This window comes from Mercurialis annua, linkage group LG5 (genome assembly GCF_937616625.2).
Source record: "Mercurialis annua linkage group LG5, ddMerAnnu1.2, whole genome shotgun sequence".
NCBI lineage: Eukaryota > Viridiplantae > Streptophyta > Magnoliopsida > Malpighiales > Euphorbiaceae > Mercurialis > Mercurialis annua.
In genome coordinates this window covers 49,536,953-49,681,131 of record NC_065574.1, presented here as the reverse complement: position 1 = coordinate 49,681,131, position 144,179 = coordinate 49,536,953, and the positions used below count along the sequence as shown (strand labels likewise).

General features: G+C 30.0%; 10 protein-coding genes, 1 long non-coding RNA gene and 1 pseudogene across 11 annotated transcripts; 7 read left to right on the top strand and 5 right to left on the bottom strand.

Annotated features, from left to right (window-relative positions):
- The first annotated feature begins 16,845 nt into the window (after nt 1-16,845).
- LOC126680709 (uncharacterized) lies at nt 16,846-17,222 on the top strand. Its single transcript, XR_007641271.1, has 2 exons — nt 16,846-16,881; nt 17,084-17,222. It is a non-coding gene; the product is annotated as an uncharacterized LOC126680709 (long non-coding RNA).
- Nucleotides 17,223-32,439: 15,217 nt separating this feature from the next.
- On the top strand, nt 32,440-34,053 carry LOC126682003 (uncharacterized). The gene is made up of 5 exons (XM_056105926.1): nt 32,440-32,672; nt 32,758-32,890; nt 32,975-33,274; nt 33,358-33,462; nt 33,760-34,053. Exons 1-5 carry the CDS (start codon nt 32,440-32,442, stop codon nt 34,051-34,053), a joined length of 1,065 nt encoding a protein of 354 aa, XP_055961901.1.
- Nucleotides 34,054-44,464: 10,411 nt separating this feature from the next.
- On the bottom strand, nt 44,465-45,933 carry LOC126682322 (uncharacterized). The gene is made up of 5 exons (XM_050377967.2): nt 45,815-45,933; nt 45,544-45,713; nt 45,369-45,453; nt 45,101-45,256; nt 44,465-44,878 (listed from the first exon to the last, which is right to left on the bottom strand). Exons 1-5 carry the CDS (start codon nt 45,894-45,896, stop codon nt 44,592-44,594), a joined length of 780 nt encoding a protein of 259 aa, XP_050233924.1. The 5' UTR covers nt 45,897-45,933; the 3' UTR covers nt 44,465-44,591.
- A 5,075-nt stretch (nt 45,934-51,008) lies between these two features.
- LOC126680250 (non-specific lipid transfer protein GPI-anchored 15) lies at nt 51,009-54,687 on the bottom strand. The gene is made up of 2 exons (XM_050375333.2): nt 54,287-54,687; nt 51,009-51,268 (listed from the first exon to the last, which is right to left on the bottom strand). Exons 1-2 carry the CDS (start codon nt 54,630-54,632, stop codon nt 51,252-51,254), a joined length of 363 nt encoding a protein of 120 aa, XP_050231290.1. The 5' UTR covers nt 54,633-54,687; the 3' UTR covers nt 51,009-51,251.
- A 1,004-nt stretch (nt 54,688-55,691) lies between these two features.
- LOC126679827 (glutamate decarboxylase 4) lies at nt 55,692-59,028 on the bottom strand. Its single transcript, XM_050374832.2, has 6 exons — nt 58,862-59,028; nt 58,429-58,633; nt 57,783-57,983; nt 57,279-57,493; nt 56,599-56,852; nt 55,692-56,427 (listed from the first exon to the last, which is right to left on the bottom strand). The coding sequence occupies exons 1-6, from the start codon at nt 58,945-58,947 to the stop codon at nt 55,874-55,876; spliced, it is 1,515 nt and encodes a 504-aa protein (XP_050230789.1). The 5' UTR covers nt 58,948-59,028; the 3' UTR covers nt 55,692-55,873.
- Nucleotides 59,029-83,117: 24,089 nt separating this feature from the next.
- Nucleotides 83,118-88,156, top strand: LOC126681171 (protein NRT1/ PTR FAMILY 8.3-like). The gene is made up of 5 exons (XM_050376604.2): nt 83,118-83,303; nt 84,899-85,004; nt 85,097-85,314; nt 86,221-86,771; nt 87,070-88,156. The coding sequence occupies exons 1-5, from the start codon at nt 83,247-83,249 to the stop codon at nt 87,890-87,892; spliced, it is 1,755 nt and encodes a 584-aa protein (XP_050232561.1). The 5' UTR covers nt 83,118-83,246; the 3' UTR covers nt 87,893-88,156.
- A 737-nt stretch (nt 88,157-88,893) lies between these two features.
- LOC126682625 (protein NRT1/ PTR FAMILY 8.3-like) lies at nt 88,894-91,871 on the top strand (annotated as a pseudogene).
- A 2,325-nt stretch (nt 91,872-94,196) lies between these two features.
- Nucleotides 94,197-98,218, top strand: LOC126682818 (eukaryotic translation initiation factor 3 subunit I-like). The gene is made up of 8 exons (XM_050378580.2): nt 94,197-94,485; nt 94,579-94,794; nt 95,606-95,733; nt 96,209-96,328; nt 96,462-96,551; nt 97,082-97,168; nt 97,257-97,336; nt 97,904-98,218. Exons 1-8 carry the CDS (start codon nt 94,302-94,304, stop codon nt 97,977-97,979), a joined length of 981 nt encoding a protein of 326 aa, XP_050234537.1. The 5' UTR covers nt 94,197-94,301; the 3' UTR covers nt 97,980-98,218.
- A 679-nt stretch (nt 98,219-98,897) lies between these two features.
- LOC126680304 (short-chain dehydrogenase reductase ATA1) lies at nt 98,898-101,424 on the bottom strand. Its single transcript, XM_050375407.2, has 3 exons — nt 101,316-101,424; nt 100,202-100,575; nt 98,898-99,440 (listed from the first exon to the last, which is right to left on the bottom strand). Exons 1-3 carry the CDS (start codon nt 101,354-101,356, stop codon nt 99,019-99,021), a joined length of 837 nt encoding a protein of 278 aa, XP_050231364.1. The 5' UTR covers nt 101,357-101,424; the 3' UTR covers nt 98,898-99,018.
- Nucleotides 101,425-108,245: 6,821 nt separating this feature from the next.
- LOC126683316 (NADH dehydrogenase [ubiquinone] 1 beta subcomplex subunit 7) lies at nt 108,246-108,554 on the top strand. The gene has a single exon (XM_050379169.2). The coding sequence runs from the start codon at nt 108,246-108,248 to the stop codon at nt 108,552-108,554; it is 309 nt and encodes a 102-aa protein (XP_050235126.1).
- A 12,559-nt stretch (nt 108,555-121,113) lies between these two features.
- On the top strand, nt 121,114-127,617 carry LOC126680484 (uncharacterized). The gene is made up of 13 exons (XM_050375612.2): nt 121,114-121,576; nt 122,284-123,117; nt 123,196-123,507; nt 123,605-124,030; nt 124,496-124,576; nt 124,685-124,771; nt 124,945-125,160; nt 125,279-125,554; nt 125,642-125,743; nt 125,833-126,059; nt 126,128-126,251; nt 126,742-127,259; nt 127,348-127,617. Exons 1-13 carry the CDS (start codon nt 121,190-121,192, stop codon nt 127,502-127,504), a joined length of 3,747 nt encoding a protein of 1,248 aa, XP_050231569.1. The 5' UTR covers nt 121,114-121,189; the 3' UTR covers nt 127,505-127,617.
- An 873-nt stretch (nt 127,618-128,490) lies between these two features.
- On the bottom strand, nt 128,491-131,327 carry LOC126682002 (uncharacterized). Its single transcript, XM_050377557.2, has 4 exons — nt 130,695-131,327; nt 130,007-130,580; nt 129,120-129,733; nt 128,491-128,925 (listed from the first exon to the last, which is right to left on the bottom strand). The coding sequence occupies exons 1-4, from the start codon at nt 131,325-131,327 to the stop codon at nt 128,491-128,493; spliced, it is 2,256 nt and encodes a 751-aa protein (XP_050233514.1).
- Between the last annotated feature and the right edge of the window lie 12,852 nt (nt 131,328-144,179).

Sequence of the window (144,179 nt, the reverse complement as noted above, 5' to 3'; positions counted from 1 at the left end):
TCTCCGACTCGTTGTCCCCCTCGCTTGGCCTTTCCTCTAAGGGGTTGTTGGATAACAAGTGCACAATGTCCACTGGAACGAGGGATCTGATTACACTTTCTTACCTATGACCCGAAGAGGAAAAGAAAACGCAGAACTCTTTTTTCTGCTCTCAAAGAGTGAGCTAACAAAGTCCTTCAATGGGCTTTCCATCCTCTCAAAGAGGTAGCTAGATATTGGGACGAAGCCAAGTCTAAAAGATTGACTTGGCACGGGGGCCAAGCATTCTGAGCTAGAAGAAAGCAAGCGGAGGCATTACCCTGTTCTTAAAGCCGGCGTAGAATGAAAAAAAAACTTTTTATTTCTTTCCATTCTCGATCCAACTTTTAATTTATTATGAGCCCACACGATTGATTCAATAAATTCTTGCCAATAATCACGACCACTGAATAGAAACATTAAACTAAAAGGCCATACGCTTTTTTTATTAATTAGATTTCAAGTTCAAAATTTCAAACCTAATCCATTTTGTAAGGGTCAATTTTTTTAACTAAAGGGGAAGTGATTTGCTAAGTCGGGTTTTCCAGCGGCCGTCTATTGTAGAATCGTTGATAACCTGGCTGCCACTTTTATATCATGTTATTAATATAGATCGCGACAAATATCAATTGATGAATGATAAAATAAAAATCACTATAAAGAAAGATATATGTTATAATTGTCTTCACATGTTGTCGTTATCTTATATGTTCAAGAACGAGCACGATTTAAATATTAATTTATGTAGCAAATTGTTATGAGACGACCCAATTAAAGTCTAACTTAATTTACAAATATTCAAAATAATACTAATAAAAATAAAAATCACACTAATAATTGGAATGCAAACGATTATTCCGAATGTGTGATTTCCAAATTTCCATGCCATATGGGATAAAAGCCTTGCTATTGGTGCAGAACACATAGTTGATGATATTATCACTTAGCAATATCAAATCTCAATGATTAAAAATGGGGTTGCTTTAACAATGATCAACCCGAATTTTTCAGTCATACACGTTTGATCAACGCGAATTTTTCAGTCGAACATGTTTGCTTAATAGAATAAAATATTAGCATGCAATGTAATAATTATTTTTCATTTTTCAAATTATAAATTACGAAAATTAATTTAAAAATTTTATATTAATAAATTAATCACCTTATTTTTATAACTATTTCAGATTTATAATACATAAATTTTGTGTCCCCCTTTAAAATAAAGGCCTAATTACTTAAAAAAAACCCACTTTGTAATATTTTTTCGTTTATACCATGACCTAGGAAAAAGTTCATTTGTACCCTTTTTTTGATTTTTCATTTTCAACTCTACCCTAAAGCACTAAATTGAACTTTTTTTATTTAGAAAAAGTTTAAAATAATCGTTCATTTTTTTAACTTATTTGTATTTTTCCAAATAAAAAAAGATGATATATCTCTTCTATTTAATTATTTTTAATGTTTTCATCCTTTAATTAATTAAATTGCCAAAAAATAAAATTTTAGGGTACAATTGAAAACGAAAAATCAAAAAAAAAAGGGTATAAATGAACTTTTTCCTAGTTCAGGATATAAACGAAAAATTATTTTAAGGTGGGGTTTTTTTAAGTAATTAGGCCTAAAATAAATTATGAATTCGTCCCGGATGATATGTATATCAAGAGAGTTGAACAGTTATGTGAGTCAGCTAGGAGATGATTCAGCAGCTTATGGAGGTAGCATGTATATCTTCATACTCTATGATATATTGCATGTGATATCCTATCATAAAGAGAATTTAATTTTAATTAAAATATATTATCAATTTATATTCGTTCGTTGATTGATTAGATTATACTTAATAATGACACGTGTCATATAATTAATGAATGCTTTATAATTTTAAATGATGAATTAAATTCATGTAAAAAAATCTAAAATTGTCGTGCATGAAAAAATATATATTAAAGAAAAAGACAAATGACTAAAAAAGGCCAAATTTAATAAAAATCTCACAAAAGTGCAAAATTTTCAATTTTATCCAACATCCTCCGCTACATCTACTTAACTATAGATTCAAAAGGAATTTCTCGAGATGAATCTTGGCTTGAAGTGAGCAGCAATATTGTATAGTTGAGGGAGGCTGTTTTTCCATTTTAATTTAAAAAATAGTCCTTTCAAACCATCGACACTCATATGTCATTCCATAGATGAGACCACTTAAGGCTTTCTTCAATCGACAAAAACAAGGGATAAATCAGAAGTCTACTTCTGATAAGGCTTTAAGAGATGGTGGTGGATAAGTTTCGACCCCCTCAACCTAGTTTGGACCAACGACACCTCTAATTCCGTCCTCCGTCGTCAATTGATGGAACTCTTCTACTATCTACTATCAGGTAAGTTTAAATTTGGTTTTTATATTATTTTTTAATTTAAATGATCAAGTACGCTATGCTGGTGTGTCTTGTTCTGAATGATCCCGATATTTCAATTCTACGATCTACAAAATCAAGGTAATATTTATAGTACTTTAATTGTTACCAACGGTAATTAATTTTTTTTAAGTTTTATTTTTCTATAATGCTACCGTTTGTTTAATACATTATTTGCGCATTGATATTCTAATTTGTTAAACGAATGTGTATTTGGATAGTTGAATAAGTAGTCGCTAAGCTACTTTTATTTTTTACTTAAAAATGGTTTACACTCTTTATGAGATAACTTTTCTTCTTATATATTTATATAGGGTTAAAAGCAAATTCATACACCAACTTTGACCTAATTTGCAATTACAACATAAACTTTGAAACTTGGCAATGTCAGTAATCAACTTTACACTTTTGGCAAATCGATACACCAAACTCAAAAAATACTAACGTGGACATTGTAATAAACCGCCATTTGTCGTTTTATGATTGGTCGGTGTACCAATTTGCCAAGAAATGAAAGTTGGTTACCGACATTGCCAAGTTTAAAAGTTTATGTTGTAATTGCAAATTAGGTCAAAGTTGGTGTATGAATTTGCATTTAACCCATTTATATATGGCTTAATACATCATTTGACCTCTAAAATATATCATTTTATTCTCTGCGACCTCTAAACTAATTTTGTGTTCTGTTGGACCTCTTAACTCTTTTTTTGTTCTATTTAACCCCTCATTCGAAACGTGCACACCACGCGCGTTGACGTGGATAAAATTGCTCACATGGTTTGCTGACATTAGGTTAAATAGAACAAAAGAATAGTTAAAAGGTCCAATGGAACATTAAAATAGTTAAAAGGTCATAGGGAACAAAAGGGTAAAGTTTAGGGGTCAAAAAACATATTACGCCTAAATATGGTATTTTAATTTAAAATAAAAAGTGATGTACTTTACATATTATTTGAAAAAAAATCATTTAAGGTTTAAATACTTTAAAAATCATAAAATTTAATATGTTTTTCAATTTTAACTCAAATTTTAAAAATTCAGAATTGATTTGAAAAGTTTGAAAGTGCAAAAATTAAAAGCTGGTATATTAAAAAAATTTAAATTGAAAATTCGTGAATCACACTAAAAATTATAATTTCTTTAAATAGTTAAGTATTTATTTAATATTATCTCAATATAGTAAATTTATATATTTTATAATATCATTAAAAATAGACAAACTCCCTTTATCATTATTGAAATATAAATAAATATTTACATGTGCTATCATGTAATTATTTGATTAAATTTTAATATTTTTATTTTTCTATATTTTTTATTTCTACAGTTGTTAACAAATTATAAAAATATTATTAAAATTTAAAATAAATTTATTTTTAAAAACATTATATGTGATCGTACATAAATTAATTTAAATGCTTCTAATCATTCATGCTAGACATGAAATGATTGAAAATTAAATAATTTTATTTTTGAGAAGGTTAAATGAGTAAAAATTAAAAGTTTTAAGGTGCATTAGGAAAATAAAATAAGTTTAAGAGTCAAATAGAACAAAAAAGTTTAGTTCGGGGGTTAAATATAACAATTTGTACATTTTAATTATTCTTCACGCGCTTCAAAGCGTTTGAAAACACGCGCTTTTGCCACGCTGGACGAAAAAGATCAGATCGGCAAAAAAATTGCAGTTGAGGGGTTAAATAGAATTAAAAAAATAGTTAAGAGGTCCAATAGAATACAAAATTAGTTTAAGAATTTCAGAGAATAAAAGTGTATAGTTTAAGAGATAAATGATGTATTAAGCCATTTATATATTACTATTTTTTTAAAAAAAAAAAACTAATTTGGATTGTTTGTTTAGTCAATAAAATGAATATAGCAATAGTTTAAATAAACTCGATGTCTATTGTTATGAAAACAGGCTAAAAAGTGAGTGTTTTTAAAATATGGCCAAATGTTGTAAAAAGGCCAAATCTTTCACAAAAGTTTCACAAAAATCCTGACCTGTTAATTTTGTCGATTTTGGCCAAAAATTCATTATTTGGTTTCACAAAAGTCCTGACCTTTCAATTTTGTCGATTTTGGTCAAAAATGGATTATTTGGTTTCACAAAAGTCCTGACCTTTCAATATTTGGCATGCCATATAGGCGTCACATAGGCTCCACATAGGCAAATTGAAATCAAATTGAGAGTTGGCCACAATTGAAATCAAATAATTTATTTTTGGCCAAAATCGACAAAATTAAAAGGTCAGAACTTTTGTGAAACTTTTATGAAAGGTTTGGCCAGACATTTGGCCTTAAAATATTGTCTAATATAAAGGTTAGAGTTTTCTTTTGTGGAAATGCTCATTTTTTTTTGGAGCCACCTCTATATTATTAACTAATTTAAAGGAAAAAACGAAATGGCCGTTTCTTGGAGGAGCTTGCTCAAGCAAACACAGAGTGTATCTACTCATTCATAATAACAATTAAAAAAAAACTAGAGCTAATTGGTTTAACACATTTAGCAATAGGCATAAAAGAAATTCAATTTTTAGTTAGATGAAAATACGCAAGCGCAAATTTTTCATTGATCATGCAAACAATATTCTAACCCTAAATTAGCCGGATAATAGTGATAGTAGCTCCACAATTATAATATTACTCTATTTGCACGGTTTAAGATTTCTTTTTACTATTAAAAAAAAAGATCTTTTTGGTAGCATTTTTTTATCAAAAATATACAAAAAACTTTTTGTTATATTTACAACATTTAACGTATATAAATATTTAAAAAAAATCATAAATATGTATCAATTTTACGTCATTCACGTAATTCACACAGTTTATGTTGAATGTATTGCCTACAATACTCGCCATTATGACGAAACGATGCCACAACCGACTATTTTAACGCTTGTAACTTTTTTCTTACAAACTTATGTCCGAAGATACCCTTCCATAAATTTTCAAATAATCTCCGCCATTTTATCCATAGGGAATTTGAATCCAACACCTTAAGGGTCTTGAACCTCACTCTAGGCCAATTGAGTTAAGAGGTGATTGGTTTTTTGGTAGCGTTTCATTTTAACTTGTCAATCATTTTGCATCGGAAAATAACTTTACAATTTTCAACGGACAATAATTACTAATTAATTGATTTCTACTTTTATAAGTGATCGCACAATTTAATATCAATATATACATTTATAAAAATTAGTTTCGCATTACGTGCTATGCACGTGGCTCGTAACGTAATACGTCAATGAACATAGGGGTGAGCAAAAACCGAACCAAACCAAAAAACCGAGTCGAACCTGTAATACCCCGTAATTTTAAGTGATTAGAATATGCCACGAGGTCAAATTGGAGTAATCAAAATATTAAAAATAATATTTTGAGGTTTCGAATATTAAGAAAAATATTCGAAAAGACTAAGTTTAGTAGTCAAAGGATAATAGTAAGATTTGACAATTTAAGGTTATTAAATTAAATCACGGAAAGTGATTTATAAATTCGGAATATGTAAATTAAATTTAAACATAAATTTAATTTATATGTATCCGTAAAAGAGTATCGTAATAATATGAGTTTAAAATTTAAATTGGAAATATAAATTTTAATAAAGGAATATAAACGGGATTAATAGAATAGCGAATACGACTGGACGTCGTAGATAAAAATATATTGATAATTAATATATCAATATACCACTCAAATTGGAGAGTTTATTATTTCGGATAAAACCTCAAAATTAAAATGTCGAAACTCGGAAGTCTCGACGAGTAATTAAAGATAATAAGTTAAATATATATATTTTTATATATATATATATATATATATATATATATATTTATATATATATATATATATATATATATATATTAAATAAATAATAAAAAAAATAAAGATAAGATAAGAGGAATGGTGAGATGCGTGGAGTGGAGGGCAAGATATGAAAAAGGGATGGTTTGGTCCTTGATTTCTTTTCTTTAATTAGTTGCAGTTATTAACTAATTAAATATATTAGTTAGTCCAAATTAAAATTAAATAATTTATAACTCCCGAGCGAATAATTTTGATGTTAATATTCGCGAAATAATTTGACGAAGCTACCGTCAAATTTTTATGAAATTTGGACATAGTAATTTTAATTAAGCGGGACTGATTTGGACCTAATAAATCTTTCAGGATTTATTAAAAATAAAATATAAGTCGGATTCGAATAAAAATTATATTTTTATTCGTTTTATATTTTATTGGATTTTTGGGTAATGTTTCGTAAAATTTGAAATTAGTCTCCGTTTGGACTACGGACGACTAATTAAAATCAGGATTAAAATGCATGATTGAGCTAGTATCAAATAGTACTTTAGCCAATCAAATTTCTCTATAAATAGAAGTGAGGGGGGGACGCTTATTTCATTTTGCAGAATGAAATGAAGGACCTGCTTGCTGAGCAAGCAGAGGTGAGTGCGCGGGAAATTAGGTCCCGCCGCGGCGCGATCCATTTCGCGATTCCGACTCCGTTTCTTTAACGATTATTCAAGTAATCGAGGTATTAATCTCGTATATGAAGTTTATTTCGATATATAATTATTATATATTCGATATTAAATGGTAAACGTATCGAATCGATCGTGTGCGTATCGATTCAACGTTTTAATTATAGAATTGAATTGGATTGTGTAGTAGAGTGTTGAATTAATATTTTTGAATGTTCCGGAGCATCGGAAACATGTCGGATTTGGCCCGGGGAGTGTCCCCGTGGCTGTGCACACGCACAGCCAAAGCGCTGTGCGGGCGCACAGCCCAGGGAAAGGTTGTGCGAGCGCACAGCCAGGGCTGTGCGGACGCACAGCGAGTCGGAGGTCCGGTATTTGGACGTTTTCGTCCTAGTTCAAGTTGTATACTCGATTGTTGATTCAAGGGACTTCTGAAACGTTAGCTGATACGTTTAAAAGGTTAAAAAGAACCTAGACGTTTGAGGATAGTTGGTTTATTAAAACAATGTGATGTTTTAATAAAGTCCTACGTTAATCAAAGTGATTAATGTTAAAAGGACTACAAGTCCATACCAAGAGTGGTATTATATATTGAACGAGAAGTTCAATATTGAGATTAGTTTATATGCGATAGTTATAGTGTCAGAGTTTGTTTATTGAGTCTATCGTTTATACGATAGGACTAGAGTTAGAAATTCAATGTCTGATGTGTTTTGACATTTGAATTTTAATTAGATCCGACGAGTGGTCGATCTAGTGAGCCAAACACCAACGTGTTTGACTGACAAGCTTGCTTGGAGCTTACGTTTTTAAAAATGGGGATGACAGTACTGTGAGTTTTACTTTGTGGTTTTTACTTTTGAATATTTATATTTAAACTGTTTTTAAATAACAAATCGCAGTAGTATAACTTAACCATGAAAGATCCATTGGAACAAGCTTCCTATTGGTTGTCAATAGGACTGTGTGATCACCAGTAGTGTTTTTCGATACGAACCTGTGTCTGACATAGAGGTCAGTTAAAGTCATTGGGCGTTGGAAGTGCTAGCGACCCTGACTTAACAGTCTGAGACGGCAGTAACGGTTACGGTCACAGGCAGTACTGTGATGGCAGTTTCACGGTTACGGTCCAGACACCCGGCTTAGACGGCAGTGATTCAGTTCACGGTCTAAGGCCTATATTGTGTAGGTTGAGACCCATACAATAGTCTGTCTTGTAGGGTTTCATCTGGATCGACTAATTGGTAATATTTTACATATACAAATGTTTTATGTATTTGCGATTTGAATATTCAACTGTAAATTTGTAGACTCACTCAGAAATATTTATATTTCTGACCCTCCCCAATGTTTACCTTTCAGGTAATCAAGTACGAGGTCGGACTTCCACAATAATTCTGGAAGTCAATGTTAGTCATACCTCTAGAGCTGCAAGTAGTCGGGTACTGGGAAGTCTGTCTTTTTATTTACAGAAGTTCAAACTTATTTTGATATACTCTGATTTGAACTACTGTATATGTATATGATTGAAAAGCTGCGTGTTTTCTAAAATGCTAGGACCAGTTGTTTGAGTGATACACTGGTTTCGTGTGTTTAGCATTTTAGGATTATATTGAAAACAGAGCAGGTGCGTCAACTGAGATTGATGTTTGCGCTCTAGTTTCTTTAAATACAATCAGGGTCTTAAGACCCAGTTTTTCAGAAATGTGTTTACGTTAAACGAGAGAAAGGTTTTAACGATATTTTCTGAAAACAGATCATATGTGATATATGATCTTGAATTGCGATCGCGTTTTTGATAAAGGTGTTAAAGTATTTCTGCAACGAGGTTGCAAACCTTTTTATGTTTTAAAACGCGAAAAATTTACAAAGGTTTTTAGGCTTGCTACGGGTTTCGGAGCAACCACTCCCATTCCCTAGCGCCGGTCGCGATCCATGAATTTGGGTCGTGACAAAGTTGGTATCAGAGCAATAGTTCTCGGACTCGAGAATTTAAAAACATTGCTGATACATGGAAATAAAGTATGGGGTAGATGTCATAGGTACTCATAGGAACTACTGCAGCACATAGGATTCGAGTCATGTCTCCTACATATATTCTTATGTTTCATAGGCTCTCAGCCTTCCCTTTTGGGATATAAGACTGCGATATACGCGTGCGAGTCGTCTAGACGACGCGATAACGATGCTTGAATATCAAGTATGGAAATAACGTGAAGACACTGTCGAAGTCATTCGATAGTAGTACAAGGAGATGATTAATAGAAGAAGTACAAATTCAGAGAAGTGGAGTAGTTGTGGAGAAATCTTACTGGTTACAGAGTTTAGGGTCAGGAGGAAACTTACAAAAACCAAATGATATAACCTGTTATGGTTATTCATTTAAATGATTTTAAAAGCATAATTGTGCCTAGACATGAGACGTCATCACCCTATGCACAACTATGCAAATATTTTAAAAGTGATTTTTAAAACAAATTGTTTTGAAAATGCGCGCAAATGATTGAAATATTTCATACAAATTTGTTTTTATTGTAAGTATACCTAGACCAGAACTCTGTAACAAAAGTAAATACTCGAGATCAAGTAGTAAGCGATTCTCGAGGGGGCAACATAAGCATACAAGAGTGGAAGTTGGAGAATAAAGTTGTAACTGAGAAGTACAGAGCTATGTGTAATTAAATGAACTACAACAGGTATCCGGATATCAATGCATATCCGAGCTATGACAAGTTAAGGATAAGAATATCCTTAAACAAGGTGTTTAGGGAATTGTACCCTGAGACACTAGAAGTAAGAAAGGAGAGATATAACCTACTGATAAAGTAGTGATTAAGACGTTAGAGATACGTTATTTTTCACTAGGAATTAGTATAACTTAAGTTTAGGAAGACTCAAGGTAAGTGAAAGACGCACGATTCAGAGTGTAGTTGATAAAGATAGTGTATTGATGATGCGAGTTTCAGATGATGTCTGAAAACCGACAGGGTGTAGTAAAACCCTGATATCTTTTAATTGGACCGTTGGATCGGTTTGATTTTGGAATATGATATTCCTAAGACGGTTACCTAGAGATTAACCGTTGCGATCGTCGAACGGAGAGGTAGACGATAGTTGTTATTGAAAGTAACGATAGGAAACTTGCGTGAATTTTGGCAGTGAGCCAAAAGTGCAAGTGATGAAATTATGAATTATAGAGTTTAATTAACTTAGGATTATCAATGTAAGCTCCATAGATATGTAAATGAATTTGAAAACTGTTGTGAAACAGTGGTTTCAAATTGTGAAAATTCCGATAACCGGGCCTAGTGACTGTGAAGTCTTGGCTGGCTGGTGCGGAATATACATATAGAGTACATGTATTCTGAATGTCGGGCCTGGAATATTTAAAGTATGGCCGACCAAAAGTGGAAAGTGTGAAACAGATGTTTTATTTTTAATATGAAATGTTTTGAAAACGGAGCAAGAAATTGATAGTCAGTTAATTAAAGGTAGTAGTGGCTATAGAGTATTGAGGATGACTCTTAGCTGCGATCATTCGGGCTATATGTGGATAGTCAAGACGCGATACATAGCGACAGTCAGATCAAACATATAAGGTATGAGGGTTTTATGCATCATAATGAATGAAAGATTCTGAGTAAGCCATAGTTTGAGATAAATAGTATGATGAAAGTAGATATATATGGAAAAGAGTTCCGCGATAAAGAAATGAAAATGAATGTAGACCCGTAAAGGGACACGACATTAGTAAAGATATGTAAGAATATAAAGAGGTGATATAGAAAGTAACGTCGTATGAAATGAGTTACGATGGAATAAGCGTACGAGTGTAAGATAAATCGCTTATTAAAAAAAAGAGATGTACATAAAAAGAAGTACAGAGTCTAAGAGCTTATATTAAAGAATTATATAAGCTATAAATGCAGAATAAGAAGAGAAAACATAAGCTGTGATTGGTATGTATCGATACTGTAAGTAACATGGAAATGTTTTATCGATAAGTACAATAGTGAGTTTGACTTTACCTAGCTATAATGTAAGTAAAGTCACAAATTTAAACTCAATTGAGATTGAGATAAGATACACTGACAGTGAAGGTGTCAGTAGTAGATATAATTATAGGAGTGCAAAAGAGTATTGCACGAAGAGAGATAGAGAAGTATAATAGAAATACGCCTCACACGTTTGTTAAACGTGGAAACAAAAGAAGTTAAACTAAAGCCTACCATGAAGGTAGTATAAGTTAAATTCGATAAGTGGATTTGCATAACGTAGTATGAGTACTACTAGTTCTGATGTGGACATGGAGTGAGCGAACACTTCAGCTGTTCTTATGAGATATATAAGAACATGTAGTCAAGCTATTTCTGGATTATTTCTGGAAGAGGTGTTAATGGACAATGAGCCTGTGTGACTAATAAAGAAAGGAGACACAATGTGTGCGACCAGTGTTGTAAATTCTGAGAGAACGTCAGAATTAAATTAGGTTCTCTAAATGTGCGTGACATTTTAGGAGACACTAAAAGTCTGAGATGACATCTAATAAATTTGAGAAAGATTCAAGTGGTTGTTAGGTGAAATAAACCAGTATGGCTATAAAAATTGTGATTTCTTGGATGTCGCAGAATATTGTGAATGTTATTGCAAGATTTTAAAAAAAAAAATCTTTGCGCTAGTAACAAGAATCAACCAAGTAAGTGGGAAAGTTAATTGGTCAAATCAATGTAAGATTGAATGTGAGGATTTAAAAAAGAATGATTAACAGTAGTGCAAGTGTTAGCACTACTCATAGGATGTTTATAAGAGTTAAAAAGAGATATGTCATGATATAACATGATAAAGATATATATTATGTTCCTCGATGGCTGAGAAAGCATGAGGTAAATTGTCAATACATGATTTGGAATTGACAATAGTTATAGTTGCACCGAAAGTCAAAAGACATTAGTGATGTAATACGACGTGCGAACTATTTAAGACAATAGGAGATATTATGGTAGGAGTCAAGAGGCACTGCTTGTAGTATACAAGGAGTAAGTTGCGTACGAATCAAAAGTCATAAAAGTTAGAATTATGATATAAGAAGATCAAATAAGGATCCTATAATTTAACTGTAAAGATAACAGTTAGTGGATTGTGAAACAGAGTAGCGCAGTGAAAGTGTGGAGGTTCGCAAAAAGTATATGCATACTACACTAATGTGCTAGTGATTATTAAACAAGACATTCATACCTTGAATTGTCAAGTATGATCAGGTATTAGACGTAAGGTCTTAAACTTTGGAATTCTATTGGCTCAACCAAGTATGAGACCAATATGAAGTGATTAATTTAGAGAGAGTATAAATTAGAAATACTCCATTAGAGTATGTAATGAGTATTCATACGCAAAGAAAAGTTTTGCAATTTCAGTATTGTTGATGAAATACTGAAACAGGACGATATAGTGTGCGAACCAGACATGTATAGTCTGAGTGTCACGATAAAGTGATTTGTTTTAGTATCATAAAGAGGTACTATGACATCATAGAAGTGTATCGATGGGAGATGTCAAAGGATATTAGTCAAAATATCTTGGTATCAAGAAACTTTTGACTCGATATAAGTGATTGTGAACAGTATGATAAAGATCATGCGTTCCATACTCTCAAAACTTTGCATATAACAGCAAGTTGACGAGAGTCTAGACGATAAAGGAGAAGTCTACAGGAGATTAAAACTTCTAAGAAGTTTTAGGTCAATAATTAGAAGATAGTATCGTTTGTTGCCCATAAGTAACAAACGACTTAAAGGGGTAAACCCAGTAGTAAGAATATACACGTCCCAAGTGTATAAAAGACTATGGAGTTAGGTTAACCTAACCGATAATGAAAAGATCATAAAATAATGCTAAGAGGCAGCATTATGAGATCAAAGTAATTGATCTCCTTTGTATTAAGAGAAATAAAAGAAAGAGAGGCTATAAAGTACACAAATTGTGTAAATATACACGATGGAATAGTGTGAGAAAACACACTTTACCGATGGATGAAATGTATAAATCCAAAGAGAAAGGAAAGTGAAAAGAGATAAAGATCGTGTAAGTATATACAATTGAACAGTGTCAGAACTTACACTTCGTTGACAGACGAAGAACATTCAGTGAAAGACACTGATTCAAGGAGGAAGCGTAATTAAGAAGTTGAGAGGAATATGATAAAGAATAACCTAGGTTATAACGAAATGTGGAATGTTAACTCCAAGTCACGATGAATCGTGACATATAAGGAAATTGCATAAAGATGCAACCGACGAGCTAGAGTCGTGATAAGTATTTCGTGTATCGTACACGAATACTGTAAGGATGGATTATAGAATCTACCTCTAGTAGAGATAAACTTATGCTAAGTAAAGCATAAGGAATAAGGTATAAAAGATGTTAAAGGTTAATAAAATTATGTGGCTAATATTTTAAATTCGAGGACGAATTTTTATAAGGAGGGGAGAATGTAATACCCCGTAATTTTTAGTGATTAGAATATGCCACGAGGTCAAATTGGAGTAATCAAAATATTAAAAATAATATTTTGAGGTTTCGAATATTAAGAAAAATATTCGAAAAGACTAAGTTTAGTAGTCAAAGGATAATAGTAAGATTTGACAATTTAAGGTTATTAAATTAAATCACGGAAAGTGATTTATAAATTCGGAATATGTAAATTAAATTTAAACATAAATTTAATTTATATGTATCCGTAAAAGAGTATCGTAATAATATGAGTTTAAAATTTAAATTGGAAATATAAATTTTAATAAAGGAATATAAACGGGATTAATAGAATAGCGAATACGACTGGACGTCGTAGATAAAAATATATTGATAATTAATATATCAATATACCACTCTAATTGGAGAGTTTATTATTTCGGATAAAACCTCAAAATTAAAATGTCGAAACTCGGAAGTCTCGACGAGTAATTAAAGATAATAAGTTAAATATATATATTTTTATATATATATATATATATATATATTTATATATATATATATATATATATATTAAATAAATAATAAAAAAAATAAAGATAAGATAAGAGGAATGGTGAGATGCGTGGAGTGGAGGGCAAGATATGAAAAAGGGATGGTTTGGTCCTTGATTTCTTTTCTTTAATTAGTTGCAGTTATTAACTAATTAAATATATTAGTTAGTCCAAATTAAAATTAAATAATTTATAACTCCCGAGCGAATAATTTTGATGTTAATATTCGCGAAATAATTTGACGAAGCTACCGTCAAATTTTTATGAAATTTGGACATAGTAATTTTAATTAAGCGGGACTGATTTGGACCTAATAAATCTTTCAGGATTTATTAAAAATAAAATATAAGTCGGATTCGAATAAAAATTATATTTTTATTCGTTTTATATTTTATTGGATTTTTGGGTAATGTTTCGTAAAATTTGAAATTAGTCTCCGTTTGGACTACGGACGACTAATTAAAATCAGGATTAAAATGCATGATTGAGCTAGTATCAAATAGTACTTTAGCCAATCAAATTTCTCTATAAATAGAAGTGAGGGGGGGACGCTTATTTCATTTTGCAGAATGAAATGAAGGACCTGCTTGCTGAGCAAGCAGAGGTGAGTGCGCGGGAAATTAGGTCCCGCCGCGGCGCGATCCATTTCGCGATTCCGACTCCGTTTCTTTAACGATTATTCAAGTAATCGAGGTATTAATCTCGTATATGAAGTTTATTTCGATATATAATTATTATATATTCGATATTAAATGGTAAACCTATCGAATTGATCGTGTGCGTATCGATTCAACGTTTTAATTATAGAATTGAATTGGATTGTGTAGTAGAGTGTTGAATTAATATTTTTGAATGTTCCGGAGCATCGGAAACATGTCGGATTTGGCCCGGGGAGTGTCCCCGTGGCTGTGCACACGCACAGCCAAAGCGCTGTGCGGGCGCACAGCCCAGGGAAAGGTTGTGCGAGCGCACAGCCAGGGCTGTGCGGACGCACAGCGAGTCGGAGGTCCGGTATTTGGACGTTTTCGTCCTAGTTCGAGTTGTATACTCGATTGTTGATTCAAGGGACTTCTGAAACGTTAGCTGATACGTTTAAAAGGTTAAAAAGAACCTAGACGTTTGAGGATAGTTGGTTTATTAAAACAATGTGATGTTTTAATAAAGTCCTACGTTAATCAAAGTGATTAATGTTAAAAGGACTACAAGTCCATACCAAGAGTGGTATTATATATTGAACGAGAAGTTCAATATTGAGATTAGTTTATATGCGATATTTATAGTGTCAGAGTTTGTTTATTGAGTCTATCGTTTATACGATAGGACTAGAGTTAGAAATTCAATGTCTGATGTGTTTTGACATTTGAATTTTAATTAGATCCGACGAGTGGTCGATCTAGTGAGCCAAACACCAACGTGTTTGACTGACAAGCTTGCTTGGAGCTTACGTTTTTAAAAATGGGGATGACAGTACTGTGAGTTTTACTTTGTGGTTTTTACTTTTGAATATTTATATTTAAACTGTTTTTAAATAACAAATCGCAGTAGTATAACTTAACCATGAAAGATCCATTGGAACAAGCTTCCTATTGGTTGTCAATAGGACTGTGTGATCACCAGTAGTGTTTTTCGATACGAGCCTGTGTCTGACATAGAGGTCAGTTAAAGTCATTGGGCGTTGGAAGTGCTAGCGACCCTGACTTAACAGTCTGAGACGGCAGTAACGGTTACGGTCACAGGCAGTACTGTGATGGCAGTTTCACGGTTACGGTCCAGACACCCGGCTTAGACGGCAGTGATTCAGTTCACGGTCTAAGGCCTATATTGTGTAGGTTGAGACCCATACAATAGTCTGTCTTGTAGGGTTTCATCTGGATCGACTAATTGGTAATATTTTACATATACAAATGTTTTATGTATTTGCGATTTGAATATTCAACTGTAAATTTGTAGACTCACTCAGAAATATTTATATTTCTGACCCTCCCCAATGTTTACCTTTCAGGTAATCAAGTACGAGGTCGGACTTCCACAATAATTCTGGAAGTCAATGTTAGTCATACCTCTAGAGCTGCAAGTAGTCGGGTACTGGGAAGTCTGTCTTTTTATTTACAGAAGTTCAAACTTATTTTGATATACTCTGATTTGAACTACTGTATATGTATATGATTGAAAAGCTGCGTGTTTTCTAAAATGCTAGGACCAGTTGTTTGAGTGATACACTGGTTTCGTGTGTTTAGCATTTTAGGATTATATTGAAAACAGAGCAGGTGCGTCAACTGAGATTGATGTTTGCGCTCTAGTTTCTTTAAATACAATCAGGGTCTTAAGACCCAGTTTTTCAGAAATGTGTTTACGTTAAACGAGAGAAAGGTTTTAACGATATTTTCTGAAAACAGATCATATGTGATATATGATCTTGAATTGCGATCGCGTTTTTGATAAAGGTGTTAAAGTATTTCTGCAACGAGGTTGCAAACCTTTTTATGTTTTAAAACGCGAAAAATTTACAAAGGTTTTTAGGCTTGCTACGGGTTTCGGAGCAACCACTCCCATTCCCTAGCGCCGGTCGCGATCCATGAATTTGGGTCGTGACAGAACCGAACCGAAAAAACCGAACCGAATAAAATATTGGATAATATGGTTTGGTTTGGTTTAAGATTTACAAAAATAGCGGTTTTCGGTTTCGGTTTGGTTTTAGGGTTCGGTTACCGAACCGAACCGAAAAAACCGAAATATTAAAATGAGGGCTATTTCAGTCATCTATATAAATACTATGCATAGACAAAAACCCTAAAAATTAACTCTGCCGCCTCACTTCACTTACCCTCACCCTCAGTCCCTCACCCAAACCTTTCCCTTTCTCTTTTATTTTTCATAAATCTTTTTCCTTTATCAAAATATCAAACTGAACTTCTCCATTTTTCTTGCCAAAATCGTCTTTCTCCGGTTAGTAGCCGAACAATATTAAGTCGTTTTTTTATTAAAATCGATTTCTGTTTCATGGATTTAACTTTTGTATTATTGTTAGAGATCTTTTGTTAAATATTTTGCCAATTTTATGATAAATCTTGAAAATATCTTTAGTTTTTTTATGTTATTTTCCATTTGTTTTACTGATTTCATGAAATTTTGATTTTTAATCTTGCAGGACTAAGATCTCTTAGTGAAGAAAAAGAAAAAGAGAAAGCAATATTTTTTTGTTTTAGATCTGTTGATGTTGATCATGAGCAGGAATTAATTAATGTAATTAAGCCACACATTTGTTTATAAAATTATTTATTTTTTCATTCAGATCTGTTATTGTAATTTTACGTTTTTTAGCTCGGTGAACCGACCGAACCGAACCGAAAAAACCGACTTTTTCGGTTGACCGAACCGAAAAAACCGCAAACCATTTAGTGAAGTTTGATTTTGAATTTTATAGGGGTGGTTTGGTTTGGTTTCGGTAATTAGCAAACCGAACCGAACCGAACCGAACCGTGCTCACCCCTAAATGAACATATTAGTAAATTTATTATAATTATATCAATTTTTTTATTTATAATTAATATTAAATTAGTTAAGAATTTTTGTAAAAATAAATATAATATATTCGGTTATTAAATTTGTTCCATGCTGAATTTATTCTTCTTTTGATTTTATAATAACCATAATTAAATAATTAATTTAACTTTTATTAATAATATCTTTAAAAATAATAATAAGATAGAAATTTAAATAATAATATATTGATCAAATACAGTATTTTAATTTTGTAATTCAATCAAACTAAAAGATAGGTATTCCTACTAATTTGGAGACAATTTAGTTATTTTTTACATATTAAAACTAAATTGGGGGTAATTAATCCTGACCATCACTGAATTTTCGAGTTTTTTCATTTTAGTCACTAAACTATTTTTTTTTCATTTTGATCACTAAACTTTCATTTTTTTTTCATTTTGGTATTTCTGGTCAAAAATGCTTAGGTGGCAGCCGGAAGTTGACACGTGACAACTGAATTTTACAGTTTTTACTTTGAAAATTTATCACATATATATAATTTCACTTTGAAAATGAGTTTTTAGATCAAATAATGCATATATGGCAAGTTTTCAGGTTAAAAAAAATTAATTCCGGCTGCCACCTAAGCATTTATGATAGTTCAGTGATCAAAATGAAAAAAAAAATAGTTTAGTGACTGAAATGAAAAAACTCGAAAGTTCAGTGATCTTCAGGATCAATTACCCCTAAATCGGAGATAAGTTAGCTACCTATTCTAATTAGGACTTTAATTACAATAGTGATTAATTAAATAACTAATTAGGTAATGACTATAAAACTTTTATTTAATACTAAACTGAAAAGGATTATTCGGTAAATTTGTATGTCCCCCCCCCCCCCATCCGTGCTTTTATATATAGTATAGATTATTATGTATTATTGATAATATCATATATAATATTAATGAATATCAAAAGCACACTAACGGCTAAGAGCATCTCCAATGCAATGCTAAAATGAAGTGATAATGCCATGATTTAGCATTTAATCTTAAAATGCATCTTCAATGCAGTGCTATAGTTTGTGCTAAATTTAGCATATGCTATATCACGTGCTAAATTTAGCACAGACTATAACATATGCTAATTCAACAACAAATAGCAATTCACTACTGATTATAATTTTACCACGGTCATTTTTTGCATTTATTATTTTAACCTACTTTTTTTTTTTTACTTTTTTCATTTTAAATTTTTTGCTTCTATTTAATTTTACAATATCGATTTGATTTTTTAATAGTAGACCATACATCAATATAATAAAAAAATTAAATAAATTATTTTTATATAATTCATCGATTCTTTTAATTATATCTTTTGAAAACTCATTATTAAATTAAAAAATATTACATAAATTTTAGTTTAAAATATTTAATTAAAAAAATTATTAAATAATTAGCAATTAATAAAATTAAGAGATAATTATCTTAATAAATAATTATAACATTTCTTTTTAACTTTGTGCATTGGAGTAAAATTTGAAATGCTATGCTATCTATAGCATTTTACCACCTTTTCATGCTAAATTTAACATAAAAAATAGCATCCCATTGGACATGCTCTAACTTATTAACATTAATAGCTTATCAATGTAATATCAATATTCATAAAAAAATGTAATATCAATAAATAATCATCAGGTCAACAAATATCCTTCAAATTCAATGAAATGTCAATTTCACAAAATTTATATTCCTAGGAAGGGGATAACCTGTTTGAATAAAAATTAACTGCACTTAATCTTATTAGTGTTGCTTTACGTGTTTCACACGTGACACGTAGTGTGACTTCAATTTATCAAATAAAATTGAGAAAATTACAAAAATATCACATTCATGCTGATTTCTTACTCCATTGCCACTTTTATTTTTTCTTACATTTTCTAACTAATTGTTCCCTAATCTTTTTAACTCAGTTGTTGAATTTCTTTCTTTTTCTAACCATTCCTAATTACCCTACACGTATCTGCACTATTTGATTTTAGATGACAAAATTTGTAAGTAAAGAAAAACGAAGAACTTAGTCATCAGTCGGCGGAAACCACCAGGACCAAACAAATTCCCTTCAAAAACCGCACAAGTAAAATCATTGTCCTTCAAATCTCCATGAAAATTCTCCAAAGCCTCATTAAATGTCTATGTCGCTATCATTATTTTAATGTCTATGTCATTTTCATTTTTTTTCTTAAAATTGCAGGGGTGGCCTTCTAAACCATCGAAAGAAGCGTTTTATTCAAAACATGGTTAGTAAATACAATCTTTCTTTTTTGAGTTGTTGGAAATAAAAAAGGACCTAATTGATGCTTTTCTTGTTCGGAAGCTTTGGCCGAATTTGGATTTCGAATTTGCTGCCTGTTGGTTTGAACTCTTCCTTTATGGTTCTTATACCAAAAGATATTGGCTCCTAAAACATTCGTGATTACCGGCTTATCAGCTTAGTAAATGGGATTTATAAGCTGCTATCAAAATGCCTCTCTGCTAGATTAGCTCCTCTCCTTCACTCTATGATCTCAAATCATCAGCATGTGTTTATTAAGGGTAGGAGTATTATGGACTGTTCAATGATTGATAATGAGTTCATCCATTTTGCAAGGAAAAGAAAAGAGAAACTACTTGTCCTAAAGCTTGATTTTCATAAAACTTTTGATTCTCTAGATTGGAGTTACCTGCTGAGTGTTATGAAATCTACAAGTGGATTACTTGGATGTCTAATTGCTTATCTTCTACGTTCACTTTTGTTCTTGTGAATGGAAGTCTCATTGAGCATCTCATGCTTTAAAGAGGTGTCAGGCAAGGAGATCTGATATCCCCTTACTTGTTTGTTTTAGTTGTAAAACTGTTGAAAAGTATTTTGTAGAAAGCGAAGGAGACGGGTCTTAATAATGGGTTTCCTTTTTCCGATGATCACGGCCCTATATTTGTCCTCCAATTTGCAGATGATACGGTCTTATTTCTCCCTTATGATTTAGAGCAACTGCGCAATTTGACTCGAATACTGTGCTGCTTTGAATTAATTTCAGGTTTGAAAATTAACTTTCAAAAAAAAATCTTTGCTTGGAATTAATGTTTCTGATTCAGAATTGAGTTTAGCATCGGATTTAATGGGCTGCCATGTCGAAAACTTCCCCACTAATACTTGGTTTTCCATTAACGGTTCGTAGGATTTCAATTGCGACTTGGGATCACGTTATTCAGAGATTCAAATCAAAATTGTCCCTTTGGAAAGGTAACTTTCTCTCTCTGGCAGGGAGGTTAGTGCTTTTGAAGTCGGTTCTTTATAGTCTTCCTCTCTATTTTATGTTAATTATTGGGATGAATGTTTGTGTCCAAAATTAGACAGAGAATTTTATGAGATTTTTTTTTAAAAGGCGAGAGTTCTACAAATAGAGTTTTTGTAGAATTTCATGGGAAATTATTTGCATAGAGTTTGATAATGGTGGCTTGGGTGTTTGTTTCGAAACCAAAATTTACTTTTTAAATGGTTATAGAAATTGCGCACGGACAATCGAGACTCTTTATGATTTAGTATGGTTTCTTCTTCATTAACTAGTTGGAATTCACTTCTTTTTGGAGATACTCAACAGCTCTCATTTATTTGGAAAGGTATTAGATATTTTTGTTGTCTTGACGAAAATATTTGGCAGCTTTTTATTATGAATATGGGTTTTAAAATTGGGAATGGTGATTCAATTTCTTTCTGGCACGATAACTGGACTGGGAAATGGTTCGGCAGTGGTTCTTTTTCCCTATTTATATCATCTTTCAAACAGTAAACAAGCTAAGTTTAGCTCAGTTATTTCGGCTGATTGGAGATGGCGAAGAAGACTTAGACTGGGAGAGCAAGAGTAGTTCTTGGATTTTAAATTGCTGTTTTTGCAAAATTGTAATGTTGATAATTTGGGTGAAGATGAACTGATTTGGAAGGGTCATAGCAGCGGGTTCACAACTGCAAGTATGGCTAGAATCATCTGATCAGCTACTATTGTTAATTTTGTTTATGTTCGGCAACAACATTTTTAGGTTTCGGCAGCAACTGGGAGTAGTGTTCTTGGTCAGCAGCATCAGCAGGTTTTCGCAGCAATTGGGAGTAGCATTTCTGGGCAGAATCAACAACAGGTTTCGGCAGTAGCTTGGAGCAACGTTTCTGGGCATAAACTTTGAATTTCAGCAGCAATTCAAGATAATTATGCAGCAGTTAATTTTGCAACAGCAAAAAGTACTTCAGCAGCTACTTTCAGAAAAATATGGGGATGTGAGGCACCTACGAGAGTGCAAATTTTATGTGGACAGCTTTACATTATTGTACTCCGACTCTTTTTTTTTTCTTGCTTCCCGAAAGATTGTTTTGGATAGCAACACTGGGTGTGGTATTTGTGGTGAAGTTGAGACTCAAAACCGTATTTTCTTGCATTGCATTTCTGCTAGAAAAATTTGGTACGAACTTCTCCATATGATGGGTATTGCTTGGATAATGCCTTCTTCTTTTGAGGACTTCTTTTTACAATAGAATGATATTGTTTTTAAGCTAGGTATTTCAAAATTTTGGACAACTATTTGGATTATATTCGTTTGAGAGATTTGGAAGTGTCGCAATTTGCGAGTTTTTCAGCATAAGAATTCGACAACAATGGAGGTGATTTTCAGGAGTTTTACTAGTGTTGTTTTTTTATTATAAATGTAAACATCCCTCTTTTATTTACTCTGGTTAAGACTTGTTTAGAAATCCGGATTTAATCTTTTTGTAGTTTGCTTCTCTTTCGGAGTCGTAGCCTTAAGTGGCGTAAGTTTTGAATAGGGTTGTTTTGCCATTTCTTGTAGCTTTTTAATAAAGCATTTATTTATAAAAAAATTAATTACTTCATTAATTCTTAATTGTTGATTTGGTTTAATTAGTTGTTTAATCTAGTTTATAATAAAAATCCAAATTATCTACTTGCTAAACAATTAAAAAGTAAACGAAATCGGTAATTAGGTCATTGTTCTACTGGAATCGATATTCGGACTTTCGAATTATATGACTTGCGTGCTACCATCACTTGCACGCTTTACTAACAATGAACCATTATAGATTAATGACTTATAAAAAATAAAGTCATAAAGTAAATATGGCACATATTGCAACAGATTTAAATTTAAATTTTTATACTATAATATTACATAAATTATTATGCAATATAATTTTATTTAGCATCTGATCTTTTAAAAGATCAGAATTTAAATTTAATCAAACGATAAAACATATTTGTTGATAATTTTAGTTTTTTATTCAATATTAAAAATAACAATATTTTTATTTTGATGAAATTTTGGAGATGTGGATCATTACTAGAAGACAGAGAATTACCGACGGAAACTTTTGATTTAACGACAGATTTTAGCCTTTTATCAATGAAAAACTTAATCTACCGACGGATTTCAGCCTTTAGCAACGGAAAAATTTGTTGCTAAAATGCAGTTTTCTAGTAGTGGACAGAGGTAATTATGTCATTCCTAATGTGTTAGAAAATCAGGAGGAATCATATAGAGATTAGTGTTTTTTCTTTTGGGTGAAAGAGATTAGTGTTGAGTAACTATTACATGCACAAACACTCATAATTTACTTGAAAAAGATAATACTCATTGACTTTTAATAATGCTTGACCCCAACAAATATGAACCAAGGCTTCAAACCGTGTACACACAATGACCTATTCAATAACAAAAACAAGAGAGTTTTTTGCTTTTTCCTTTCCTTTTTGAGGAGTGGGGTGGAGGCTTATAGGACGCTTTATATATTTTTATTACTATCTTAATACACATTTTTTAATAGAGAATGAAAAAAAATTAAAAAAAAATTATAAATTTTAGAATTTTTTTTTATTTGCATAAAATAAATTAACAAAAGAATTATATATTATTTTTATTCAATTAAATAATAATTTATATTTAAAATACTTTTATTTTTAATATTTTATTATAATTATTATATATGGTACTTAATTATGTAAATAATAATTAAATATTTATAGTTTTAAATAAAAAAATAGAACTAGTATCTATCAATTTGGACATAAAGTATAATAAACAGATTAAAATATAATTTAAAGTGAAATACTTTTATATAAGTGAACTATATAAATTTAAATAAAATTATTTTGTTGGAATTTTTTTATTTAGTTTCGGTCTATTGTTCACCTTCTAATAAACATTTTACTATATGTAATTCATAACATATCTCTATGTGACACGAATTCATGGTGAAATGTGAAACAAAATCTTCTATTATTAAGAATTAAAAATAATTAAATGTAAATAAATTATTATTTTTTTGCCAAAAAATGTAAATAAATTATTAATATTAAGAGTGATGGAGAATTTTCTGTGAAAGAAGTAGAATGATAAATATATATAAAAAAATAATTCGTTAACCTGTTCTTTTAGAGTTAATTTTTTAAAAAAAAAATTTAGATTGAATATGATATCTGATAGTGATTTTTTCTGGACTTACTGTATATTATTACTTTTTATTAACAATGGATGGTTATATAAAATAGTTTCTATGATAAATTTTGATATATAAATAAATGTATAAAATGTCTTAGTTATATATGTAACTCTGTAATTTTTCTTTTTATAATAATAAAATTGGCGTTGTTTATGTTTATTTTATATTTTGCAAAATATATTTGTCAATTTATTACTCCTGTCCGAACCCTCCAAAAACATAAAATTTTAAGAAAAAAATGCCACTACATGTCGTTGGAAGTTGGATGTCATTTTCTAACCGAAAGCAATTTAGTCTCGTAAACCCCTCAAGTTTCCGCAAGTAAAAGAGCTTCTTTAAATGTATATAATCGGAATAGTGAATTTAAGCCTCTAGCCGGAGAAAGATAAAAATAAATAGCAAAATCTATTTTTTTAAATAGATAAAGATTACATTAATCAAATCAAATTATGTATTTATTGGATTCTATTTTTACTATATTTTATCAATTTCGCCATCATATAAAAATAATCACAACTCATCTAATACCGTTAATCTATCAATTTCGACATCAATTATAACGAGTAAACATTTAATCATACCGTTAATCTATAGCTTCAATAATATATTCGCTGAACAACATTCTGCTAAAATCGTTTGATTAAATTAACGACGTCCTAGTACCGCAACAAGAAGAAAAATTTCAACTACAACTCTTGTGGAGCTATTGGCTATATATATATTTCAAGAACCGGTCTCTTGAACTGAAAAATCATACACACGGCCCTTTACTCGGTGGAGACATTGATACGCGTTTCGCACACTCCTACATTTATAAAACGTTGTCGGCTTGATTCCATTTTGTATCACATTTTTCATTTCTCATTTACTATTCACAAGAATCATACCTGTAGTTTACGTGTTTTCATCACAACTATTTTTTTAAACCAAAATGGCCGCCCAAAATCAATGTGGAACACCAACGCCGCCACTACCGCCACCGTGTGGAGGAAGATTCCGCTCAGGCTCTGCCCACGCGCCTCGCTGGGTTCCTAAGCGGGGCCGAGTTCTCAAGAAGTGTATAAAGAAAGTGTGCTCTTTAGTTGGTCGTTGTTTTGGAAAACAGAGTGGTTCCGCCGCTAAATGCTCGTCGTCTACTGTTTTTCCTGGTTAACATTTTGAAAGGGCACATTTCTTGATCTTGATCTTGATCTAGATGTTGAACATTTTCTTAATTTTTGGAATATTCATATAACTAAATAACTGGAGCATTTAGCTTAAATTGGATTAATTTTTGGTGTCTAGTGTTGATTCTAGCTTAACGGATAATTGTCGGGTTTTCTTTAAACTTGAATGAAGTTGGAATTTTTCATTTCTTGATCTTGATTCTTTGAAACTACTTTTCTGGTTTTGTATTTGTATCTTAAATTGAGCGTTTATTACGAGCAGCGTACTGTCGTGTCACGTTATCAACTGTGTCATGTTATTTTTATAACAAGTTAATGTGTGTTGGTAACATCAAAATATTCAATTATTTTTACTTTTTATTTTTAAATATTTTAACATTACAAATATCTAACTCGTTTGAAATGAACATGAAAACCCGAAAAGATTTATCGGGGCATATATCAGAAAGGAAGATTCTCAGGGACAAATTACGGAATCAGAATGACATTTATGACTTCCAAAACCCCAATACCAATTCAATCATCTGATCTAAACAGAGGAGAGGAAGACAATATTGACCAGTTATTTCATACTAAGGTTGATAGATAGGGACATCCGTGTGGACCATGTGATTCATTGATTAATTGTTCTGATTATTGATGATTAATTAAAAACAATGGCATACATGAAATTTTTATATACAGGTATTAAATTCTAGGGCCAATGTTCACTAACAGTTCCTCAACTTTTGTCTCTCCCCCACTATAATTTCTAAACTTTAATTAATAACTATATTGCTCTGAACTTCATTTTCCAATTCTTTTGTATTCTTTTAGGCACATATGTAGCATTGACCAAATTGAAGAGTAAATGAACTTTAGAATTAATATTGTTTGTCTTGTCTCATTAAATCACAAATATGTGAGTCCAGTAACAAGGGTGAGTCTATTTGCATTTATAAAAGTTGTTAAATTGGCGGTATTTACGTAGATTCTGATAACATAAACTTAAAGAAAATTGATGTTCTACTTTATATAACTACAAATCTCTCTCAAAATCTACGAGCCACGACTCAAAATTGTGATAAGCATCCATAGATTGATAGATTGATGAAGTCATATCAAACGTTGTACAATCATCGTACATTTGATCGTAAACACGATCAATACCTTGTGCTACAAGCAATTCTTGATCATTTTGTAAATTGATCGACCCATTAATAGATGAATCATCATCAATTGATGTCTCAAAGTCACTAAATTCTTGATGATGGTCTGCCATAACTTCTTTGCTTGTCTTCGAGCCGGTTAGATCTTGAACAAGTCTCTTGAAGCTTAAGGTATCAGTAATATAAACTTTAGGCCTTAAAGAATCAATCAAGTTGTTGATCATCTTTAGTTGCTTATTTTGACGATTCTTGGATAATTTCTTCAATCTTGCTTTACTAATTACTTTCTTCCCCATGATTTCACTACCTCAATCTTTTTTTTTGGCTAAAATATTTGGAGAATTCAGAGAAATAGGGCTATAATTTATAGGCCTATTGCATACAAAAATCCAAATCTATTTGATATTTTATAAATTTAACCAACATTTTTTTAAAAATTTAATCCAATTTCAAATGCTGATAGCAATTCTAGTCCAATCCAAAACCTGATTAATTGGCATTTCACACAATACATTGAAAAATAAATTTCAAAATTCATATGCGCGTAACTACTAAAATAAAGAGATATTTCGTGTGTGTGTCTGTGTCTGTGTATATATATATATCTCAAAAATACTAAAAAACGCATGTTATATTGAAAAATTATTTGGATCGAGTGCAATAGGATGAATTGAGATATTTTGTAAATACATTATTATGTTGAATATGTTAACTATTTTTTTTTGGACTAAAATTAATGTTATTATTTTGGATTGAACTAAAATTTCTAAGACTAAGATATTTTTTATTTAAATTTGTAAGATCTCATTTCAGAAGGTAAAATTATTGAAATTTTTTGAATCACTAAACTAACTTTTATATATATTAATAGGGTTAATTCCTAAAAAAATCATGAACTTTACACGAACTTTCATTTTAATCATGACCTTTAAAAGTTGTCATTTAAAAGCACGAACTTTCATTTTATTTCAAATCTATCACCAAAATAAAATTCGGTGTATTTTATCTGAGTAAAAATTCCTAATCCTAGATACTCTAACTAAAAAATAATAAGATTTGATGTTGATTAATAACTTGGGTCTTTCATTAATGGTTTAGTGAAGAATTTAGTCAATAAAAATACACTGAAATGATGAATTCGAAACAATATGAAAGTTCGTGTCTTTAAATGACAACTTTTAAAGATCATGATTAAAATGAAACTTCATGTAAAGTTCGTGAGTTTTTTTAGGAATTAGCCCATATTAATATTATCCAAACAACCTACTGTATGAAATAAAACAATGCATGAGATGTTCAAAAGATTCTGAAAGTGATATGGATATTATAATAAGATTTCATAATAAGAGACCTCTTTTTATCTATGAAGTTAAAAAATAGACTAAATAAATAAATAAAAGAATGAAAGAGTCCTGCCCAACTACAATCTAATTAAATATAATATATATGTGAGTAAAGCTGCTGCTTTGAGGAATCTGAAGCAAAATTAGTCAGCAGAATTTTGGCCTAGGCAGTAAAATGTTCAAGTTTTCGTCTCTTTGTTCTTGTTCTTTTTATCATGTTTAGATAAGTAATCCAAATCTTTATTTTAATAATGATTTTGTATTTTAACACGTGGACAGTCAGTAAATTCTACTACAACGAAGTCTGATAAATAAATCACAAATAAGTAGGCAATGTTCTCATTTGTCGTTTAGCTCGTTTAGATTAGGAATAATTATATTGGTGTTAGTCTTAATAACAAAAATTAGAAATTCAAAATTATGCCAATACCATGCTTACACAAATGCTATCCGTATAAAATTGAATGTTTGCACATTGTGGATTTTATGTAAAGTTAGAGACACGAGATCGCACTTTTCCTTTTTTTTTTAAAAGTAAAATGTGGGTTTAAATGCATAAAAAAAATCACCAGCTTTTATGTAATTTTAATATTAACATAATTTTTTAATTTTAATAAAAAAGTATATAAATTTTCAAAATTTTGCAATCAAAAACATTAGCATCATTTTGGATGTAAAACGGCACCGTTTTGTATTAATACGACGCCGTTTTGTATCTAAAATAACACTATTTTTCAAAAGAAAACACACATGGTCTTAATTGCAAAATATTGAAAAATTCATGTTAAATATGTCAAAATCAAAAGATTATATTAAATACTAAAAACACCTGAAAGTTGGTGATTTTTGGTGCATTTAAATTTAAAATATATCAAAAAAGATAGCTCAAATTATTTACAACTCAAAGCCCCACTAAACAAGGCAGCAGGTTTCAACAACAAACAGGGAACAAAATCAAAAAGAGCATATACAAAGTTAATCCAATTCTGATATAATCTCACAAACATCTTATAATTGTTCCTCCTGAAAAACAACTTCAATATCATATCTTTTCTAATCCTAGTCTTGATCACAACAGCATTGCCCACATCTTTCTCAAAAAGTAACACGGTTCCTACCTCTCCAAACATTATAAATGGTTCAAATGAAACCTAACCTTCTAATTCTGGCCAAGAGACTTTTACCATTAGTTTTCTTTTCATACCAGGACCGCTCCCTTCTTCAATTAATTCAATCTATGTTAATAAAACACGCTTTCGTAACAGCTCTAATGATATCAGCCAACTCAGGACAATCGAAGAACAAATGCTCCACATACTTAAAGACATTGTTACAAAAGATACAATTCGCATTCTCAATACAGCCCCACTTCATTAGCTTATCTCTGGTTTTTAATCTTTTCTTGTACATATGTGTCGCTCCAGACGTAACAAAAGTGGGACCTCTTGGCCCGTCTCCAAAGACAAAGTGTCATGCACAGCATGTTGATCCAGATCCGTACATGGCTCCTTGAACCTTCATCTTAGTACCATGGAGCAAATCGAAGTAAAGAAAACTTGTAAATTGGGAGAAAAGCAAGTTGGAGACAGAAATTGAAGGTATAAAATGAGTAAGAAAATTCCACCTTCCTAAGACTTATATGGCACAAGTCTACAAGAAGACAAAAGCTACCCAAAGCCATTTTTTCTGACCGAAAGAGGTCATACTAGAATTTGGATTTTCAGATCCTCAGAATACCAGAATTTGGATTTTCAGATCCTCAAAATACCATAGTGTGGGTTTTCACATCCTAAGCACTAGAATTTGGGGTTTCAAATCCTTATAGCACCAGAAATTGGGTTTTAAATCCTCATAGCACCAGAATTTGGGTTTTTAGATCCTAGATCAGGATTAGATCAAATTTCATCATTGGTAGAGTTGAACAACCCGCTGTCTCTAGTAAATCAGCAGAAGCTCTAGACCGTATATAGACCATATAGATATGCCCAGAAAATGGGATCGATCTCCTACAAAGAACAACATAACATGGGACGGCCCTTGGAAAGACCAAGGGGATGATGTTCCCTCTATAAAGGAAGCACCGAACAAGATAATTACACGACATCCATGCAATTGGATGGCCTTTGGGACGGCCAAAGGAACGCTGTCCTTTCTGCAAAGCTAAGAAGTGTCGGGCATGATAACAACCAGGGATCCAAGCGTTGGATCACTCTCAGGATGGCTAAGAGTTTATGGATCCATTTCCCGGAGCACACTATGGGCATTCCAATCTCAGCAGATGACCCTCAAGACAGCTGAGAAGTATTACTCTCGGAAATGCGTATAGTAAACTGAAATTAGGGGGTATAGAATAAAAATCATGCACCAGAACCGGTAATGCTCAAGTTAGGGCATTAGCAAACCACCGGCGAGTGAGTACCTTCATAGGTGGGCAGTATCTTTGTTGCTAGCCAAATGGCGAGCTTCTTCTTTTCAAGAATTGACCTACTTTGTCAATTCCTCTCAAAGTGGGAGGGAACTCTTTTTTTGGACAGGTAAAAAGTGATAAGTGATTGAAGCGTCAAATGATTATTTCTAAAGAAACATATCCGGTGACGAGCTAGCAATCCGCATGTCTGAATTCAAGCGGGCTAGATTAGTGCGCAGTTGCAAATTTGAAGCATTGAAACGCAATTAACTGCGAATAGCCTATAAAAATCCAAACAGATAGTGATCTAACACTACTAAAAAACACCGTTTTAGCGACGGAAGCTAAATCTGTCGCTAAAACATCAAGATAGCGACGGATAAAACGACGGAACTCAAAACTGTCGCTGTTGGCGTGAAAAAATGGGGCGGGAAGGAGCCCGCCAAGTTAGCGACGGAATGTCCGTCGCTACTCCGTCGCCAATGTGGCGGGAGTTTGGCGGGAAGATTTGGCGCCTGGTTTTTTGGTTAATTTTAGCGACGGATGATCATATCCGTCGCTAAAGTTGAGCTGAACTAAAACGCACCGTTTCAGCCTCATCTTTAGCGACGGAGTTTTGACAATCCGTCGCTAAATTGTGAAGCTGAAACGCTTTGTTTCATTTAATTGATTTTAGCGACGGATTTAACAATCCGTCGCTAAAATCAATTAAAATCCACGAGCAGAACCCTTCTTCCTCACTTCTGTTTCTGTTCTTAATTTTCAAAACCGCCGTTTCTCCTTCTCCGGTGCCAATTTCCGCCGTCTGTTCACCGTGGTATCACCCTCGGTAGGCTCTATTTCACCCTTTAATCTCCATTAACGCCTTTTTATTGTATTTATTTGTTTTTTTTTTGTTAGATTGATTGATTCGCTGCCGCCGTGAATCGTCCTCCGCCGCCGTGAATCCGCCTCTGCCGTCTACATTCCGCCGCCGCTGTCCAGTTAAAGGTTAGGGTTTTGAAAATATAATTTTTATTCATTTTCAGTTTATATTAATTATATAAAGTAATAATTGTTAATTAGATTAATTTACTAATTGATTAGGCTAGGTAATTGTCTAGTTATTAATTCTGAATTAATTTAAATTAGGTTATTTATTTTAATTATTACATAAATTGTTTCATTTTAGGTTAATTATTTTAATTAGATTATTAGTTTAGGTTACTTAGTTTAATTAGAATATAATTGTAGGTTATTTGTTCACTTTTGGTTATTTATTAATTTTTGATTTTCAAAATCAGTTTATATTTATTAAAATTTTAGGTTAGATAAGATTAATAAAATGGTTCACTTCCAATAATTATTCATCTTCTAATAATTGTTTTCTTCTTAACTAAGGGTTTTCGAAGGCGAGTTGCGCAGAGAAAATCCTGAAATCAGCATCTCTCAAATTGAAGCGAAGTTCGAGAGTCAATTTGCCTACTGGTTTCAACAATACGTAAGTATTTTACAAAATACTTTTCGATTCTTTCAATAAAAAGTTCTGATTTATAATACACTTTTACGCTACAGGTGCAAGATCCAACTGTTTGTACTAATCCCTTTATTCTTAGTCTCGCTAAAGGACCTCTTAGATCAGTAAGAACATTTAAGGGGTATCGTGTAAACGGATTAAGTTTCAGACTCAAGCTTATGGGGAGGAACAACTTACTATGAATAGTGGAGTCTACGTGAAGGGAACTCAATATGTCAACAACGAAAATGACTTTTATGGAGTTCTGACAGACATAATTGAGTTGGAGTATCCGGCTCTTCCAATGAAGACGACTGTCTTATTTAAATGCGAGTGGTTCGACCCAGCACGAAATTCTGGCACAATTAGTAACAAAAAATACAACATGGTGGATATTAATAACAGAAAGAGATACAATAAGTATGAACCATTCATCTTAGCCGAACAGGCCGACCAAGTTCATTACCTGCCTTATCCGAGTAAAAGAAGGGATAAATTAAATTGGTGGACAGTTTGCAGGACAAAGGCAAGATCTGAACTTGACATGTCCGAGGGGATTATCCCAGCTTTTCAAGATGTGATAGAAGAAAATCCTCTCATTGTTGCAACGGACGACAATTCGACATATTTAGCTGATGACAACGGAGAAGCAGAAGAAGATGCGTTGTTCGTGCCTCCTGATGAAACAGAATCTGACTTTATCGCATCATCATCAGACGAAGATGAAATTGAAGAACTTTAGTAGCTTAGAGTATTTTTTGTATTAGCATGTTTCTTAATTATAATTATGTTTCATAATTATATTATTCAAGTGTACTATTTTAAATTGAATTCATATTTCTTAGTTATATATTTCACGTATGTAGTGTTATAATGTGTTGTTTAGTTTTGGAACAATTAACTTGACAATTAGTGCAGGTATGAGGGGTCGAGGCTCAGGCGGAGGCTCAGGCCGAGGCTCAGGCGGAGGCTCAGGCCGAGGCTCAGGTCGAGGATCAGGCCGAGGACGGGGGGACCCTACCGAGCCAGTTGAGGAGCAGCATCGTGAGGAGGCTGGAGGACCTGTTCAGCCTTTGCAGGAGCGTGAGGCAGGCGAGCCCCCGGCCATTCTGGACAACCAGGGTAGGGCGATGGTTCGTCCGGACCCTAGCATGTATGATTACAGTTTTTTAAATTTGTGTGAATTTTAGTATGGAATTAATATGTATGTAAAGTAAATTATGCTTATTAAATCACAGGACACTATTGCTGGACTCTGGGCCTGTCTCTCGGGCTATCCGGGATATTTTCAGGCAGTGCTGGTTCGAGACTGGATCATCATGGCGCTTTCTGACAGCGGACCAGAGAGAGCTCTATTTTCAGGAATTTCAGGTAATCAAATTTTCAGTTTAATATATTTAAGTTTTTATATTTGTGAAAATTCTAACTCAAACCTCATGTTATTACTGTTTGCAGAAAAAGTTCTGGTGGGATGACTCGGCGTATAGCGAGGAGGTCATCAGACGGGTCTTCATGACCCATGCAGCCACCCGGTACAAAGACAACATCCACAAGATGAGGAAAACGCAAAAGAAGCATACATCTGTGAATCAGGAGATTTGGGATGCCTGGAATGCATTTTGGGACACAGAGAAGGAGAAAAAGAAGTCAGAGACAGCCCGGGCAAACCGGATGAGTGAGCCGGCGGGCCCCGGTTCTGGTCCTGTCCGCCATACCAGGGGATCTCGCTCCGTTATCAAGCATATGGATGATATGGTTTGTTTTTAATCAGTAATTAAATTACTTAAATAATGTATTTGTTTTATTTTCATACTTAATAAACTGTATTTTTCTGATAGGCTAAGGAGCTCAGCCGGAAGCCGACTGCGACAGAGCTGTACAGTCGCCTTCATAAAACGAAGGCTGAGAAGAAACCGGTCGACAAGAGGGCTCAGGATATGACTGTAAGTCCTTATCACATTAAAATTCTATAAGTTGTGTATATAAAGTGTTGAATATATTATACATGAAGTGTTAAACTGTATAGGCTTAACATTTGTGTAATTTAGAACTCAATATAATTGGTTGGTTGGGTTATATATAGTAATTTGCTTGCAGGACATCCCTGAAAAATGGGTGATGCTCATATTACAGAGGAAATGCTGCCGAAATTTCCTTAATAATTAGAATACAGTGGTATATATGTTTTTCTATTTGTTATAAAACTAAACTGATATGTTTTGTAATTGTTTTGTACGTAGGACGCTATCGCTGAGAGGATTGCTGCTGCGACACAGTCGCAGACCGGAGAGGGGAGCACCTCGAGTCCTGTGGATGAGACGCAGATATTTATGGATATCGAGGGCGTCAACAAGAAGCACCGGGTGTACGGCCTGGGTTCGGCTACCAGCAGGTATGTAGGCCCGAGTATCAGACCGCAAAGAGGCAGCTCTTCACGGACATCACAGCAGGCGGATGAGGAGGTCGAGCGCCGTGTGCAGGCCGGCATCCAGGAGGGCCTGCGCCAGGTTGAGCAGCGGTTGGCGGCGCAGTAGGCGAGCATGGCACAGATGATACGTGATGAGATTGCAAGGATGATGCCGAATCTCCCACCAGAGTATCAGCCACGGTTTCCCCCTCCCCCGCCAGACGGTGGCGACACTACAGATTTGTAGTTTCCTGTTTTGTTTTGTTTTCTAAAATATATTATGTACGATGTTTTTTTTTCAGACAACGTTATATGTATACTTTGATATTTTATTTTATATATATACTTTTATTCAGTTTCAAATAGTTGTAATCTAAATTAAATTTTAATTATTGTATTTAGCAGGTTTTAAACGTCAGCGAAACAAAAAAACAACGGAAAACGGCAAAAATCTGCCAAAAAAATACACCATTGGCGACGGAATTGACAGGTTTAGCGACAGATTTATCCGTCGCTAATGTGGACAAATGGAGACAAAATTTGACATATTAGCGACGGATAAATCCGTCGCTAAGTGGTTACAGTTAGCGACGGATAATCCGTCGCGAATATGTATTTATCTGTCGCCAATTAGTCTCAGAATTCGTCTCCAACTGAGACTAAATGGCGACGGATTACCAAATTTGGCGACGGATTTTCCGTCGCTAAATTTGCCACGGATTGAGAATGTTGGTCGCTACTGGTTTAGCGACCAGTATTGTGGCGACGGAGTGCATCCGTCGCCATTCCGTCGCTAATTACCATTAGCGACGGAATTTAAGGGTTTAGCGACGGAATTATCCGTCGCTAAACCCCTGTTTTTTAGTAGTGTAAGACTAAGAAACTGGACTAATTACAATATCTGTGAAGTAAGTTTGATGGACCAAATTGACCATACGCAAACCCTTAGGGCCCTAAAAGCCTTTTTTGACATTTCTATGCACCAAATAAGCCATTAAACTCTATTTATCACCTCATGCATGTATTAATCCAAATTTAATTTAATAAGTATTCTAATTAGACTTGTAAACTAACATGTATACTCACTTGCACACTTCCCACTCAACTATAATACCTCACTTGTAGAATCCTAATCGAACTTAGACTCTAGCTAACCCTAAGCTACCCTAACCTCTATAATAGAATCTTAGCACACACTAATTAGGGGCCAAACAAGAGGAACACCAGTACGCATCAAAGAACAAAATAAAACCTAATTTACTAATTGTTGGCTGAACCATACATTGCACACAAACACCATATGAGCTAATTCCAATCAATCAAACAAGCTAAATACGCTTCAATCAGTCAAGAACGCACTGCTACACACCGGTTCTAAACTAGATTCTACATCTGGATTGCTAAAAAACGAGTCAAGAACTCATGAAGGTACTTGTGAGGACCTTAATTCATCTTTTATCACTTTTCATGTTCATATGTCAATTCTACATGTTTGTGTTAAAAGTTGTCATTAGAATCGCATGTCTAGCTTATTTTCAATATTTTTGTCATAATTGCTATGTTTTTAGTCTTTTACCATAAGTGCTATAAAATTTATTTAAAAACATATTTATTGGATGACTCTAGCAGTTTTAATCATCATATGTTAAATCTGTTCAAATCTGATGTTAGAATTGCATGTTTAGCCATAAATTGTCATGTTCTTGTTGTTTTTGCCATGATTGCCATGAAATCAACTTACAAACATGTATTTAGCATTGCTTAAATCAGTTTATTATATTTTTATCCCAAAATATTCCAATATGTTTTTCTATTTTTGCTCGTCTTTGAGATGTTTTTGATAAAAACTGAACCAAATGACGAACTCCCACGGACCCGGTTTTGATGGCCTCGCCGCCACTTTACAATGACTTTTCTGACATTTTCAAGTGGCACAGCCACTCATTACTAGAAAACAACCATTTTATCTGTCGCTAAATAACCAAATTTGGTCGTTAAACATGTTTAAGTCTGTCGCTATATATTTGGTCGCAAAACAATTAGAGACAAGAAAAATAATTTGCAACAAATTTTAGCAACAGATTTAAATTCGTTGCTCATTTTTTTAAAAAGAAAATAAAAAATATTTTTTAATTAAAATCGTAAAATGAAATATTATTTAACGGTCGCCCACCATCACCAACCCACCCGCGATAGATGACACACTGTCACTCAACCGCAATTTTTGCGAACTTTCCAACTTTCTAGTAGGTCACCCATCCTTCCATTACTCCACCCAAATCTCTTTAACCTTGTAATACCCCAACGCGTAACTCAATCTTAACCAATTCAAATTCTTATTATATATCTATGTATATTATATTTAAATACAACTAAAAGAAATAAATATTTACTCTCGCATTATAAATTAATTATTTTTTCATACTAAATATTTTTAAATAAATAATTAATACATTAGATTTTTAATAATTACTTTAAATATAAATAACAAATTATTACTTTTACACTTTACTCCTGCATTCTAATATAATTATTGTTTTAATAAATAATTATTATTTTAAAAAAAACACTTATAGCGACGGATTATGGAATTTGTCGCTAAAAGTGAAATAAAAATTGGCGGGGTTCATCCCGCCATTTATACCGATGGAAATCCATTTTTAGTGGCGGAATTTCCGTCGCTAAAATTGGCAGGATTATAGGATTTAACGATGGATTCAAATTTTGTCGCTAAATCGGTCGCTAAATCTGATTTTAGTGACGGATTTAAAATCCGTTGTTAATCGACTGTTTTCTAGTATTGACTCTTCGTGGCACCGACACCGGTCTAGTTGGCGTTGTTGTTCTTCAGCCCAGACTCCTTCCAGATCTTTCAAATTCGCTCCAGAACTAGTTTTCGAGTTTCCGGGCTAGTTTGATCTCGGAATTAGGCCCGTTTTGAGGCCATGGATTTTTGTTTAGTTGTAGTTTTACAACCGGAGATTTAATGGGCCAAACCCAATGTATTATGAGTTTAAAAGCCATGTTTTAAATCTGTCATGCAATCCGGGCCCTAAAGCCTAAGCCCGTTAGAAACCAGAAACTTCCAGAAGTAATTCCAGGTTTTTTTGAACTCTGAATTGACCCTTGTTTGGACCAGTGGATCTGTATCAACGAGACAAAGAATTTATGTTTCTGACCGAGTTCTGATTCTAATCACACAGACAGCTAGATGGAAGACGAGTGCCAGACACTCTAGTTTTACAAGGTTAAAAAGTATTCCTAATCTTATATGTATATCAACTGCTCTTGTGTATGTTTGCAATGTTTATATGCTTTCCAAAGCATGTCTAGATCCAGTATTAACAAGCTAAAAGACTTAGCCATGTTAACTTAGCACTAAATCCAGCAAGTCCAGCAAATTACTTAAAAATTTTAGGACTGCCATTAAAATATAAATAGTGGTTGTATAGGCATTGAAGATGACTTAATAAAATCAATCTCACTTATAAATTTGGTTTAGGTTTTGTGCATGCAAAATGACTAAAGACCCTATGTCTGCTACATGATAAAAAAACCATCATGATTAGATGCTTGTCTAGAAGTACTTGCTACATGCCTCACATGCCAGTCTAGATCGAGTCATATGTGCATCTCACATGCTTTACCGCTTTTCGGACTTGTTTACATTTCGAGCACATTATCTTGTGAACTGCATATATGATTAAGGCGAGATAACCGGATATATCATGTAAATACTATACAATCGACAAGTCAAGTAAAAGAGTGTTTGTAGTGCCCATCGAACCCGGTTTCTTAGTCTAATGTAAGGTGGTCTTATCCATAAGTGTGAGAGATCTACCCAGTCGGTATAAAAGATATTTCCTAACTTAATTAGGTGGAGAATCCATTTTCAAAATCTTTCCAGATCAGAAGTCAGCCATAAGTCTGAGCGAGCGGCTCCGAACCCCGCCCCGCTCATAATTAATGGAAAGTTCTTACCTAGACCCGGTTCATGAAAAATTCATGGACCTATCCAATGAGGTGTTAGAGAAATTAGAAGAAAGAGAAAATAACAAGAAGAGAGAGAAAATTGTATTAGATTTTCTAACACCTCATTGGGTAGGTGCATAGAAAATTCATGGACCGGGACTAGGTAAGAATTTCCCATAATTAATAATCAATATTAAATTAATCAGAGATTAGTTAATTTTTTTGTTAAATTAGAAAATATTTATGAGTTGGATTAAGATTATAATTATATTAATTAATTATAAGAAATAATAAATTAGTTAGAGGTTAGTTAGAGTTTTTGTTGGGTAGATTAGAATTATTAATTTTATTGCTTAATTATATTAATAACTAAAATAAAATTAAGATTATTAATGTAAAAGTGCCCTCCATGCTCGCTTTTAATTATAGTATAGATTCGTATACTTTTTTAATATTTTTATAAAAAGAAAAAACTTAAAATCCATATTTACAAATACTTTTTTAAAACTCAGTATTTATGTAAAAAGTTTTTAAATTTCCTAAATCTAGTCTCCAACTATTTGTTTGGGCTAAGTTTCAGCAGGCCGAGTTTGAAATAAACTTCCGGGCCTTTAAACCAGATATATAGCAGCCCCTTTTTGCAAGGATTATCTGATTTGGATTCGAAAAATATAAAAAGAATATTTCATGTGGCAAATAATTGCAACGTCACGCAAATCTCCTGATGACATCATTAACGACCTATTTAAGGGAAATTATATAATTCTAGTGTCTTTTCCTAAGTTAAGAAGTAGTATTATTAATTTAATCATGGATGAAAGATAAATTCCAAATTTTAAAATGAAATCAGAAATCGAATCCCAATTCTCTACATTTAGGATTTGGTAAAGACAAAAGTGTAAGAAATGATATTCTCACGTAGAACTAGGGTTATTTTTTCTTTATTTTTATTGTCTTTTTCAATTTTATATTTGTCTCTTTTTATAAAATAAAGAGAATTTAATAATTTTATTCTTCATGTCAAGACAAAGTGATGGCAGGTATAAACTAACAAAATTCATTTACTTTATATATTTTAAATCTAACAACTAAAATAATTAAATATTTATTGTTTTTATCAATTTAATTAAATTTTAATTTTATTAAATATAAAATAACACAAAAATATTTTAATTAAAATTAAATATTTCAATTAAATAAATTAAATATAATTTTCTTCATGTCGCACTCATTAAATAGTGATTTGTTGAAGCAAATCCTTCCAATTGAATAGAAAAAAAATATAAAAACAATATCATCATTTAATGGAAAATACGTGAGTAAAATCAATTAATTCATTTTTGACAATAACTGATTTTTTTTTAAACCATATTATACTTGATCATATCAGAAAATTTATTTAAAATTAATAAAAGTTGTAAATATTTGAATTTTAAAAATTATTTGACCTATATTTTATAATAATTACGTTTACCTAAAAATTAATTACCACTAATCTATTCAAATTAATAATTGCAAGTGAAAAATGATCAACTAACATGATTGATCCAATTTGAAAACTAGTTGCTATTAATTTTTTTTTGAATTCATCAAATTTCATTAAATCGAATATAAAACAGTTACATTTGTAAGAAATTCGGGATAATTCGAAAACGAAACCCGATGACCTGACATGGAACAGACAACATGTTGTCTGATTCGCAAATCTTACTTACGAAAACAAAAATTAATTATTAACTGTTTCGCTAATTAAGTACAATCTTCAATCAATCTTCGATCGAACTTCATCCATCACCCATCACCCGCAAACTCACATCATCCGGTTCAACCACCACTTGATAACTCCATAAAAAAGAGACAGCAAACCTTCCACAGAGGAAGGACAACAAACCTTTCACAAAGAAAGGACAAAATAAAACATTCAGAAAAAAAACAAAACAATGAAAAATAAATAAACCTAATATAACTCATAAACGATTTCATTTTGTTGTTGATGATTTTCAATTTATCTCCGCTTCTTGATAATTGAATTGCGCTTCGTTGATAAATCTTAATCTATCAAGAAAAAATGAAAAAGAATTGGCTATTTATTATATCTATGAAATTAAATTAACATATGTAAAGGGATGGCTACCGTCAACAGCAAAATCAAACCATTGACGGCTGCCGGAGAAAAAACAACAAAAAAACTCTAGACGGCTAGGGTTTGCTTTGAGAGAAAAGAGAGGTTTAGGGTTTAGGACTATAAACTGATTTTTTCTAATTTTCTCTTACTCAGTTGCTATTAATTACTACCATATTATGTTAGCCAGCAATATAATTATAGATAAAGTGTTAGTTTATGCATACATATTATAATAATTTAATTTTTTTTAAAGAAGTTTGAAATTTAAATTAAGGCATACAATTAGCTAGCAATTATAAAACTATGGCCTACATGATCAAACATTGCAATAAAAACAAACATGCCTCAAAAAGGTGTAAAGCTTAATTCTTCACCCTAACAACAATAATCATTATATAGATATAAAAAAGAAAGAGACAAAACCCTAAATCTTTGTCACACCCCACCAATTTATTATTAATTCAATGCTATGACTTTTGCTATCCAGCTGTGATGTAATAGTGTCTGTCTTAAATCTGAGCCACACAATTGTCTGACTAAATCTTTGATTACTTTAGTCAAAGGGAATTTGAAGGGCTGTGATTAAAGATGATTGGGGCAGGTAGGTCTGATCTGAGGACCCATGTGTTAGATATTGTCTTTGAGTATGTGACTTTTGAACATGGTGGGTGTTGACCTATTTGTATATATAAGAAATTATATATGAGACTCTAATGCATATGAAAAATGCAAGCTAACAAGCATTTAATTAAGTTTATTATTAGTGGTAAATAATTGTTTTTGGACTAATGATTGAAGGACTATGAATTTTATAAGCTATGCTACCTTATTTACCCTATCTAGTTCCTATGATCTTTGGTTCTTAAACCTAGATGATTCATGCCATTGCTACCCTTAAATTAATCTTATATAAATGCACATAGTGGTAGAAGTAGAAAAATAGGAGGAGAGAAAACGAATTTATGATGATGGGAAAACGAAGCGAGATGAGCCGGTTAAAAGACACATCAGAAAAGATAAAACAACTATCAAAAACAATCGATGATTGACGGTATGAAAAATAAATGTTTTATCTTTTTCTATAGTTTTTCTCCTGATTATATACATTTCTCTTTAATGTGTTTTTTAAAAGTAAATTAGAGGATTAGTATATTTTTACAGTTATTTAACTATATTACTTTTATATAATGATTTATCAATTTAGTTTGTTACTTGTTTTTCGAATAATTGGAGGTTATTAAATCAATTTAGGTTAAATTTTATCTATAGAGTAACTCACATGTTAAATGATATATTGACAATCTATAGGCCATATTGGCAAACTTTGACATAAATTAATTGAATACTCTCCCATTTTAAAAATTATTAATATTGAATTATTAAAATATAACAAATTGAATATCCTTAACCGCTCTGTAAAAATATTATATTTAAATAATCGTAGAAATAATTAGCTCTCAATATCTCAGAATTTAGAAAATTTATAACTTAGATGCCAATTTAGTTGTTCATATAATGTTCTTCAAATCTATAATGGTATGTATAATTGAAGCACATGTTGGGACGTACGTAAAAGAATAGCAACAGAAGTCAGACGATAATTTAAGTAGAAGAATGAACAACATAGTACATGAAATTCTCTATATTTTTGTTAAATGTATTAATTATATTGCCATTTTCAAGCACACACTGAACAATGACCATGCAAATGTATTCCAAGTAATCATGTCATCAAAGAAATGTTCTCAAGAGAAAAGTATCATATTATTAATTTTGACTTGGTTTTGTTGTTCAGTTGATTTGAATTTCTGAAAGGTGGATTGATTTTGCAGTCCTAGGAAATAATTACAGAATCTACAATTTTGAATTCATATGCTAGTTTAAGTCCGGTTATTGGTACTATTATATATAAAAAAAAAAAAACATTCCAGTTTATAAAGATGATTGTGAATTCAAATAGGTTTAATTTGATCAATTCAAACAGGATAAAATAGCATAAACCAGCTCTAACTTCAGCAAGAGAAAGAAATTTTTTTATCTTTTCCCCTTCATTTTTTTGGATAGGAAACGGTAATTTCCGGTTTTGAATAAATCTCTCCGTTCCAGAGTTGATTTCGGTTGTGATATATATATTTTTATGATTTGGATACTATTTAATGGGGTCTATATTTTGATCTGATGTGAATTCAAATATGATTTGAATACTATGCGACTTGGTTGCACTATAGTTATAATATAATTCGGTTTCCATCATTAGCCCCCCAGCAAGTGAGTTAAAGTTTTGGTATTTATATCTTAGTAAATTTTAGCTTTATTTGAGACGAGTCGTTTTATTTTCTGACGAGTCGTTTCGCTTGCTTGTTAGGATTTCCATCTCTTCTTTTTTGACATGTGTCAATCATCTCTTATTTATTATTTCCAGATTTGAGATGAGTATCCTTGTTTGCATAGCTTGTTCATGTTATCAAATATCTATTTTTTTTTTCACTTCTTCTCTTTCACTTCTTTATTTTCCCTGAGCATTTTCTTCAATCTTTTGTTACCTTTCATCTTAATCTATACTTTCTTTTATCCGTGCTTGATTTCCAGAAAATATTGTTTAAGTTTTTTGTTGCATTTTATTTTCCTGTGGTTTCCTGTTTTTTTTTCTTTTCCTGAGTAGTGTTCTTCATTTTTCTTCTTTATTTACTTCGTTTTGATCTTCTTTGCCTCTTAAAATTCCTTTGGTATTTTTTTGTATTTTTCCGCCTTAATGGCAGATAGGATGACGAAAATCGAATTTGCTTTTATGGCACTTAGTGAGTCATGTCTTGATCAGGAAGAGATTTTGGATATCTCTTATGGATACAGTTTTCCTTCTGAATATAAAGTTAGATTGCCCGATTATCGAATGCGGGTTTTGAGATATCTTGGTTCGCCTCGGAAGGCAATTATATTCAAAGAGCAGCTTGCCGCTAGTTTTAGATTTCTTTTAGATCCTTTTCTAATTGGGTTTTGTAGGAGTTTAAATGTTGATGTTGATAGGAGTAGAAATACTCCTCTCTTTAGGCGTGTTTTTAACTAGGAAATTGCATGTTGTGATCATTTTATTAGTGTTTCATTGGCTTATTATTATTTTGAGCGTTTCAGGTAAAATGTGCAATTATAGCAAATATAGGAGCATTTTTGGTGAAATTCAAAAGTTTAAGGATAATAAAGTGATGCAGAGTAAAGTTAAAGGACCAAAAGAGCAAGAGTTGCAGATTTTTAGTAGTATGCGAACGCACACATAGGATATGCGATCGCACACTACTGTGCCAGCGGGTAGACTGTACTCGAGCTCAACACGAGCTTGTATATCCTCTGTTAATGATGTTATACGTCTATCTGTATAACATTAATCTTACGCGGTGCATATGATATCACCCCACATCAGTGGTACATACATACAATACGGTTTTAATAATATAACACATTTAATAAAATAGCTATGGATAGATAATTACATTTAGTTTTATTCTATCTCCTTTTATATATTTGGCTATGTTAGTGTATGCAATAATACAAATTGACGCATGAAGTAGTGATGTCGGCAATTTCGAACTCAACATGTAAAAATCCCACCTCAAGCTGATGGTACATGCAGCCTTATTGATGCAATAAAAGTAAATTAATTCACTTATTTTGCTCTACCTTTTGCCAATACCCAATCTTAAAATCAAGATTCAGGACCATTTTATGTTTGTACCAGACATTTGTAAATAGCAGAATAGCAAAACATTGGCATGCAAAGGACTATTGTCTCTGTCAGACAAATATTTCCACTCTTTTTTTTATTTTTGACATTTTCTTTAACTTTTTCTTTTTTCTTCTTCTTCTCTCTTTTTCTACTTTTTTTTTCCTTTTTGCCTGTATACACTTCCATTTAATTGAGTTCTGATCATCAAAATGTTTCTTGTTATTGGTTTCTGCAATCTTTAAGCTAAAACATACAATTCACCACCTTATATACATAAAAAAAACACTGACCCTAACTCTGTCAAAAGAAAAAAAAATACTATTTTACAACCACATTTCGATGCGATATGAGTATATTAAATTTTCATGTCATTAAACTTTCGTGTTATTTAAATTTTTATTGAAAAAGTTCCGATTTTTTTCAATTTAAATACTTAACTTTGACATTAAAAATAAATTTTAAGGTAATTTAGGATCAAATTAAGTCTATGCAGTAACCGAACACGTCTTGAAACGACAATATTTTTTTTTTGTACCAAATCAAAATTTAACAAGCGTACAATTTTGTAGCCATTACTGATGTAAAAAAAATATGTAGTTCCGAAATTTGATTGCCATTTACACTCAATTTGATCTAAAACCGGTAGAACCTTTCTGTTATTTGTAATTTTAAAAGTTCGATGTCTAAATTGAAATATATTAAAATTTTCTAGCCAAAATGAAATAACAAGAAAATTTGGTGGCTCTGAAAATTTAATACCAATGTAACTACTATTCTTTTCTTATGTACAATTCACAACAGAGACGTACCACAGAAAATTAAAGCTTAACTACACTTAAATATAATACATTTAACCTTTTGTTCTAATAATGGTGATTGTTCCTCTCCCTTGAGTATGGATTCTTGTTAAAGCCACCACTGCTTTGCCTGAAAGACCTGTACTTCCGGCGGCCGACACGCATGGCCGGCAAGCGAAATCGCCCACCGGATGCCTCACCGGCCTTGTCGGCGGCATTAGGATTCTTTCATTGATGTCATTAATGGTCATATCACCTTCATTTCCTCCTGGCTTCACTAATGCAAATGGATACACTACTCTGCTTATCACTGATCTCTTCTTTCTCTTCTCATCATCACCTAATCATAATTAAAACAAAAATATTAATTAACATTGCGGAAATGAAAATGCCGAAACATAAAACACACGAACCGAACAATATTTAATTTTTTATAAAAATAAGTTACAAATATATATATATTTTTTTGTTTCTGAAGTGTTCCGACAAAAAAAAAACGAAATGCTGAAACGTAGAACTTAAACATTTGCGATTTGTTTAGACCGATGAATTAATTATTTACCGGGACGAGGAGGATTATTTTCCTTGCCGAATAAAGAAATCGATTTAAAGGAAGAAGATGATGAATCCAGAGTTTCAAGGGCTGATATTTCCTCTTGAGGTGTTTTCATCTCTGTAATTGCATTTGCCTCTTCACTTGACGTGCTTAAAGGTTCATCTACATTAATAAATAATAAGAATTAATTCATATTATTGGTCAATTATTACATAATTAATTACAGAAGACATAATTATATAGTTTATATATGTATTTTTGATAAGAAAATCACCTGAATCTCCATGTATAGTAGTAAAGCGACTCATGCAACTAAAATTCTCAGACATTTCCCACTCATTGTTATTATTAAAGTAGCTCTGCACATAATCAAAACCAAACATTAATCTATAATATAAATAAGATTAAACTCTTATGTTAAGCCATAATTCAAAACATATATGAATTACCTTAGCAAGATCATTAGATAATTTGTTGTGATGATCATCATCATCATTAGAGTACAAGACTAAGCGTCGTCGTTTTGAACGTTCACGAAACTCAACGAAAGCATCTTCTAAATATCCAGTAGAAAAATCAGACTCCATAGAAGAGAAAAATGGTGAATTACCTTCCATAACTGCAACAAAAACAAATTCAAAATATATAAAATATGAAATTCAAGAACAAAAAATTAATAATTGAGACAAGAAAAGATAGAGAAATAGTAAAAAGCAGTACCAAAAGACATGTCTGCGGTGAGGATTTCAAGGTTTTGAAGATCCCAGCAAGAAGTGTAAGGCATGGAGTGAAGTTGAGCCATGGATTAAATAATTTGAAGGTGTGTATGTGTACTCAAATGAAAGCAACGACTACTATTTATAATATGTAGTTTAAACTCGTCTTGAGACCCCTATACTTTTACTCTTTTATTTATCCGGTTCTTTTTTAAAGTTTTATATTCATTTGGTCCATGTACTTTACGATTTGATTTAAAATGTCCTTGACGGAATATTTACGCGTATGTTCAATTGCTTTTATTGCATCATGTAGAAAATGATAAAGTGAATTTGGATTAATTCATTAATTTTTCTATTCAACTTTTAAATTTTTTTGTTTATCTGATTCTTTTTCAAATTCGGATACACGCGTGTTTCACGACAAGTATGGTGTACGTTTCTTTTTCATCCAAAAAAAAGACTCAGAAATTTAAAATGAATTAAATATAGACACTATGTAAAGATGAAATTTTAAAAAGATAAGATAAATAAAACAGTAAAACTATAGGGGCTTAAAAAGAATTTAGCCTATTATGTAGTATGTAGTGGTTGTGGAAAAGAGAGTGAGTAAGAATTTGATGAAATTTGGAAGTGGTCAGTCAACGGCAAGGTAGCAAAGGAAGATGATGAGGGGAAAAAAAGGTGAGTGTCTTGGGATATGCGAAAAAATATTATATAAAATGGGACCGTAACTTTTGTTTAATTTCAGTGGGTTAGTGACTCGGTGAGTTTTTTTAAAACAAAATCTAATCTAGGGAATTTCTGCCTAGCGATCGGGGTTGTTGATGGATCCATATTTGTTTTATGAGTGTAGTTCATGAAGTGACATAGCATAAACTTTAAATAGTTTAATAAATTCTTGATTCTCAAAATATTATATGTTTATAACTTTGATTACTTCAACATAATTTCTAAAAATAATTATATACTTTGGCCGTTAATTTTCCGAGTTAAAACAATTTTATTTAGAATTTAATTCAATTAAAATTGTGAATTTTTTAACTGGACAAAATTAAATAAGTTCACGTAAAACATCTGTGACAAATGAGACAATTTTTTAAAAATAATTGTCTTAATTCATAAAATTAGTGATTCATTTTTTTAGAAAAATCTGTGAAAATTATATAAAAGTTAATTTGTTTAACTTTTAATAGTTTATTGGTTCAAAAATAATGAGATAATTAGACTTTTAATAATTTATTGATTTAACAATTTTCGAAATAAAAAAATAAAAATTCTCTGACTTAAGTTAATCAAGAACCACTTTTATAAAATATATATATAAAGCTTTTATAATTTTGAAGGTCCAAATAATTGATATCAGCCGAAAAAACGAGGAACATCATAACATCTGCGGTCAATTTCATTCATTGACTCGTTTTTCATCAAATTATGCTCAAAAATGTGAAATTTGCACACTAATTAAGTTTGACAGAATTATGATAATGTCACTAGTCCACAATTTGATCCTATTTTAATATAAATTCAAGTCCGCAGCCAAATCTGCATCCTAAAATTTCAGTTTAAATTATAAAATTGTTAAAGTAATCTAAAGTTGTATGAAAATTATAATAGGCTAAAGTTATTTAACTATAATAGATAGTTAAATCGATGGAAAAAATTGGTTATACATGATAAATTTGGTAATTTATATTTATTTGTATTTACATAAAAATGATTTTTAAAGTAAAAAGTATTATTTTTTTGTTTGTGAGGTTAACTAAAATTTTATTCTTGCTACGGTGAACCAAACTAAAAATTACATTGAATAAATTAAATTAAAAAAATTCAAATAAAATGAAATATAATTAGATTTTGAGTCAAACTAAGAATTTGGCCTCATTAAATTTGCATGATGTTGGATGGAGGGGCCAAATAATGGGAAGGTTATGATAGCATATGTTTTGATTGTTGTTGTTGTTTGGTGCATGTAAAGTAAAAAAAGATAGAAAAAAGAATAGACCAAAGATATGGTTATTAGTACACACAAATTCAAATTTCAGCTTTTTCACCTTTTTTTCTTTTTAGCTTACCTTCTTAATTTTTTTTTTCATTATAGATGATGAGTGGGCACCAGCAACCGTTTTCTCTTTATTACCAACATTCCATAAGTTTATCATTTAGCAATCTTTGTTATTTTTTTCAAATTTTAAAATGACATAATTCATCTTTATATTTGGATACTAAAATAAACTGCATTTCTATTTTATTTGAAATCAAATACTACACAATACGCGATATGCTTGAAAGAGCAATGTAGAAAAATGAACGGAGGAAAATTCGATCAAATTTGTAATGTTGAGCTATTTTTTAGAATTCGTATAGTTATAATAAAAATATGTAATTTTTTTGTCCAAAGATAAAATATTATTGATGATAAACTTCGATTCTCAAAACGACTAAAGTTTTAAATCCAGTCACAACATGCGCCAAAGATCTTAGATTTCTAAGCGATCACTATTAGAGCTTCAAAATATGCATGCATGTTGCTATTAAATTGATTTCAATTGAATTATAATTAACTTTTTATTACTGGAAAACAGTGATTTAGCGACGGACTTTTCTGTCGCCAAATAACCAAAATCCGTCGCTAAACGATTTGCGACGGAAACTGGCCGTCGCTAAATTTTTTGTCGCAACGTTTGATAACTGCGGAAAAAAATTTAGCGACGGATTTGCTAATTACGGCAAAAAATAGGCGGGAGAATTCCCGCCAATAATTAGCGACGGATTTTAAAATCCGTCGCTAAATTTTATCATGGGATTACTCCCGCCAATTTTAGCGACGGAAAATCCGTAGCTAAAGTTGGCGGGATCACTCTAAAATCCGTCGCTAACCAAAAAAATAGCGACCGAAATTGTATCCGTCGCCAAAATCCGTCACTAAAATGTTGTTTTCTATTAGTATTTAATCTAAACAATTTCAAATTTTTTTATTATCTTGAAAGTACTCAAAACGCTATACTAATTAAAATATTAAAGTAAAGAGAAGTTGGTTATCTAGTTTCTTTGGAAATCTAAGATCTTTGCCGCCATATGAATGGAAATTTAGATGAATAATTTAGATGAATTGTACTTAACATTATGAATATGGGCATTGATGAAAAGTTTTAAAGAAAAATACTATCTTAATATTACCTAAACATGGACCAGTGTCCAGTATTACACAACTAAATTCTGGACATAAAATATGTTTTGAAGCTCTGGCTGAAGAGGCCTATTGTCATCTGAACTTAAATTGTACAAACTTGAAACTTAACAAATAATGTCAAATATATAGAAATTGACCTATAAATTATTTTTCTTCTTGTCGAGAGAAGGGGTTGTATTTTCGGCTGATGGATCCACTTTTTGTCATGCTGGTGTGGTGGGCCCAATTATAAAGGCCTCAAAATGAAGGATTAATGTGGGACCATGAGACCATTTTACTTTTTACTTTTTAATGTTGGGGTTTGAAAGGTCCAAACTTTGTGTAGATGTTATATGTTACGTTTGATTGATGTTCATCGGACGGCAGAGAAAGCTTTTGATGTGAATTCTGATGGGAATATGGTGTTTTGTGCCAAAATTAGCCAATTTGAGAATAAGAAAATTAACCAATTTAATCATATGGATAAACCGGACCGGGCTAGATGTTAAAAATTGATTAAATAAAAATCCAAATAGCACGAATGTCTAATCAATTTGTAAAACCAAGGCTAGGCCCATTAACAGCTGGATCACCCCTTCTGTTTGTTAGTTCTTGAATTATTTGTTCTGTTTACTGTGTGTTTATTTTCCATATTTGGTGGATCCAATGGTCAACTACATCATTTTAAATGTAATATGTTATATTTAAAATGTGATTAAATAGTTGAGATATACTATTAATTTATATTATATTAAACATATGTGTGTGTTAATCATTCAACAAATATTTATATTCAGCCATTCGCAAAATAACATGTAAATTTAAATAAATTTTAGTTTTGACCAGTATCAATTTTTTATTTCCAAAAAAAAGTAAAGTTTTTGTTAAGTTAGGATTAGAGTGAGGTAAAGTCCGAACTGTCAAAAAATTGGAGCTGGATTTGATGATCAAATATTATTGAATCCGAGTTGAAAGAAAAACAATTATGATTCCGCCATTACTTTTAGTATTATTTTAATTGCTAAGAAATTATCGACTGGCTAAAGTTATCACTATAAATGAGTATATTTTTGAAGTCATTTTCATATGTGTGGAAAAAAAATATTTATAGATAATTTGGAAATATATAGTCATCTAATATTTATTGCATATCAAAGATTTAGAATTCAAAATTCATACTGTTGAAGCATTCGACCTTTGAAAAGAAATCGTACATGACATTTTTATGTTTATGTTTATGACTACATGAATATGGAATCATGGCTTGCATATCTTCAGAGGGAAATTCAAATTAAAAGATAAAATTTATTTCTCTTAAAGAGAAGAGAATAATAAAATGTTTATTCTTTCCCTTTTCCTTTTTCTAATTTTTGTATTCTTTGAATCTTAAGACTATTATTCATAGCACCAAATCTTCAAATATGCCACTTTCTTGAATTCATAATTTCTTTATTTATAATTTAATTATTTTAAAAATAACGAATTTTAGCGGATTTTGTAACTTTAATAAGTTTAGTTTGGTAATATCAAACATCAACTTCCATTTATAATTTGAATCACCGAACAATATTTTTTTAAAAATTGTTGATAAGGATGTCGAAATAGAGTACATTCTGGTGTTCAAATCAACAATTTTTTAACAAAAAATAATTTAATATTTTAAATTGTGAAAAAAAAATGATAGTTCATGCATGAAATTGCAAAACTTGAAGCTTGTATGAGAATTGTAGAAACGCTAAAGTTCTTAGAACAATAATTAATACAATGAGATGTGAGAATTTCAAATTTTTACATCCAAAATCTAATTTTTTTTCAATATATTATTATATTTATAGTTTTACATAATTTTTTTTGTTTAATTTAATTCCAAGTAGGGAATTCAAGAAGATCCAAGTATTAATGATTCAGGACCATATAGTACATAATGATTAGGGTTTACATGGTTGTTAATGAGTAAAAAGTACTATGAACAACAAAAACAGGCAAAACATATTTGAAATAGTACAAACCAATAATAAACAATAAATAAGGCAAAGGAATAAACATGCACTTATAATTAGCATAGTTAAAGCATTAACATGATGACATAGTAACATTTATATGAAATCAACTCTGCCTTAAAGGGTCAATATTGAATGAGAATATAACCCTAAAATGGCAATTCTTATTTAAACACATACATAGAGAGATAGACTCTCTATTTCATACTCTCCCATGCTATTTCTTTGTTCTCCTCTATATTTGATTGTACTTTCTCAGTATCATTCTCTCATGGGATTGTGTATCCTGCAAATACAGAAATAAAGAATTTTTAGAATTTTCAATCTCTGAATTGTTTTGGGCCTTTTGGGCTTGGATTGGGCTTGCTCTTAAAGCCCAAACTTTGATTGTGAGTAATTGATATATACATGATTGATGGGCCAGGCTTAAACATTTAATTTCCCATCAAGCCCGGCCCAAGACTAATCTCAAATAAATTTGAGAAAATTAGGAAAAGTACTCTCTTTTTGAAAATAATATGACTTCCTACCTCAATAAGAAAAAGATAAAAAAAATACCTCACTATTTTAATGTTTTTATTTTTTTACTCTAACACCTATTTATATTATAATTATACCTATTTTTTATTGTTATTTTACTCTAGCCATATTTGACAACTGTCATTTATTTTCTTTTTCTCTCTCTTCTTTTCTCTTTCTTCTTCATTCCTTTTGTTCTCATTCTCTGTACTTTTTTTCCACCATTCTTTTTCTTCATTTTCTTCTTCTTCTTCATTCATTTTTTATTTTTGTTTCTTCTTCATCGTTAATTCATCATTCCGCCGTCGCTCCGCCATCATTCCGCCGCTGCTCATCCGTTTTTCATATTCAATTTTAGCGTTTTTTCCTTGACTCGTGGTGATTAATACGATTTGTTTAACTTTCAGATCTAAATAAATTACTCTTGAATTTTCTCAAATTTAGATCTAAAAATCTGCATTAAAAACATTTTTATACACAAAAAATGATTTTTTGAAAAAAAAACTGCTTCTGATTATCATATGAGTATCATCACTGCATTATCATGCAAGTATCATAACACAGCATAAAAAATCAATTTTTTTATTAGAAAACAGCGTCTGATTATCATGTTATTATCATGTCGCATAACATTAATTATATGATTTATGATAAGGTTATGATAATACAAATGTACGATAATGATAATAGTATGATAATGTTTTTATGATAATATAATGATAAGCTTATAACAGTATGATAATATGATACTTACATGGAATTTTTTTTTACAAAATAGTGTCATATGATAATATTTTATCATATGATAACGAGATGATAATATTTATGGTACATATATGATAATATCTTTGATAATGTATGATAAAATAGTGTCTGATTATCATGTCGTTATCATAACACTGGAGTATGATAATTAGATGATAATGAATTATGATAAGGTTATGATAATTGGATGATAACGTACGTGAAAATAGAATTACAAAAAGATTCATGACACCAGTATGATAATCAGATGATAATAAAATAATAAAATTATGATAATAGTATGATAATATGATACATGTATGTAAAAATATTACAAAAAAATTATGATAATGAGATGATAATGTAAAGATAATATGATACCTGTATGAAAAAAATAATTACAAAAAGATTATGATAACGAGATGATAATGTGAAGATAATAGTATGATTATATGATACATGTATGAAAAAAACAATTACAAAAAAATTATGATAGTAAGATGATAAAGTGAAGATAATAGTATGATAATATGATTTTATTATACTTCATTATCATACTATTTTCTTCACATTATCATCTCGTTATCATATTTTTTATGTAATTATTTTCATATAGGTATCATATTATCATACTGTTATCATAATTTTATTATTATGCCGTTGTCATAACATTATTATTTAGGTACAATAATACATTATCATCTCGGTATCATATGATTATATTAAGATAACGAGATGATAATACAGTGATAACAATATGATAATCAATTTTTTTGTAGAAAATCTTTCTTTATACAGTGTTATGATAACAACATGATAATACAGTGATACTTATATGATAATCAGAGACTGTTTTTTTTTTATAATTTTTTTTTCCTGCAGTGTTATGATAATCATATGATAATCAGATACTGTTTTTTTTGCAGAAAATCGTTTTTTGTGCAGAAAATCGTTTTTTCATAGTAACATCGTTTTTCATGCAGATTTTTAGATCTAAAATTGAAAAACAAATCAAAAGTAATTTATTTAGATCTGAATGTTATAAAAATCACAATAATCACCATAAATTAAAGAAAAGTTTGCTAAAATAAAATATGAAAGAACAATGCAGCGACGATGGAGCAATGAAGAAACAGCGGTGGAGCGATGATGGAACGAAGAAGAAAAGAAGAAATAAAGAAGAAGAAGAAAATTGACGAAGAAAAAAAGAAACAGAGAAGAAGAAGAAGAAGAAGAAGAAGAAGAGAGAGGAGAGAGGAGAGAGAAAGAGAAAGAAAGACATATAAAAATATGACAGCTGTAACATGATAAGAGAAATTATAATTAGAGTAAAAGATTAAAGAAAAGTAGGTATTATTATAATATAAACATGCTTTAGAGTAAAAAAATAAAAACATTAAAATGATGAGGTATTTTCTCTATCTTTTCCTTATTGAGGTAGGAAATCAAATTATTTTAAAAAATAGAGTATTATCCTAATCTTCTCTAATAAATTTACATCATTGGACGGGCTTGGATAATACATATTAGGCCCGCACCGAGCCAGACTCGAGCTTGAACTTTTAGAGAAAAGTCAAATTGGGTGTAACTCAATTCAAACTTGTCCAAATACGGTTCATCAAGACTATAAAGAGTGATTCTGATTTGAAAATATATATATCGTAAAATTTAAATAGATTCATTTTGACAATTAAATAAACCCAAAATTTTCTAAAATCAAGTCAAATAAATTCAAATCGAGATTAAAAATTAATAAAATTTGATCCATTTTACCTACAATTATAAAATTATAAATTATTTAATGTTAACGAATAAAATTAGGTATTTTTCAAAAAACAAAATTAGATTTTTTCATTAAAAAACAGTTTTTAATTTTTGTTGATTAGTGAAACAGCTCGGAAACATTTCCTATGAGTTTATACAGTCTCATACTTAAAAACATTTCGAAAACGAAAAAACACAGCTTCCTTAAAGTTTTCGAGCACCGTGGAAGTCTAAAACCTAACACTAATATTATTAAATTAACAAAAAAAAAACTTACTTCCACACTTCTTTCCAGCAAACCTATTCTTAATATTGCATCGTTTCGGAATAGCAATAGCAACCCCAATCTGCATACCAGCTTGCTTAGCAGTAGGTGATAACAAAATAGCACAAAGACATTTTGGCATACTTTTTAAAAGTGCACCAACTCTCGCGCAGCATGCTGGAGCCACTTTAGCCCTAGCATTCCCCGTCGCGGCTAAGCACGGGCTCAGCGTCACTGCTACGGACGGGATCGGAGTCTTTCCGCACTCTCCCGCAGCATCAACATCACGTAAAAAAGCATTTGTAGCCACTAAAATTACAAAGACAAGAGTAAGGAAAAATCTCTTGCTAGACACCATTTTTGCAGCACTAAATATTATTAGTTGAACACTCACTCTTATGTACCTTATATAGTGAGTGTGGCGTGTGATTATTTATATAGGCATGAATGTGGATCAAACAAATGTTAGTGGTTTTCCGGTAGTGCGGTGGTTGTGTGGAAACGTGGAAGAGAATTGGTGGCTTGTGTCATCATGAAATGATTCATACTTAACTTCTTTATGGATACTCTATATTTCAAAAATGGCTTAACCTACTATAATTTCTTATTTATTGTGTTTCTATATTATTTATTTTCTATTTAATGGATTTTTATGGACGAAAGTTGCGAGTGTATGATTCGGTCGTTGTAAGTGGTTAATATTTTTTTCGTCAAAAATGACGGAAGACTTCTTAAAAATAGACTCAAATTAGACATGTAGAATTTATGATTATTGAACTTAATTTGAATAAAATTGTAGTTGAGAAATCAAGAAACACACCCGAACATTTCAATTTAATAATCAATAGATACAATGTGATTAATCTAATTGCAATTATCTAATAAGGCTACAAATAAAGAATACTTGACAGATCAAAAATGTAATCGAGAGTTGTTTTTTCTTTTGCCCGTCAAAAAGTGAGCTTTGGGTTAGAAAATCCCATGCTATCTAAATTATCCCTCACAAATAAATAGGTTTAATGGGTACAAAGTTGGATTTTTTATTTTTGAGGGGGCCGTGGCCTCGTCTAATCTTAGAGTAGGTCTGTCGGTTAGGGGCTCTTTCAAAGCGAGGTCTAAATTTATAAATCCAGAGTCGTTTTTCGAGTTTTAATTTTTTTTTTGGTACAAAGGAGGAGGCATAGGCCTAGGACAAACTAACAAAAAACATTACGATCATAAGTAACGCCTTGAATATCATGAGATAACCACTGATAAAGACTATCTGGAGGCTCTTCATGCCAAGAAATTCCGATCGCATTATCCGGCATTAGAGATAGTGGTAATATTATCTCAGAGACATTACTTACAAAAGCTTCCACAAATTCTTTCATTAATAATTAAATCATTTATTTCATACCAAAAAAAAACAAATCTATGAAAAAGAATAAAAATTAAATTAGTGTAGAAAGTTACAAACAAGACTCTCACATGGACAAAATTAAGACCAAATAATTGAAAAAAAATGCAAAATTTAAAATGAATTATTTAAAAACTCTGGATTATGGTTATAGGACCATAAATAAACAAAGCAGCCTTATTGTTATTGAGAGCCCCTCTTTAACATATAGTGTTCTTGTTATTCTTCTTGGCAGAGACAAAATTTTTCCAATAAGTAGTGATTTCCCTCTGTGTTTCAATTTCAGTTTTCTTGATCACAACTGCCCCATTCTTCCCATTCTGCTCAGCAGCAGCAGCAGCGGTGACCGAGATTTTTGCGCTTATTCGTGCAGGCAGCGTATCGAGCTCGTGCAAAACTTTTACGATGTCGATCACAAGGCGCTCGGCCAGAGTGCGCGAGAAATCTTCTCGGATGACGACGCGAAGCACGGTGACATGCTGTGCATCTGCAGGCATAGTGTAGGCGGGCACGATCCAGCCGAAACGACGGAGATGTTCGGCTATTTCGAATTCGTTGTGTCGGGTATTGTCTTTGAGTGAAAATGCTACTAGTGGAACTCCAATTTCTTTTGAGACAATGTTGAATTTCCCTGTTTGTTCTAGTCCTTGTCTCAGGACCATTGCATTTTCATGACAATTCTCCATTACATTTCTGTATCCCTCGTGGCCGAGACGGATCAATTGATAGTATTGAGCAATGATCTGGCTAGAACCTGTAAAGAAAATTAGGTTTAGTTTATGTTTCATGAAATTAAACTTATGTATCAAAGTTATGTTTCTTGTTTCGTCCTTTTAGCGTTTTATTTCCGTGCTACATAGTTTAATAATTCGATCATAATTACGAGTTTAAAGAAATAAATTTCTACTAAAATTCGGAATGTTACCCTTGGAGAAATTGAGAGTGAAAGTAGGTTGATCAGCTCCAAGATAATTAATATGAAAAATAAGTTCATCAGGCAAGTCATCTTTGCTCCTCCAAATAGCCCATCCAACACCAGCATATACAAGTCCATATTTATGGCCACTCACATTTATACTTTTCACCAATGGAAGCCTGAAATCCCATTCAAGCTCTGGCCACAAAAATGGTGCAATAAATCCACCACTTGCTGCATCAACATGAATTGGAGTATCCCATCTGCCCAAATTTAACATTCACCAAAGTTAATAAAATTCTTAATCAATGGTAAAAAAATATTATTTTAAGAACCAGGTCGAACTGGCATATTCAATTGGTTTGACTCAGTGGCGTGCGAAATTTTTTATTATGAGGGGCAAATTATAAGAGAGAGAAACATAATCGACAAATTTATCATACCAACCAGGGTGGAATTTGAAATTGGGATTTTTTTTAAAAAATTGTGTCTTCGATTAATTTCGACTAGGACGAGCCCACATACTCACCTGTGAGTAGCTCCGTCACTGGTTTAACCATGAATCGGAGGTCAGTCCAGTTTAATTTTCTTTAAAAAAACAAAAATATGGTTTAACCTCTTTGAGCCGTAAAAATCAAAATGATTGAACCGGTTTAAAAATGGTTTGGAATGTAAAGTAAGATAGGTACCCAGTGATTTTGTTCTTCTCAACCAACAAATCATTCAAAAGTTTGACATCTTCAAATTCTCCATTAAGGGTAGAGCCCAAAATTGCAGCAACACAGATAGTGTTTTCATCAACCATTTCAGCAGCTTGTACAGGGTCCATCACATAGTAACCATCCCTTAGCTTCACTTCCTTCAATTCTACCTCAAAATACCTTGCAAATTTTTCCCAGCATACCTACATTTAAGTCAAACAAAATTAAGAACTTTACATTTATCTTTACGAGACGGAAGGACCATTTGTATTTTCTTCACGGAGTATAAAAACCGAACCAAACTGTATAGACAAATTTGGCTCGGTTTGATTTAATATTATAACAAAATTGATTTTTTTATTCGGCTTGGTTTTAAATATAAAAAAGAAAAGTAAGTTTTAGTGCAAACGGAACCGAAACAAAAAAATTGATCGAACCGACAAGTTTGGTTCAGTTTGGCTCAATAGGCTGAATTTGATGTAGAATATGTACCTGAACATTGGCACCAGTGACAATGTTGGGGTTGTCATAGGGTTTTCCTTCAGCCTTGCGCTTGTTCTGCCATTTTCGCTTGAAAGCAAGGCCGGCAAGCATTATGGCCTCCGATGATCCTACCGTTCCGACTCCGACCGCGGCCTCCGAATCTCCTAATGGAGCATTGAACAGATGGGCTATCATGTTCACGCACCGGTTCTGTTCAAGTAATTAACATATTTTAATTAGCTACTAGTATAGTTTATTCCAGTAAATAAATTAAAATTGTCAATAATTGACCAGGAAATACTGAAATATATGAACAGTTGACAATTTTGACAAAAAAAACTTGCACAACACTATTGCTATGAGAATAAATTTCATATCTTTTGGACAAAAAATGAAACTAATCAATAGATTTCAAATAGATATTTTGGATTAATTACCGTGGAATATCAACTTTCAAATGTCGTACTTAAATAGTAAAAAATGTTAGACTTTTATTTGTAAATAAGTCTAATTTTAATAATAAAACAATGTTTGTTTTCGTAAAAATAGTTTTAAAAATATGAAAATTGAAAAGTTTAAAGTGTTTCTATTTCGAAAAACGAAATGTCGATACATAAAACTCGATAAACTTCAGTGTGTTGTTCCTCATATATACCTGAAGCTCGGTGGTAACAGGGTACTCATCCATGTCAACATAATTTTTATTCATAGCATCCATAATAAGCTTATCACATTCAGGCTCCATCCAAGTCGTCACAAACGACGCCAAGTTCAATCTCGGCTTTCCGTCGAGCATCAGCTCATCATTGATGATCTGAAACGCCGCCTCCTTTGGTATCGAGTTCTCCGGCATCTTGTACCTATATACACACAATCAGACGATCACCACTACCATTACTAATCTGAATTCATAACATAAACACCAATAATATATACATTCAAAAAGAACCGACAAGTTATATCTCAAATAATAGAAATATTGGACAGCATTGTGTCAAAGTCGTTGTCCTGTAACTATTACTCCCATAAACGCTCTTTCCGTTATAAAAAAAGATTTAACAAAAATAATTAAAATTATATAATACTACCTTGGAAGTGACTCTCGAACGTAGCGAGAGGCGAAAGTAGAGTGAATGGAGACATCGGATTGTGAAGCTATTTTTGCTAGCACCATTTTTACGACAAAAAACAAAATAACAAGAGTAAATTAATTAAGTTGAGAAATGAAAATTTGTATTTGTGAAGAATATGTAAATATTTGGTAATTGCTTGGAGAATTAGAAGGGAGCTATAATGGGTATTTATAGTGGTTTGGTTTGGAATATTTTTATTAATTTTTTTATTTTATTTTGGAAATGTAGTAACGAAGAAAGAACATTAAATTCAACGCGCGTTACCCTTTTTAGAAAGACTTCATAATGCCTTTGATAAAAAAAGACTTTATAAGGCCAAAATTGACCTTTTCATTTCTTGTATTATTAACATTTTACTTGTTCGTAAAATGTCGCGTAATGAAAATGTCAACTTTTCAACATAGTTCCGCTAAATTTATTCCCTCTGCAATGCAAAAGTTATTCATCAGATATGTTAGTGATATGCACTAGGTCAATCATGTTTGACCATGTTTTAACTTTATCATTTTATTATTTATTGATTGGCAGTTTTTATCATTTTATATTAATGATTAAAATACTTGAATGGTTAATTCTTTCTAAGGTCATCGAGTATGTGACTTGATAGTAGAACCCTTAGGTTTAATAAAAGAATTATATACCATCTATCCCTAGTCTTAATAGAACATTGAGACTAGTATGATGTTGACTGATGATTATGTTTTACTAATCATGTATATGAGATATTAAGTCAAATCATAGGTGCTATTTGAGAAATAAGGCATTGGATGACCCACTGTGAGAATACTACATAGATCACTGTCATAAGTAATTCTCATTACAGTTCTATTAGTATAATCCTTTGACCTTGAAATCATCATGGATTTCTACATAGCTATTTCATATTTTGATACAGTCTTACATTATCTTTAACAGGATAATGGAATAGATTGTCATTGGATATGAAAGTAACTATGTGAGAAATGTGAGTGACTGAGAAGGAATTTGTCCCTCATTTATTTGAGTAAGATATCTATGGGCCCCTTGAAGAAGATAGACTGAAGAAAATGCATGGCCATGCTAATTGATAAGAAGTTATCATTTTCAGTCTACTTAGAGTCAAGAAACTAATGATTGAATGTTATAAGGATGACATAACTATGCCTTATATTCAATCTGGATATCGAGAGACAAAGGGATTAAAATATTATTGTAAATGGTTAAATCGGATTATCGATATTCATATAACTTGGGTAGTCATAATGTCTTGCTAGAGGCCACTTATGACTTGTGGGCTGAAATAGGGATTTCGAGCCTACAGCCAACGTTATATGAACCTACAGGGTCGCACACTAAGAACAGGCCCAAAACAGTTATGGGTTGTACAAGCCCAATGTGATTAAGTGATTAATTATATATATATAATTCGTAATATATATATATTAATAAATATATATATTAATTCGAATTTTAAGGATAAGTGTTTTCCTTAATTTATTATTTTTGGAAGATAATAAATATAGTAATTAATATATATGGATAATTATCAAAAAGGAGTTTTTGATAAACATAAACTTGTAGAATTGCAATGATATTGAAATTCGAATTTGTCTCAAACCCTAGTGTTATTTATCACTATAAATACTCATTAAGCAGTTGGTTTGAGAATCACGAAATTCATTATTCACTAAATCACTAAAATTCGAAATTGCTTGTGAAGCAATAGTGCTAGCACACAAGCACTAGTTTTGGCTAAGGTCTGTTCGTGTGGATACTCGTAGAGGACGCGTTCTTTTGGAGGCGTTTCTGATCCGAGGCCAGGTATCACCAAAGTGAACCACCTCCTTCCTTCCTACATTGCTGTTGAATTCGACATACAAGTAAGTAATTGTTCTGTTTAATTCGAATTACATGGATCTTGGTTTGGGTTTTTAGATAATTTTTGAAATTCCGCTGCGTTATGAACCAATAAAACCTAACAAGATATTATTTAAATTTCAAAGCATAACTTGAATACGTTTGAATTGTAATTTTATGACATTAACTCATCGTTTGGATTGAGGGATTTTGGAGGAACAAAATTCATGAATTTTGCATAATTCATGATTTTGAAATTCATCGTTTGGTGAAAAATAGGATGAGAATCCATGGATTTTAACAATCCCTTATTCTCCAAAATTCATCGTTTAGAGATGGGAAAGTTGAAATCCATCATTTTCAATGAACCAGTATTACAATTTAAATATTTCAAATTTATTTTTATAAATTAATAATTTTATAATTAATTCAAGTAGTGAAATTCATAAATCCATTAATTTTACATTTGATGCATTTAGGATTCATTGATTCTATAAAATACATGAATTTTAAAACCCCTCAATCTGAGTAATTTTTGCCAACAAGTCTTTTGGGTTCTACTAACGAATTATTGCTTAAATGGCATAAATACTGTACAGTATTATGCTATTATCGTGAATTTTATTCCTTCTTAAATGTTTTTTTATTTCCAAGTTGAACAACATTAAAATAATCTCTATTTTTGTTTATTTTAAAATATACTAACGTGTAAGTCACATAGATGTTTACTTGACATCAATTTTTAAGAATAATTTTTATTTATCCTTGAGTTTAAATGTGGAATACTACTATCCTCATAATGTTTAAAAAATTATTTATTCTAGCGTTTGATAAAACTCATTATTTTCCATTTCTATCAGTTAATTTCGTTAATTGTCTTGGTTCAAGGGTCTTTTTAAAAAAAGGTGCAATATAACTCTTAATTTTATTTTATTTTTCAAAAAAAATCATAAGATCATTTTTCAGCATATTTTAGATTTAACTTATTTCATTTTGCTATTTTAATGAAGAAATGTGTATTTTAATATTGTAATATAAAAATGATGATTTTCTGAATAATTTAAATTACAATAATTAAAATAGTTTTTTTATGTAAATCTTTACAATATTTTTAAATATAAAAAGAAAAAATTTTAAAACAAATTGTTTGCGTGATTTCGGACCTATGAATGGGAATATTCCCGAAACTCACAAAGAAAAAAGGAAGTGAGTTAGACAAAAAGAGAAGAAACATAGTTCTAATTCTTTCTATTTGGAGCCGTAATTTTTAGTGCGCAACTTCATATCCATTTGTTGTGACTTTTAATATTGTTTTTATTCATAAAAAATATTATATACTTTAATATTTATATACTTTTTGATTTATTTTATTTTATTAGTTACTAATAAATTACCTTCGCTTCACTTCAGGATTAGTTAATTTAATTAAAAATACTTACAACAAAATAAATATTTAAATTATATAAGATTTTTCCTAAAAAAATATATAAGAATATTTAAAAAATAGGAAGGATATGTTTTTTATAATACAAATAGTTTCAAAAATTTAAAGATATAAACTACTTATAAACTGCTGAGAAACAGAAACTAAAACGCTATTTTAAGAGAACGAAAAAAGGGGACCTCTCTCACCTTCATATTCACAATGATGGGGGAATGATCAGATACCCCATAGCTCCTCAAACAAATTTGTTTATCTGTACTACACCCTAATTTAAATTAGTCTTCAATAAGCAGAACATTGGTAGAACATCGGCTTCCTATTAAGCCTGAGTTTCAGCCATATTAAAAGGTCTCCGATTGACCCGAGACTTTTACCACAGGTACTTTAAAACATTTCGCGGACCTTGGCGTGCAACATCTGAATTACACCATCTTTAATAAATTTTTAAAAAGTTAAAACTAATGATAAAACTATTTTAGTTTATATGTGTAAATTGTTAAACTTTAACATCAAATATGAAAATATATGAGATCATGATATAATATTTAATAATTTTTTATATTTATAGCTTGTTACCAAAATTAACAAACTTGGACATTAAGTTTGGAAGAGTTTGGGTGTCAAAAAAATATTAAAAATTAGTAATAAGGTAACCCATGAATTATCAAAACGACATTGTAAATGAATTAATTTTTTAACTTAATAATGCGTATTTTTTAAATTAAATATTAAATTTGAGTCTTTATAAAAAAAACTAAGAAAAATTTATCAACATTGACCATAAAATTTATAGCTCTAATTAGAGTGTGCATGAGTTATTCGATCATCGAATTAAACCGAAATTGAAATAATCTAATATAAAATAGTTAATTTATTTAGCCGAATCAAAATCAAATTATTTTGTTATTGCATTGTAACCAAACCGAAATAATATTTTTATTTGGTCGATAATTTTTGATGGATAAAGGACTAGAATAACGGACAAGACTTACAACGACTCTGGGCATGAACCCAGAGACTGATCTAACTATGTCCCTGACCCAGTACGTAGCTATAACTGCTGATATATCAGGATAACGCCGAAATCCCTTAAAATCAGGGTTAGAGGCAAATCTCAACAAAGAAATAACCGAAACCAACAGAGAAACAATCATACTATGATACAAAGACCATGAAATGTATATATAGTAGAGGCCTAAGACAGGTAACATTCATATTCACTTCTCATTATTACTCTCACTGAGATCCCATCAAAGACTGACTTAAGCATCGGAGAGTGTTCGAGCCAACACCGGCTCGAATCCTTCTAACTTATTGATCTTGCCAGGTGGGAGTTCAGCAACAACAGTGATAAAGACGATCATCAAAACCATCAATTTTGATTTACCGAATAACTGAATTTGATTAATATTAACTATTTAAAAAATAAAAAGAAAATAAAATAATTTTAATATCAATTTGTATTTAATATACAATTTTAGGGGCAATTAATATCTAAGTTCCCCAAAAATAAAAATATTTTAATTTTAAAAAAATATAAAAATAACATAATATATGTATATAATTTGTTAATTCAGTTGGTTCGATTAATTTAAATATGTATATCAAAGATTAAACTGAACCAACTAACTAAATTTTTTTAAAATTGTTAACCATAAATACCGAAATGGATCAAATTAAAAATTTAATTTAGTTTCGGCCGGTTATCTGGCTATATTTAGAGCACACTCCAGCTCTTATGAATCATGCAGGTTGTTGTTTAGTTTCTTTTTGAAAATAATATTCTCTCCGTTCCAAAATAATAGTCCACTTTTCTTTTTTTTTGTCCTAAAACAATAGTCCATTTTCTTTGTAAACCACAATTTAGAGTGTTTATTTTCCATATTTTCCTTATTTAAAGTGTATCATTTATTGCTATTAGCTTATAGTCATAACATTTAATAAGGATATGATAGAAAAAATGAAGATAGATTTGTGAAAAGTTAGAGCATTAATTGTGTTTCTTAAACTGTGTGAAAAGGAGAAAGTGGACTATTGTTTTGAGACGGAGGGAGTAAAAGAGTTGCAATAAATATAATGTAAATACAAAAGAAATAAAAAAGACAAATTTATGTTAGTTTTTTGTAATTAAGTAAAAAAAATGGGGCCTTCTCATCAATTTGCAGCTGGTATTGTTGTAATTATATTAAAAGATTTTGGGCAACTGTTAGAGGGATCAAAGGAATAGACAAAAATAGACATTTAAACTAATTTTCATACAAAGGTTATTTCGAAATTATTTAAAGATTTTTGTTTATTTTAGTAAACTGACCCGAAATGTTTTGGGTTCAGTTATATATATATATATATATATATATATATATATATATATATATATATATATATAATATTTCTGTTACTCAACACATGCGTAAGGAATATGGTCCTATGGATGCAGCATTTTATATATGTCATGGGAACAGAGAGCACCCAAACAATCCATTGCGGTGGCTTTCAACTTGTTGAAAAATTAGGAGATTTTAAGATAAAATAAGACCAAGACTTTGGATTAATGAATGGAACACTGAACAGGACATTTTATCATATTTTGAGTTTATTTTTTTATAGTTGGTCACAATGTTTTAGTGAATGTTTTATTATTTAAATGTATTTTAAATTGTTGAGTGATTACATTTTGTTTAGATAAAAAAAAAAGGGTTCTTTTCATAAATTTTTTGAAAATTTTGCAAAAATACTCCTTTTTGGTAGTTTATTAGTAGATCATAAAAGGAGTATTTTTGCAAAATTTTCAAAAAGTTAGGTATAGAGGGTAATTTTCTCAAAAAAAATCAAGTTTCCTATTACATTTTGTATTGAATTGATGGAAAGATATGAATAAAATGTAAAACATATAAGTATGGATTTAGGGTTTGATGTGGTGTCCGACTCATGGTTGTATGATTCTCATTTTGGCCTTCATAAATGTATTTTTTATATATTGTGCTCCTTTTGGACCATCAATTAATATCAGAGCCCGGTTCAGTTAGTGGAACAAGGTGACTCTGGGTGTGTAACCCGAACGAGTTGGAGTTTGTTCCGAGTAAAGTTGAATGGCCCAATGTGAAAAAGTATCATATTTAAGAGGGAGATTGTTAATTATTAAACGTAATGATACCATAAAAAGATGTCCATAACGTTTTTTTTTCAAATAAAAAATTATAAATATAAATTATGATGTATATAAGAAGTCTCAGCATAATTTGCTTTTAAAATAACTAAAAAAAAAAGAAAATTATTTATAGATGAAGATTATACTCTTTTGATATTCTCCCAAGTACAAGTATAATTCATTTTAGAGGTATTTAAACAATCGTTTTTAATATTCTGGTGATTTTAATTTCTTTCAATTAATTATTAAATTTTATTTAATTATTAAATTTTACCTAATTATTAAATTTTACTTAATTATTAAATTTTTTATTTAACCTTTCATTTATTTTAATTATAATTTTTAGGTAAAAAATACACATGTGGCAACCTATTTTTCTACATGAAAATTTATTATATATGCATAATTTAATTTAAAATTTCTCTGCTGAAATAATATTATACATATGTAATAAATTGTTAAAAAAGTATAAACAAAAATAATTGTCGTGTGGAAATACAACACGTATGAATTTAACCAGAAAACTTTTATTACAATACAATTCAAATTTAATAGTTAAAATAAAATTTAAAATTTAATAAAGTGATAATTTGGGCATCCTAATAATGGGTTTACTCCTCTTATCGAAAGAAAGGAAGTTCAGTTTATGCCATGTAAAATAGTCCTCCGGTGCCCATTTTCCACCGCAAATGTATGGAATTTTATGGTGTGCGCTTTTGGTAGACAAGTTGCGTTATATTTGTGCGCACAAAGGTTTTCTTTTTGGCAATATACCATGCACCATTCATCGAGATGTGCCCTCCTATAACCCCCAATTTTACAAGTGGCAGTTCCAAGAATAATTGCTAATTGTGAAAGTTAATATTCTGAGGAATTCAATGCACAATTATTACGGCAATAATTTACGGTATGTGTGAAGCTATTGAAGCAATTTTTGCTTCTGTTGAGTGAGTTGCTCGAGGAGAAGAGAAGCCTCTGGCAACTGAATAGAATATACGGGTCCTGTTTTATAAGTATAGTAATTAAATGTGTCTGTGATGAGAAATAAAAGTTCAAAAAATATACTCCCTCCGTCCCGTAAAGATAGAAAAAGCACCCATTTTACAAGAATTAAGAAAGTAGTTATTTATAGGTAACTTGTGATAATTTGTCTAAATTACCCTTTGTAATCAATTAGTTATGTACATTTTCCAAAGCCACTTTACTAAATATAACACTTACAACTCTTTTTTTTTATTTTTTCAAAATATGCATTTAATGTTTTATGATAAGCATGTAGGGGTATTTTGATAATTTTTGACTTAACTAACTCCACTTTTTTTATTTTTATGGGATAAAAAAAGGTGGTACTTTTTCTATCTTTACGGACGGAGGGAGTATAAAATTGCAGTGGATCATACATATGCCCATTGGTATATTAGACCCCTAAGCATTACATACACTAAACGCCTTACAATCGAAAAGACAACAGCAAATAAATTACACTAGAAATGTATATACAATTTGCATATTTGGCCTCACGCCCAATAAATAGAAATTCAAATTTTTGTATAGCCACAAGTCTCATGAATAATTGTACAATGTGCAGTGTTTTCAATTTCTGTTATGAAAAATAGAATACTGATTATGTACTGCTATCTATCCATTCGTTTTTTCCTTCTTGCATTAATTAAATTAAAATTGCTCATGTTTTATAACTACTTTTGAATTTTACACATTTTTTTTAAAATTATAAATAAATATTTAAATGTATGTTTTACTTTATTTTATTATTGTTAGCTATCAAATGTGACGTGTCTCACATCAAAAAATATAAATAAAATAAAAATATACGGAGGAAAAGTGACCAACTAGTCCATTACTTTGAACTTTTGATGTTTGGTTTACAATTGTGATTTTTCTTTAAGCTTATGAATGTATTCTATTTACTTCACATTCTTTTTTATTTCCAACAAACGATATCCATCCTGGTTCGGCTAGGTAAAATAAGATAGATGCAAATTACATACATAGCGGAGAAATAATTGAGTATCAAGTTTGATAAGAATCCCACAATAAAATGATAAGCATATAAATAAAAAAAGATTAACTATTTAATTATCTTAATGTTTTGAATTAAATGTAATCTACAATTACAGTTTTTTTCTGAACTTGCACATGTTTTTTTTTATGAATAAATATATCTATACTATATATAAAATATATATAAAAGCACGGATGGGGGGGACAGGCAAATTTACTAAATAATCCTTGCTAAATGTTCACTAAATAAAGGTTTTATGATCATTAATTAAATTACTTATTTAATTTATTACTAAAGATATATTTTAATTAGAATCCTGATTAGATATATTATAATTAGAGTTCTAATTAAAACAGAATTATAGGATAAGTAATTTACCTATTTTATTCTTGATTAATGACCTAATTCGTACAAGTGATATTGTTATTTTACAAAAACAAAAAAAGAAAAGAGCAATTGACAAAGGTAGCCGATATATTGTTATTATATGGGAAGAATAATGAACATTGTAGCATTCCTAATCTAACTACAAGTTTGATTTGTAGTCATATTCCTAATTTAATGAAGATTTACATATAATAATATTCTATAATATCATTTGGTATATTATTAAAGGATACAAAGTCTAAAATTATATGTAGGCGATATTCCTAATTTAATGAAAATTTGTATAATAATATTTTATAATATTATTTGGTATTATTACTAAACGATACAAACTTTAAAATTAACAAAATTTATGTTTCCAATACAAATTGAATATATATTAGAATTTGTAATAAATTTTGTTTGTATATCCTCGGATATTAAGTCCATAATTAATACATTATATGTTCATATAACAATAAATTATATTATTAAATAGACTATTTTTAATATTAGTTATTATTAAATTATATAAAATTTTAATTAAAGTAAACTATTTTTAATAAATTATTATTTTTTATTATTCAATTTTAAAACAATTTATAATTATAAAAAAATTATTAATCAAATATAAATATAATTACCACAATCATAATAAATATTTATCATTATTTGACGAGTCATACTACGAGCCACGTGTGAAACACGTAAAGCGACACTAGTATTATTAAAAAGCCATAAAAAGTGGTAAATTTCTACTACTCAAAAAATTTACACACAATTAAGATTATGGTTTTGAAAAAGGTGAATAAAATTAGAGAAATAAAATACAGTCTAGATTTTTTTTCTAAAATCCAAACTCGAATAAGAAAACTATTTGTTATTAGATTTATATAAAAAAAAAAACAGCCCTCAAGAAAACTCTTGTAGATAATATCTTCTGCAGTTGAGTCCTTCTGTTGAAAAATATGTCAGTTTCAAACTTTCTAAATCTCCCAAATCATAGTTATTCAAAGAGAAATCCAAAATATCAATGTAAAAACCTCTCAGAATTAGCCTAATCCATTGGACAAAGAAATCATTAAATCATTAGGCATAATCCAAGACAATACCTATTTTTGTTTTGAAGAATACCATGCCAAATTAATCTCGCAAATTGACAATGCATAAAAAGATGATCCTGAGATTCCTCCTCAGTATAAATATTAAAAATCGAATTATCGAACAACATGATTAACCGATGAGCTAAAAACGAATGAGTAAGGACGCGTCCATAAAGCGCAATCAAAACAGCTCCATTTTCAGAATTAGCAATCCGAGACAAAAAAGAATGGTTCCAGACAAGTTTCACCATAAATTTTGTCAAAAAAATAACCATGTTTAGCCTTCTAAAAAATTGTACTTGTATGAGAAATGTTAAGAATAACATATTGCTAAAATAAATTTTTTAAAACCTCAAAAGCTTCCGGTTCCACATTATGTAAACTTCTTCTCCTCTCCATCCTTCGAAAAAAAATATGTTGAACCGAATCTGTTTTCATATTCGATAAAATAAATTGGGGAAAAAGGGAAGTCGTTGATTTGGAGTTCAATCAATTATCATTCCAAAAAGAAACTAATTCACCACTTCCAAATTTAAAACCAATATTCGTATAAAAATCTTCAAAATATCATTATTAAGACAACAATATTTACGGAAGCCCTTCCACGTAAAATATAACTTTTTCAGTTCACCACGAAGCAAAGTGTTCCGATTATCATGATGGAGGAACAATTAGAAACAATAGAAAACCATAAGAAATTCATGATTTGAAAACCGTAATTTCCAAATTCATTTAAGGTATAAGTAAACTTTTGGTGTCTCGGCTTTTTAAAATATGACATTTCGGTGTCTAAACTAAAATTTATCACAAATAGGTAAGCTAACTTGTTTAAAAATTACTAGTTAGTGTATTGTGCCGGTTTCTGACAGAATAGGTGACCTGGAGCACGACGTGGCTTTTAGTTGCAGAGAAAAATAACTGACATGGAATTATAATTTTTATTTTCTTTTTATGGAGACATGTGACAAACACATGACCTTATAAATGACCTATTATACCCCTAAACTATTGAAACGGGACTGCGTTTTGGATGAGAAAAAAATTGAAGTGAAAATTAGGTTAGAATTACTGTCTCAATTGAACCAGAAGATTGAACAAGAACGAAGATTGAACAAGAACTAAACTGCGTTTCCTGGGTTCTGAGAAGAGTTGTTGTGCGCGTTTTGGGAACAATTTCTTGTTCTTGTATGAGTTGTCTCCTATAATGACGAGGTATGTAGATTTTATGTATAGTTTAAAGAATTTCTGAATTAAAAAATGCTAGTGTTTGTGTTTATAGTTGTCTTATTCGAATGAGATTGGAAAATATGTGAATTATATGTATTTTAAAACCCATTTACAGTAATTTTATATTGAATTGCTTTTTTATTTTTCAGTGGTAGGGCTGTTGATCTTAATTTTGTTGGGGACTTGAAGGGTAGTGAAAAGGGTTATGTTGGGGGAAGATCGTGGCATGTGGATGTAGATTTTGGAATATTCTCTCTTGAGTGGTTGACTGATGTTGCACAGACAGTGTTAGAGGAAAAAAAATTAACAAGATGCACGTTAGGTATCCTGGCAGATCTTTAGCACATGGGTTGAGGCTGGTGACTTCATGGTCATTTGTTGACATGGAAAGCTTATTATTTAAGCATAAAGGTATAGAGGTTTACATTGAGCACCACGAGGTAGGGGGGCCAGAGGGTAGTTTAGGTAATGTACCAATGATGAGGGTATAAATGACATTTCCAAAGTGGGAAGCCAAGCAGAAGAGATAAGGCTTGTAGATGTGGAGGTTGGACCTATTAATGAGGGTATTAATACTGAGAATGAACTCCATGAAGTTGGATCAACTATTAAATTAGAGGAGAATGAAGGTGTAGGAGATGGTGAAGCAATTAGAGATGGTGAGAATGTTGAAAATGTGGAATATGATGAGCCTTCTGACGAGGAGATTGTGGACTGTGCTATTATGTCCAGTGGTGATAAAGTTATCTTGTTTATTGTTACTTATTTGCTTTAAGTTTTTGTGTTGTGTTGCTTTACTTGACTTATCATGTGCAAGATGTATATTTTTTTGCAGCCAAAAACAACCAGTCAAAGAGCAACTATTAAGGAAGGAGTGAAAAGGGTTGGAGGTGAACCTGGACCTCTTTTCAAGACTAACAGAAATCTGGCATTTAAGAAATTGGGTAAACAAGCTGCAACTACAAGTGAAGCATCACAGAAAAGTACACAAACTAAAAGACCTGCTTCTGCAGCAACAAGAGTCGACAAGAAGGCAAAAATAAGTGCTTCAAACCCAACTGTCTCTGCTGAAGAGTGTACTAGGTCTAAACCACCTCCAGATACTTTGCCAGAAGACTTCATTGCTTGATTATGTATTGATTATTTTGTCTAGCTTAGGTTGTTGCTAAGTTTTTTGCTTACCTTGGGTTTATGTCCAGGTATTTTGATTTTGTTGTGACTGCTTAAAAACAGCAAATGTCATACTTCTTTTGTATTAAACTTCACTATTTATTATGTGAAATGTGAAATTGCAGTTGTTTTATACATTATATGAGTAATTTGATTTTGTTGTATGGCTGTTTGTACCTTCTTTCAGGCATTAGATTGTTAATATTTTCAAGTATGTTTATTGGTAACACAGTCTCATTCAGACATTTCATCAAACACTTATACCAAAAACAGTTACACAAAGTAAATTTCCATTAATTTCAGCAAACAACATCTCATACACCCAAAATACTACATAGTTCAACATATTTCACAAATCTAACAACCTACCACACCACAATACAAATCACTTAAATATAAGAACAAGAATGGAAAAAATTGCCCAAGCCCATAAAAATTTCTCCCCTTTTCTAGCTACTTGCAAGTTCGGCTTCCAATCTTTCTTAGTAAACCAGGTATAATTCGAGTAGTTCTCTCGCACATCTCATCATCCATCCATCTGAAGTAGCTGCAATCTCCCATCTCACATGTCATGAACTTCCGACCCAGATTTTTGTTTGTCCATGAAGTTCTCTCTATGGTTCTCCTGTCACAATAACAAAGTTCCATTTTTTTAGCCAACAACAAAGTGAAGAATTGCAGAGGAAGAAGAAGAGCGTCACCACAAGAAGAATCTCAGAGGAAGAAGAATGGCTAAGGAAGAACAATGGATGTATGATATTTACCCTAATTTTGTTACCGTTGCAAGGGTTTCTTTGTCATTTTCAAATTACCCAACCCCTAAAATCCACGTCATTTTGTGTTTTAATTAAATTGCCCACGTGTAAACTGATACCTGCCACATACCTCACATCTTTAATGGCTACCTGCTAGAAACCGGCAATAAACACTAATTAGTAATTTTTAAACAAGTTAGCTTACCTCTTTGTGATAAATTTTAGTTTAGACACCGAAATGTCATATTTTAAAAAGTTGAGACACCAAAAGTATAGTAATCCCTTCATTTAAATTCCCAAATCACCCATCTCGAAATCTTGATAAATAATATCCCAAGATATCTTAAACAAAGCTCGAGAGGAAATATCTCCTTTTTATAAAATTTTAATTTAATATTTTCTAATTAATTCTAATTAACACTAATTTAAATTAATTTAAAATTCTAATTATTTAAACTAGACCTAAGCCTAATCAATTTACACAAAACGACGTGAATCATCTTTTTCTCCGCTTCTACCGACAACCCCTGCCACTGCCACTGCCACCTCCTACGCCGTTGACACCGTCTACCTCGGCGCACAGACGATGGCTTTGTCAACTTCTGAGTTTGTTTGAGACCAACCAATCTCTATTCGTTTGAGACGAATCCATAACTAAGAACGTTCAAAAATGCTTATCCATTTTGACCATCTCTGCTTTTTTTTTCTCTTAATTCCTCTCTCGAAACCAAGTCTCTACTTTTGTTCGTCTGTCTGCCTCATAAGCTTTAGATAGTCAACTAATTGCAGCGCCAACCAGTTGGAGCTAGAGACTGCGTCGCCGACATTCTCAAATCCTAACAGAGTTTTTATTTTTTCTAGGGACATTCTTGTCATTTTGTTGTTTGTTCCTTGACTTGGAATCAAGAAATCATGAAGAAATGATGGAAATTTAGCGGGATTGTCAAGAATTAGGGCTTGAAATGGAAAAGAAAGGAAGAACAAATGATGATGTACTTCAAATCTTAACAACCAATGCACCTTTCGTCACTAAAGATCCTAAATTGAGTAGATGATGTTCGTCGTTCTAGGTTCGTCCCGAACGAACGGATCTGTTCGTTCTAACACAGACGAATCCAGATGGGTTTGTCTGAAATCGGCGGCAGCAGATATGGGGAATGGCGGCGGAAATGGGAATAGTCATCAAACTGGAGGTGGCTGCCAGACTAAAGGGCAACATATGTTAGGTTAGGCGTGGCGGGTTATTAGTTTTTGTTTTTTTTTATTTAACTTTGGTGTACATTTTATTTAAATGATTTATTAATTATAATTTATTTTTTATTTAGTAAAATTTAATAAAATTTAAAATTAGTTATACATCTATCAAATCTATTATAAAATAAATTTATTAACTATAATTATTAGTGTTAGTTAGGAATAGTTAGAAAATATTAACTTTTTAAATATTTATGAATTTTATAATAATATAATATAATTAATTATTAGTTTGATTTAAAAGTTAGGTTTAGCTGGGTATGGTTCATCGTGTGGTTTGCTTAGATTAGGAGGTGTTATTATATCAGCTATTTGCTGAGTTGTCAGTGACGTAGACGATATGGTGATAAAAAAAACCGGTTCGACAATGGCTATAAAAAGAACTTAATATGTCGAAAATGGCTATTTCTGATAAGTTGAAAATGTATGAATTTAAATGACACAACACGCAAATGAACATACAAACTTTTTAATATAATTATAACATATGCTTATGCTTATTTTTATGTTTCGTTCGATTGATTGGTAAACCTTTTTCCGCTTTCGACGGCTTTTCCGATTGAAAAGTTTGGACCTAAACTTAAGGCTTTGGGTGTTTTTTGGTGAATAGGTATAGTTTAGATATTGTTATGACAATTTGAAACCCGATTTAGAGCTGTCCAATTATTCGTCATTTGGAGAACCATTATGTAATTAAAAAAAAGGCTTGTAGAAGTTAAGAACAAGGTCAAAGCTGAAAGTTTCAAAGTCATTATTCTTTCTTTCTAGTAGTCGCCGGAAAACTTGGACGCAGCGAATAAAATCTGCCGGTTCCGACGCCAGCCCACGTCAGCCATGATGCTGACAAGTTTGCTGGGTTCTTATTGGAGGAAGACTACACAAAGAGTCGTAAACAAAGAAAATAAAATCATTTTGTTACTATGGGGAAACAATTGGTCTCCGGTCAAAAACAGTGCAACATTCAATTTATAATTAAGGAATAATAATAGTTGTTCTTGTTCATAATGCTACCTAAATTAAGACATGTCTCATTTATCTTTGCAATCAGACATAAATTTTGAAAAAGTCAATAACAAATTAAATGGAAAACTCAATAAAAAAAAAGTCAATAGTAGATAAATTAGTTTTTTTTTTCAAAGATAAATTAGTTGACAATTCAAGTTAATACGAAAGCTAAAAACAATTAGAATTTCGAGAAATAATTTGGTCAAGTCAACAAAAAATTAGAAATTAAGGCTTAATTTGATTGATAGATAATAAAACATGGTAGCTAGTATTTTTTTAATTATAATGAGACTTTTAATAAAATACTATACTACTATTAAAATATGTTTTTTGTCAAAAGTTAAAACTTTCATTAATAATAACAAAAATTACGTGAATGATTTCTCAACATATTGAGTAAAGTACTACTGTAGAAAAATGATGAGAACTGTTAAATACAGTCATTGAATAAGGCTAAACTAACCACCAAAAGTCACCCAAATACATAAATCAAAATATTAGATCTAAAAATTAAATCTAGTTCAAATATAATAATAAATTACAAATCGAACTAATTTCAACAAAAGAGTCATATATCTATAATTTAAGGAATACTAATCAAATTGAAAAAATCTAATTTTTTAACCAAGTAGACGATTTCTTGTAAAAACTCCATTTTTAAAGAAGAAAATACTTCATCAAATGAAACTCATGAAGAGTAGACAAATTCACAGTAAAAGAAACAACAAAAAGCTTACTTATATGATAATATCATTTATTTTATGCGATTAATAAGAAGATTTGAGTATGAGAAGGTGGTTTTGATCAAAAATTGGCCAAAATTCACTTCTTCAATGGAGGTTATTAGGCTTTGTAAAAAAAAAGGAGAAAGTTGAGTGAGAAATGATTAGAGAGAGACGATATATTTAAGTAATTAACTATTGTTAAAATATGTTTGTATGTATTTTATTTAAGGCTTAATCACCAAAAAATGCCAAACCTATACGTTTTGTGTCAATTATAGCCAAACCTTTAAAAATCACCAGATTTAGCCAAACCTTATATGTTCTGTTTCTTTTTTAGCCATTTTTGAATCGAACCGGGTTTTCTGACACCGTGTCGTCCACATCACCGCCAACTAAGCAATTGGCTGGCATGTCAGCTGAAATATTTAAATAAGGTTTGGCTATAACTGACACAAAAAAATAGGTTTGGTATTTTTTGGGTGAATAAACCTAATTTTAAATTCAAGCCAATTTTTAAATTTAATAATTAGTAAATTAATTATATCATTTATAAAATTAGTATATATTTAAAAATAATTAATATTTCCTATTTAATACTAATTAAATTTAATTTTAATTTTTTATTAAACCTAATTAAATCTAATAAATTTATATTATAATATATTTTAATGAATATGTAATTAAAAAATAAATTAATGTATTACTTAGGAATTAATGTTGAATTAAATTTGGTGAAAGGTTTTAATGTTCATGATGATTTTGAACTTGATTTATTATTTTTAATGTTGTTGAGATCTTATTATGACTGGGTTTGGGTAATAAATAAAATAATTATGTGTAAATAAAGGTAAATTTTTGGCTATTCGAAGTAAAATGACATATGCGTTTATGCTCATAAACATCATGATATATATTGATTCCACCAAAATGAACTTCACTTTTTAAAGAAAAAAAAATGAAAAAATAATTACACTCGTCCTTTAAATAAGCAGTCTATTCAGTGATTATTTTTATGTTTATGTGTGTATAGTTGAATTATGAACACTGTCGTATGTTTGTAGTGTATATTACTCTCAGATTGTTCGTCGGAAGATGAACAATTGGGTCTCAAACGGCGGCGGTGTCAAAGAACCGACGACTGAAATTTAAAAATAAATAAATTTTAAGATGAATATGATATTTTTTGTTATTAATAGAATTTAAATTAATTATATATCCATCAAATATGTAAAAATAATTTATTAGAATTATTTAAATTTAGTAAAAAATAAATTAATTTTAATTAGCGTTAAATTAAAATATTATTTTTTAAATATATATAAATTTTATTATAATATAATTAATCATTTAATTATTTAATTTTAAAATTAGTTTTATTCACTAAAAAATACCAAACCTATGCATTTTGTGTCAGTTATAGCCAAACCTATTCATTTTGTGTCAGTTATAGCCAAACCTTATTTATATATTTCAGCTGCCATGTCAGCCAATTGCTTAGTTGGCGGTGACGTGGACGACTCGGTGTCACAAAAACCGGTTCGATTCAAAAATGGCTAAAAAAGAAACAGAACATATAAGGTTTGGCTAAATTTGGTGATTTTTAAAGGTTTGGCTATAATTGACACAAGACGTATAGGTTTGGCATTTTTTGGTGATTAAGCCTTTATTTAATATAAGCAATAATCAGAAAATAGTCATAATTTCACATTCTTTAGTTTGCCAATAAAGAAAGAATTGAGAAAAGGAAGGCCATTACAAGCCAACAAATAAAACAATCATGTGGTAGCACCTTACAATATCTTAAAAAATGAAAAGAATGAGACCATTATATTTAAAAGAAAAATATTAGAATGAAAGGGTGATATTTGTGTCTCAAAATTAAATAAGTGATTTTTAATTTTTTAGTCAATTATATTTCTAAATTTGTATTTCAGAATTAAATAGATTATATTAGTCAATTAGACCTTCAAATTTATATCTCGGAATCAAATAAGTCACGCTATTGAGGTACACAGATTAAAGGTTACATGGCCTAAATTAAGACAATTTGAAATCTAATTAATTAAAAAAGTTAAAATAAACTTACTTGACCACAAACACAAATAAATGGATCTAATTAAATAAAAAAATATTAAAAGTGATTTATGTGACACCAAGATACAAGTTCAAGTACCAGATTAACTCTTTGCGTACAAAAACAGTCCACAGTTATACAAATTTTTTGATCGAACATAATAATCTGATCAAGATATACGACTATGTATATATCAGTGTTTTAAAAACCGGACCGGACCGGCCGGTCGGACCGGTTGAACCGCGAACCGGCCAGTGGTCCGGTCTGAAAAGGCGAAAAACCGGATCTTTTGATTGGACCGGATTGGACCGGACTGAACCGGATTGGACCGGTATGAACCGGTAAAAAACCGGGTGTTGAACCGGTAAAAAACTGGTGAACCAGAATTTTTTTTAATTTTTTTTAAATTTATTAAACCGGTTGAACCGGTCATTGAACCGGTTAAACCGGTTGAACCGGAAACCGGTGGCCTCACCGGTTCGGCCATCGGTTCGGTTTTTAAAACACTGGTATATATACATATATTATTGGAATCCACAATTTTTAAATCTTGAAGTTCTAACTTATTTTGACCTTCCAATAGTTCATACTTTATTTTTTCTAACCTTAAATGTACTAAATAATGATGACCATTCAGATATGTTTGATAAGACGCTTGTCTTCTCAAATGGTCTGAGAAGACGAGCCGACATGTGGGAGCATGGATCGGCAATGCGATAGGCAACGGTGGGTGGGGTGGCGGTGGATGGCGGCAATTTAGTCGAGTGGGTAAATAGGTATTGGTTAGAGGATTGTGTGGATAATTTTAAATTTGATTGGGTAGTCTAGTTAGGTTAGATTTTTTATTTTTTAATTAGAGATATTTTAGTCATTTTTTGGCCAAAAGGACATTTGTGATTCTAAAATCGAAGTTCAGGGTGTTTTGTGATTGAAAATGAAATTTATGGACGTTCGTGATCGGAGGCTAAAATCAGGGACAATGGGTGATTATAAGCCTTGAATTTTGTTTTATTCCTCTTTCAACGCCTTTATCTTATTTTTTTTATGTTTAATATAATTAATTAAAATGCATAAAAATTGTTCCTTTTATTTAAATCATATTTTAAAAAATTAAAAACTTTAAAGTTATAAAAATAGTATTTGTATGAAATTAGTACAACATATATATATTTGTTTCTCTTATAATATTATAAATTTATAATTATTTCAAATGAAGAATTTATGATTAAAAAGCTTAAGGTAGCATCATCTAAAATTATTGTTGAGTTATATAAAAATAAAATTATTTTTAAGCCTCCCGTATACTCTTTTAAAAAAAATTAAATGATATAATTTTTTATTTTTTCTTTATTTTTATTAAAGTTTCAGTCTTTTTGTTTATTTTTGGTTTTGGTTAACTAAGTTAAAAGACATAACTAAAAAAATTAAATTTAGTGTGGTTCTTAAATTTATTTTTAATACAAGTATAAATGAAAAATATATTTTTTATGAATTATAATAGCTTAATAAATCAAATTAAATTTGTTTTATTTTTTAAATTTTCTTACTTCATTTCTTTTTTAAACTAAAAAACAATATTTTTTAAAAGTAAAATATTAAAAATTAAATTGAAGTCATTAAATTTGGTAAAAATAAAACTGTTATTTGTACATATTAAAAACATATAATATAATTTATGAATTAAATCAAATTTTAACTTTTTTTATTTAGTTACTTTTGACTACATACCAAAACTGAAAATAAAGATTAAAATATTAACAGAAACAAAAAATAAAAGATTATTTCATTGATTTTCAAACAAAAAGGACAAAAGTGTAAATTATGATATATATAGAAAATTTGAAAGTAATTTACTCTTATATTAATGATAAACTTTAAATTATAAATAATATGACGTATTACTATGCGGTTTTAGTTTTGATTCTTCGATTCAGTATAGTTTTTAGTATGAGAATCTATATAGAATTCAAAACCGCACCAATTAAATTTTGGTTCGATTCAAATAAAATTAAAGGTTAGTATATATTTTTTAATTATAAGGCTAATCCCCTTAAAATTTCCAACATTTTAGTCCCAATTCGATTGCACCCTTACGTTGCAAAATAACAAATTTTATTTAAATTATGACCTTTCGATTTTAATTGCACCCTCAAGCATCAAATTGACATCTTTTCACTTAAAAATATTCAAATCAATACTTTATATTTTAATATATATTTTAAATAGTACTTAATGTTATAATTAAAACAAAAAACTTATCTTTTCAAAATTATAAAATTTAATAACAATTTTTTATTTAATACAAAAAATATATAAAATGGAATTTATAATATTTAAATGAAAGTTTTAAGGGTAATGTCATACAAATTCACCAACTTTATATATTTTCTCATTTTAATTACGCCGTTTAAAAATCGTTATTTGCACAAACCAACTACCAATTTTTCTCAAATTTATATACCGTTTAAAAGTTTTGCAAAAATGGGACTTAAGCGGCAATATGCCCCTCCAACTTGTAAGCAATGAGCAATTAGCACATAAATTAACTTTGTGGGTAAATCAGTATACGAACTTAATGATTATGGACAATTTACCCCATTTTTTGCCTCCTCAATTTGTAAGTTAATTGTCTCCTAAATTGGCAATTTGCCCCCTTAACTTGTAAATTATTTTGTCAAAATGGGCTAATTGCCTATAATTACCAAGTTTGTGTATTGATTTACCAACAATGTTAATTTACGTGTTAATTGTCCATTGCTTACAAATTTAAGAGGCAAATTGCTACTTATGTCGTAAAAATAGCATGTCACTATTGGGTTGCCAGCTCAGCAATTTTTACCGGATTTCTGAACGGTCTATAGATTTGAGAAAAATTGATAGTTCTTGTTCGAAAATGACGATTTATAAATGACGTGATTAAAATGAGAAAACGTAAATTTTTATAATATTAACACAAATACCTTTAGGTACCGTTTGGATTGATGGATTCTAAAATCCATAGATTTTAACAAAATTAATGGAATTTTAAATGTATGGATTTTGAAATTTTATCGTTTGGTTTGCATACAAAATCAATGGATTTATGATGTAATTTTTCTTCCACTCTTGTTTGGTTTAATAACTACAATCTATGGATTTAAAATATTTTTTCCATTTCTACCCTCAATTATATATTTAAATATTAATCATTTTATAGCAAAAGACATTTCTTCTATAACATAAGATCAAGAATACTAAGAATTAAAATAATATTTATTATAATTAAAATAGCTACCATTTCTTCAAGCTCTAAATTTCTTGTTCCAGGTAACTTACCTACATCTCTAACCATCTCACATAATTTCCAAAATGTTTTTCTATCCATTCTCAATAAATTGATTGTGTAAATATCACTTTCTCTTATATATAGCATATCTAATATTGCGTAATCTTGCTGCAACTCTCTCTTCTCCAAATTCATCATTCACATAATTAATGCCTTTAGGTAATTTCACACCATTTAATATAAATTTATGGGTGATGATTGACATGAGAGAATAAACATCCATAAGCATTTCTATATAAATAGTAGCCATTACAATAGCAATTCTTCTTCTACTTTTAGGTAGACGGGCCATCTCAAATCCTTAATACAAAAAAAATTATAATTCATACTCATATTAATATAAACATCTTGTATAATCATAGTATTAAATTATTTGATAAAACGAATACAATTAGCTTTGAAACAATAGTTATTTAAAATTGTAATTATAAACAAGTAGTTTGTTTTTTCATTTGAAAAACCATAAATAACCGAACACAAAATTAATGTCAACAGTAAGATTATTGGAAGAAAAAACTAACTCAAATTTTATCCAAATTTCATGAATATTATGACATGCATCTATTGAAAATATCATGACATGCATCAACAGTAATATGTGTCACTTTTTTTTATGTAACAACTAAAGGAATAAACAAAATGCAGAACTTACAAAAAAATAGTTGGTTAAACCTTCAACGGCAAAAAAAAATATTTGCAGAGATGTTTGTATAAATAAAAGCTAAATAAAATGGTAAAAGAAAAAAATGGTTAATTAGGATTAAGGATAATTTAGGAATATTAATTTTTTTTTAGGGATAGTTTTGAAAAAAATCTAAATAGTATAACAATCTATTATTTATAGAAAATGATGGATTTGGACTTTCCCACCAAGGAGGTGGGAAATTAAATCCCTAAAAAATGATACTTGATTATAGAAAATGAGGAAATTCAAAAATTTATGGATTTTGATACTTTTTTTAACCAAACGATGGATTTTGTCCGAATCCATAGATTGTTTAAAATTCATCGTTTAAAATCCATCAATCCAAACGGTGCCTTAGTTTGATTTTGATTCGAATTCGGGAATTTCCATATTCGGTGCACGTACAACCCTGCCAAAGTGGAAAAAAATTCAATAAAAATAAAGAAATTATTTTTGACATATGAATGATAAGCTGAAGCGGTTCCTGGGTTCCTGGTGGTGCATAATTCAAGAACAAAAAGGCTCAAAACTCTAAGAATTAGTTTTGTTTGTTTGTTGGTTATTATGATAATTGAAGAAAGGTAGAAAGTCCAAAACAGTCACAATTCTTTTCAAAAAGTGCTAATATTGCCCTAATTAAAACATTAGACCTATATCACCCGTCACACAGCACACAGTCCAACATCTTTATCAACTACCAACCATCACCTTCGTTTAATTATTCTCACATTATTTCTCAATCATTACTAGCAGAAAACCACGGCCACCTTTAATAATTAACACGGTCCAATCATTTTATATTTTAAAATTCCTAATCTTGATTTTTTTAAACTGAAATTCTTAATTTTAAAATTTTCTACGATTTTTTTTGATTGATTTGTGTTGGATTATTTTGCTCGATTTTAAGTAATCTGAAAATTTCCTAACCTTAATTTATATTTTTATTATTTTTTGATTATTTTTCGGTTATCTTTTAGTAAATAAAAATCACTGTCACTATAATTAGTGAAACCGTTGTGAATTTTATTCTTTAATTACTTAAAAAATAATTTAGTAACTTAAAGTAAAATTCAAATCTCCAAGGTTTTGGATTGAGCTGATTTGTCTTTTTAATTGATGAATGGTTTAATTTGTTTCAAAAAATATAATTTGATATTATAAGGATTGTTGTTTTTGGACGGTAATCAATATATTGAAATTGTAATTAGGTTTCGGTTAGTTGATGCTGATGTGTGTGGGTTTTGATTTGATTATTTTTGTTATTTGTGTTTGGTATTAAAATAGAAAAATTGAAACATAGAGAAAAAGAGTCTCAAATTTGGAAAAAAAAATGGCATTTTGGTGAAGTTGTTCGAATTTAGGAATGACAATAGAACGGAGTGAGGATGAGAAATCATATCCACACCCAACCCCGATTCTATAAAAGATCCTCGTATCTATTTACGAATATTTTGTATTGCATCTATACTCAAACCACCATCCGCTTTCGATTTATTGATATGATAATTTTTTTTTCTAAATTTTAAAATAAAAGTATTTTAGTAATAACAAAATCATTACAAATTGTACCAACAATATGGAAAAAAATTATAAAAAATAATGAAAAAACAAGCCGATGTTGTACTTGAAAGTGTTCGGTTTGTTTATATTTACGAATATTTTGTATATGAGTTTGCGAGCTGATTTCTATATAAGTTTTATTATGAGCTCACGAGATGACTTCTATATGAACTTCCCATAAGAGTAATTAATGGAAATTCCGCACTCCATTAAAGGAGGATTTCCATAGTTACTCGAGTTCAAATTGTTTAACACTTAAATGAGCCAGCCTGAGCTCATATTATCTAACATTTAAAGTGTGAGTTTAACTCATTCGGCATTTAAATGAGCGAGTACATTTAGCATTTAAATAAACAAGATTGAACTCGATTCGCTTATCATTTAAACAAATTAAATTGAACCGAGTCGGAATACTATATTTCTAAGTTTAGGGTGATTGATGTTCCTTTAGAAAAAAGCCATGGTTATTTAGTACCTTTTTCCTCCAAGAATTGCAAATTCCCAAGTCACCAACCTTGTTAATATTTGTACGTCATCTTCAATACAATAAAAATCCTTTGGCTCACACTTTTATCTGTATCTTCACTTCTTCGATCACTTATCTTTAATTTCTTCTCACTGTTTTTCAATCTCCATTAAAATGGGTTCGGTGGCGGAGGAGCAAACTGCACTTTTGGAAGATGGAGTCTCCGATGAGGTTTCTCCTCAATTTTATCTGATTCCATTCTCTACAATTTTATATAATTTGATTGATTTAAGTTGTATTTTTTTGCTCAATTTTAAGTATTGATCGAGCAAGGAACAGTGACTTTTGTTTCAATTGAGAAAAATTAATTTATTTGTGGGATTTGATTTATATTTGTAGATTGGATACTTTAGCTTAGAGAGTCAAATTTAAAAATTGTCTCCCCTATTTATCTATTAGTTGATAATAATATCTATTCTCAGGCTGTTTATTTTGTTCGATTTAAACAAATTTTAAATGCAAATTTAATCACGAACATTAGTGAACTTTAAAATCTGACAAAATCAGCTATTTTCCGTTGAAAATTGCTGATGTGGACGCAGAATATACACGGTTCTGGCAGCCACATCAATGTTTTTTTAACAAAATATAGCTCAAAATTTGTCAAAAGATTAAAGTTGTCGACTGTTTTTGCCAATTTTTAAAGTTCGTGTTTAATTGTAAAACATGCTAAAGTTCATCTTTTTGTTACATTTAACCCAATAGCAATAAACGCATATATACTTAATTATTTATAATTTTATGGTCTCTATCTACTGTAACAGCTTAACAGGTTCACTAATAACTCTGCAATACCCATAGTTTTATGGTATCAACTATTAGCAGCTCGACTTTATCAAATTGGTATGATCATTTGGCTTGGAACCAGCCTATTGTTATTGGAATATATGTCAGCCGTCTGACCCTGTTGCTATTTGAGCCTTTTCAAACGAAACATTGCGGTCGATTTGTTTTATTTTGGACTTTTTAATATTGGGATGGACAGCTAATTGTTTCTGACTAAATGTATTGAACAAATTTTTTCGTTCACGTATGGTGATGACTGATGAGCCAATACTTCCATTGTGCTAATCATGATGGTGAGTTTAGCATTTGGCGTGTTTGTGGTATCATAGGTATGAATGACTACCAGTTCAAGATTCAATTGAGAGGCATAAGGGGTTCGGCTATGTACCTGGAGCAAAGACATTTATATCTTTGTATCGCGCTGAACCTTATTGGTTCTGCCTTAGTGATGTTCATAGAAAGTTATCATGTTATGTTATCCTACTTTCTGGCAGTTCCTTCTTGAACCGTTGATTACCTATTTCTAGGTAAAGTTGTTGCGAAAAATATGAAGCGATGGATACTGGCTAAGGCGAGAAAAAATGACAGAGATTTCTATTTAAATATGTGTGGGGTGTTCTACTATATGATGGGCCATCTGTTTCCTCGGAAATTTGTATGATTACATGCCCATCTAGTTTGGAACCGAGTTCTCTCTATGTGTGCCAATGCTTGACTTATTTTATGAATTAATTTTGGAGAGGATTATTTCCTTGTGGGTGGCACAAAAAGAGTTAGTCAGTTTTGGAAAATTTTGTTGATTATTTCATGATATGTCTGGCTTTGTTATACAGCCATACTGATATGTGGATTTTTATTTATGTCTTTGTGTGTGTGTTATTTGTTCTCCTGTCCTGTCTACCAAATACGTCTCAATGAAACTGGTCTAGCACTTTGTCGCTTGCATAGTTGCATATGATGTTCCATTTTTGTGTCTTCAGAGTAGAAGCAATGAACTCTATACAGGAGATGGCTCAGTTGACCTCAAAGGCAATCCTGTTCTTAAGCAGAAGACTGGAACTTGGAAAGCTTGTCCTTTTATTTTGGGTACAGATTATTATTCTTAGTGTTCCTTGTGTTACATACTCTCTCCCTCTATAATTTTCTTTTTTTAACTTTTTGTATCATATGCCAAACAGGTACTGAATGTTGTGAACGTTTGGCTTATTATGGGATTTCCACAAATCTTGTTACTTATCTTACCCATAAGCTGCATGAAGGCAATGTAGCTGCCGCAAGAAATGTTACAACCTGGGCAGGTACTTGCTACATCACACCACTGATTGGAGCCGTCCTGGCAGATGCTTATTGGGGAAGATATTGGACAATAGCTGCCTTCTCCACAATCTACCTCATTGTAATTCTTGCTCAACTCTCTTCTTTTGATTTTTTGGGTTATAACACCACATCTTTTTCTCTTTTTATGATTCGTCGCCACATTACTCAAACCAACATAAACCTACTCGCTGTTTTTTCTGTTCAGTTAGTTGTCTCAGCTAATGATTCTACATGGTCATTGCGGTTTTTGTCACTTCTCTATATTTAAGTCTGAATTTTTTTTTCCACATCACTATGGTGTTCAATACATAGAAAAACAATAATAGTTTCTGCTAGGATATCTTACATTTCTAGCTTATAGGGGTCTGAAATAAGATTAATTAATCCCAGTTCTGCTAGGATTTTTTCTTTTGAATTGATACTACCTCACTAGAAAATAGGCAACTGAAGCGAAGGACATTTAATTTAGATTTGGCTCATTTTACAATAGAAGTATTTTGGGAATGTTCCAATCTGCGACAATTAGCTGGGAGAACAGTGTTTGTTATAAAGTTATTTAAAAGAAAAAGAATAGCACCCCTCTGTAATTTACTTAAATCAACTTCTAAGAGTTTCATCAAAAACCTTAACTGTGAATAATTGTTGGTCTTAAGGTATCCTGAATGATTAGATGGTGATTCTTCTTCACCTGTAACTTGAGCATAGGCCATTGTATTGCGAACTAGTCTAATTGATATATTCTAGGAAAATATATTAGATATCTCAGGAAGTAAAAAATGGATGCCTTTGAAATACCACAAACTTATGAAAAGTTCAAAACATCTTTATTTTGAGAAGACTGGATGAAAAATATATTAATATCTAGAATTGTTATAGTCCATGGAGTGTATATGCTATTTTAAATGTTTCTCTTTTCTTCCATTTATGGATTTTGTTGGATTGGATGTGTACTGTTGAATAATTCAAGAGTCGTTAATTGCCACAGGGAATGTGTACATTGACACTCTCAGCATCAGTTCCTGCATTAATGCCAGCTGAATGTGTGGGTTCTATGTGTCCTTCGGCTGCTCCAGCTCAGTATGCAGTTTTCTTCTTTGGGCTCTATCTGATTGCACTTGGGACTGGTGGCATCAAGCCATGTGTTTCTTCCTTCGGGGCTGACCAGTTTGATGACACCGATCCTAAGGAAAGGGTGAAAAAGGGTTCTTTCTTCAACTGGTTTTATTTTTCTATCAATATTGGTGCTCTTATATCAAGTAGTTTACTGGTATATATTCAAGATAATGCAGGGTGGGGCCTGGGATTTGGAATTCCTGCATTATTTATGGGAATTGCTATTATAAGTTTTTTATCCGGCACACCCTTGTATAGATTTCAGAAACCAGGTGGGAGTCCTATTACTAGGATGTGCCAGGTTATGGTTGCGTCATTTCATAAGCGGAATCTGGAGGTCCCTATAGATAGTAGTCTCCTATATGAAACACAAGATTCTGCTATTGAAGGTAGCAGAAAATTGGAGCACAGCAATGAACTGGAGTAATTTTCTTTTTCATTTCTCTTTGTTATCATCCTTGTGTCGGTGCCAAGTCATCATTTATTTATTTTGTTTGGCTTATCAAATTGGATTCTTAAGTCGGGGAACGGCTAAGACCCTTTGGAATTCCTTGCTTTATTTAGTTGGTCAAAAATACTCTGCATACAAGCTAATACCAGTTTAATTCTGAAAATTTTCTTTTTACGGACAATTTGTGTTAGATATTGTGCATAAGTTCTTCTGACACCTGTTTAGTTGGTGCTGAAAAGAATTTTTAAGCTAAATATCATTTCTATGCAGGTGCCTTGATAAAGCTGCTGTAATTTCAGAAGCTGAGTCCAAAACTGGGTCTTTCTCCGATCCATGGAGGCTTTGCACCGTAACACAAGTGGAGGAACTGAAGATTTTGGTTCGTATGTTTCCAATCTGGGCGACAGGAATTGTGTTTTCGGCTGTCTATGCTCAAATGTCCACAATGTTTGTGGAACAAGGAATGCTAATGGACACAAAAATTGGCTCTTTCATCATTCCTCCTGCCTCCTTGTCATCATTTGATGTTATCAGTGTTATTTGCTGGGTGCCAATCTACGACGCGGTCATTGTCCCAATCGCAAGGAAGTTTACGGGAAAAGAGAGGGGCTTCTCGGAGCTGCAAAGGATGGGGATTGGCCTCTTTATTTCAGTGCTGTGCATGTTTGCTGCTGCTTTGGTAGAGATTAAACGCTTACAGCTTGCCAAAGAGCTCGGGTTGGTTGATTCTGGTGCTGCTGTGCCTCTCAGCATCTTTTGGCAAATTCCTCAGTATATGTTAATTGGTGCTGCAGAAGTGTTCACGTTCATCGGTCAACTTGAATTTTTTTACGAGCAGTCTCCCGATGCTATGCGAAGTTTATGCAGCGCATTGTCACTTCTGACAACATCTTTGGGCAATTATCTTAGCTCATTTATTCTAACTATGGTAACGTACTTCACAACCACAGGGGGGAAAGCAGGATGGATTCCGGATAACTTGAACAAGGGCCATCTAGATTATTTCTTCTGGCTCATAGCTGGACTCAGCGTTGCGAACATGTTCATCTACATTGTTTGCGCCAAGAAATACAAAAAGAAGGCGGCCTCCTAAGGAGGTTATCTCATCAACTAGAAGATGATCGATTAGCCACGACTCACGAGCGGATTAGCTATGGATGGTTTGTACATAAAGAAAAAAGTTTCTTTTCCTTGGGGTATAGGAGGAATATGCTTTGTATCATATTCGCTATTTGGTTATGGTGAACTGATCCGATTGTTAGAAACTCCAAATCTCATTTCTTTCAAATTTGCTCCCTTTAGAATTTACTGAATTGAGATGATTCAGTCTGCAAAATGCAAAAGCTCTTTTCATTAACGTTTATTGTGAATGGCTAGCAAAAGATTGCATACTTGCATAATCATTTTCTTTGGTTTACAATACGAGCAATAACTCAATTAATTATTTTCAAAAAAAAAAAACTCAATTAATGTGGAAGAGGGGACTTAAACTCGATGATTAACTGGTAAGCCGATGAACATGCTTGATCTCAGTTCGTTCATTTAACATTTATTGTCCAAATTTGATTCGTTTAATATTTAAATGAGTTGATCTCAATTCGTTTAACATTTAAACAAATTAACATGAGCTGAATCTAAACTAGATATAAAAATTGTAAATTTAAATGAACCGAGCTCGAACTATGAACATCTTTCTCATTTAATGAGCCGAATGTGATACTTTGAAGTTTATTTGAAATTAATTTCTTAAGTCCTTATCTAATGTCTATTATAAAAATCCAAAATATTTATTGTAGTTTTTCAAAACTGTTTGAAAATGTTAAAATCCAAAACTATAAGGGAGTAGTAGAATGAATAAGATAGCGTGTCGGTTTATGAGTGGTTTTATTTCAGATTTTTTGAGATCTATGCATTAAACGTTATTAGGAAATTGGTATGTTGACATAGTAAAGATGGAGCAAACTGCCCTCTTGGAGGATGAGTCCTAGATGAGATTTATCCTCATTCTTTTTTGATTGTTTTTGGTAGATTTATATATTTGCATGCAGAGTATAATATATAAATTGTATTCCTTGTTTATTAATGTTTGGTTAGTTTCTGGTTTCAATTATTCTTTTATCATAGTTTGGAAGGGTATGTATTTGTAATCTTTATGCAACTGGTTCTGCTTTAGATTGTTTTCTCAGGCTGTTTACTTTGTTTAAAATGAACCATAAACAAAAAACGATCAACGAGGACTTCAAACCTGTGTCTCGAGATCAAATAAGTACAATTTAACTTTTTTAATCAATTAGTTAGAACAACGTAATGGTTTTGTTTCGTTTTGGATGATCGGTTAACTGTTTCTGACTAAATGTTTTAAATAAAAAAATTCGTCCATCTACGGTGATGAACGAGTACTTGCATTGAGCCTATCATGATGGCGAATTTAGCATTTAGCGTGTTTGTTGTATCATAGGTACATCCGTACAAATGAGTACCTGTTCGAGATTCAATTGAGAGGCAGGAGGGGTTCTGCGATGCACCCGCAGCAAAGATATATTTATATTTTAAAATTTTGTTGAACCTTATAACCTCCCTTTGTAATGTGTCAATGCTTGACTTATATTATGAATTAATTTTGGAGAGTTAGTTATAGTTTTTAAAAATATGTTATTGATCATTTTATGTGATATGTGGATTTTTATTTATTTCTCTGTGTGTATACTATCTGTTCTCTTGGCTATGCAGTCACAATGAAACTGGTCTCGCACTTCGTCATTTGTATAGTTGCATATGATGTTCCATTTCGCGTCTTCAGAACAGAAGCAATGGGCTCTATACAGGAGATGGCTCAGCTGACCTCAAAGGTGATCCTGCTCTTAAGCAGAGGACTGGAAATTGGAAAGCTTGTCCTTTCATTTTGGGTGCTGATTCTGATTTTTATAGTATATTATGTTACGTAATCTTTCTTTCTCTTTAATTTTTATTTAGATAAATTGATGCCTTTGAACTACAACAAACTTATGAAAAGTTCAAAACATTTATTTAAGAAAACATTGGATGTGAAATGTATTAATGTCTAGAATTGTTAGGGTCCATGGAGCCTATATGCTATTTTAGATGTTTCTCTTTTCTTTCATATATGGATTTTGTTGGATGTCTTGACTACATTTGATAACTCGAGAGTCGTAAATTGGCACTGGGAATGTGTACATTGACACTCTCAGCATCACTTACTGCATTAATACCAGCTGAATGTGAAGGTTCTTTGTGTCCTTCGGCTGCTCCAGCTCAGTATGCAGTTTTCTTCTTTGGACGGGTGGCATCAAGCAATGTGTTTCTTCGTTTGGCGCTGACCAGTTTGACGACACTGATCCTAAGGAAAGGGTGAAGAAGGGATCTTTCTTCAACTGGTATTATTTCTCTATTAATATTGGTGCTTGTATCAAGTAGTTTACTGGTATATATTCAAGATAAAGCAGGGTGGGGTCTGGGATTTGGAATTCCTACATTGTTTGTGGGAATTGCTATTATAAGTTTTTTATCCGGCGCACCCCTCTATAGATTTCAGAAACCGGGAGGGAGTCCCATTGCAAGGATGTGCCAGGTTCTAGTTGCATCATATCATGAGCGGAATTTGGAGGTGCCTATAGATAGTAGTCTCCTATACGAGACACAAGATGGACAATTTGCAATTGAAGGTAGCAGAAAATTGGAGCACAGCATGAATTGGAGTAAGTTTCTTTTTCATTTCTCTTTGTTATTATACTCGTGTCGGTGCCAAGTCATCTATTTGTGTATTTTGATTGGCTTATCAATTGGATTTATCAGTCGGGGAACGATTAAGACCCGTTGGAATGCCTTGCTTTTTTTAGTTAGTTCAAATACTCTGTTGTGAGTGGACATGCTTATCCAAGCTAAACCACTACCTTAGTTCTGATAATGATCTTTTTATGGACATTTTGTGTTAGAAAATGCGCAGAAGTTTTTTTACAACTATTAACTAGTTCTGAAAATAATTTTTACACTGAATATCCATTTCTATGCAAGTGCCTTGATAAAGCTGCTATAATTTCAGAAGCTGGGGCCAAAACAGGGTCTACCTCCGATCCATGGAGGCTTTGTACCGTGACACAAGTGGAGGAACTGAAGATTTTGGTTTGCATGTTTCCAATCTGGGCGACAGGAATTGTGTTTTCGGCTGTCTATGCCCAAATGTCCACAATGTTTGTGGAACAACGCATGCTAATGGACACAAAAATTGGATCTTTCACCATTCCTCCTGCCTCCTTGTCATCATTTGATGTTATTAGTGTTATTTCAGGGTGCCAGTCTATGATGCGGTCATTGTCCCAATTGCAAAGAAGTCTACGGGAAGAGAGAGGGGCTTCTCGGAGTTGCCAAGGATGGGCATTGGCCTCTTTATGTCAGCGCGATGCATGTTTGCTGCTGCTTTGGTAGAGATTAAATGCTCGCCAACGAGCTCGGGTTGGTTGATATGGGTGCTGCGGTGCCTCTCAGCATCTTTTGGCAAATTCCTCAGTATATGTTAACAGGTGCTGCAGAGGTGTTTACATTCGTCGGGCAAGTTCAATTTTTCTACGAGCAATCTCCTGATGCCATGCGAAGTTTATGCAGAGCATTTTCGCTTCTGACAACGTCCTTGGGCAAATTATCTGAGCTCATTTATTCTGACTATGGTAACGTACTTCACAACGATAGGCAGAAATCCAGGATGGATTCCGGATAACTTGAACAAGGGCCATCTTAATTATTTCTTCTGGCTCATAGCCGGACTCAGCATTGCTAATATATTCATCTACATTGTTCGCGCCAAGAAATACAAGCAGAAGGCGCCAAGGCGGCCTCCGAAGGAGGTCATCTCCTCAACTAGAGGACGACCGATTAGCGACGAGCAAATTAGCTAAGAATGGTTTGTACATAAAGAAATTAAAAAATTATTTTCCTTAGGGCATAGGAGGAGTATGCTTTGTGTCATATTCGTTATTTGGTTATGGTGAGCTGATCCATTTGTTAGAAACATCAAATCTCATTTCTTTAATGGTGCATGGCTAGCGAAAGGTTACATACTTGCATAACCATTTTTGTTCACTTATCATACAAGCAATAACCCGATTAACAGGGAAAACTTTAAACTTAAACAACCAAAAGCGGGTAATTGATCCTGACCATCATTGAACTTTCGAGTTTTTTCATTTCAGTCACTAAACTATTTTTCTTTTCATTTTGGTCATTGAACTTTCATTTTTTTTCATTTTGGTATTTCAGACCAAAAATGCTTAGGTGGCAACCGGAAATTGACATGTGACAACCGGATTTTATAAGTTTTACTTTGAAAATTTATCATACATACATAATTTTACTTTGAAAATGAATTTTTCGATCAAATATTGCATATATGGCAAGTTTTCAGGTTAAAAAAAATTAATTCCGGCTGCCACCTAAGCATTTTTGACCCTGAAAATACCAAAATGAAAAAAAATGAAAGTTCAGTGATCAAAATGAAAAAAAATAGTTTAGTGACTGAAATGAAAAAACTCGAAAGTTCAGTGATCTTCAGGATCAATTACCCACCAAAAGCTTCAGGTTTTAGAAATTCTAAAAGTTAAGTAATGTATCAAATTAGATTTTTAAGTAAAGGCACCATCATTCAAAAATATTTAATTTTTTTGACTTTTTTATATGTATATCCCAACATTTCAAGAACGTCAATTTCGGCCTAATTTCAATAAATACATTTTAATTATAACCAATTATTTAAAAGCAATTCCGAAAAAGACAAGATATATTTGATTTTTTTTGTAGTCCATCTTTTTCTTTTTTTTATTATGAAAATATATTTATCAGAACTACAATTAACGAAATTAAAAGTTTGACCATAAATAAAAAAATGAAAACAATTTGGCCTTTTTTTTTGAAAAATGAATCCTTTTCCTCGTCCGATAAGTTCCTCCCTTCATCCACTCCGTCCTAAAGAATTGAGCAATTGGCTGCTATTGAAATTTACCAACATTCTCTCTTTTTTCACTCAAATGAAAAAATCATAGCCGTCTAAATTTTTTATTTTATTTTTCTCTTCGGCTACGAATGGTTTATTCTTGTCATGAACGGTAGTCATTCATGTTTTATTTTGCTTTCTTTTTCACTTAAATGAAAAAATATTAACCGTCTAAAGTTTTTATTTTATTTTTCTCTTCGACTGCGGTCAATGGTTTATTCTTGTCATTAACAATGGTCATTCATTTTTTTATTTTGCTTTATTTACAAATTAAAAAATTAATAGTTGATTTCTTTTCATTTGTTTGGTTTTTGTTGGTTAAAATTTATCCATGAAGCACATCGATTTTAATATATATCCATACTATATATAAAAGCCCGGATGGAGGGGGGCGGGGCAGACATATTTACATTAATGTCTTTTTCACTTATAAAATTTAATTATTAATTAAAAACTATTAAAATAATCATTAAAATTAGAGTAGTAACTAAAATAAACTACTATGTTAAGATAAGTTAGAGTACTGAACAAAATAAACTACTATGTTGATATAATTGTATAGAGTACTAACTAAAATAAATTACTTTGACTATTTAATGATTACTATTTTAATTATTTTTTAATTGCAAGGTAAACTATTTTAATTAATTACTATTTTATTTTTTTACTTTATGTTTTCTATTAAAAATATCTATAATTATAAAATTTGAGTACCAATTAAATTTGTTTAAACAATTAAAATAGTATTCTAAAGTTTTTAATAAGATAAACTATTTCAAATTAACTATTATTTTAAATTTTATTTGATAATTTGACGAGTCACATTACGAGCCACATGTGAAACACGTAAAGCAACACTAGTGCTAATAAAAAAATCGCTCCAGACTTTTTTAAATGGAGGATTAAACCATGTATATGTTATATTACTTTTATTATTATTATTTTTTTATAAAATTTTCTGTGTCATTTCACTATTAAAAGTTTGTTTGATCCTTTTTATGAAGAATTGACAAGTCTTTAATTAAACTTTTAAAAATTAGATTTTTATTATAGTAGAGAAATTATATAATTTTAAATTTTATTTTATGGTGCGATTGCGAACAAGGCTTTATATCAGGTTATTAGAAATAATTATTAGTCTACTTATATTCTTACTCTTATATAAAAAATTATTTTTATGTCAAATAAACAATATAGGTTATAAATTAAAAAAATCAAAAATATTTGGTATTTTTTAGTGAGTAGTCGTTAAATGGGCCACAATTATTAACCATGGCCACAAATATTAAATGGGCCACAAATATTAACCAATAGGCCCAACAGGCCCAACAGGCCCAACAGGCCCAACAGGCCCATACTCTCATAATCACCTAATTATACCGCATAGAAACTCCACGCATCATCTTCCTTCTCTGTCTCCTTCCTCTGTAACTAAAACCCTAGCTGGTTCGCCACTCAAACCCACTCAGATCGGAGCTACAACAAACCAACCCACAACAAAATGAGACCAATTTTAATGAAAGGGCACGAAAGGCCCTTAACTTTCTTAAAATACAACAAAGAAGGCGATCTTTTATTCTCCTGCGCTAAAGATCACACTCCCACCGTCTGGTTCGCCGACAACGGCGAGCGTTTAGGCACTTATCGCGGCCACAACGGCGCCGTTTGGTGCTGTGACGTTTCAAGTAATTTCTCTATTTATTTTAATTTTGTGAATTCGTTTTTTTTTTTTGGTTTTAATTAATGGAATGTCAATTTGTTTTGTTGGATTGGATTAGGGGATTCGAAGAGGTTGATAACGGGAAGTGCGGACCAGACGGCAAAATTATGGGATGTGAAAACAGGGACTCAATTGCACTCTTTTAACTTTGACTCTCCAGCTCGGTGTGTTGATTTTTCAGTTGGGGATAAACTTGCTGTTATTACTACTGATCCTTTCATGGAATTGACTTCTGCTATTCATGTTAAACGCATTGCTCGTGATCCCACTGACCGTAAGTCTTTATCCGTTTTTTTGTTTAAATATGCTTATCTTGTATATGCTGCTTGAGAAATAATTGTTGATTTTTTTATTTATGTTGAGAGTTTAACTTTGAGATCAATTTTAAGTAATTGAATGTCAATTCTATAGATTTTGTTAGATTGGTACTTGTGCATGTGATTTTTGTATAACTATGTCGGCAATGACGGAGTCATGATTTTTATATTGGGGGCAATTTGTAATATGAATTTTATGGGGGAGGCGATTTTTAAAAGTGGGGGGGGGGGGCATTTTTGTCCTAATTTTGATATTTCAGAAAGTTGGAGGGGGCCATAGCCACCCCATGCCCCCTTCCCTCCATCACTATGTGTGGGCTTGGCTTATGAAACAATGACTATGTTACAGATATTAATTCAATACTTCAATTATGTGATTAGGTTAAAGTGTATTTTACTTATTTTAAATTGTTAATCAGGATTTATTTAGAGTGCCTTTGAGATTCATGGTTTTTATATTGGTTTAGTCTAGAAGTCATTTACAAGAGTAAAATTAGCTTCTAGTGCTGGTGAGGATGGGGACGGGATATGCATAATGTACGAGGATAGACAATGAGCATATTCTGCCCTCTTTTCTCACAACTTTTTGTAAGCAATACCCAGACGCCACGGAATTTGTCTTTATGAATTTGTTTGCTGTAATATAGAAGCTAAAGTCGCTAGTAACTTTTGGATGTTGATATGTGTTGTTTAATGTTTGTATTGAGAGTGGAAAATTTTATTTATTTTACCTTACCAATCTAAATCTTTTTTATGTGTGTTTTGAAGAGGTGGGCGAGTCCGTGCTGGTTCTCAGGGGTCCACAAGGAAGAATCAACAGAGCTGTTTGGGGGCCTCTTAACCAGACTATCATAAGTGCTGGAGAAGATGCTGTAATTCGCATATGGGATTCTGAGGTAATTTTCCATTTGTTTGCATAACCTCAAGCTGTGAATAAAGAAAATATGAAAGATTTTTTTTTTCCTGATGAATAAAATATGAAGACTTGATTGAATAAAATATATGTATCTGATATCATAGAGAAATTTTAAAATGTTATTTGAAACTCATTCTATAAAATTATGAAAAATCCTATTCTTTCATCTGTCTCACAGCTACTTTTGAGTGGTATGATGATTTTGCTTGCTCTTCCATTAGCTTCTTGTGTCTATATATGTAACAGTAGATATGTTTATTTAGCATTCTGTAAGTTTCTGAATCATTGTGAAAGCAAGTATGCACTGTTACTAGATGGCTCTTAATTTATTAATATTCTAGTTCCAAATTTGTCATCTGTGTCGTGCCTTATCATGTTCTGCTTTTTATAAATGACCAGTATTCTGATTTGTTTGAATCATATTTTGAACCTGTGCTCTTATATTCCACTTGTAGACGGGAAAACTTTTGAAAGAGAACGATCGTGAAATTGGACATAAGAAGGCTATATCATCACTTGCAAAGTCATCTGATGGTTCACATTTTATAACCGGTTCTTTAGATAAATCTGCTAAGGTATAATATCCAGTATACTTTGTTTCATGCTTTCAGTTGTTCTTTTTTATTCTGCTACTTTTTGCCAATGTTATTTATTCTTTACAAAGTGGAATGTTTCGCTTTTATTTACTTGTTATTCTACTACTGATAGCTCTGGGACACCAGAACATTGGCTCTTATCAAGACCTATGTAACAGAACGTCCAGTCAATGCGGTTACAATGTCTCCCCTGCTTGATCATGTAAGTGTAAACAAATTTATTGGATATTTTACTAGTTTTATTATGGTAAAATTGCAAGTTTTGTTCCAGTTTCGTCCCGCTGGTAACATACATAGCAAACCGTTACTTATGCTGGCCATGAAAATCTGGAACTTATCTTATTTCTAGGGCCATTTGTTCTGTCTGTTTCTGCTTCCTTTTTTGGGGTAAAGTTAGCAAGTTCAACTTAATTTTAAGTAAACTGTGGCAAGTGTTGCTAATATGTCTCGTGAAATTGGAATTGTATATCCTTTAAGCTATAATTGTTTTAGAGTACATATGTTTTTGTACATATAATCTATTTAGTTTGAGTTGATAGTTATTTGAAGAGCATATGCATTTCAGTCAAAGTGTTAACGACCTGATTTAACAAAGATTTGTTGCATGATAAAAAACTGTAGATGACTTTATTAGCTGCTGGTTAAGAGTCCCTTGCATCGGTTTCTTTTCTCTCATTTGCCCCGTATCCTTAACGAAATAATTCTTGACATGACTACTCTTTTATCCGGCAGGTTGTTCTGGGAGGTGGTCAGGACGCGTCAGCTGTCACTACTACTGATCATCGTGCTGGGAAATTTGAAGCCAAATTTTATGACAAGGTTATTTTTTCATGCATATGGCATTTCTTTATGATACAAGATCTATGATTGTACAACTTAATATAGCCTTAAATTTTCTCATGTGCAGATCCTTCAAGAAGAAATTGGAGGTGTGAAAGGTCACTTTGGACCAATAAATGCTTTGGCTTTTAACCCCGATGGGAAAAGGTACTCTTCTAACGTCTTTTTATGCTATGCCTCCATGTATAGGCGGTTGAAATTATAGTATCGGATTGATTTATCATCAAATTATTTATCCTTTAGGAAAGTTCAGAATTTATCAATGGAATTGTATTTTTGTTGTCGTATATGTACCCTTCGTTCATTGTTACTTCCATTACTAGTTTCTTCCTGCCAAAATATTTGTCAATATGTATTGCTGTAATAAAGGCAGAGAGCTACTAGTTCCCATGTTTAGCGTATACTTAAATTAGTTCATTCTCTAGGTTCTATGGTAGTTCAAGATTTCCTCTGTTGCCAGATCTAAGTTTTATTGGTATGATAATTGCACCAGCTATGTTGTGCGGAAACCTGTCGAGTTCTACATTTCGCCATAGGCTTCTGAAACTCCAAAATTTTAAATATATAATCGGTTCTTGTGAAAATTTTAATTCACCATTTTCCATGCAACATAGTGCACCTGTGTTGGTAATGAAAAGAATAAAACAGCCATGTTGTTTGAATTATCAAGTTGAGTTAGATGTTTACTTACGTGATGCACTTTGGGTTTTGCAGTTTCTCAAGTGGAGGTGAAGATGGATATGTGAGGTTACATCATTTTGATTCAGATTACTTCAATATCAAAATTTAAATACGAGCACATATTTGAATCACAATCTTGCTTTAGAAATCAGAGGTTAGAAGATTCACCAATGAAGATGGATTGGAATTTTGATATTTGTACGTTGAAGGGGCATAGTGTTACGAAGTACTCTTTTTACGCTAAAATTACTTCTGTTTGTAAGAACTGCTTGCGAAATGTTGGCATCAGCAAGAGATACAAAATTGTTTTCCTTTCAATTCATCCTCTAATTTTCATAGTTACTTTCATTGTTTTCTGAGTCAATTTTATTGTGTATTTGGAATTTATGGGAAAAATGGATTAAAAATCTGAATAGCAATTCTTTTGTAATTCTGCCTGAATGTAGAAGTGCCTGAATTAAGCGACTTTTGGGTCTAATTCGATTGGAGACGGGTTAACAATTAAGACTCGTTTGCGGTATTGCAGCTCCACACCGAAATGTATAGGCAACTTTTGTTTCTTTCAATTCTTATGTTATGGTAAAATTACAAATAGATAATACTTTTTAGGCCAAATGTTGTAAAATGGCCAAACCTTTCACAAAAGTTTCACAAAAGTCCTGACCTTTTAATTTTGTCGATTTTGGCTAAAAACTGATTATTTGGTTTCACAAAAGTCCTGACCTTTCAATTTTGTCGATTTTGGCCAAAAATGGATTATTTGGTTTCACAAAAGTCCTGACCTTATAATATTTGGCATGATACATAGGCGTCACATAGGCAAATTGAAATCAAATTGAGAGTTGGCCACAATTGAAACCAAATAATTCATTTTTGGCCAAAATCGACAAAATTGAAAGGTCAGGACTTTTGTGAAACTTTTATAAAAGGTTTGGCCTTTTTAAAACATTTGGCCTACTTTTTATTTGTAATTGTTTGTCCCTTTGTGATTAAAGAGAAATTAAATTTTGTTTTTATTTTTCATATGTTTAGATTCAAAAAATAATAATTTTAATATATCTTTTGATAAGTTTGAACTTTATGGTCATATAATTAATTTCAAAAATGAATAAGTAAATGTAAGGCATATTTTCTTGATTTCAATTTTACTAATTATAAATGAAGTTCATGTTGCTAATAGCAGAGGTATAGCCTCCATCAAGAACCAGATTATGTGCTGTTATAAACCCTGATTCTTCACTTGCAAGAAACAATGCAGCCTGAGCCACATCTTCAACTGTTGCACTTCTCCCCCGCAATAGACTTCCTCTTTCCGCAACGATTTTGCTCACTTCTTCCGCTTTCATTTCCGCTCTCCCCAAAAACTCCCTGTACGCACCCACAAGGATCTCGGTAGGAACTCCGTGCGGTGAAATGCAATTCACTCTTATTCCGTGAACCCCTAACTCACAAGCACTACTCTTCATCAATCCTAAAATTGCTTCTTTTGAAGATGAGTACGGGTGCGATCCTAACCCTCCCATTATAGCTGAAGTACTCGACGAACATAGAATGCAACCCCCGTTTCCACCTTTATATTTCATTTTACATAAATATAATCAACTCTATATGATTAAAAAGTAAAGAATTACAATTAATTATATGTATGATTAAATATTCATTTATAAAGAGTTAGATGCAAATAAAGTTATGAATTATAGATTGTTTTATAATTACACCATTATTAATTTTTACAATTTAAAATAAGGCTAATTCACTCAAAAATATCAAACATTTTTTACTTTTTTCATATAAGGTTCTACTTAATTTTGTCAATTGTTGGCTAATTTCAATAATTACATTTTGGATTGTAGTCAACTAGACATATTTATCAAAAAGAAATCCAAATCTCTTTTTCAGTTACAATCAAATTTTTTTTCAAGGGAAAGATACTTATTAAAATTGTGTCACCACAAAAATGAAAAAGATCGAAAATATTTGGAACTGAGTATGTGGCTAAATTGAAAAATTATTTTGAATGATTAGGCTTTTAATTTTTTTTTTGCAACTCGAATCACACTGATTGAAAATCCGATCAATTGGTGGTGTAGACATTACTCCCATCTTGTCACACCTTTTATTTTGGGGATCCGGCATTTCACATCAGTGTAGATTAATCTAATTTTCAATCAGTGATTCAAATTGTATAAAAAAAACTGTGTTTAGAGTTGCAAAAATTAGAAAATATTGTTAGAAATTACAAAACACACAATAGTTCATAATTCTATTTTCATAAGCCATTTATAAATGATTTCTACTAAATTTCATGTAATTTATTCGAACCAAACGCACCATCAATCATCGCTTTCGCCGCATGCTTGATTCCGTGTAGAATTCCGTTCACATTAACAGAAAACAAGTATTTTACTTGCTCCATGTCAATATTTGTAATACTACCAGAAGGACCTGCAATGCCTGCATTGTTGAACATGATATCAAGTTTTCCTTTCCATGATAATGCTAGATCGACCGTTGATTTAACATCAGATTCATTAGCAACATCACAATGGATGTATTTTCCTCCAATTGAATCAGCTAAGGTGTGGCCTAGATCATCAAGTATGTCAGCAATTACTACATTAGCTCCATTTTGTGCAAATAATTTTGCTGTGGCTGCACCAATTCCTCTTGCTCCGCCTGTTATTACAGCCACTTTGCCACTCAACCTTGCAAAATTTGATCATCATATGGTCAATTTATGCAACTAATTGTAGTAAATTAGTTATATTTAATCAATAAACGATCAAGAAAAATACTTTGTTGATATGCAGAGGCAAAACTAAGACTAAAAGTTAGGAGGGGCTAGTTATACAAAAAAATCAATATTGAAGGAGTTATTTAAAAGAAAAAAAAGTTTAGGGGGACCAATTAAAAAAAAATCGAATCAAGGGGTTTTATGTTAAAAAGAAGTGTGGGGTGGGGGTTGCCCCTCACCTTCTAAAAGGTAGTTCCACTTCTATTGATATGTAACAAGTTGCACGGAAACTTATCAAGTCTTACATTTCGGCGTTTTGTTTTATTTTCTTAATTGTTTTTTAGACTCTGAAACTCAGAATGTAAACCTATAGTAAAACAAATTATTTTGATGTTTTATATTTTGGCGTTCTCCGTTTCATCATTTTTTTTGGATGTTCCACATTGGTAATATGAAAATAGAAGTATTGAAATCGAAAATATTAAAATAAAAACCGACGAAACAACAAAGTTTACAAGAATGAATAGATATAGAACTTTAGAAATTTCTAAAATACTTTTTAAAATGAAAACAAAAATGCTGTAAGAACAAAAAGTTTTCATGCAATATATAAGCTTGCCAACAATTGTTCATTAAAAAAAAAAACTATGGACATTTTTTGATTTCTATAACAGATAATTAAGGGATACTGAAGCAATGAACAGAACTAACCTTTTGTCAGAAAATCTCTGAACAAGAACAAGTGGTTCCATTACTACTAGGAATTTCTGAAAGCAGCTGAAAATTGGTGATTATTTGATAAATAAGGGCACTAATTATATAATGTGGTGATCTTTGAAAGGCTTATTATATAGTTTAGTGTTGCATGCTCTTTTCATTCCATACAACCAACTTCTTAACCATAAATCTCTAATTTACCTATATTGAGTATGTATTTTATGTTTTTATTTTCTTTTATATTTACAAGATTCTTAGGTAGACTCAGTCCACCACGTCATCTGTAGACTAAACCTATCACAAAATAACATGTCATTAAAATGATGACAATCTTGTAAATTTGTTTATTACTTATTTACACATTTGAATAATAATATTACAAAATTGCCATCATTTTAGTGACGTGTTATTATGTGATAGGCTTAGTCCACGGATGACGTGGTGGACTGAGTCTATTTATAAATTAGGCTTCTTATTCAAATAACCAACATTCATCTTTGATTTACTTTTATACCAACATATATTTGACATTTTAAAACTACCATGCAAGGGAGAAATTATTACTTTTATACCATCCATATAAATAGAACCCTAATAACACAAATCTTAATAATTACATTTATTTTCTCTCTCCTCAAATTTCTCTCTCCTTTCTCTTTCAATTCACCTTTCACACAAATTTCAGATTTGTTCTTCGCACCAATCCGCCTCCGCCGTTCCATTTTTGCCGTTTTACCTCCGTCGTTTTGCCTCCGCCATTCCACCATCTTTCTTTTATCATTTTGATTTCAGATCTGAAGTTTTTAATTTTTTTTTTCATTTTTAGATCTATAATTTGTTTATTTTTACTGTTGTTTTCACCATTAAACATGTATAAAGATTATCTTTAAAGAATCTAATACTCATTTCATGTAATATAGAATAATTTTATGATTTTATGGAATAAAATTCTGTTATTTCTGCATTTTTCTTGTGTTTCTGCGTTTTTTTTATTCTGCAGAACGATTTGTTGATGATGATTGATTGCTGAATTATTGTAATGTTACAGTGCTGTTGATTTTATGTTGACTTTATGTTGATATCAACTGATTTTTTTTATTTTTACATTGACAACTAAGATAACATTGTTTGTGAAATAAACTAAAAAAATTAAATTAAATTAAATTGAGATTAGATAATGATATGGTAGCATCGGGGAATAAGACATATAATGATGTTGCATTATTGTAATGTTACAATGTTGATATGGTGTTGATTTTCGGTTGATATTTTGTTGATTTTAGCATCGATGAAGAAGACAATAATGATGTTAAATTATTGTAATATTACAATGTTGATCTTATGTTGATATAGTGTTGACATGGTGTTGATTTTGGTATAGGTAAAAAATATAAATAATGATTTTAAATTATTATAATATTACAAATTTGAATTTATGTTGATACTATGTTGATTTTGTGTTTTATTTTAGATTGAAAAAATAATTTATTAATCTTTGATTAATTTAATGTTGATTTTATATTGATATATATAAAAAATAAAATATATGATAAATAATAAATTTTGATTAATTATTAGCAAAAATAAAGGTAAATAAATATTAAAAATAAAAATTAGTGTTAAAAAAGATTTACAAAATTAATACTATCCAGTTTATTAAATGTTGTTGATATTATGTTAATATTGTGTTGATATTAAAACTGACAAAAATGTCAACAATAAAGAATGTACACATGTTGATTTTGTGTTGATTTTGAGTTGATATTTGATTAATTTTAATGACAAATAGTATACACATGTTGATTTTATGTCAATTTTGTGTTGATTTTCAATTAATTTTAGGGATATGTGCATGTTAATTTTAGGTTGATTTTAGGTTGACATCGAGTTGATTTTGCGTTGATTTTGATTAATATAGCTTAAATAATTGTACATCAATAAAATTTAACATTGATTTTATAATAAAGTTTGTACGTAGAACATAATATAAGGAGCAAAAAAACCAACCAAATTTCAAAAATGCCGAAATGAATTTAGTACATTCTAATAAAATAACCTCTAGAAAATGAAAGTTATAAAAAAATGGCTGAATACCAATAGCATATGTTTATTTTGGAAATTTCAGAACGTTTATCGAGAAAAAAACACAAAGAGATCAATCATTCAAACAAATATGTGCACTCCACATTCCATCCTGCTGTTTTTCGAATAAACATCTATTCCGCAAACTTACAGGAGGCATTTATTTCATAGGCAATATTATCTTGTTTGTCAATGTTAAAATAAAAAAAATTAGTTGATATCAACATAATATCAACATAAAGTCAACATAAAATCAACAACACTGTAACATTACAGTAATTCAGCAATCAATCATCATCTACAAATCGTTCTGCAACGCAGAAATACAACAAAACACAAAAAAATGCAGAGTTAACAAAATTTTATTACATAAAATCACAAAATTATTCTACATAACATGAAATAAGTATTAAATTCTTTGAAAATACTCTTTATACATGTTTAATGGTGAATAAACAGTAAAAGATAAACAAATTACAGATCTGAAAATAAAAAAATAAAGAACAAAAAATTTCAGATCTAAAATCAAAAAAAGAAAAGAAAGATGGTGCGGCGAGACAAAGGTGGAACGACGGAGGCGAAACGATGGAAATTGAACAGCAAAAACAGAACGGCGGAGGGGGAACGGCGGAAGCGGAACAGCGGAAGCGAAGGAATAAGAACGTGGAGAAACTCTGCTGGACTCGTGGAGAAGAAGAAGGAGCCGCCAAAATTCAAGAGAAAAAGAAGAAACAGTAGAAAAGTAAGAATTCAAAGAAATTAGATTACAATTTTAATTTTGGATGGTATGAAATGTAAACTTTAGCTTTGGACTGTATAAAAATAAACTTGGGCCAATTTTCAGTATATTGGATAAAAAGCCCTAAATAAATTTATCTACATCATCTAATCTTCAACAACTCGCAATGTTCAATGTCAAGATTATATTATAAAAATATATATGAAGAAACAAGAAGTATGTATGCATTTAGCTTAAATAGTGGATTTTAGGATCGAAAATTTATATAGATAATTTTGACATAAACTATTTAGTGTTGCTAAATTCCTTTATATTTTTTGTTAGTTGCAGAAGAGTTAAAATGGTGATAGTAAAATTTTAAAAAGGTTATTGTATAAGCATAAACTCTCTTTGTCTTCAATTAATAGATCTCATTTTTTTTTCAAATTATAAATATTAATTACTTATTTATATAATCAAATATCATATAATTTATTCGTCCGGATTTAATTGAGAAATTTTTTTTAGTATTCCATTCAACAATTTTCATTTATATAATATTTTTTACATTAATTTTTCTCTTTTGTCATCTTCAATAAATGTACTTAACATTATTTTAAAAAAAATGTTATGCATTCAATGTAGCATAAAAAATATAAATTAAATAATGAGAAAATAACAAGAAAACCCACAATGTGAACTTTTTTTTCACACTCTACCATTTCTTTTTAAAAGTTTACATCCATGCCATAATTATCACTTTTCTTTCATTGGTACCACTCTCATAGAATAGGGACACGTATCATCAATGATTTCCTCTTCTTTCTCTACAATCTTTTACATCTGTCCTTTTTACCCTCACTTTCCTCTTTCTTCTTCTTACTACACAACTCAAATTTCCACCATTAAAATCCTTTCTATCACTGCAATAAAGGAAATTTCATGATGGAAATGGCTAGAGTCGACGTTCAAATTAGAGTCAAAGCTTTAGCTGTCGCCTCCGCCGCCGCAACAAGAGGCGAAAAAAAAACGTTATTATTGAATGCACAAGACGAAAACGACGAGTTTTAATTAGTAGTCGAAAAATTCAGTTTCAGCATTATTGGAGTTACTAAATCAATATTAAAATAAATAATGTAGGAAGTTATTTTGATTATTTTTGTAGAATAAGAAGCTGAGAAGTATATCTAGCCTTTTTCCTTTTATCATTCATATACCCAGAATTTTTTAGATTTTTAGTGGGTTTGTTTTCATTGCCTATATAGCTATGTAGGAAGTTTTTTTGATTCATATAGTTAGAAGTTTTATGACTTTGAGTTCGATTCTTGAAAATGAGGGGAAGATTGTGCGGTTTTCAAAATTGGAAAAAAAAAGATAGAGAAAAAATTATTGTGTATATTTTTAAGTTCAAAAAATATGCAAATGAGCTTCAAAAGTATAGAGAAAAAAATTAAATAGACATCATTTTTTTAACCAAATCGAATTAAGAAAAAAGAGATACATATTTTATACATAATTTATACTTGATCGACACATTTTTTAATTTTTTTTATAACTCATACATGATAGATGCACTTTTTAAAATATACATGAGAGATACATTTCCGATACAGAAATTATACATATTTGATACATATTCGATACATAATTTACACATGATTTTTTGATAGATATTTGATCGTTGGAACCTTTTTTTGTTTTTTATACATATTTTTTTTACTTTTATTACAAACATTTTTTATACATATATGATACATCTTTGAGACGTATCAAAATTTTTACTACACATATTACATGTATGTTTTTTAATACATATGTGATACATACATGATAGATATTTTTTTGCCTAAATTCATACACGATAGATAAATCTCTAATACATATTCGATACATGACTGATACATAAAATATACATTTTAAATGTAATTAATAGATACATTTTCAATACATAATTTATACATGATAAATACATTTCAAATGTAATTGATAGATACATGGTTGATACATAATTTATACACGAGAGTATCATTTTCTACCATATAATTTAGATAGATAAAAAATATGCACTGAATAGATACATTATTGATACACGATTTATACATGATAGGTACAATTTTCAAAATTAAATGGATATATCGTTGATACATGGTAGATATATTATTTATACATTGGATCCGTATTTAATTTGTATCAACAATGTATCCGATGTATAATTTATAAAATTATATTATTTATATATTTTTAAATTTTTAAGATTAATATTTAAAATTTAAATAAATATATAAATAAGTTATTTATTTTATTAAAAAAAATAAAACAAAAAATATAAAATGAGTACCCAATTCAGCTTGCTGAATGGGGTACAAAATGAATTAGACCCAATTCAGCAAGCTGAATTGGGCCAATTCATATACTGACCCACGCTTCATGCGCGGGTCGGTGTTAATTAATCTGGTGCACCAGCTATGCTGGTGCACCAGATAACGCGTCAGCTGGCCTGACACACGCGTCAGGCCAGCTGGCGCGAGCTGACGTCAGTGTGCGTCAGACTGACGCACACTGACGTCAGAAAAATGGCATTTGTTGCAATTTTTTTCTAAAAAATGGCAGAGATGAAATATTTTATCATGACATGATATTGTTTGAAAATAGAAGCTATTTTTTGGTAATTTTGTTATTTTCTCTTAAATAATATGTAAAGAGAATCTTTACAATTAGACTGGGACGAGAGGAGCATATCATTTTTATTACTTATAGTGAAATGTATTAAAAAAATTACTAACATTTACAGAGTCTTCACTTAACTAAAAAGGATAACTGTGATTTGAAGTAATAGTATATATATGCGTTCTAATAAAGAGAATTTATATAAATAGTAATTTATCTCCTCAACTTGTAAGCAATATATAAATTAATTTTGTGATTAATTATAAATTTGAAGATTATAGTTAACTAATTCTATTTTGGCAAATTAGTTTACAATTTGAGAGGGTAAATCTCCAAAATTAAATTAATTGACTATAATTATAAAGTTTATGATTAATTTGCCCATAAATTAATTTATATGGTAATTACTCATTATTTAAAAGTTTAGGAAGTAAATTGCTACTTAAATCTAATAAAGGAGTATTTTTATGTAATGTTTAATTAGTTATAATTTGATTATAAATTTATTATGTTAGAATTAATTACAATCTAATTTATATTTATTATGCTTAAATTAACTATAATTAAATTTAAGATAAATATTTGAACATGGAACTTAATATTAATTTTGAAAATAAAATAAAATATTTATATGAATAATAATTGCGCCAACAACAATTAACATTGGTTAAACAATATCCCCTTTTATAAAAAAAATTACAAATATTACACCATATAATATACTAAAAATTAAATTGACTATATACTAAAATTGTACCAACAATATTTAAATTCTCTAGTTCACTACAAAAATATAATAAAAATATATATGAAAAAAAGTGTATATGTTATCAACTAGATAATATACATAAAAAATTATTATCGATATACTGAAAGTATATTGAAATTATACCAGTATTAAACTAGAAACTTTTTTAAAATTTTGTGTTTCATTAGTTTTAATATATCGACATTATACCAATATTAAACACATTGTATTTTTGTAAAAAAAATTAATTGTTTCCAAAAAAATCGGATTTCGCATAATAAATTTTTGATATTCAGCAACTTTCGAATTCATTTTTATCTTTACTTAAAAATATGCAAAGAAACGAGGTCCAAGAATGAAGAAGGGGGTAGAATTACTGAATGACATTTTTATTAAATATTTTTAAGTCAATTCGGAATTTTTGTAAATAAAAAAGTCAACGGACATTTTTATAAATGTTTTCAAAATTTTAGATATTTTTATAAAAATTCCAATAAATCTATTTCAATTTGTTTGGGTCAATTATGAAATGAAAATCCAAAAGACACAGCCCACGACCCACAACGACAAAACAAAAAACTAAGACCATCAACCCTGTTAGAAGTTAGCCTCTTTTACAACGAGAGTGGAAAAACTGAGCACGTAAAATTCTTCCTTTGTTCAAACACCCTCTCAAAATCCACAACCAACTCAATCAATCAACCAAATAATGGAAGCTCCGGGATCATCAAAGCCGATGATAGCAACCCAAGAAGAAATGGTAGAAGCCAGAGTCCCAATCCCATACCGAGACCAATGCGCCCATTTGCTCATCCCTCTCAACAAGTGCCGCCAGGCCGAGCTTTATCTCCCCTGGAAATGCGAGAACGAGCGCCACACTTACGAGAAGTGCGCCTATGAGCTCGTCATGGAGCGCATGCTTCAGATGCAGAAGATCCGCGAACAAGAAGCCAAGCTTAAACAGCCCAATAAGCAGGGCGGCCTTATCCCTCTCATCCCCAAAACTGCTAATGCTTAGGGTTTCATTTTCTTTTTGTTTCTTTTCATGGTAAGTGGTTTTCGTTCTTTCATTTTAATTATTAAAAAATTTGGTAATTTTGTAAAGGTGCGATCTTTGTTGGGAATTTGGTAAATTAGGGATTTTTGGTCTTGGGTTCTTTGTTAATTCTGTTCAATTCGATTAAGGAATTAGAATTCTAGGTTTCAATGGTAAGATTAAAATTGAGAATTTCATGTTTAGGGTTTTCTAGAGCTTTCTAATTAAGAATTTGCTTATCCAATTTGGAAATAGCTAATTGTTACTCCTTTTATTTTGGGATTTTAAATTGGGTAGGTTTTAATCTGTTATTCTTGGTATGAAATACTGGAGGCTCCTTTGGACTTACATTGCCTTACATAACATAACAGGTTGTTGTATTTGTGTGTAGAGCAATAGTTTTAGTCTATAGTTTCTGTTTTCAGATTTTACGCGTTGTTTCTTTTTGGTTAGTGAGTGTATAATGGCTTAGTTTGTTAGTAATTTGAAAACAATGGTTAATCTTAAAATACTTGCATTTTACATGTTTTTTTAAGCTGAAAGCAAATGATCATTATGTATTAGTTCTATTTAAGCTTGAGATCATATGTTCCGGAATTGTTTGAACATGGGGGAAGCATTATTATCTGTTGTGGTTGGTATGAATAAATGCTGGGATATTAAGCTGTATTACATGTCAGATCACGGCCCTTAAATGTGATCACCAAATTGTTTTGTTTTTTTATGTGTAGTCTAAACGTCTGACTCCCCAAATGAAAGGAAATAGAGAAAATGAGCTATTAATAGGATAAGGTTCCTTGTTTTATATGCAATTGAGAACTGGAAGATTTTTTGTTTACTTGTTTATTGGTTAATCAACCAAGAAGAATGTTATTAACAATCTGTCGAAGTCCTTTACGATTTCTTGAGGAGGCATGTTCTTGCCATTAGCTGAAACTTGCAAACTAAGCAAGTTAATTGGCAATTGGGTAGTTTATGTATAGGCACTTTTATTTTTTGAGAATCTCATTTTAGCTCCTATCCGCTTTCTCCACATAGAAGTAGTACAGTTATAGGCTTATAGCATTCTCGTTTCATCCCTTTCCTAATTGCCCTTCTTATAGCATTTTTATGTTTATTTTCATCCTTCCCTTTTTTTAGTTTGCTGTTGCTTTTCATCAGATTTTTGACAAAGCTAGATTTTATCGAGTTATGGCTTTGTGAGTCGTAATATCTGCTGGGGCGGAAACTGCAATTGGGTATTCTATAAGTACTAAATGCTTTAGCCACTGTTGAGGATATCAGAGTTAAAGGCACTGGATCCTCCTATCCAGTTTAGTTTTGTAATTTCTTTAACTCTGGGCATTGTTGTTGCCTTGTCTTCTCCCTTCAAAAATAAACCTAGTATGTTGTAAGTCGATGTTACTTATAAAGGTTTTGGAACTTACTGTGCGTGTATGAGAGAGGAATAGAGTTTAGGCTGTGGATTTAAACAAAATTTCCGTTGGTGTATTCGATGGTGATTTACCACCTGATCGCCTTCATATACTTATCAACGAATTTCATTAATATTTTCAATATCACAAATGAAGGCAATTTTCCAATCTTTCAAGCGTTTGTTATTGATACGAATTTTGTACTTTAGAATAAGAGCTGAAAGGTGCGTAACATGCACCTATTCTTGTATACATTAGTAAGCTATAATTTGCATCTATTCTGCTTATAAAATTGTGAGAGCTGCTTGATTTAGTTCAATTTTGCTTTGTGGTTTCACTTCGCTCCTCTGATGTGAAAATGTTGCAAATTTATGATGTGCAGCTTCCAATTTGCTGAGAGATGGATCTTCCAATGGTGATGCCCACTGTTGCCAGGTGAAGTTGTTTGAGACTGTATAACAGGAGACGCATGTAACAGACTCCTCATACTTTCTTGGTCTTTTATCAGTTGTCAAACATTGTTCATTGAATAAATTCTTAACTGGCTTCTGACAATCCTTGTTTTTTTCTATCTATAAATTTGTCTATGTATATCTAGTACTCTGTTACAGTACCTGTAAGATGGAATTGTCATTATAGCTACGCGTGAAGTGGACATGGCATGTCCATTTAGCTTCTTCCAAGTTCCGCATTAGGAACTTGGATAAGTATGAAAGTCATCGCTGTAGCATAAAGATGTCATTAGATTGATGCTTTCGATTTAAAATTTCACCATTACAAACTGTTAAAACGTTGGTCAAGAGCATTATAGAACTGCAAGTATAGCAAACTTTGTGCACGTAGGTGCACAATCCATTGCATTATGCAGTTGAATCATATGTCATTTCGGTTGCACGATAGGATACCAAAGGCTCAATCTTGTAACCGAAACGTGATCAAGTGCCATAGATTTATGTTTAAAGGCACCGAATTACTTGAAAAATTATGCAAGGAATCTATATATATTATAGCACTATAGCAGTAACGTTAGAAACTTATGATAACCAACAAAAGTGGCATTTAGCATAACGTTTTTTATAGCTATATAACTGAAATAATGAGATTTGTTTTTTTGAAAAAGCTAAGAAATGAAACTTTTTTGAAAGGTTATATATCAATGTAGGGATGGCAATGGGGCGGGATGGGGACGGGGAAGCCATCCCCATCCCCATCCTCGCGGCTGTGGGGAATCCCCATCCCCATCCCCATTTAATTAATGGGGATAAAATCATCCCCGTCCCCATCCCCATGGATCCCCCATTCCCGTGGGGATCCCCATTCCCCGTACAATTAAATATAATTTATAAATAATTTCATTATTTTTATAAGATATTTTAAAAAATTAATTATAAAAAATACTATTATCTTTTATAATATTATATATTCATAACTAAATAGAAACTAATAAAATAAATTAAGTTAAATTATTTAAAATTATAAATAATATACAAAAATTTATAATATAATATAAATATGCATAAATATAAATTGGGTCCCCATGTGGACGGGGATGGGGATCCCCATGGGGTGGGGACTATACTCCCCGTCCCCTCCCCATCCATGTGGTTGGGGAATGATTTTTCCCCATCCCCGCACCCATGGGGGTAATTGGTGGGGATTCCCCGCCCCATTAGGGGCGGGTCCCCACGGGGAACGGGGAATCCCCTCCCCATTGTCATCCCTATATCAATGTCTCTGAATTTGCAGCTCATGATCAATTAACTCAAAATTACTGTTGTGATAAGTCGGTCTCTTAGAATTTGTCAAATTTCAAAACAAATTTAGAAGATAATTGAAAAAAAAAATTGAGGTAATTGATTGAACTTTATAAATTTAGGAAGGCTGATTTATAATAAAGTTAATTTTGGAACAGGTTAATTGTGGTGAAAAAGCAGCCTCTGGGCTAGCCATTACACAGTCTTTATGAAAATTTAGCAATTGTTTCTCTTGGACTCTAAGGGCTTATTGAAAGAAACAAATTGGGCTTTTTATAAAATTTATTATTTTTCAAATATAATTCTTTTCTCTACCCTTAAAAATATCTTTATTTATTAAGTTAAATTTTTAAAAATTCTAGTTCATCTGCTAATTTTTATTTTTCAACATTTTTAAAAAAAAAAATTATTATTTTTGGCTCATTATATTCCCGAACTTATTATTATATATGTTTAATTTTTAATTTTTCAATTTTTTTTATTTTTTTAGGTACAATGTCGTTTTTCTCGTCAATTTTATAATCAACTAAAGATAACCGAAGATCAACAAAAAAATATAGTAAAATGTAGTTTAAATTTTTAAATCTTTAATTTTTTTTAAAACTAACTTTTATTTTTCCAACATTACTCTTTATTTTTTGATTTTTTGCTCATACTTTTTGTGCACTTATTATGTACCCAATACTTATTTTTTTATTTTTTTTATGTATAGTGTAGTCTTCTTCATTAATCTTAAGATCAACAAAATATTTCGTCTTAATTTTTTTTAATATATATTATTTTATAAAACACAAAAGTAGTGTAGTATTTGGATAATTTTTATTCAATCTTTGACTTTTCTTCTCTCTCCCACCAAAGTTCTTATAACTTCAATTCATAATCAGAAAATTTCTGACGCTTCATTAAATTTTCACAAAAAAAATTATCATCTATTTTTCAATGTTATTGAGGCTTACGTGGCAGCTGAAGCGTTATAAAAAAAAACATAAAATGCAAAAAAATATTTATTCTATTTTTATATTTTTATTAAGTCATTCTTATATCATGATTATTAATTTAAAATATTATAAATAATTAATTAAATTATATATCATCTTGTCTCATTAACTAATTAGTTTATATACTTTTTAAAAGTATACAACTATTAAAAAAATCAGGACTCCATTTTAAATAAATGGCCTAATCACTCAAAAACTCCTCACCTTTAAATGTTTTTTCAATTTCACCCTGACGTTGAAAATTTGTCAATTTTACCCACTTTTGAATTTTCCGTTTTCAATTGTACCCAATATTTTAATTTTTGTTAATTTTTTTACTTAAATGATGAAATCATTCAATTAATTAAGTCTAAACATGAAATTGAATTCTTTTTTATTCAAAAAAGTACAAATAAGTCCTTTATTTTTAAAAACTAACTAAAAACCATAATCAAATTAACACTAATTTAAATTCTTAATTAATTTAACTAAATTTAACTAAATTTTAAAAATATACAATTAATATATGCTAGATATGTAGAATGTTTTAAACAAATTTCCAAACGCAGAAGACGTTAATTTAATTTTTCAGGGTACAATTGAAACACAAAAATGCAAAATAGGATAAAATTGACAAATTTTCAACGTCGGAGTATGATTGAAAAGGGGCTAAAAGATCGGGGGTTTTTAAGACATTAGGCCAAAAAAATTGTAAACTTTTCTTTTTTACAATTATAAATATATACAGAAATACTTTTATTTTTATACTAAATTTTACTTTTAATTTATTTTGAAAATATGTATATTTTTTAGTCATCAATTGAGTTTTTATCTTTAGTGTTCAAACTCAAAGTCGGTGGAATTATTGAAAATCAAAATCGATTTGAATCAATTCGGTTATTTATATAAAAGAAATTAAAGTAAAATTTAGTACAAAAATAAAAGTATTTATGTATATATTTATAGTTATAAAAACAAAAAAAAATTATTAATAGAAAATTTAATTTTTCATAAAAATGAGGGCCTTATTCTTTTTATATTCATATTCTTCTAAAAAAAGTATAAGCTATTTATTTGATAATACAAGATAGTGATACAACTTAATTATTTTTTACAAGATATAAATTAACAAGTAGAATATAAGAATAAATTAATAAAAATATAAAATAGTTGATTTTTTTGTTTTTACCTTTTTTTTATATCTTTATAGAACGCTTCAGCTGTCACATGACCTCAATAATAGTAAAAAGTATATGAAAATATTTTTGTGAAAATTTAACGAAAGGTTAGAGGATTTTCTGGTTATGAATTGAAGTTTAAAGATTTTAGTGAGAGAGAGAGCGAAAGAGAGAGAGAGCCAAAAAAAATTGGTTACGGATCGAAGTTTAAAGAGAATAAACGTTAGAGACCGACTGTGAGTAAAAATTATTCATAGTACTTTTGTTAAAATAAAGTATAAGTTGGATAGTTATATAAAAAGCTCAAAATTTTATTTTCTTTAGGGCTATAAGGTCTTCAACACATTAGAAAATTTAACCTCATTGTAATTTTTGGATGTGAGAGCATTGTACCTCAAAAACTTGTAAACATTAAGCAAAATTAATTGTACATCACCATTTGATTATCAGGTATCTAGCAACTAGGACAAACCATAATGTATAGAAAATAATTAAAAGCATAACATTTGAAAGTAAAATTGCTTATTTTCTCAAAATTGGATTAAAATACCCCTTAGACATTGTTTAGTAGTAAATGTAATGGAACCAAAAAATGAAAATAAAAAAGGTAAATGACGAGAAAAATAACTGATAATTAACTAGTAAAAAGAGCGAGACGGTTTAAAAAAAAAAGAAAATTGACGACTAAAATTGTAAAGAAGCAATTGAAAACAATCGGAAATTGCGGTAAAGAGAGAGCGATCGTCCATTATATTCTTAATTCTGCCTTTGATGATAGAGATATATTATTAAATTTGTAAATTTCAGCTTTGGACATTCTCATTATAAACTCTTAGAATAAAATGATTGAAAAATTGCATGTTCTTTATTTATCCTTATCCAATAATTTCAAACTTTCAATTCCCAATTCATATAAAGACATAGTGTTGATGTACTTTTCAGAACAGAATTCACACTAATGCACTCATCATCAGCAACAACTGTTGCCTTTTGTTGAACATCTCCTATTTAAAAATAGCTTATTTAACATTTTTAGCTAAATAACATTTTTGGATTCAATCTTTGACTTCAAAAAAAACTCCAAATTCTACAATACAACAAATTAAATTGAAGGAATATTATAAAACCCATGTGATAATAAAACATGATTCTGACATAAACATAGCTCACCCAAAGAATTGGAAAATTATTAGGTTATGACTTCTATTATTGTTCAATTGTCTTCATCTTAGGTTACTATTATTAATTTGTTTATTTTATTTATGGTAGCCAAATGTAATACCATATCTATGACAATGACAAAAAGGTTACTATGTTGTAGTACTATTTATATTCATATGTTTTATGTCATTTTTTTATGAAAATTGATTGCTAAGAGTTAGCTTTACTAATTTGTCTTGGATGACTAGCCCATGTCCTTGAATAATATATATCCAATAATAGATTTAAGATTAATTTCAGATAATTTAAAAAAAAATCAGATAAAAATAATGAATACTAGTCGCATTCAAATAGTTTCACCATAATTGAAAATGTATACTACTATAAATTTATTTTCTGATATATCTTTGCAATTAATATTTTTTTATAAAATAATTAGTGGAAAATAGTTAAAGTGATAACTCTTCTAAAATGATATCATGAGATGTAAGGTGTGATTATTTTTCGTGATGAATTTAGTAAATGAAAAAAAAAAGTCATCTCCATGTTAACCTTAAAATATTATTGTTAGTGGAATAAATTTTGCCAAAACTTTATTGTAGGAGTTGGTAAGTTTAATAACAAGAATGAGGAAGGAATTACTTAGAATTGGTAAGTGATAAAGAAATGCACACGACAAAGTACGGTAGGAATTTTGGATTTAAGCATGAAATGGATGGAAGAATCATTCCCCATAATTGTTTTGGGGATAAAATAATTAATTAAAGTTACATTTTTACTTGCATCAAGGTTTAAACTCTTGATTTTCAAGTGATTTATCAAATGCTCTATCTCCAAATCAATGACTTGTTTTTTCTATCTCTATAATCTAATTCAATATAGTTCTTAAAATTTAAGATTAGCATATTTAAAGGTACATTTTCTTCCTTAATTTATCTTTTAATTTGTACAAAATAATAATATTATTAAATTATTTTTAGATAAAATAATTATTAAATAAGATAACTATTATATATTAGTAGGATAGTTATTAGATATTCAAACAATTACATTATTCAAAATTTATACTATTCAACAGTAGGTTCAAATTTATACATGTAGATGAATAATATTTCACCACAATAGGTCAAACGAGTTATGGGTATTTAGCAAAAATAAAAACATAATGGACCAAAATTAAAAAAGAAATCATGGGAAAAATACTAAAATTATGAGTAGATAAATTCAATTTTTTTATAGAAATTATGTAAAAGATATTAAAATTTATAATTCACTTAAAAATAAATTCAATGCTAAAAAAGTTTAAACATATCCTACTCTTCCAATTGTTTTTAATAAAAAATATTTATTTTGTACAATAATTAAAACTATAAGTACTTACAATATATATGGCCCTTTTCCCTAAATATGTATAGTTATTTTATCTCATAAGCTCTCCCTTTTTTTAAAAATAAAAAAATCGAGAGTAATTAATTATAAATACATTAGGATGCAATATCTTATATGCATCTTCGGTGAATTTAGATTTGAGCATGACCAACAAAACTAGAGATAATTTTTTAATTTTTTTTTTAACAACGAGAGATAATTTTACACTCTTCTTAAATGCAACTAGAACTAAACATTCAATTGCCGCTCAACATCAACACTCTTTTGAAATATAAATTTGATTAAATATGAATAGATAATATTGGAACGGTTTTTGAAATTAGACGTTAAAACAAACAATGGAAAAATTCAAAATAAGGACAAAAAATTTCGGATAGATAAGCGAAAATAATTAATTATAGATAATTAAAAGATGCATCTACAATAAATATAGATCCAATCATGAATAAAAAAAATTAATTATTTAAGTGATGGAATCCTCACTATTATAAATTTACTGTATTCTTATTATTTTATAAAAAAATACTATAAAACACTTTTATATATATCATAATCCACACTTTTCTCCTTCCTGTTTGAAGATCAAATGATATAGCATGACCATTTTTGTTTCCGTCAACAGTTTAGTTCATTCATCCATTTTTGATGTTGGTCAACTCAGACAAAATACTTAATTAAGAAGACTTAAATTTCAATTTAGTTCTTAAATTTATTTTTGATACAAATATAAATAAAAATGATACATTATGAAATTTTCGGCTTAATAAATTTAATTTTTATTTTTTTCTTATTTTTAATTTTAGAAAATTATCTTTTTATTTTATTTTTTTACTTAATTTAGTTTTTAGAACTAAAAAACTAAAAAATGTATTTTTTATAATATTAATAATAAAATTGAAGCCATTAACTTAGTAAATCTTATAATAATCTAATTTCTGTTTAAAAATATCAAAGATATAAATTTAAGGACAAAAGTGAAAAAGCTTAATTTGATCTTTTGACTCGATTGACCAATATAAAAAATAGACGGAGCAGTTAAATCGTTGACGAAAATAAAAATGAACAATCATATTATTTAATTTTTAAACGGAAAAAGACCAAAATATTAATTATAACATCTGAAAGAGATGGAATTTAGCTATCTACCACTTTGATTTTTGGTTACTTTTAGAACGATTTTCAAAGATCACAACTCAACTTTTTAGCCATATTAAGGGTTCAATTTATTCTCCTCATCGTAATATATATGACGGTGATAATAAGAAGAAGAAGAAACCTTGAATGTGGCGGCTATTTTACGTGCATGATCAATGCAACAAATTTGCCCTCAAATATTATACTAACTAGTCGTAAACCCGCGCAATTGCGCAAAATCTAATTAATATCTAATTGAAATAATAAATTTTTAAACAAAACTAAAATTGATAATTTATAATTTATGAATTGATAAGTTAAAATAAAAATCTATTATAATAATTCTAGTAATTAATTATTTAAAGACATTGGATGTGTATGGCATATTTTTTGCATTTTATATTTTTATAAATTCCTTGAATTGACTTTTTTTTTAATTTCTCCAATGATTTTCTTCGATTTTTTTTGCAAGTTTGCATACCGTAAACTCTTGTAAATAATGAGGTTTAGTCACTATTTTTGATACGATATATATTCATCAAATTTACTTTTGTGATATGAATTTTTTTATAATTGTTGGTATAATAATGTCGCTTTTCTATTATTAAACATGTGCTCGATAACATGTAGACATTCATTTTTATTCCTTTTTTTATAAAACTCTTTAGATCATAGAGTTGTTATACTAATTTTTTTGCAAGATAATGTTGATAAATTTCGATAATAAATTGAGCATTATTTAATTTTTTTTGTATTTTAATATATATATATATATATATACATTTTTAACATTAAATAAAAAAAATTAAAAAAAACTTGATGTTGAAATTCTTTGTATAATTTTATTTTTATGTTGCAACATACAAATTGAATGATCCGTACAAGAAAATAATTGATTAGATTAAAATTTTTTACAATGGCAAATAATTTATTAATTTTACTTATGTAAATTTTAAAATTTATAAATAAGTCATGTTTGATTTTGCCACTTTTTGTAGTAATTTTTTAAAAGATAATATTAGAGATTTTACAATTTAAATATAACATTCACAAAAAGATAGAAAATTTAAGAAAATGGTCCAATTATTATAAAAACATATTCAATATTAAAAGAGTTTTTAAAAGGAAAAAATTAGTAAAGGAATGGATAAACACGTGTATAAACAAAACATAGTGATATTTTTCGCTCAACATAATAACATGTGTTTAGAAAAACCCAAATATAAAACCTAAATATGTGGTAAAATGATTATGAAAAACCATAATTTTAAGAGAAGCATATGAGCATGAAGATTCCGTAAACATACACTAATTAAAATTGATCAAATTGTTACTATAGCAATGCATATTAACTCACCAAACGACCACTATTTGACTCAACATTTTGAAAGATTTCAATCTTTTATAAACTTTGAATCAGAATCGATTCTAAAAATTAGCACTCCTGTAGTTACAAACTTATTAGTTAAATTATAGTGATACTAAAGGAAGTTTAATTAATCATCAATTAAAATAATAAAATACAAAGACCCGATGTAGACAAATAGAAGTGTTTTATGCCTAAAAAGGCAATTTTCTTAATATTAAAAAATAGTAGTTCTTGTGTCTAGATAAGCTATTCTCCTAATACTAAATACTACTATTAGTAAGAAACAATAAAATACAAAGTCCCGATCTAGATAAATAGAAGAGTTTTGTGTCTCAAAAAGCATTTTTCCTGATACTAAGACAAATAGTAGAGTTCTTGTGTCTAGATAAGCAATCCTCTTAATACTAATACTACTATTAATAAACAATATAAATCAACTATCTCTCGTAAAAGAGAAAAGAAAGTTAAAAAAAAGACAATTTTTATGAATAATATCAGCTTAGCACATAATCAATAATCTGTAATAAATTTGAGAAAAATTCAATTTGCACATCTACTAATGTTTTTATTATCAAATGTAGAATATGTATTGATAAAAATTATCATAAATCAATTATTATAAAAATCAAAAATTAAATTAAAATTGAGCAATTGATCTATTAAAAACATAATAATATAATAAAAATTAAGGATAAAATTTGACATTGCTAATATTTTGATAAATTCAAGCTTTAAAATTTCTAAGCATTATTTGTTCCCTTAAAATTTCGTCTTCACTGTATTTCTAATATACTGTTTTTCCTATGAAACATAGCTCATGAATATAGATACATAAAAATTAATGAAAAAAATAATATGAAAGTAAGAATTAATTAAAGGAAACCTTTCTATTGCCAGCAAACATTGACTCATTTAGTTTCTAAAAATCAAATCAATATGTATGCGAATATATAATAAGCTATCATACCCTAAGAAGAAAAATATGTGTTCCAATAAAGCTGGAAAACATGAACAGCCAATAAGAACACAATAATGTTTATATAAAAGATGTTTATATAAGCACGGTTTTTGTTTGATAAATTTTGAATTTTTTAAAATCATGGGTTGCTTTCTAGGTTTTAAATTTCTATTTGGGTTTAGGAGTTGGACTTAAATTAAAAAGCTTAAATAACTATAAATAAACATTTCAATCAATTAAAATAATATAGGTAGTTTAAAAAAATTGGAAACTACCAGAATGCTCTATTTGGTGAGAATGAATGAGAGGGCTCCGTTGGTCCTCTCAATTATATAATTTTTTAAAATCATGGGTTGCTTTCTAGGTTTTAAATTTCTATTTGGGTTTAGGAGTTGGACTTAAATTAAAAAGCTTAAATAACTATAAATAAACATTTCAATCAATTAAAATAATATAGGTAGTTTAAAAAAATTGGAAACTACCAGAATGCTCTATTTGGTGAGAATGAATGAGAGGGCTATTTGGTGAGAATGAATGAGAGGGCTCCGTTGGTCCTCTCAATTATATAATATATAGATATTAAACTGCCTACTAATTCCAATCTTCGAGGATTAAAAGTCAGTAATTGTGAGTCCTACTTCTTCGATCATCCAGTATACTCCTCTTTTTCATTTTAAAAATTCTACTTTCTTTTAATGAATTTAGACTTACGTAAAACAACAAACAGTAGTAAATTGAGAAAATTAGGAAAAATACTCTCTTTTTATAAATATTTACAGATTATACCTCAGTTATTAAAAGATTCTGAAATTACTCTCTATTTTATGGACATATATGTCTTTACCTACATGGGCGGTTTTTTTTATTTTAATGACCCAGCCCATTTATGTTTATACTCCCAGTTTTCAAATATTTATGTTTTTACTCCGTGAGCAGTTATCACTCTTCCCTCTCTTTTCTTTCATTCTCTTTCATTCTCTTTCAGTCCTCGCTTTATTGCCGTTTCTTCGTCTTCCATTTTCTTCTTTTCTTCATCGATTTTGATTATTCGTTTCTGGTTCTCATTGATATATCTGTGTTTTCTGAATCTTATCAGTGCGTTTGGTGAGTAATGTTTACATTTTTCAATTAATTTGTCTGTAATCGTTTTTTAGGTTTTTTATGCATTTTTTTTTTATATTTTATTTAAACTTTTCAATTGTTTGTTCATATTTGTTGATTTTCTCTTTGTATTGTGTTGATTATAACTGATTTGTGTTTTATTTTCAGTTAATTTGACATCATGAGTGATTCCGATTTGAATAAAACAGTAACTCAAATCATTAGACAAATGAAAAGGCCTGTCACTGTTGATAATGAAGTGGATAATGTCGCTAATTCTCCTGTAACTGTTGATAATGAAGTGGAGAATGTCGTTAATTCTCCTGTCACTGTTGATAATGAAGTGGAGAATGTCGCTAATTCTCCAGTTCGAAAAAGTTTAAGAATCAAAATGTTACATGCAGTTGAAGTTCCTGTTTGTAAGACTGAGAAAAAATCAAGAATGAAGAGGAGAGCAGTTAAAAAATCTGTATGTGGTAAAAGGAAAGCAGAACCTGTTGTGGTTAAAAGAGACATTAAGATGAGAAGGCTTGGAAGTGATAATCTGAATAAAAATGATTCTATTCAGGTATAAAATTGTATATAAGTTGTGATACTTTTATGATAATGTTGTTTATAGTAGTTGATAATATGATGATATTATAATATTTTGTTTTGTTAGTCGATTGTAGTAATATAATTTTTTATGATAATTGTATGATAATGTAAAAATAATACGTTTTTTTTATTTTTGATTGATAATCAGATTTGTTATGTTAATATAATTTTGTATGATAATGATATGATAATACATGTTATACTCTAATTACAGTTTTTTATTTTGTTATATAAGTTGATGATACTGTTATGATAATATGTGTTTTCTGGTATAGTTTTCTGATTTATAAAAATGATAATCTAATTATAATTGTATGATAATGTAAATATAATATGATAATTGTATGATAATGTAAAAATAATACGTTTTTTTGATTTTTGATTGATAATCAGATTTGTTATGTTAATATAATTTTGTATGATAATGATATGATAATACATGTTCTACTCTAATTACAGTTTTTTATTTTGTTATATAAGTTGATGATACTGTTATGATAATATGTGTTTTCTGGTATAGTTTTCTGATTTATAAAAATGATAATCTAATTATAATTGTATGATAATGTAAATATACTATGATAAATGTATGATAATGTGATCATTATATAACTGTATTGTTATGATTATACTATGATAATGTAACTGACCTGTGTATATATTATTTGTTTATTGTAGAACTTTGATCTTTTAATTGCTCCGAATCTCCGGTTTGTTGGGAAAGTTGGCAAGGCTTGTTCTTTTGATGTGATAAAAAATATTAAATCGAAGCTTAGTTCTGATCAGCTGTCTACATTTAAGAGCAGTAGGTTTGGTTTGTATTTGGATATTGGAAAAGATGTATTGAGTCTTAGGCTTATACATTCCATACTGCTAAGGGAAGTCCATCATCCAAATATTGATGAGCTGTGGTTTTACTATGGTGGGCAAAACTTGCGTTTCAGTTTGTATGAGTTTGGATTGGTGAGCGGTCTTGTGTGCGGTGGGGACGAGTCCAGGTTTTCTGACTATTTCACTGGTGGAACTTTTTTTGATAAATTTTTTAATGATGATAATAAGATTAGTCGTTCTGTTATTGAATCGAAATTTAAAGATGCGGTGTGGGAGAATGATGATGATGCTGTAAAGTTCGCGAAGCTGTATTTTGTTCAGTGTTTTCTGTTGGGTAGCCTTGATAATACATTGATCGACAGCCGATTTATTCATCTACTGGACTGCCCTGATTTTGATGATTTTCCATGGGGAAAATATTCTTTTGATTTATTTGTTCAGTCTACCAAGAACAAGCTTTGGACCTTGTTGCAGGCATCAAAACAAGCTACATTTTATCGATTGTATGGCTTTCCCTATGCCATTCAATTTTGGTTCTATGAAACTCTGACTACTGTGCCTGCTTTTTTGTGTTCGTTGAATAATGCTGCTGCGTATCCTCGGTTTATGCGTTGGAGTCCGAAGGATATGAGAAAGATTCAAAACTTTGATTTCAAAGTTTTTGATGATCCAAATGAAAAGGTATAAATATCTTGTTTTATTATAATTTTGATTAATTTTGTGTACTGTTAGTTAGTGATTTTTTATTGTATATTGTAGGTTATATCAAGTTCAAACATTAAAGCCACTGCTTATGAATTAAGTGAAAATATTGTGTCTGGACTGAATGATCAAGATTATGTCTTTAAAGAAGAGGAAGCTGCTGCTGCTGTTAATACTGAGGGTGATGGTACTTTTGAAGTGGCGAAGTCTGCTTGCTTGAAGTTTGTTAATGAATTGAAAGATTTGGTCTTTGATAGTGGTATTGAGTATTCTGATATGGAGTTAGGTGTCAGAAAACAGATTTATGATTGCATAGAGAGCTTTGAAACTAATCAATTAGCTGACATTTTCAATGATAAATCTGTAAAGGTACGTGCTTATGCGTTGTTTTAAATGATAAATTTATGATAATATTATGTTTTCATTTTAAATATAACTTTAACAAGTTTTGTCATTTTATGTGTAGTCTGATAATGTTGATAATGAGGTTCACTCTTCTGATCGTCATGAAGAAGACAACTCTTCCGATGAAGAGACTGAAAGTTGCAATTATGCTGAAGAAAAGATTAGAAATACTAAATCTGTCGATGATGAGAGGGAAGATGCTGAGTCTGCTGAGGATGTGACTACATTGGCTGAGGATGTGACTACATTGGCTGAGGAAGAGGTTAAAAATGATAAACCTGCTGAAGATGTGACTAAAATGGCTGAGGAAGAGAGTAAAAATGAGAAGTCTGCTGAGGACAAGTTTGAAAAGGATGATTCTGTTGAGTATCCTATTAGAAATGAGAAAGATTATGGTGATGAGAGTAACATTGATACTTCTTCTGATGAATACAGCGAACATGAAAGTGAGAATGTGCAGAAAGTTTATTATTCAGAGAGTGGAAAGGTAAATTTTATGTTTTTTTCATTATTTTATCAGTATATTATCATTATAATAGTTGATAATAACATGATAATATCTGATAATTACATGATAATATCATGATAATATAATGATAATGTCTTTGTAGTGTTAATAAGTTTATCATAATATGATTATGATAATACCATGATAATATGATGATAATGTTTGTTTGATTAATTTTTTTTTGTTTTGTTTCTGATTACAGACTATTGTTAAATCCAATGCTTATTATGTTTCTGATTTTGAGATTGCATTATATTATCATGATAATATCATGATAATAACATGATAATATCATGATAATATCATGATAATGTCATGATAATATAATAATAATGACTTATAGTGTTAAAAAGTTTTATGATAATATGATTATGATAATACCATGATAATATGATAATAATGTTTGTTTGATTAATATTTTTATTGTTTTGTCTCTGATTACAGACTATTGTTAAATACAATGCTGAGCATGTTGCTGATGATCAAGCCAACACTGATCATGTTGCTGTACTAGAGAGCAGAATTGTAAATTTTTTATTTTAATCTTGTGTTTTTAATATTCGTTTTAGTGTTATTGTTATTATTATGATGCTGCTGTTTGTTTGACGTTGCAATAAAATTTCTGTTTAATAGATTGATGCTGAGGGTAATGATCAGATCAAACCTGCTGCTGATGATAAATTGAATGAAGAGCACGTTTCTGCATTAGAGAGTGCGAAGGTAATATTTTCTATGGACATATAATGTGATGATAATATGATGATAATATGATAATATATTATCATACAAGAGTATTTTAGATGATAAATGTATGATAATATAATGTGTTGATAATATGATGATAATATTATTATATTTGTTCAATATTTTTGATAAATTATGTCTGTGTACAGATTGATTCTGAGGTTAATGATGTAGTCACACCTGTTTCTGGCGATGTTGTGTCTATTCCTACGTGTAGTAGAGGTGTGAGGAAGGTTTATGGAAAACAACCTGGATTTGAATTGTTTGTGGAACAAGATGGTTATTTTGATGAAGTTGGTGATCAATCCGGCTTTGATTTAGTTGGTAGAGGAATTGAAGTGGGATTAAAAGATTCTTGTACTGAGGTATAATCATGTTATATAAATTTCTGATAATGTTTATTATGACTGTTTTATTTGATATAATAATATGCTGATAATATGATGATAATATGATGATAATTATATTTTTGTGATTTTACAGAATGTCAATAAGGATGCTTCTGAAGTTGATACTCCTAAACCAACTATGTTAGATCAATTGGTGCAAGATGAAGTTGACAAGCTTGCTGATGTTTGTAGCGATGAGTTTTTGCTAACTCCAGTTGATGCTAATTCTGAAAAGGTTGATTTGGCTGTTCCTTCTAATAAGATTCATTTAGAGAAGGTAAATGAATCTGATGAGATAGTTGATCTTGCTGCTGCGGAGTCAGATGTATCAAATATTGTTGCTTCGTTGTCTGTTTATATTCCAACTGAGGTATTTATAAAATGAACTTAGTTTTGTTAGTTTGTTTTTGTTTTTGTTAAGTTGTGTTTTTACTGTGTGTTCTGTTATTTTATGTAGGAAAAGTTGAATGAATCGGCTGTTTTAGCTGTAAAGCCTGTTTCACCTAAAATTGCAGATAAAAATGACGACACAGTTCCTGTTGGAAAAAGTAGACCAAAAGTAATATATTTTATTTTATTACAACTATTTAATTATGGCATTCTTTTTATTTATTTTATTTATAATTTATTACTGTTTTATTGTAACAGCTTGTTTTTAAAAGGAAAGCAGTTCAGGTTGATGTACCGGCTAAATTTGCATTGATTGAGCGAATAAGGAATTTAGACTCGGCAGATAAAGTTAAATCAATGGGGATCACTTTTACAAATCATTGTCCTTTGTTGATGGAAAGTGTTCATGATATGTGCAACCAATTTTGGCTTTCTGAGTTTAATGACTGGATTGAAACTAACACGTATAGGAGAAAACATCCAACGTAAGTTTTTTTGTTATCATGTTTTTGATTTGTTTAATTGCTTTAAATACTAACTTTGTATTTTCCAGCAATGAAATTTACTATCCAAGAGAAAAGATATTACGCCCAGGATTTAGGCTTGGTGGAGAGGAAATTACTGTAAAAGATTTCTTCCATATTTTGAATACACCTGGTGGTTATTTGGAATCGAGTGTAAGTAACATTTATTCAACTTATTATTATTTGTATATATTTGATAACTACATGATATTTTTATGATTGGGTTATGATAATGTAATATATTTGGTGAATTCAATCATTATTATGTTTATTTGATAATATGATGATAATGTTCTGATACTAAATATTTTTGTGATTTTATTTTTAATGTTATCATACTTCTGTTTTATGATAAGTTTATGATAATATCATGATAATGTTGTAATTGGGCTATGATAATGTAATATATTTGGTGAATTCAACCATTATTATGTTTATTGATAATATGGTGATAAGGTTATGATACTAAATATTTTTTGTGATTTTTATTGTTAATATACTTCTGTTTTATGATAAGTTTATGATAATATTACTTATAGGTTTATGATAATATCATGTTAAGAAATATGTACTGTTATTTAGTTTTATGGTATTGTTATAATTATCTTTATATTCAATTTGTTTGTTTGTTTTTCTGTTTCAGCATATTGATTGTCTGTTTACGTACCTGCGAAAGAAGTGTATTTTTCTGAACAACAGCTATAGTGTTTGTGGAAATTGGTTTGATCAGTATGTGCAGAATGGATATCGACTCTACCTCGAGAATCAAAATGTCACTGATCTGCCTCAGTTTGATGCAATATATAATTTTATAGTTGGAGAGGATGGACTTTATAAGAGGGCATGGGGCGATCTGAAGTTCATACTTTTTTCAGTTCATCTTAAAATTGATGGCGAATTTAAAGATCATTTTATTCTTGCCAAGCTGAGTTTTGATGAAAGATGCTTCTATGTGTATAATTCTTCTAGGAATCTGCTATATGATGAGCCTGTACGCGAAGCTATGACTGCATATTCAACGTTACTGCCATTAATTTTGAACTATGTTGGATTTTACGATCGTACTGATATCAACTTCAACTCAGTTTATTATGTTGGCAAGAAAACAACTGATCCATTTGCTGTAGCTTTTATGGATGACCTTCCTGTTCAAGAAAATTCGTAAGATTCTTTGATTTTTAAGTTCTGTTTTGTTTTTTATTTATTAAGTTTAATTAGATACTTATATTGTGTTTTAAAATACATGCAGAGATTGTGGTGTGTATGCTACTGCTTTTGCCGAATATTTGATTGAAGGGAAGCGTATTCCGAAGGCTCTTCGTATTAAACAAATACGTAACAGATATGCAGTTAATCTTTTCATGTATGGTAGGTGGAAGAACAAGAGTGGTTATGTATCTGATTGAATTGTAATTTTTGTTTTTGTTGTACATTTGTTGATTTGTTTTTACAGTTTTAGTAATGTTTGACAATTTTTTTTTTGTAAATACTATTAAGGAAGGATTTGATTTTATTATGATATGATAAGTGTATGATAATTATATTTCTCTTATATGACTACTTTCATGATAGTTATATGATAATATGAAGTACAGCATATATTATAATTAGTATATTTGAACCTGTAATTATTGTTTTTACAGATTACTATATGCTAAGGATGTGATACAAGAGATTTGAATGAAGTGAAGAGTATTCAGGATTGTCTTCATATTGAATATTTTTTTAATGTTAATCTTTCATGTATGTTAGCAAAACAAGATAGTTTGTTTATTATAATGATTTTTGAATGTTGCTGATGCTATTATGTCAATTAATTTCTTGTTTAAATTTCTGATATATAATTATGGAAGTATAGCTAAAATGATAACTAAATGAAAAGTGTATGATAATAATTTATGATAAGTGTATGATAATCAGTATGACAATCAAATGAAAAGTTTATGATAATCATGTGAGAATTATATGATATTAACATGAGTAAGTGTATGATAAGTTCATGATATTGACATGATAAGTGTATGATAAGTTCATGATAAGGATATGCTAACATATTTTTAAAAAGTATATTATAATATGATAAGCATATGATAACATATGATAAGCATATGATAACATATTTTTAAAACTTTTGACAGATTATTATTCCAAATTCATGATAAGTGTATGATAATTAAATGACAAGTATATGATAATCAGAATATTCATCATTTATTATTATGATAATTTTAAGATTTTCTTACAGATTACTACTCCAAACAATTTTACAAATGAAAAGTGTATGATAATAATTTTTGAATTGTTAAAATTTTATTAAATGACAAAATGAAATGGAATATTTCAATTACATAATAGCAGTTCAAATCTTTCAAATCTTTACATAATAGCAGTTCTATTTATTTTTTGGCATATTCCTACAAGTTTTACGATTATGTCCATAAGCTTGACACCTTGTACACCTGTTCTGTGTCTGATGTTCTACTACTCCTTTTATTCTTCTCTTCTTTGGCCTTCCTGCTTTAATTCTGCCAACAGGAGGTAAGACAATATAATTTTCTACTTCAGTAGGTATATCCCATGTGTCTTCTTTATTTACAGGGTATACAACTTCTTCATATGTAGCAAGCATCTTTTCATTTGTGAAGTAATTTGAGCAGTATTCATGTGGGTCTTGATGCTTGTCATAGCATACAGCAGAAGCATGCCTACAAGGAAGCATATCTACTTGAAATTTGTTGCATGTGCAAGTTCTATCCTTCATGTTAACAGTAAAAGTACTTCCCAAGTCAATCACACTGAATATGTATTCATCTGAAGTTCCATCAACCTGATGACCAGAAGATAAAATTCAACATATGATAAATCAATGATAATGTTATGATAGTCAGATGATAAGTTTATGATAGTCAGATGATAAGCTTTGGATAGTCAGATGATAAGCTTTGGATAGTCAGATGATAATGTTTATGATATTATGATATTAAGATGATAACGAAGAATTTAAGCTAATTTATGATTTACCTTGAGTTCCATTGATTCTAAGTATTTTTCCCTGAGAATAGTTTCATATTTAGTTGACAACTTTGTGAAAGTTCCTTTAGCAAGATTTTTGTTTTTGCAGCTCCATCTTTGAACCAAGTTCCTTAAGTATTCCATAAGCATTGTAACTGGTAATTCTCTTGCTCTGTTAACTGCTGCATTAAATGACTCTGCTGTATTAGATGTCAAAATATTGTACCTTTTGTTCACAGAATGTGATACTGCCCACTTTTTCAATCCAACCCCAATGAGATATTCTGTAAGTTTTGGACTGATATTGTGTAGTTCGTCCATATGTATTTTGAACTCTGTTTTTGTATAAGATCTTGCAGCTGCCATGAAGAGATCTTTAATTTTCTTGTGCTGTTTCTTGAATTTGTATTTCACATTATTCAGTAAATGAAAAATGCAAATGTCATGTTGAACTTCTCCTTCAAAAACACTCTCTATTGCTTTTTTTATGCTGTCGTGTCTGTCTGAAATTATACACATTTCCTCTCTTACACCAAACACAGATTTGATGTTAGTGAAAAACCAATTCCATGATGCATCATTTTCTGAATCAGTAACTGCAAATGCAAGGGGGAATATTTTTCCTGCAATATATAATATGATATTAAATTAATATATGTAATAAAATAAGATAATGATAATGCTATTCCAATATTATGATAATGATATGATAATATTATGATAATGATAATGCTATGATAAGTAGATGATAATTGTGTGATAATGTAAATATACCGTGATAATATTATGATAATCCTATCTAATTCTATTATCATCAGAAGATTATAGGATGAAATAATTATGATAATGTAATGATAAAGTCATGAATAATTTGATTATAAGTATTATTTGCTTACCAGCTGCGTCATGCGTTGAAGCTGAAAAAAGAGTACCTCCATATGGTCCTTTCAAAAAGGTTCCATCCACAATCATAATAGGAATACAGTGATTCCATCCACTAATTGATGCCTTCAGTGACATGAAAGCATAGAGAAATGAATTATTCTCATCTTTTTTCAACATTACAACTGAACCTGGATTTGTTTGCTGTATCATGTAAAAGTATCTTGATAGTTGAGCAAATGAATTTTCTGGTTTTCCTCTTAGAAGCTCCATTGCTATTTCTCTACATTTCCAAGCCTTCCAGTAATCCAACTTAATGCGATAATCATTTCTCATATCTCTGATTATGTCATTAGGTGTATAAATTGTCTTGACATCCAACAAATTTGGTTTTATGATTTTTGCTATTGTTCTTGAGCTGACATATTTGTTTTCCCCCATTCTAACCTCCAATGAACATGTATGACTATTACTGAATGTTCGCACCTGAAACATTTTGGTATGTCCAATTCTTGATGCATAAAATTTCCATTCACAATAATCATCGATGCATTTTAACCGGTACTGTCTTGTGCAGGATTTTACAACCTGTATCATTTATGATATGTGTATGATAATTAGTGACATGATAATAGAAAAGATAAACAGATCATTGTATTTAAAAAAAAAAGATTAAAATAAAAGGATATAATATAATGTTACCTTGTATTGAAAATGGTCTGCTAATCCGTACAGACTCATATCTGTTATTAGTGTCTCTTTGTCTATGAATATCCCTCCTTCTTCTATTTTCTGATTTACTTGTATGTTTGGAGCAATATCTTCTTCAAAATCATGTTCTGGAAGATTTTCTTGAAGGTCGCATAGGAGGTTTGCATATTCAATCATATCCATAGTTGTGTTAGATATTTCTTTTGATCCATATGATTGATCATAGAGCAGTGATGTATTGTCTTCATAAACAAAACTTGAACTGTTTTCTTTGTTTGCAGCTGATGATGACGATGACTCCATTAACTGCCTAGATTCTATTTTATTAATAACAACACAAATTGGATATTTTGTGAAATTATTTTCATTCTTCTTTAACTCTAAATAGAATCTGAGACTTCCTTCGTCTTCAATTTTCATTGGAGGATAATTGTCACGTATCAGAAATTTTATATCTAACTGTACTGCACTATCTTGTAGAAGCAAACGTTGATATACTATTTCATAAAAATCTTTGAATGTGCAGTCCATTTCCAATAAAAGTCCTGTTATTTGAAAGTCAATAAATCTGCCTTCATCATTCCATTGTCCATTATGTTGCATTAAGACTTGAATATTTTCCATTTTCTGCATGTTATAAAAAATATGATTAGCTTATGATAAATATATGATAATAATATGATAATCATACTTTTTTTTATCATCAAGCTAAAGCAGTTATCACCAAGGTAATCTATCAGCAGATTATCAGCAAATTATCATCATATTATCATCATAATATTTTAACACATTCTTTTATGATAAATATTTTAACACATTCTTTTATTATTACATATAATTACATGATAACATCTAACTTTAATTCTCAGGCATTTATCATCAAGGTATCAGCACATTATCATCATATTATCATAAATACATTCAGATAGGAGCTTTTTTGAGCACATTATCATCATGTTATCACAAATACATTCAGATAGAAGTATTATTACATATAATTACATGATAACATCTAACTTTAATTCTCAGGCAGTTATCATCAAGGTATCAGCACATTATCATATTATTATCATAAATACATTCAGATAGGAGCTTTTTGAGCACATTATCATCATGTTATCACAAATACATACAGATAGAAGTATTATTACATATAATTACATGATAACATCTAACTTTAATTCTCAGGCAGTTATCATCAAGGTATGAGCACAATATCATCATATTATCATAAATACATTCAGATAGGAGTTTTTTGAGCACATTATCATCATGTTATCACAAATACATTCAGATAGAAGTATTATTACATATAATTACATGATAACATCTAACTTTAATTCTCAGGCAGTTATCATCAAGGTATCAGCACATTATCATCATATTATGAAAAATACATTCAGATACAAGTTTTATTACATATACTTGCATGATAACATCAAACTTTACTTCTCAGCCAGTTATCGCCAAAGTATCAATACATTATCATAATAATCATAATACGTATATTATAATGATAACAGCTTATTTATTTTTTGAAAATTAAAAAAAATAGGTAAAAACAGTTATTTACCTTGAGATCGCGAATTTGAGATTGTGAACTTGAAATCGAGAACTTGAAATTGAGAGCTTGAAATCGCGAACTTGAAATCGCGAACTTGAAATCGAGAGCTTGAAGACGAGTTTGAAGACGAGCTTTCAGAGAGAGAAATTTGAAGAGAGAGAAAAAGAAGTCTCGTTGTTGTGAGTGAATTTGTCAGCTGGGAGAAAGGTAATCATTATATAGGAGGAGTAAATTCCTAAATAAAAAGATGCGGAGAGTAAAAAGTCAAAAGTAATATATTTTTGAGGTAATTTCAATATCTTTTCCGCGTTGAGGTATTTTATCATATTATTTTCTTATTTTAGGTAAATTCCTAATTTTCTCTAGTAAATTAAGCATTTAATTAGGCCTACAAAAGTTTATGCACATTAATGTTATAATGAAAAAACAAATACAAGAATTAATGAAATAAAATACAATCTGAATTTTCAAAAAAAAAAATCCTTACAAGATGAGCAGAAAAGAAATGATAATACAAAAAAAAACATTTGTTGTCATTTTTTCTTCATATTTTGTCCATATGAAATTCAATCATTATATATACTTTTTCCATCCCATTGTGAAAATCACACTTCATTCTACATAAAAATTAAAAAAATTATTATTATATTTTTATCATGTCTTATCCTTATAAATGATAGTAGATTTGTTTACTAATTAGTAACTAGAAGAAAATGGTAAAAAAAATTAAATTCATTTAAAAATAAAACATCTCAAAATAAAAAAATAAGATATTTAAAATATCATGGAGGAAGTTTCTCGGATTCGTTCATATATATTAGAATTTGGATCTGAAATTTTATTTGAGTTATATAACTTTTTTATTCAATATGAAACTAAATCAAGCAATATAAAAAATATTACAATATTGGGTATGATTTGTTTTAAATATTTTATTTATTTTAAATCTTAACTTATGTTTAATTTATATTTCAACCTTCTAAAAAAATATACCAAGAAAGTACTTTTAACTATTTTTCAATTGTTTATGAGTTAAAAAAGAAAAATAAATTATATTTAGTTTAACTTCATTGTCATATTAATAAAATAATGATGGCAGCGTGCTTAAAAATATGGATATTAAAGCTTCAGAGTCATTAAATTTTTATATTATTTCATTTGAATTAGTGAACTTTAGTTTATTTTAATTTAAATACTAAATTTTAAAATTATAAGCAACACAAAGTTTTTTTAAGAATATTGCGTCAAATTAGTGTATACAACAACTAGATCTTTCCTTGTCAAAGAGTAATTAATCAATTTTTTGCATTAAAATTAAAATAAAATATTATAATATCTATTATTGATGTAAGAAAATATGACATGACTAGATCTAAGTGATATACATAATTTGACTTATATCACTAAGCAATCTTATGTTATTTGTAATTTTAAGGTTTAGTGTCTAAACTAAAATAAGCTAAAGTTTTATTTTTTTTGGAAGATAAAATAACAAAAAGGACTAATGTTTCTAAAAATTAACACTCCAAATAATACACATGGTTTTACTGAAGTTAAAATGGTAAATCAATACAGTAATTTAAAATTTATTAACTTGTTAGTAGTCTACTATGGGCCCCAGTGGCGGAACCACGGAAGGGTCAGGAGGGTCGGCCGACCCTCCTCGCTGGTGAAAATTGGGGACTGGTGCCACTCCACTGGTCCTCGTCTTCCTTTCAATCTCCAGAGTTGAGGCCACACGTAGATGAAAATTGCTGATTTGCAGGCTGTAAAATGCAGTACGCCGGACACCATCTTTCAATAGCCCGGGCTACAATTATATATATATAAATGTTTATGTAATAATTAATGAACAAAGGGTCAACGCGCCCCCTAAACTTGTGTCATGGGATCATCTAACCCAATTTATACTTTTTTGAGCAAATAACCCCAAAACTCTTCATTTTCGGGTCAAGTAACCCCATAATTGTATTTTTAAAACGCGTAAAATACAAATCGGAGGTGAGGGATGCAAAAACGTAATTAGATACTTCCCTAATTGTTGCAATATAATTATCCTAAGTCTGTTTTTTAAAATAAAAATATTAATTATGGGGTTATTTGACCCAAAAATGAAGAATTTTGGGGTTAGTTGCTCAAAAAAGTATAAATTGGGCTAGATGACCCCGTGCCACAAGTTCAGGGGGCGCGTTGACCCTTTGTTCAATAATTAATAGCAAAAGCAATTTCGCTTAGTGGTTAAAGACTTCACGTTTTCTTTAAAAGGTCTCTGGTTCAATTCCTATTGAACCCATATACTATCAATTTTTATTTTTATTTATTTTTCATTTTTCTTTTATTTTTCTTAGGTTATTCTTTGCACTAAAGAAAATTATCCAAATTTTAAACCATAAATTGAATCTCATTCATTAAATTAATCACCCAATACCATTTAATTTCTAAACCCATCATTATTTATACTCACTAATCAAAAGTATTGTATTTTTTTCTATTTTAACTTAGTTTTTTTAATTTTTATAATAATTAATTTATTTTATTATCTAACAATAATCTTTAATTATATTTTTTAGATCATATATATTGGATTAGTAATGTAAAAACTCAACAAATTAGGGTTTGTTGATTTGAAAATTGTAGTAGTTGATTTAGTAGTGTAGTGGTATGTTTTGTTTTTTGGGTTAGATAAAGAAGAAATTTTTATATACTGGGGTTTGTTGATGTAGCACGTGAACTCTTTTCTCTGCAATTTGAAAAGTCTAAAATTAAAAAGAAAAATGTTAAAATTCTAATTTAGATAATTTATGTTGTATTTTTTAATTTTGAAATTGTTGGGCGTAATGTTGAGAATATTTTGACTTTTAGCTGTATTTTGTATAGTTAACTCTAAATAAGTAATATAGAAAAATGTTTTCTGATTAATGAAGGAAAACAGTAACAGTCAAAAATATGGGGAGGTTAAATTAGAGAGTCAAAACAGCTACAAAAGAATTAAATAAAATGATAATACTTTTGTATTTAAAAAATAAAATGCTAGCCGAACCGAACCACCCAACTCAGACCAGGGCGACGCACGTGTGTGTGGCTAATACGGAAGGATGTAACGGTACCCAAACTTATATGAGAAAAACAAAACTTATAGATCAAATATGTTGAATTTTCCTAAGCAATGTGGGAAAACCACAAAACTCTCCGTATTTTTATTTCACATGACAAAGCATTTTCTTTTTTAAATTTAATAGTTTTCCAACAATTGCTATGCATTTCTATGTGCGTTGAGAAATTGTAGATTTATATTTCGCCTCCGTAATTGATAACTTACAATAAAAAATTTAAAGAGTTAATTGATTACCATTTTTGTCAAAAAAATAAAGTTTATAGTTTATCCTTAGATGGAGATTTTTTAACCATTCTTGCAGCCATTCTAACATTGTTGAATTGGATAGTTTAACTTCAATTTATTTCTGTCTAAAAAAAAAGGATTAATAAATTTTTAGTGTTTGAATTTTTTAAAAAATAAAAATATAGTATCTCAATAAAAATTTATATCAATATAATGTCTGAACTTGTTAAATAATTACAAATTAGTTGTTTCGACCTGTTTCGTTTCAGTAGCAGGTAAAAACGCCGGTTAGTCACTTGTATATTTTAGCCACGTTATACGTCATGTCAATTTTTCCGGCATAAACCGACTAGAACAGCTAATTTATAATTAACAAGTTCATTATCAGTTTGATATAAATTTTTGTTCAGGCATTATATTATTATTTATATAAAATTCAGATACCAATTAAAAGTTTATTAACCCCAAAACACAAAACTTCAATTTATTTACATCCTGATATTATTTCTTACAACATTTCATGTTATTTTGGACCGTGGGGTCGAATAGAAAGCCAAAAACTTTATATAAAAATTGCATGATAACCCAGAAATGTCTTCAATCAACAAAAGCGACACAATTATTCAAACTTTCTACCTAATTCAATTGCCTTGAGCTTAAAAAAGTCAATATGGTGGGATCCTTTTTTTCTTCAATCATTGTTCATTCCCTTAATTGATCACATAGCGTTTTCATTTCATTTTATGTTAAATTAATAGTAATTTATAGACTAAAATTATTCAAAGGATACAGCTAATTAATTAACTTTTCCTTCAATTTTCCTACTTATTCTTCAGACTTCCTTTTAATTTCTCAACGACCCATGTATCATTTTTCAAAGATGTTCACTCCTTTTCTTGTATGAAAAGAGAATTTTAAAGAAAAATAAAACATTGGTTTAAAAAATTAGGTCCAAACATAAAGATAGCATAGTAAGGGTCAATATATTTAGGCACGTGTGAGACTGAACTTTTTAGAAATTATAAATTTAGTAAATAAATTTTAATTCTATGAAATTTAAATTTATGAATTAAATATTCTGTCATTTGAATTGAATATATCTATAAAATAAATAAATTAAAATAATAAAATATTAAATGGTATTTTATCACTCATAAAAAAATGATGGATTTATATATTTTATCTAATTAGCCAGTGTAATTTTAAATGAAGTACAATTCTTTTTTAAAACTTAGAATTCTCAGAACTTTTATCTTATAAGTATGGTTCCTATTTGGACATATTATGTGTGAAATTGTAGTAGTTATTAACAAATTAATATAATCTAAGCCCCAAGATTTGTGGTTTTGAATCAAAGAAAAAAAAAACATAATTCAGTACGTGCATTATTATAGGCTAAAAAGTGTTTAATTATCTGCATTATGTCTTGCAATCATAATGTCCTTTTTTTCTGTTTTTTTTTTTTTTGAACAAGTCCTTTTCCATGTTCCTAAATTTGGATTTTGTCTTTGATGAGCTTGAGTCGAGGTAAAGATGTGGAAATTGCGTAAATTTAAATAGCTTCTTTTTGACAAAATCATATATGATTTCTTTATGTAAATGTCAAATTTTTATTCATAATTTGCAAAACAAGCCACATGGGTATCTAAGGATGAGTGCTCTTTGAGATGATTAATGTCCTTATGGATAATTAATTGTTGCTTGGAAAATAAATTTAGGAAGATTGTATGAATAATGTATACCGTACTTTTAGCAAATAATGTGAACGAGGTTAGCTTAGTATGGAAATTTCATAATTTGAGAGATATATTGTACAGCTACAAGCTTTGATTTCAAATTTGCACACAATTTGAATAGACGCTTAGGTCAAAGGATTAAGATTCCCTCAAATTTATATGAATTTGAAGGGGGTCCATATTCACATTCTACCCGTTCATTATAAAATGATCAGTGTAAATTAATTTGATTAAAATTGTACCTTTTTAATCCACACCATTCATTTTGTTATGAACGGTGTATTGGTTTGAAAAAAAAACATAAAATGAAGTGGTAGAAGTAGTGACGTAGCGAAAGTAAACAAATAATCGATAAATTTATAAATTTATTGATTAATAAATTAATGTCAGGATAATAATTTTAAAACCTATTGATTCTAATAAATATTAAAAATTTGGCCCGTTTCTATTTAGATTAGACATAAAAGTCGCCTAATTTGCACACTTTTATATTATGGCAGATTTATGCAAATAAAAATATACAAATTTTTGATTGAAATCTTCCATAGATTCCAAGTACACATAAAATTGAAAAATGTTATTTAACCCGCTATTTTATACCACCTATTGTCCCTCCTTATGTGGTAGAATTTAATATTTCCGATACCCCTCTAAAATGTATATTTCAATAAACAACTTTTAATGCATCCAGTTTATTGTCACGTCAGGTGGGTTAAAGATGGTGGGTTAAAAAAAGAGGTATATAGCATTACTCCATACAATTCGATTCTTTCATAGATTCGAAATTCACATAAGATAGTATAGGATAGAAAAAGTCATCTCAAGTAGATACTTGGTAAATATGATGGAAAAACTATTCCCATATCGAAATTTAAATTTTTAAATTGAATACTTATTTAATATTTTTTAGTGGTAATTTTTTGAAATATATGTTTTGGTAACTTATTTACATCTTTACCTGCCAAGTTTTGATTTTTGTATCTTTTTTTATTTACGAAAAATACTTTTTTGTTTTTTTTAATTTCAAAAGTACCTTTTTTCGATTTCCAATTTCAGTTTTCAGTTTTTTTCGTTCGGTCAACCGAACCGACCAACAGTTTTTTTATATAGTGTAAGATTAGTGTATATATAGTGTCAATTTTTATTTATTTATAGATTTTTTCTGGATTTTTTTTTATTTTTTATAGTGTAACAGTAGTGTATATATAATGTTTTTATGGTGTTTATATAGTGTAAGATTAGTGAATAGGTAGTGTATATATAGTGTATAAGTAGTGTATTTATGGCATTTTGTAGTGTTTTTTATGGTTTACACCATGAAACACTGCAAATACACCATAAACACTGCAAATACACCATAAACACTGCAAATACACCATAAACATTGTAAATGCATCATAAATATAATAAAAAACGGCAGAAATACACTATAAATACACCAAAAATACACTAAAACGTAAATATATTCTAAAATTACTACAAATGCACCATAAATCAATTTTTTATTTACAAAATCAGTAGCAATAAACAAATCTATGAATAAGAGAAGACAAAATAAATAATTATATGAATAATAGAACAATTTTATAAACAAAAAATTATAGATCTACAATAATTTATTTACAAAATATTTAAATCAGGATATTAAACTCCTTGGGTCACTAGAGTTACCTCGAATTACATAATGATCATTAAACTTGATTTTGTTACAAAATAGTCACTTAACTATACCTTTTGTTACAAAGAGGTGTCACTCATATAAAACGCAGCGTTTTTGCTTACATGGCAAACTTTAATTACAAAAAGGTACATAGTTTAGTGACCTTTTTGCAATAAAAAGTATAACTTAGTGACTTTTTTGTAATTCATGAAAAGTTTAGTATTCTTTTTGTAATAATTTAAGCATGAAAACGATGCATTTTATATGGGTGACACCCCTTTGTAATAAAAGGTATAGTTCAGTGACCATTTTGTAACAAAATGAAATTTAGTTATCATTATGTAATTCGAGGTAATTCTAGTGACCCAGGGAGTTTAATATCCATTTAAATCATTACAAAAAAACCTAAAAAATTACACAAATCTAAAAACGAGTCGAGAAATCCATAGTGCAAACGGAAGAGACGAACGGACTAGCGCAAATGGAAAAGACGAACGGAAAAACGACCGGAAACGACGAGAAATCAATCAGAAGTAGACGAACGGAAGCGCGACCGGAAAGACGAACAGAAAAGTAATCGGAGGAGATAAACTGAAAATTAAATGAAAAAGAAGAAGAAAAGAAGAAGAAGAAAAGAAGAGAGAAGAAGAGAGAAAAAAGAGAGAGAAAAAAAAAGTGGCTATGTAAAAGTTTAACCTAAAATGAGATAAGACTTATTTATATAGTGGGTATTTTTGATAAATAAGTTAGCTTATTAGTTAACGTAGGATAAGAGGAAAAAATGGGTTAAAATGGTGTAAATACTTTATTCAAAATAGGTATTTGGAAAATAATTCCTATTTTTTACTGCTAATTGTAAAGGCTTAATTATCTAAAAATAGTATGTATTTTTTAATTTTTTTGACTATATTTTAAATTTTTTATCGTTAATTGTATTCAGTTTTCAATTCCAATTATATTCATTTTTAAAAAATATTTAGACTTTTTTCAACCAGAAAAATATTCAAATATATTCTTCATATTTGGCGCTTAAACTAGACAAACCTTTAATATTTTAAAAGGTACAAAAAACTATAATCATTTTAAATCTTACAGTTCAAATTTCTTTTTTGAATAATTTTTTTAAAAAGATTAAATTTAAATATAATATTCAAGTAATGACTAATTATAAATTTTAATTTAAATTTTTTCAAAATAGAGTTTTAAAAAGTGACTATAAATAAATAAAACAAAGTGAACTAATATTTCTTATTTTTTCAAAATCGAAGGACATATTTGAATTTATTTATTCATTAAGAACCTATTTAGACTATGTGTTAAACATGAATGACATATTTGAACCTCAACGAGTGGAAAAAATCCAATTTAAATAAATGGGTACAAAAATGGAAATTGAAAATTGGGATAAAATTGACGATTTTTAAGAGTTTGGGATATAATCGAAGAAAGTTGAAAAACTAAGATATTTTTGAGTGATTAGGCAATTGTAAATAGGAATAACATTATCGAATGAATTTTCTAGTTGAGTCGCTACAAGATTGTTTCTTTAAGACGTTTAGCAGTTTTATCAAATCGTGTCATGACAGACTATCAATCGCGACGTTCCATGATAAAACAACCACAAAAATTGACATTTATTGCACTGCAGTGGATTGTTCTACTACATTTGAATACATGAAAGTTCTTACCTAGATCCGGTCTATGAAAAATTTATGGACCTATCCAATGAGGTGTTAGAGAAATAAGGAAAAGAGAAAATGATGAGAAGAGAGAGAAAATTGTATTTGATTTTCTAACACTTCATTAGATAGGTCCATGAAAAATTCATGAATCAGGTCTAGGTAAGAATATCCCCTGAATACAATTACTCGAAAAATTAGGAGAATAAAAACTACGTGAAAATTGTGATTAGGGTTTCTGATTTACAAATATATATATTGTAATGAAGACATAGATTATATATAAAAAAAATAAAAGTGATAATATTCACATTACACGGATCGTGTCAAAAGGAGAGTTTTATTGACTAAAACGTTATATTTAATTAGACATTTAAAAATAATAATTATAAATATAATAAATACCAAACCGAACCAACAATCTCAAATCTTTAATAACTAAAGATCGAGTTTGATCCTTAATAACATCTGATTTGATTAACTAAATACTCACATGAGAAAGTATGTCATAAAAACACCCTATGGATCTGATTAGTGATAGGGCTCAAACTGATGAATAAATAACTTTTTCTTCATATAAAGAGTATGAACTTGAACGTTGTTCAATGTTCAAAATCGGTAATTGAGATGTTACATTTGACACAATTCAATATTTTTAAATTTTAAATTAATTTCGATTTTATGTCTTGCTAAAATAATAATAATAGTAATAAAAATAAAAATAAAAATATCCATCCGGAGAGAGAGTATTGAATCGCCATGCACGTAAAGACACAACAACTGAAACCAAATCTATTGCATTTATTAATTCGTTCAAGTATAAAAATAGGCATCATCATGCCTACAAAAATACAAATTCACAGAGGAATAAATAACACCTAATAAGCTAAACGATATGACGAGACTTATCACCCACTAAAATTAATTAAAAAACTATCATAAATAAAATATTCATGCAAAAACCCTACGCCCACATCAGTCAGCCACCTTTCATTGGGATCAAAGCAGATTTTGCAATATCCTCTTTGTTTCTTTTAATTTTTTTTGCACGTTTTTTCATGCTCTTAAATTTTTTAACACAAAATTACAAAATACTAATGAATATTCATAAACTTTTCTGCACACGCCAAAATGTACCCGGCGTCCTTTAAGCCGTTCCCTACCTTTATTAATTTTTTTACCTTGAATTTAATTTATTAATATCTGTATATAATTATAATGAGACTGTTTGTGTTGTGTGTGGCAACGAATTTTCAGCTGCCAAATCTCAGAATTTTCAGATACTCATAAATACAAAGCTTGTTTTTTTGTTGGGATAAATTTGAGAAAAACGAAGATTATAAAAAAAAGAAAACTTTTTGCAGTTTTGAATGATTCCATATGTGCAGGAATTTCCATCATTCTCTTTCTCTGCCACATCCCATCATCCTCATAATTTCTACACAAAAGTAAGCCCAGATTTTCTTCCACTTTCTCATTATTTATTATTATTATTTTATTAAAAATTTGTATCTTCTCTTTTTCGAATTTATATATATAGCCATGCCCTAGTGTATTCTATTCTTTACTTAATTGGGTGTTCTAATAAAGTTTCATCTAGTATTGTTCTTTTCTCTAAATATTAGGGACTAGCTGTAATTTTATCCTATTATTTCCATCCTATAAGGACAGACTAATTTTTATTTTAAACATTTTGGATTATAGATAAATTTTTTATTTTAATTTAATTAATTAACTAAGTTGAAATTTTATTTTTGTATGTCAATAATTTCAGATATTTGTATTTTTAAGTTACAATTGATAATAAATTATTTAATAAAAATAATAATTATTCAGTTTATCTTTTCAACATATATTTTGGATGATACTATTACTATACACACATAGATACTACTAGTTTATTAATACTTTTCTATAATTGATTTCTTAATTTTAAAAATGATTAATGAAATGTTGAATCTTTCTAAATAAAATAAAATAAAGATAGAATGAAAAATTAATTAAAACAACTCTTTTTAACTAATTAAATTATACTTTTTAAATTCTATAAAGTATACTAAAAATAATTATTATAAGTTTTTTGAATTGATATGCATCCTTTGCCTTCTGTCGGCCATCCAACCTTCGTCTGAGAGGCGACTATGCATGAAGATAATTTAATGTCGATTGAGAGAAAGAAAAGACGGATGATGGTACGACTTTGGTCTAAGTACAAAACGTTGTGTCGGAGTGATGAAGCTGCAGGCAATGGTTAACGATGATAGAGATGATGGGCTAGTGGAGGTCTTTATTTTTAAGGTGTTTAAGATTTTTAAGATATTAAGATTTTACGATATTTTCAATATTTTGAGTATTTTAATTTTTGTTTAGATTTTGAAGATGTGGAGTGTGTATTTTTTAAGGCGTAATCTAGTCTAAACACATGTTTTAAGATTGTTTTTTTACTTCGTCGTTAAGTGTTTTTGTTTCTTTATTTGGTTTTTATATTTTTAAAAATATTTTTATAAATTTTTATATTAACAAAAGTATGAAAGTGTGAGAGATCAAGTAAAACTATTTTTAAAAGTATAGGTATTAAATAAAAAAATTAAAAGCGTTCATTAAACTGTTTTTGAAAATACAAAAATTAAGTAAAAGAAATAAAAATACTCTGAGGCAAAATAAAAAAGTAAATAGTACATGAATTTTAAAATTGTTAAGTGTTTTTCTAATTGACATATCAGTCGATTCTGACGGTGATAGATAAAATATATCAAAAGAATTTTACTAATTGAAAATCAAAAATTACAAAATTTGTGGATTGAAATGTAAACTAGAGAATTTCGTGGTAGAAAGCTCAAAAAAATCAGGGACTAATATTTTTTTAATTTAAATTTTGTTTTAAATTATCAAGGGAAGGGGATGAGGTGACATAGGATGAGACAAGAAGGTTTAATTATGGGTAACCCCAACCCAAATCAGTGAATGTAAGAATAAAATGACACGTAAAGTGGTTAGGGGTGTAAGATGAGCCAACCTATGGGCTAACCCATTGGTTGACACGTATACTTGATTACTGCAGCCTACGGCTGTGATTTGATAATCTTTTTGGCTTGACTATCTTTTAGTTTTGGGTGATGCCATTGGTCCGAACCATTTGGCTAAGTCAAACAATGGATGAGACAGCTGCATTGAATCAACTTCATTTGTAAGTACTTATAAAAAGAGTGTTTATCCCATGCAACCGTTGCGCCACGTCATTTTTACATCAAGCCAATGAGCATTTGCGATAGGGAATCTTTTAATTAATACTTATTTTTTTTATCATTCAATTTTCCACATGGCTAACGCACAATTGGTTTGTTGCACGAATGACATGGCGCAACGGTTGTGTGCAATAATTTTTCTTATAAAAATAAGTGTTTTAAAATCCTAACTAAATCCAGCTTTTCTTCTTTCTTAAAGAAATAAAAATAAATACTACTCCTCTGCTTATCTTTTTTGCATAGTATAATACA

Bases quoted from the DNA above. Each gene is read 5' to 3' on its own strand.
- LOC126682003 (XM_056105926.1), top strand. From the start codon at position 32,440: ATGAGGGGTCGAGGCTCAGGCGGAGGCTCAGGCCGAGGCTCAGGCGGA. The intron at 32,891-32,974 runs GTAATCAAATTT...TACTGTTTGCAG, and splicing joins TCTATTTTCAGGAATTTCAG to AAAAAGTTCTGGTGGGATGA. The intron at 33,275-33,357 runs GTTTGTTTTTAA...TTTTTCTGATAG, and splicing joins TCAAGCATATGGATGATATG to GCTAAGGAGCTCAGCCGGAA.
- LOC126682322 (XM_050377967.2), bottom strand. From the start codon at position 45,896: ATGGCTCAACTTCACTCCATGCCTTACACTTCTTGCTGGGATCTTCAA. The intron at 45,257-45,368 runs GTGATTTTCTTA...TTATTAATGTAG, and splicing joins TACTATACATGGAGATTCAG to ATGAACCTTTAAGCACGTCA. The intron at 44,879-45,100 runs GTAAATAATTAA...AATTATGATTAG, and splicing joins AAATAATCCTCCTCGTCCCG to GTGATGATGAGAAGAGAAAG.
- LOC126680250 (XM_050375333.2), bottom strand. From the start codon at position 54,632: ATGGTGTCTAGCAAGAGATTTTTCCTTACTCTTGTCTTTGTAATTTTA.
- LOC126679827 (XM_050374832.2), bottom strand. From the start codon at position 58,947: ATGGTGCTAGCAAAAATAGCTTCACAATCCGATGTCTCCATTCACTCT. The intron at 56,853-57,278 runs GTACCTATCTTA...AAATTTGGGCAG, and splicing joins GAGAAGAACAAAATCACTGG to ATGGGATACTCCAATTCATG. The intron at 56,428-56,598 runs GTAACATTCCGA...TTTTCTTTACAG, and splicing joins CACTCTCAATTTCTCCAAGG to GTTCTAGCCAGATCATTGCT.
- LOC126681171 (XM_050376604.2), top strand. From the start codon at position 83,247: ATGGGTTCGGTGGCGGAGGAGCAAACTGCACTTTTGGAAGATGGAGTC. The intron at 83,304-84,898 runs GTTTCTCCTCAA...TTGTGTCTTCAG, and splicing joins AAGATGGAGTCTCCGATGAG to AGTAGAAGCAATGAACTCTA. The intron at 86,772-87,069 runs GTAATTTTCTTT...ATTTCTATGCAG, and splicing joins GAGCACAGCAATGAACTGGA to GTGCCTTGATAAAGCTGCTG.
- LOC126682818 (XM_050378580.2), top strand. From the start codon at position 94,302: ATGAGACCAATTTTAATGAAAGGGCACGAAAGGCCCTTAACTTTCTTA. The intron at 94,795-95,605 runs GTAAGTCTTTAT...TGTGTTTTGAAG, and splicing joins TGCTCGTGATCCCACTGACC to AGGTGGGCGAGTCCGTGCTG. The intron at 96,552-97,081 runs GTAAGTGTAAAC...TTTATCCGGCAG, and splicing joins TGTCTCCCCTGCTTGATCAT to GTTGTTCTGGGAGGTGGTCA.
- LOC126680304 (XM_050375407.2), bottom strand. From the start codon at position 101,356: ATGGAACCACTTGTTCTTGTTCAGAGATTTTCTGACAAAAG. The intron at 100,576-101,315 runs GTTAGTTCTGTT...AAATTTTGCAAG, and splicing joins CAGAGATTTTCTGACAAAAG to GTTGAGTGGCAAAGTGGCTG. The intron at 99,441-100,201 runs GTGCGTTTGGTT...TGAAATATAAAG, and splicing joins GGCGAAAGCGATGATTGATG to GTGGAAACGGGGGTTGCATT.
- LOC126683316 (XM_050379169.2), top strand. From the start codon at position 108,246: ATGGAAGCTCCGGGATCATCAAAGCCGATGATAGCAACCCAAGAAGAA.
- LOC126680484 (XM_050375612.2), top strand. From the start codon at position 121,190: ATGAGTGATTCCGATTTGAATAAAACAGTAACTCAAATCATTAGACAA. The intron at 125,161-125,278 runs GTATAATCATGT...GTGATTTTACAG, and splicing joins TAAAAGATTCTTGTACTGAG to AATGTCAATAAGGATGCTTC. The intron at 126,060-126,127 runs GTAAGTTTTTTT...TGTATTTTCCAG, and splicing joins TATAGGAGAAAACATCCAAC to CAATGAAATTTACTATCCAA.
- LOC126682002 (XM_050377557.2), bottom strand. From the start codon at position 131,327: ATGGAAAATATTCAAGTCTTAATGCAACATAATGGACAATGGAATGAT. The intron at 130,581-130,694 runs GTAACATTATAT...TAAATGATACAG, and splicing joins CAGACCATTTTCAATACAAG to GTTGTAAAATCCTGCACAAG. The intron at 129,734-130,006 runs GTAAGCAAATAA...TATATATTGCAG, and splicing joins TTCAACGCATGACGCAGCTG to GAAAAATATTCCCCCTTGCA.